The sequence below is a fragment of the Coregonus clupeaformis genome, chromosome 33 (genome assembly GCF_020615455.1).
Source record: "Coregonus clupeaformis isolate EN_2021a chromosome 33, ASM2061545v1, whole genome shotgun sequence".
Classification (NCBI taxonomy): domain Eukaryota; kingdom Metazoa; phylum Chordata; class Actinopteri; order Salmoniformes; family Salmonidae; genus Coregonus; species Coregonus clupeaformis.
Genome location: NC_059224.1, coordinates 33111555 through 33255733, shown reverse-complemented (window position 1 = coordinate 33255733; position 144179 = coordinate 33111555). Strand labels below are relative to the sequence as shown.

Genomic DNA, 144179 nt, shown 5'->3' with positions numbered 1-144179 from the left:
ACTGCCGGGCATTGGACATGCATGTGGTCATAACCTCATTGCGGAAGTAGGAGCTGCTGCAGTGATCGGATTAAAAACTTTGGGAGACCGCACACCCTATTTTCCCGTCCCTGTACAGGTAAAATGTTTGAAGTTATATTTTGCGCGCATGCTCACAGTTTAATTAAAATATTGATGCAAAAGCTTTAAAAAGAGGGACAAAGTATGCCTCTTGCACAATTTATCAGTCCATATTGGATGCAGGTTCTGTGTGTGTCTTGAGCAATCAGATTCACGGACATCACAGGTCATGCAAGCCCGCCACAAGGCACGTCCAAGTGCAAAGCACGCTCTCCACTTACCTCCAGTGTTCATTTTAGTATTTAGTATTTTATTAGGATCCTCATTAGCTACTGCTAAAGCAGCAGCGACTCTTCCAGGGACCACATCTGCATTGCTTGCTGTTTGGGGTTTTAGGCTGGGTTTCTGTATAGCGCTTTGTGACATCTGCTGATGTAAAAAGGGCTTTATAAATAAATCTGATTGATTGATTGATTGATAATACATAACATTAATAGGCCTACAGCACAAGAACAGAACTACATACATTTAAAATAAGAATACACCCTTTAGTACATTTAAGCCTTAGCATTCCATGCACTCTTAACCGCAACACTGCAGCCATTCCATTTTCCCATATATTGCGATACTTTGCTCTACTGTTACAATTGCTTTGTCTAAACAGGTCCTGATATCCTAATCTCACAGCATCCATGAATCCTGATATCCTAATATCACAGCACCAGTTGTTCTGTAAACACCATAGAGAATCTCACAAATCAGGAACCATCTGTGTCCTTGGTTGATAATCAAGTGACTCATAGACGCTACTGAATGCAAGTGCAATACGCGAAAATGGAAATGCTATAATCATGTGGAGTTTCACTGAAGTCGTTAACTCCTGCTCAATTCCCCTGGCGTGAACAGAGCCACATATCATATCGAGTTGCACCTACGTTTCACCCCTGTTATGTTCCCCTGACGGGAACGCTGCAACCATGACTAGTATCGAGTTGTACGCTCTCAGCTAAATGCCCCGGCCGTGTATAAAGCAAACGTGATAACACCTCACTAAGCAAAAACTCTTCACGTAAATGTTGCATCAGCCTACACCTAAACATTATTGATTTGACATGCTATATTTGATGAAAACGAGATGATTTTTCAGTCTGATCAACTGTAGGCTACTGATTACAACTGCAGCTGCATATGCAGCAGCCAATGCGGCGCCCTGTCCCCCCTGGCCATGGTAAAGAAAGTTGTAACGATATGTATTTATAGCCCATATTTGTGTTAGGAGAAAATCATTTTATCCTAACACAAACACATGGTTCTATAAATTAAATGTGATCGAATTTGGTTTATATTTAAACTTGGGCTGGCTAGGCTACATTGACCTTTTCAATCCACAATTATTAGCCTACCTGAATGTAATCAAACAACACAACAGTGATGGCATAGACTGTGAGTTACTTTTTAAGTTGTAGTTGCATAGGCCTACACAATGTAAACCTGCATAAGGCAAGCTCAGCCATGTGAGTTCTATTGTCCAGTTGTTGTCTGTGTAAAGGAAACCCCACTGTTAGTCTAGATTCATATAAAGTACAAGGTTGTTGCAGTTGGACAGGGTTTTCATCCTCCCTAGGGTCAGGAGTTTTTTTAAACCATGTGACCTGATTAGAAAAACTCTGGTTCTATCATAGCCCACACAAAACCTTTTTTACAACTGATTAATCACTGTTATACCCAATAGGGTCTGGACATATACCATATCAGGAAAAACTCTGGGCCCCAGGGATTTTTTTCTCTCCCCTCCACCCTGGGACCTGTGGTGCCACCTCTGCCTGAGGGTGCATGTTCTCCTCCTGGGAGTATGCTGTTAGTAATTTAACACATTTATTGTAAAGAAATGGTGTCATAGACTGAGTGTGTTGTATACTGTACACTCAGTGGCCAGTTTATAAGCTACACCACCCGTTCACGAAAATGGTTCGCTCCTACAGTCATTGAGTCAAGTGGCCGTGGCTTGCTATATAAAGCAGGCAGACAGGCATCGAGGCATTCAGTTACTGTTCGACTGAACATTAGAATGGGCAAAACAAGTGGCCTAAGCGACTTTGAGCGTGGTATGATCGTCGGTGCCAGGCGCGCTAGTTCCAGTATCTCAGAAACGGCGGGCCTCCTGGGTTTGTCAAGCACACACTAGTGTCTAGGGTTTACCGAGAATGGTGCGGCAAACAAAAAACATCCAGTCAGCAGTAGTCCTGTGGGCGAAAGCAACTCGTTGATGAGAGAGGTCGAAGGAGAATGGAAATCTAAGCTAACAGGCGGGCCACAAACAGGCAAATAACAGCGCGGTATAACAGTGGTGTGCAGAATGGCATCTCGGAACGCACAACTCGTAGTCGGTCCTTGTCACGGATAGGCTATTGCAGCAGACGACCACACAGGGTTCCACTCCTATCAGCTAAAAACAAGAAGAAGTGGCTCCAGTGGACACACGATCACCAACACTGGACAATTAAGGAGTGGAAAAACATTGCCTGGTCCGACGAATGCCGGTTCCTGTTGCGTCATGCTGATGGCAGAATCAGGATTTGGCATAAGCAGCATGAGTCCAAGGCCCCATCCAGCCTGGTGTCAACGGTACAGGCTGGTGGTGGTGGTGTAATGGTGTGGGGAATGTTTTCCTGGCACACGTTAGGTCCCTTAATACCAATTGAACAACTTTTGAGCGCCACAGTATATCTGAACATTGTTGCTGACCAGGTGCATCCCTTCGTGGCTGCAGGGGGTTCCGACCCGGTACCACTCTGAACAAAAATATAAACGCAACATGCAACAATTTCAACGATTTTACTGAGTTACAGTTCATATAAGGAAATCAGTCAATAAAATAAAAAACATTCGGCCCGAATCTATTGATTTCACATGACTGGGCAGGGGCGCAACCATGGGTGGGCCTGGGAAGGCATAGGCCCACCCACTGGGGAGCCAGGCCCAGACAATCAGAATGAGTTCTTCCCCACAAAAGGGCTTTATTACAGACAGAAATACTCCTCCGTTTCATCAGCTGTCCGGGTGGCTGGTCTCAGACGATCCCTCAGGTGAAGAAGACGGATGTGAAGGTCCTGGGCTGGTATGGTTACACGTGGTTTGCGGTTGAGAGGCCGGTTGGACGTACTGCCAAATTCTCAAAAAAGCCTCTGCTTATGGTAGAGAAATGAACATTCAATTCTCTGGCAACAGCTCTGGTGGACATTCCTGCAGTCAGCATGCCAATTGCACGCTCCTTCAAAACTTGAGACAACTGTGGCATTGTGTTATGTGACAAAACTGCACATTTTAGTGTCCTTTTATTGTCCCCAGCACAAGGTGCACCTGTGTAATGATCATGCTGTTTAATCAGCTTCTTAATATGCCACACCTGTCAAGTGGATGGATTATCTTGGCAAAGGAGAAATGCTCACTAACAGGGATGTAAACAAATTTGTGCACAAAATTGGAGAGAGCTTTTTGTCCATATGGACAATTTCTGGGATCTTTTATTTCAGCTCATGAAACATGGGACGGACACTTTACATGTTGCATTTGTTCAGTATAAATGGATGCATCTAATAAACTGTCCACTGAGTGTATATTAGAATTGAGTCAAAATATTTTGCCATGATGTTTATTATTATGTAATAACCATGAGGTCAGTGGTGTAGAGGAGGGTATACGCTGTGTACCCACTGATACGTATCAAAGTAGTTGAAGTCGGAAGTTTACATACACTTAGGTTGGAGTCATTAAAACTCGTTTTTTCAACCACTCCACAAATTTCTTGTTGACAAACTATAGTTTTTGGCAAGTCGGTTAGGACATCTACTTTGTGCATGACACAAGTCATTTTTCCAACAATTGTTTACAGACAGATTATTTCACTTATAATTCACTGTATCACAATTCCAGTGGGTCAGACGTTTTCATACACTAAATTGACTGTGGCTTTAAACAGCTTGGAAAATTCCAGAAAATGATGTCATGGCTTTAGAAGCTTCTGATAGGCTAATTGACATAATTTGAGTCAATTGGAGGTGTACCTGTGGATGTATTTCAAGGCCTACCTTCAAACTTAGTGCCTCTTTGCTTGACATCATGGGAAAATCAAAATAAATCAGCCAAGACCTCAGAAAATAAATTGTAGACCTCCACAAGTCTGGTTCATCCTTGGGAGCAATTTCCAAACGCCTGAAGGTACCACGTTCATCTGTACAAACAATAGTACGCAAGTATAAACACCATGGGACCACGCAGCCGTCATACCGCTCAGGAAGGAGAGGCGTTCTGTCTCCTAGAGATTCATGTACTTTGGTGCGAAAAGTGCAAATCAATCCCAGAACAACAGCAAAGGACCTTGTGAAGATGCTGGAGGAAACAGGTATAAAAGTATCTATATCCACAGTAAAACTAGTCCTATATATCGACATCACCTGAAAGGCCGCTCAGCAAGGAAGAAGCCACTGCTCCAAAACTGCCATAAAAAAGCCAGACTACGGTTTGCAACTGCACATGGGGACAAAGATCGTACTTTTTGGTCTGATGAAACAAAAATAGAACTGTTTGGCCATAATGACCATCGTTATGTTTGGAGGAAAAAGGGGGTCGCTTGCAAGCCGAAGAACACCATCCCAACCGTGAAGCACAGGGGTGGCAGCATCATGCTGTGGGGGTGCTTTGCTGCCGGAGGGACTGGTGCACTTCACAAAATAGATGGCATCATGAGGAAGGAAAATTACAGTATGTGGATATGTTGAAGCAACATCTCAAGACATCAGTCAGGAAGTTAAAGCTTGGTCGCTAATGGGTCTTCCAAATGGATAATGACCCCAAGCATACTTCCAAAGTTGTGGCAAAATGGCTTAAGGACAACAAAGTCAAGGTATTGGAGTGGCCATCACAAAGCCCTGACCTCAATCCTATAGAACATTTGTGGGCAGAACAGAAAAAGCGTGTGTGAGCAAGGAGGCCTACAAACCTGACTCAGTTACACCAGCTCTGTCAGGAGGAATGGGCCAAAATTCACCCAACTTATTGTGGGAAGCTTGTGGAAGGCTACCTGAAATGTTTGACCCAAGTTAAACAATTTAAAGACAATGCTACCAAATACTAATTGAGTGTATGTAAACGTCTGACCCACTGGGAATGTGATGAAAGGAATAAAAGCTGAAATAAATAATTCTCTCTACTATTATTCTGGCATTTCACATTCTTAAAATAAAGTGGTGATCCTAACTGACCTAAGACAGGATTAAATGTCAGGAATTGTGAAAAACTGAGTTTAAATGTATTTGGCTAAGGTGTATGTAAACTTCTGACTTCAACTTGTCAGGATCGTCTAGAACAGATGAGGACCAAGGCGCAGCGTTGCAGGCAAACATACTCTTTATTACGAGACACGATCAAAACAACAAACGATACGTGACAGTTCACGGTCTACCATAAACAGACTAGAAACAAAATCCCACAAACACGAATGAAACACAGACTGTTTAAATATGGCTCCCAATCAGAGACAGCCAGCAACACCTGACACTCGTTGCCTCTGATTGGGAGCCACTCTGGCCAACATAGAAATAGCACCCATAGACACAAAACACATTGATCTACACACCCTGGCTCAACATAACAGCGTCCCCAGAGCCAGGGCATGACAGTAACCCCCCCTAAAGGCGCGGACTCCGACCGCGTCAACCAAATACCACAGGGGAGGGACCGGGTGGGCACTCCGCCTAGGCGGCGGATCCGGCTCCGGGCCTGATCCCCGCTCCCTCTCCAACCCCCCAAAGTACCCCTGGTCCGGTCTGGCCCCGCTGGCCGGAGCTGGACTGCACACTGATGGAGCGGATTGCTCTAGCCCCGGCATAAAACATCTGACCAGTGCCGAACCAGGCACTAGTGGAACAGGCACGGGCCGTGCCGGACTGACGACGCCCGCCACTGGCTTGGTGTGGAGAACAGGCACGGGCCGTGCTGGACTGACAACGCACACCACTGGCTTGGTGTGAGGAGCAGGAGTGAGCCGAACCGGGCCGACGAAACGCACCACTGACTTGGTGCGGGGAGCAGGAACGGGCCGAGCCGGGCTGACGAAGCGCACCACTGATTGGTGCGGGGAGCAGGAACGGGCCGAGCCGGGCTGACGAAGCGCACCACTGACTTGGTGCGGGGAGCAGGAACGGGCCAAGCCGGGCTGACGAGCGCACCACTGACTTGGTGCGGGAGCAGGAACGGGCCGAGCCGGGCTGACGAGCGCACCACTGACTTGGTGCGGGGAGCAGGAACGGGCCGAGCCGGGCTGACGAGCGCACCACTGACTTGGTGCGGGGAGCAGGAACAGACCGGACCGTACTGGGGACACACACCACTGGCCCTACACCGGGATCTGGAACGGGCCGGACCGGACTGGTAACACACCCCAGTACCTCTCGCCGTGCCTCTACACCTTCCATCCCCTCTTCTACCAGTGGCCCCCGTAACCTGGCGGCCTCCTCTGCCAACCCGCTGGACCGCTCTATCGCGGCCTCCTGCTGCCCCGACGTCGTGAGCCCCCCCCTAAAAATTTTCTGGGGGTCTCTCCTCCCCGTGGGCCAGGCCTCTATAGTTCTCGCCCAACTCTCGCTCTTCTGCCTCCAACTCCCGCTATTCAGCTCCTCAATTGGCTTGACCCAGTCGAAGCTCTTCCTCCATTGTTCCCAAGTCCACTCTCTCTGCTCTTCACTCGGCTTGACCCAGTCGAGGCTGCCACGGAGATCTGCTAGGGATTTCCCTGGCGATGGCTCCTCGACTCGCTGCTTGGTCCAGTTGTGGTGGGATTTTCTGTCAGGATCGTCTAGAACAGATGAGGACCAAGGCGCAGCGTTGCAGGCAAACATACTCTTTATTACGAGACACGATCAAAACAACAAACGATACGTGACAGTTCACGGTCTACCATAAACAGACTAGAAACAAAATCCCACAAACACGAATGAAACACAGACTGTTTAAATATGGCTCCCAATCAGAGACAGCCAGCAACACCTGACACTCGTTGCCTCTGATTGGGAGCCACTCTGGCCAACATAGAAATAGCACCCATAGACACAAAACACATTGATCTACACACCCTGGCTCAACATAACAGCGTCCCCAGAGCCAGGGCGTGACACAACTGTATATATATATATATATATATATGTATATATATATATATATATATATATATATATGTGTGTGTGTATGTGTAATATATATGTAATATAGCATTCAATAATTTTTCACATAGGCGTACTTGTGTGTTTCTCTGAATCCATCGTCTAGGTGATGTTAAAGCTCAGTTCGACACGGGCGGCGAAGGCCCTGGCCATGACAGCCCTGGATGTGCTGCTGTGCCCAGAGCTGCTGCAGAGGGCCAGAGAGGAGTTAAAGGAGGCTAACCTGAAGGAGGAGTGGACCCTGAGAGGGGCCTTAAAGGCCAAACATTGTGGAGGGGCAGCCCAGCACTGAACCACATACTGTATACTAACAGTAGGCTCTGGCAGATAGGGGAGCAGAGACCCACTTCATACCATGTCACCTCCTGCCCACCTGATTTAACCAATCAACTTCAAGACCTCATAGAAATTAATTAGGTAACTTAGTGCGGGCTAGAACAGAACCCTGTGATCTGTAGCTCTCTATTGACCAATGTTTGTGTTCAATGATCTTTCTGGTCAAATCTAACCATATTAGAGTGAAAAGCTACTGATCCACTGGTCAATTTTGATATTCCAACAGCTGATGATGGGCTATCGATAGGAGGAAAGTCTTAATAAACTTACTTTTCAGCCATTCATAGGGCCCTTAAAGCACTAATTGGGGCTTCTACCAAATATATGTCAGTTCACTGTGCCTCTGTTATGTGTGAGCACTTGAATTGTTATTATCATTACATCATAAACGCACCCTTATTTCATTTTGTAAAGCCTTTTTTTTGGTAGGATATACCTTCCCAGGCTTTGGTTGAAATTAGGCTTAATTCCCAACAGATGTCATATCAATGTGGCATTGGATAAGCCTAAATGCATTGGAAAGACAGGTTCAATTTCAAATACTTGTTTCCATGTCTCACATTGGGATTTGCTCGCCTGATCATTGGGCTCGAAGAACCAATCACACAACGTCTGTTGGAGACAGACAGGTCTCCTTATAAGGCGCCACTGGTTCGCCCACTCGCCTCTCTTCCTTGCGGAAGAGACTACGCTCACTAAAGCTCTCCTCCGCATGACTAGATCACTGTCTTCCTACTGAACTGTTCTCAGGCGAACAGTGATGTTAACGCTGCCGAACAGTGAGGTTAACACTGCCGAACGTGGGACCTCAGCTCCCGTCGATAGTGTTGAGTACTGGCCAAAAGGAAAGTTTTGCTTTGAGAGTTTTTGCTATCGAGACGCAAGGCTTTAGCTAAACTGGCTAGCTCTCTGGAAAGTTAGCTAACCACACCAGCATTACTACCTGCAACAGTAACATTGCTAGCTCCCGTCTCTTGTCTAGCTAGCTGGAAAGCTAGCTAAGAACACTACAACGAAATAGCTCTCGCCGGAAGATTTAGCTAATCTGGGTAACTCGCCGCAATGCTAGCTACACCAAACTAGCTTTTCCATCTGGAAGGGTAGAATTGCTAGCTCTCCTCTCGCGTTTAGTTCAACCAATGCTCACCTGTACCATGTTGACTAGACTGACCGCCCTAGCTTCACAGCTCGACGATCGAGAGACACGCTTTGTTCGTGGAGAAACAAGGGAAGCACACACTTTTCTCTGGCTAGCAGTGTGCTAACTAGCTAGGCTATATCTATGAGGCGAACGCTAACTAGCTCTAATTTCGCTCGAGGAATACTATTTATTTGAGCCATGGAGCCTGCTACCCCTACAGGGGGAACCAAGCAGGGCTCCTGCCCCTGCCCCACTACCGGCACACCTGTGTCCGTGTGGGGCTACACTATCAGGCAAGGACACTCTTTGTGTGCCGTCTGCCTGGGGGCAGAGCACGCTAAGGCAGCACTCGCTTACCCAAGCACCCTGTGCATGGTATGGACTTTCCCAAGACAGCCCTCAAGCGAAGGCTGTGTAGAGCAGTCCCTTCGTGGGCCCTATCACCCTCACAGGCTGAGGGCGAGGAGGCTACCCCGCAACCTCAACCCACATGGGCGGAGGTAGCGGAGAGTTACCCCAAGGACCTCCAACCGCTGTTTGATGAGTTTGCAGCGGAGGAAGAAACGTTTGATGGCGAGGAAATGATTGGCATCTTCCCAGAGGAAGAAGAGGGGGAAGGGGAAGCGCCAGGCTCGAGGCCCTCAGCGGAGCTTCGATACCCAATGACAGATTCGGGCTTATCGATGTCTGCAGACGGGCAGCGGCCAGACTCAAGATCGAGTGGCCCGCACCTCTGGGGGGTGGCAGCACCGAAAGGGATTAGTTTGACAGGAGGACACTCCCCTCTCGGGAAAACAACTTCTCCCAGAGGTCCCAGCTTGTGTGGCGGAAGTCAAACGCAACTGGGACAAGCCTTTGTCCAGCAGTACCCAAACTAGGCACTTTATTGGTATGGACATTCAGGGCATGCAGGACAAGGGCTTCGGAAAAGGCAGATTTCCTCTATGGTCCTATCGCACCAAAGGAACTGTTTGGGCGTCCTGTCGCCACCATGCGACAGAAGTGCGAACTTCGTAAGGAAGGCGAAGCCTTTAACTTCTGCTTGCCCCGCAGATCTGGGTACCGTGGTAACCCGGTCTCCCCCTCCATGAGCCAAGGCTTTGGGAGAGGGCAACACGCTGGCACCAGGATTTTCCGCAACGCAAAACCCCCAGCAACGCAGCAGGCTGCGAACCCTCAGTTCGGCTTTCCTAACAGAGGCTGACAGGGGAAGCGGTCCTTCAGTGCTGCCTCATCGAGGTCCCGCCCACTTAATTCCCTGGGGGAAAGAAGGGGCATCCGACCTAGGCGTACGTCTCCAGCGGCAGTGAGGGGCAGCCAACAGTTCACTTCGTGTCCCGGCCTGCCTCCTCCCGGGTGGAGCACTTCTTTCTCCCCATCACAATGGGGGAGAGGCACATCTAAAATCCTACCACTCATGCAGCGTAAACATTAGTCCAACAGTTGCAAACGAGAGTCTCTATTGGACAAATTCAGGTATGTTTTTCGTTCCGTTTGCTTCCGTTTAAGAAACGTTTTTCAACACTATCGGCAGAATGAATACACCCCTGATCACACGCAAAGAGTTCACTTTTATAGCCACACAAACAGCTTGTTGTATTCCTTCTCGCATCTACACGCTCTCCTCCTCTCACCTTTTCCCTTCGCTTGTGGACTTCAGTGCACAACACATCAGCTGACTGTGACCAGGCCAAAAAAAAAATCCAAGCCAAACATTCATATCATAAGGCCTACATCGTTGTCACCATTAGCTAAACTAACGTCATAGTCAACATAGCTAATAGAACTAACGTGTTAGTAAACCCGCTACAATCATGCAGTACAGTATAGCAAGGGTTACAGCCCGGGTTACAGACCTAGCTATCTTTAGATGAATGTATTAACTGTAAGTCGCTCTGGATAAAAGCGTCTGCTAAATGACTAAAATGTAAAAGGGTCGTTCCACCAGAGGTATGGCTACCTCTTGGTCACTGTTTTAAGGCATCTCCTTAAGGGAGATTTGTGTTATGGCATGTTGGGCCACACCTCATACGTTTATTAAATCTTTACCTTCTGGATGTCACTGCATCTTTGTTGGTGTATACTTCCTCACTGTTGAAGCCCCTGAGGGGTGATGTTCTTGGGACTACCCTGGCTTCGGAGAGCCTCTCTGCGATATGGGAGTTGGCCATATTCTAATGTGAGACAGCGAAATTAGTATTTTAAATAGAATTTAGGGTGACTTGCGTAACCCTGGTTCTATGATAATATGAGTGAGATGTCTCACATTGGAATATGGCCAACTCCCTTATCGCAGACATGCTCTCCAAAGACAGGGTAGTCCCAAGAACATCACCCCTCAGAGGCTTCAACACTGAGGTGTGTATAGTCTTGTGAGTGTGCATAGAGTCAGTGCAAGATAGGGTCAATGCAGATATTCTGGGTAACCATTTGTCAGTGGGTGCTGTAGGTGGGTGTGGTGCAGGAATCAGGCGCAGGACGCAGAAACTTAGTCCAAAAGACTTTAGTGAACACTCACTCATAACACGAGCCAAAAAGCCCGTAGGCGAGAAAATACGCACACAGGCATAAAACAAAATGCGCACTAACATGTGCGAGAACCCTCCCAAACAGAGGAGGAAAACAACGAAGCACAGACAACCAACAGTAGCGCACAAACACGACAGCAAGTACAATCACACACAACACCTGACAAACACAACGAGAACTTATAGGACACTAATGAGCGCTAAACGAAAACAGGTGTACAACATCAAGACAAAACCAAACGAACATCGAAACATACAACGGTGGCAGCTAGTACTCCGGAGACGACGACCGCCGAAGCCTGCCCGAGCAAGGAAGAGAGGCAGCCTCGGCCGAAACCGTGACACCATTTAATTAACTATTTAGCAGTCTTATGGCTTGGGGGTAGAAGCTGTCTCGGTGCCTTTTGGGCCAAGAGCCGAAGCTCTGGTACCGTTTGACGGAGGGTAGCAGAGTGAACAGTCTATGGCTTCGGGGGCTGAAGTATTTGGCTTTTTTTCTGGCCTTCCTCTGACACCGCCTGATATAGAGGTCCTGGATGGCCGGGAACTCGGCCCCAGAGATGTACTGGGCCGTCCGCACCACCCTCTGTAGCGCTTTGCTGTCAAGGGCGGTGCAGTTGCCATATCAAGTGGGGATGCAGCCAGTCAAGATGCTCTCAATGGTGCAGCTGTAGAACATTTTGTGGATCTGAGGGCCCATGCCAAATCTTTTATTTTCCTGAGGGGGAGAGGGGCTCACCTCATTCGCCACTTGACCTGTCTGTCTCCATCAGATGTTGCGTGATTGGTTCTTCGAGCCCAGTGATCCGTGAATCAGTGTAAAACATCTCACTCATATTATCATAGAACCGGGGTTACGCAAGTAACCCTAACTTTTTATATCTCGATTCAGGGAATTTATTAATAAATCTGACAAAAGTCTACTGATGCTCATAATATTTGGGGTTTTCTTCAATCTGTTAGTCCAGTGGATTTCATTGCACGTGAATTAAGCTGTCATCATCATATCTGGGTGGTTAAAGAAAAGTGTAGCCTATTAATTACAGTTCAAGTCGGAAGTTTACATACACCTTAGCCAAATACATTTAAACTCAGTTTTTCACAATTCCTGACATTTAATCCTAGTAAACATTCCCTGTCTTAGGTCAGTTAGGATCACCACTTTATTTTAAGAATGTGAAATGTCAGAATAATAGTTGAGAGAATGATTTATTTCAGCTTTTATTTCTTTCAACACATTCCCAGTGGGTCAGAAGTTTACATACACTCAATTAGTATTTGGTAGCATTGCCTTTAAATTGTTTAACTTGGGTCAAACGTTTCGGGTAGCCTTCCACAAGCTTCCCACAATAAATTGGGTGAATTTTGGCCCATTCCTCCTGACAGAGCTGATGTAACTGAGTCAGGTTTGTAGGCCTCCTTGCTCACACACGCTTTTTCTGTTCTGCCCACAAATGTTCTATAGGATTGAGGTCAGGGCTTTGTGATGGCCACTCCAATACCGTGACTTTGTTGTCCTTAAGCCATTTTGCCACAACTTTGGAAGTATGCTTGGGGTCATTGTCCATTTGGAAGACTCATTTGCGACCAAGCTTTAACTTCCTGACTGATGTCTTGAGATGTTGCTTCAATATATCCACATCATTTTCCTTCCTCTTGATGCCATCTATTTTGTGAAGAGCACCAGTCCCTCCTGCAGCAAAGCACCCCCACAGCATGATGCTGCCACCCCCGTGCTTCACGGTTGGGATGGTGTTCTTCGGCTTGCAAGCAACCCCCTTTTTCCTCCAAATATAACGATGGTCATTATGACCAAACAGTTCTATTTTTGTTTCATCAGACCAGAGGACATTTCTCCAAAAAGTACAATCTTGTCCCCATGTGCAGTTGCAAACCGTAGTCTGTCTTTTTTATGGCGGTTTTGGAGCAGTGGCTTCTTCCGTGCAGAGTGGCCTTTCAGGTTATGTCGATATAGGACTCGTTTTACTGTGGATATAGATACCTTTGTACCTGTTTCCTCCAGCATCTTCACAAGGTCCTTTGCTGTTGTTCTGGGATTGATTTGCACTTTTCGAACCAAAGTACGTTCATCTCTAGGAGACAGAATGCGTCTCCTTCCTGAGCGGTATGACGGCTCCGTGGTCCCATGGTGTTTATACTAGTGGACTATTGTTTGTACAGATTAACGTGGTATCTTCAGGCATTTGGAAATTGCTCCCAAGGATGAACCAGACTTGTGGAGGTCTACAATATTTTTTCTGAAGTCTTGGCTGATTTCTTTTGATTTTCCCATGATGTCAAGCAAAGAGGCACTGAGTTTGAAGGTAGGCCTTGAAATACATCCACAGGTACACCTCCAATTGACTCAAATGATGTCAATTAGCCTATCAGAAGCTTCTAAAGCCATGACATCATTTTCTGGAATTTTCCAAGCTGTTAAAAGGCACAGTCAATTTAGTGTATGTAAACTTCTGACCCACTGGAATTGTGATACAGTGAATTATAAGTGAAATAATCTGTCTGTAAACAATTGTTGGGAAAATTACTTGTGTCATGCACAAAGTAGATGTCCTAACCGACTTGCCAAATCTATAGTTTATTAAAAAGAAATTTGTGGAGTGGTTGAAAATAGAGTTTTAATGAATCCAACCTAAGTGTATGTAAACTTCCGACTTCAACTGTATATGTAATAATAATGTACAGAATTCACAAACAGCCATTAGAAGAAAACATTTTAATCAATGACAAAATCATAATTTCAATAGCCCATTTACCTGTCCCACATGTTGAATCAAACACTAAAATCAATGAGAAGGATGAGCAGAAACTGAAAGAAATGCATGGAATATATAAAAAAATAATCAGTTAACAGATTCATGCTAAAACACTATACAAGTACTGTTATTCAATACATATTCAAGCATATCCAGAAAAGGGGGAACACAATTAAAATAGGTGTAATGGTCCAGTTGAAACCAAAATGATACCCTGAAATTGTATAGCACGGTTTGAAATAACCATTTGGACACTGTTTTCATAGACATTGCATTACATTTTACAAAGTTGCCAAGACATGCAATTCTGGATGCTACTCTCATTTAAACTGCACAATAATGTACTTATTGTTACAGAAATTATTTGGTATAGCTTTGTTTCCTAACTTAAAGGAAAATACCACTCAAACTATATTTTGGTATTTGTATTAGTCCACTGTTGATACAGTCCCAAAATGTTTTGCATGTCAGCAATCACATTTTCAAGATATAGAACTTTCAAAATACAGAAAGTGTCACAGTATGATGCATTTTGCAACATACTGTGACCCATTCTGTATTTTGAAAGTTCTATATCTGGAAAACTACCTCCATTCCATTCTGTGCATCTTTAGAGGTAGCAGGACCAGTAGATTATATTAAACAGAGTATAAGACCCAGGAAAGATGACCCGGGAGTACTTGTCTATGGCGTGGGTGTCGACCCACATGCTGCTGTAGGCACTGGAGCCCACGTGTCCTGTGATTTGGTCGTTCTCCTCAATGTCCAGATGGACCATCATCCTCTGCTGCTTCATGGCGCCGTTCTCCTCAAGCATACAGCCGTAGTTCCCCGTGTTGTTGACGTCCTCCTCGCTGTAGCTACCCATCATGCCCGGGTGGGTCATACCACAGGTGCAGGGCAGCTGTAGACAGACACAGAGATTGGGTTAGATACAGAGCTACAGTACCCACATTTTCCATCTGACAAGCACATAATGTATAGATCTAGCCTACACTTTTTCCAGAGGAATTTTGAATGGTAAACTCTTCCCAGAGCATATTTTACAGGCTGAGAAACTGACACTTTGGATCCATGGATTATTATAATGGCACTTACCCTTTCTCTTAGCTTTTTTTCCTTCCGTTCTTGCACCGTAGACAAGTAGTTCACTGCAGCGTACTCTATCACCGATAGGAAAACAAACACAAAACTGACCCAGAGGTAAATATCCACAGCTTTGATGTAGGAAACCCTGGGCATGGAGGCGTTGACTCCAGTGATGATGGTGGACATGGTGAGCACTGTGGTGATACCTGGAGCACAGTTCAACACACAATGTCTGATCAGAAAGATTAAAACTTAGGGACACAGCAGGATAGGCTACTGAAGGCAGAATATCAGCGGTGTTTAGGCTTTGTAATAATGAAACATGAATACAGTAGAAGACAGAATCATAATAAGCTTCGAACAAGCGTTGACTAAAATCTTGGACTACTAGGGGCTAACTCACCCAGAGGAACCCTGGCCGGTACGGCCCGGCGGTCGATCCAGAAGGAAACCCAGGACAACATGACCATCAGAGTGGCAGGGAAGTAGGTCTGGAGCAGGAAGAAGAAGATGTGGCGTCGCAGGGTGAAGGTGATGTACAGACGGTTGTACCAGCCTGGAGGGAAGAGGATAAGATTATGACATATGTTATATCCATTGCAGTGCATGCATTTCATTAGCATAACAGAAACCCAACCTTGATAAATCACAGTGAACAGCATGTGTTGTGTCATCCTTCAGTGCTGTACCTGTGCTGCTGTAGAAGGCTAGTTTTGTGGTGGTTTGGAACTCCTGGATGAGGAACTGGGAGAGGGAGATATTTTCGTCAGTGCTCAGGGAATTGTTCCCTTTCTTCCAGTAGAGCATCAGGTCGTCATCCGTGTACGCATCTGAAAAGAAAGGGGCATGCTGTTCAGTGTTCACCACTTGAAACAGAGTCTATGAACAGGTACATTATATTATGATTTGAATATGACAGCAGAGAGGGAGTCAAAAGGGAAGTGACATAATCTGAGCAGACTCACAGCTCTCAATCTCCAGGGAGCAGGTCTGTGTGTCCAGAGGGAAGCGACTCAGGTCCATGCTGCACATTGATGTCACTGTCACCCTGCATGAGAACACAACACAGACATCTCAGTATTGCCTGGTCCCAGATCTGTTTGTGCTTTTGCCAGCGTCATTGCTGTCATTGTCAAGCCAATGTTTGGCATGACAATGAGTGACAAGGAGTTGACATTGTAGCACAAACACACTGGCACTCAGGCTAAAATGAGTAGTTCTCCAGGTTTTCACAGGGTTTATTTGTGCTTGATTTTGCTGCGGCAGTTCTGACATTTTGCATGGCAAAATGCAATGATTTTGTCCAATTTGTCATGAATGCGCTGACAAGGTGTCACGATCGTTTAAAGATTTGTGGAACCAAGGCGCAGCGTGATAAGCGTACATTTTATTTAGTACTTAACTCACGACAAAACAACGATACGTGAAGTCCTAGGTTACACAAAACAAACCTTTACGGAACAAGATCCCACACCGACTAGTGCCAAACAGGCTGCCTAAGTATGGTCCCCAATCAGAGACAACGAGTTACAGCTGCCTCTGATTGGGAACCACCCTGGCCAACATAGATCCACACGATCTAGAAAACACAACATAGAAACTCCACACCCTGGCTCAACATTTAAGAGTCCCCAGAGCCAGGGCGTGACAGTACCCCACCCCAAAGGCGCGGACTGCGACCGCGCCACACAAACACAACAGGGTAGGGGCCGGGTGGGCATTCCGCCTCGGAGGCGGATCCGACTCCGGGCGTGACCACCACTTTCTCTCCACCTCCCCGTTGCGCCCCTGGTCTGGTCTGGCACCGCTGACTGGAGCTGGACCCGACGACGGTGGATCGATCTGTACAGGCTCTGGACTGGAGCTGGACTGGGCACCGGTGGAGCGGATTGCTCTGGCTCCGGAGTGGATCCGCTGACTGGAGTTGGACTGGACCCTGGTGGAGCGGATTGCTCTGGCTCCGGAGTGGAGCAGCTGACCGGTGCCGGACCAGGCACCGGTGGAACAGGCACGGGCCGTGCCGGACTGGACACACGCACCACTGGCTTGGTGCGGGGAGCAGGAACGGGCCGGACCGGGCTGACGACGCGCACCACTGGCTTGGTGCGGGGAGCAGGAACGGGCCGGACCGGGCTGACGACGCGCACCACTGGCTTGGTGCGGGGAGCAGGAACGGGCCGGACCGGGCTGACGACGCGCACCACTAGCTTGGTGCGGGGAGCAGGAACGGGCCGCACCGGGCTGACGACGCGCACCACTGGCTTGGTGCGGGGAGTAGGAACGGGCCGGACCGGGCTGACGACGCGCACCACTGGCTTGGTGCGGGGAGCAGGAACGGGCCGGACCGGGCTGGCGACGCACACCACTGGCTTGGTGCGAGGTGCAGGAACAGGCCGGACCGGGCTGGCGACGCGCACCACTGGCTTGGCGCGAGGGACAAGAACAGGCCGGACCGGACTGGGAACACGCACCACTGGCTTGTTGCGGGGAGCAGGAACAGGCCGGGCTGGACTGGGAACACGCACCACTGGCTTGGTGCGGGGAGGCCGGAACGGGCCGTGCCGGACTGTGAAGGCGGACTGGAGGTCTGGAGCGGAGAGCTGACACAACCCGTCCTGGCTGAATGCCTACTTCCACACAATACGTGTGAGGCATCAGCACAGGACGTACGGGGCTGTGCACTCGTACTGGCGCTACAGCACGTGGCACTGGCGCAGGATATACGGGACCGAGGAGGCGTACTGGAGACCACGAGCATTGAGCCGGCACACCCCGTCCTGGCTGAATGCCCATCTTTGCACGACACGTGCGTGGTGCTAGCACAGGACGTACAGGGCTGTGCCGGAACACTCGCGGCACAGTACGTGGCTCCGCATAACACGGAGCCTGCCCAGTCACACGCTTCCTAGCCTGAGTACGGGGAGTTGGCTCTGCTCTAACCCTAGGCTCCACCAACCACCCTTTTAGCCCCCCCAAAAAATTATCTTGGGGCTGTCTCTCGGGCTTCCTCCTCGGCCGGTACCCTCTGCGTTGCCGCTGCTCCTCTCTATAGCGCGCCACCACAGTCTCCTCCCAAGGACGACGATCCATTCCGGCCTGAATCTCCTCCCAAGTCCAGGATCCCTTCCCGTCCAGGATCTCCTCCCAGGTCCAGGCTGTCTGTTCCTGGACACGCTGCTTGGTCCTCTTTTGGTGGGATCTTCTGTCACGATCGTTTAAAGATTTTTGGAACCAAGGCGCAGCGTGATAAGCGTACATTTTATTTAGTACTTAACTCACGACAAAACAACAAACAAACGATACGTGAAGTCCTAGGTTACACAAAACAAACCTTTACGGAACAAGATCCCACACCGACTAGTGCCAAACAGGCTGCCTAAGTATGGTCCCCAATCAGAGACAACGAGTTACAGCTGCCTCTGATTGGGAACCACCCTGGCCAACATAGATCCACACGATCTAGAAAACACAACATAGAAAATACAACATAGAAACTCCACACCCTGGCTCAACATTTAAGAGTCCCCAGAGCCAGGGCGTGACACAAGGGAAAAAGTTTGTTGACGTGTGGCTTGATTGAACCATATTATGGGGTAAATGTGTGGTGATTGGTTGAAATTGTGAGCCCTCTTTTTGTACTGCAGTGATGGTTTAGTTTTATGCGATTATATTGCGATGATTTGACTGTTTTATGCGGAAATAGTGCAGTGATTGGTCAAATTAGCAAGCCCTCACATAATATGCGGAATTGTTGCAAAAAAATGTTTTATAATGATAAGATCGCAGAATCCTGGAGGGACTGTCCTATAGGTCAAGAAATACACTGAGCCGTGTAGTATAATACAATAATGCAATGAGAAATAGGTTACGGCTGGGGGGTATGGGTGAATGTGTTGTTGTATATCATATTTCAGACACATACAGTATACACAGAGTCAGTTGTTTGAGGAGATTTGGAGCCCCCAGGGCAGGGATGAATACATGAAAATAGAAGAGATAATCCAGCTCAGTATAGAAGAGACCCACCGCTACACAGGATCCTCTGGGAGGGAGGTCCACGTATAGTACACAGGTAGTTAATCCCCCTCCCAATCTGTCAAATCTCTAGTCCAACCCCCGGAGAGATTAACCCTACTGATGAGCCTGCATGGTATCTAAAGTAGAACACACACCACCCTGTCCCTCCACGTCCTATACATCCGTAATGACAGAGAAATCCTATAATCCACCGCAAGATTGGGATTACAGACGGCCTGCGTGTCTACCAGGGCAGACTTCACAGACCCAAAACCAGAGTCTTGGGAGCATGATCGCTGACACCACCAGTGATGGAAGTGGTAATGACTTTTCGTATCCACAGGTGTCAAGAAGACTGTAGGCAGTGTGTTCTGATTGCCAGCAGAGGGCGCTACTGAAATAGACATCTTGATACTGACTTGCTGACAAAACTCTCAAATGGACGAACTGTGGATTACAAATTCAGTGTCTCACTTGGTTCCAGCATTCTGATTACTCACCAAAATTACAAACTCACTTTCTGCCAGCAGCTTGACTATACTTTACTGACAAACAGTTTCTCACCACATCCATTCAATTATGTTGTCATGATACAAGGTGCACCTCTATTTGGTCAAGATAAATATATAGACACACTTGGCCAGGACCCTGATCCAACAATAACAGCATGACAGCACTTTTTCATTTGCAAATTGCTCATGGGTAAAAAAAAAGAATGGAAGGTTTGAATTTAGCCTGCCTCAGCCGGCAGCTATGTGATTTGCTTAATGAAATCACTTTGAGGGTAAACTGCCAGTTGGCAAAGACTAGCGCTTACAACACCACACACTGTTGATTCCATTCCAAATAGTCATCAGACCTAGCAAAGTAGATTTCACCCATCATTTGTAGGCTTTTTCTGGAATTATTTTATGTAACTAGCTACTGTACTCACTACAGTTCACAAAGGTATCTGCTGAGCTAAAGCCTTGGTGTTGGATGAGGTCTGGGCCGATTCCAGGCACAAACGACATAAATGGTCACTTAGGGCCCCCAGGCCACTAGGGGGCCCTGACCAAAAACATTTTATTTTTTTATGAACTCAGTGGGGTCTCAACTTACTATTGGGAGTAAGAATAGTAGAATACACCAGGTGCAATTTCAAAATGTGTGCATAATTAGTTTTTCTCTTATTATGTCTGTCACTGACATTCACTCAATTAGCCATGTCATCTAACAATTGTTAGATCAGTATTTAGTCTAGCCAGCTATCTTAATCATGACTGAATACCAACCGGGCACGCAGGGCACATGCCCAGGGGCCCTGACCTCCAGGGAGCCCCCATTGATTTGGTTAGTCATACTCACTCAGATCATATTAACATGGCATTAGTCATTACAGGAAATTGCAGGAAAATTGCAGGAAATTAGCAATAAAACTGTAGAATTCTCTCTATGCCCAATGGCAAAATGTATAGAATTGCAGGAAATTAACTTTAAATTTTAAGTATTTATCTTCACTGTCAAGAGGGGGCCCACTAAAATGTTTTTCTGCGAGGTGGCAAACTATTAAGTGCACTACATTTGACCAGAGCCCTATGTGCGGCAGGTAGCCTAGCGGTTAAGGCCAGTAACTGAAATGTTGCTGCTTTGAATCCCTGGGCCCACTAGGTGAATAACCTGTCTATGTGCCCTTGATTGAGACACTTAACCCTAATTGCTCCTGTACAGTGCCTTGCAAAAGTATTCATCCCCCTTGCCATTTTTCCTATTTTGTTGCATTACAACCTGTAATTTAAATGGATTTTTATTTGGATTTCATGTAATGAACATACACAAAATAGTCCAAATTGATGAAGTGAAATGAAAAAATTAACTTGTTTCCAAAAATTCTAAAAAATAAATAACAGAAAAGTGGTGCGTGCGTATGTATTTACCCCCTTTGCTATGAAGCCCCTAAATAAGATCTGTTGCAACCAATTACCTTCAGAAGTCACATAATTAGTTAAATAAAGTCCACCTGTGTGCGTTCTGTGTCACATGATCTGTCACATGATCTCGGTATATATACACCTGTTCTGAAAGGCCGCAGGATCTGCAACACCACTAAGCAAGGGGCACCACCAAGCAAGCGGCACCATGAAGACCAAGGAGCTCTCCAAACAGGTCAGGGACAAAGTTGTGGAGAAGTACAGATCAGGGTTGGGTTATAAAAACAAATCTGAAACTTTGAACATCCCACGGAGTACCTTTAAATCCATTATAAAAAAATTGAAAGAATATGGCACCACAACAAACCTGCCAAGAGAGGGCCGCCCACCAAAACTCAAAGTCCAGGCAAGGAGGGCATTAATCAGAGAGGCAACAAAGAGACCAAAGATAACCCTGAAGGAGCTGCAAAACTCCATATTCTTGAGGGAAACCTGTTTCAGTCTTCCAATTGAGAATCTGTGGTATGACTTAAAGATTGAATGTACACCAGCGGAACCCATCCAACTTGAAGGAGCTGGAGCAGTTTTGCCTTGAAGAATGGGCAAAGATCCCAGTGGCTAGATGTGCCAAGCTTATAGATACATACCCCAAGAGACTTGCAGCTGTAATTGCTGCAAAAGGTGGCTTTACAAAGTATTGACTTTGGGGTGGGTGAATAGTTAGGCACGCTCAAGCTTTCTGTTTTTTTGTCTTATTTCTTGTTTGTTTCACAAGAAAAAGTATTTTGCATCTTCAAAGTGGTAGGCATGTTGTGTAAATTAAATGATTCAAACCCCCAAAAAATCAATTTTAATTCCAGGTTGTAAGGCAACAAAATAGGAAAAATGCCAAGGGGGGTAAAATGTAGGTGGGGGGTCCCCCAACCAAATCTTGCTTAGGGCCCCCAAAAGGCTAGATGAGGTGAATTTCTCTCTTACTATCTAAAGCGCTTTGAGTACCTCTGTAGGTAGAAAGGTGCTATATAAATCCAATCCATTATTATTAAGGCAAGTGAGTCTTCCAGTCTCAGGCAAGGTTACTCATCATCACGGAAGTGTGTTTCACTAAACCTCTTCCATTACACCAGTATGCTTTAAACTGAGCGCCAGTGGTCAACCATGGAGCAAAGAACAAAACTAATGTTCGACTCTGACCAGGTGAATTACCTTTGGCTGTAGAGCACCTTGCCATCAGGGTAGACTCTCAGCATGACATTATCTTTGGTGGTGTCGTGTGTGAAAGACTTCTTGGAGTGGACAAAGAACATGTCTGGCACCCAGATCTTCTTGACCAGGCGCCCGTCATAGGTCATGCTCTTATTGGTTGTGCTGTGGAAAGAGAGGCGCTCGTCTTTCCAGTAGTGCCTAATATACATGGTCATGGTGAAGTCCTGAAACACAAAGCATGGCAATGCTAGTATTTCAACAGAGCCATCACATATTCATGTCTTGCCATCTTCTTTCCAAATCATATAATCATGGGATGCTTTATTTTGGTTTAGATCACAGCTCACAGAAAGTATTGAAAGACTTACCATGTCAACTTCTGAGATCGTGTCCAGACTTTCTACCTGAACATCAACTCCAACTGGAACAGCAGGTCCTGCAAAGATACACAACTCAAATCTTAACTTAATTCAAAGGAAAACATATAATACATAAGTAAACAAATTCCATAGGGAGGTCACAGTTAATCAGTTAACTCAAGGTAAAAAAAAAATTATATTAGTGCACTCATTTAAAAAACAGTGTTCAAAATAAACTGAAACCATCCAAAATGCATAAATCTATACAGCTAAAAACAACAACGCGATGTCAAAACAAGTTGAGATTGAGGTTAAAGAAACCGGATTTTGCTTACCGTTACTTTGGAAAAAATCAAGACGTCAATATTCTTATTATGTTTTTCGTTTATAAAAAATCCTAAATTACAGTTCAATTTGAGCAAATTCTGAAATCACAATTAATCACAGAAGTCGCGATTAATCACAGCAAATCCTGCGACAAACTTGATAAGAAATATATATTGTTTGACAGCACTAAAACAAAACCAATCAGATATGATAACTCTTATGTAGCTTGTTTCCTTAAATAACTTATATAGTTAATTATTGGAGTAGGGGTAATCTTGACAGTACTTAATTAAATACAGACAAAAACAAAAGGTCAATGGCTATCTAAGATTATACCTCCAAATTGGTGTAATACTAAACTGTCTGGACTATGAAGCTGTATTTAAGGGTAATTTTTCTCTAGACAATTCTATTAAAAACAATTAGCTTTTTCTCCTCTAGTCCCTTTCATCCAGAGCCCTGCAAAAAACACAATTAGGCTACAGTGTTCCAAAAATAAAATAAAAAAATAGCGGAATGCTCTTCAGAATATTTAGTGTGTGCATTTTATAATCTGCTGCCCTGGGTTGAAATGTCATATTGCAGACAGCTGAAAGAAGCAACTGTCTTCATTTCCCTTAAGCGTATCCAAAAGGGACCACTAATTTTGTTTGTGTATCCGATGAGCTAGCAATACAACGTATTATTCATATCTCTACAAACAGTATATACAGTTGAAGTCGGAAGTTTACATGTACTTAGATTGGAATCATTAAAACTTGTTTTTCAACCACTCCACAAATGTCTTGTTAACAAACTATAGTTTTGGCAAATCTACTTTGTGTATGACACAAGTCATTTTTCCAACAATTGTTTACAGACAGATTATTTCACTTATAATTCACTGTATCACAATTCCAGTGGGTCAGAAGTTTAAATACACTAAGTTGACTGTGCCTTTAAACAGCTTGGAAAATTCCAGAAAATTATGTCATGGCTTTAGAAGCTTCTGATAATTGCTAATTGACATAATTTGAGTCAATTGGAGGTGTACCTGTGGATGTATTTCAAGGCCTACCTTCAAACTCATTGCCTCTTTCCTTGACATCATGGGAAAATCAAAAGAAATCAGCCAAGACCTCAGAAAAAAAAATGGTAGACCTCCACAAGTCTGGTTCATCCTTGGGAGCAATTTCCAAACGCCTGAAGGTACCACGTTCATCTGTGCAAACAATAGTACGCAAGTATAAACACCATGGGACCACGCAGCCGTCATACCGCTCAGGAAGGAGACTGTTCTGTCTCCTAGAGATGAACGTACTTTGGTGCGAAAAGTGCATATCAATCCCAGAACAACAGCAAAGGACCCTGTGAAGATGCTGGAGGAAACAGATACAAAAGTATCTATATCCACAGTAAAACAAGTCCTATATCGACATAACCTGAAAGGCCGCTCAGCAAGGAAGAAGCCACTGCTCCAAAACCGCCATAAAATAATAAATAAATAATATGCCATTTAGCAGACACTTTTATCCAAAGCGACTTACAGTCATGCGTGCATACATTTTTACGTATGGGTGGTCCCGGGGATCGAACCCATTACCCTTGCATTACAAAAGCGCCATGCTCTACCAATTGAGCTACAGAGGACCACAAAAAAGCCAGACTACGGTTTGCAACTGCACATGGGGACAAATATCGTACTTTTTGGTCTGATGAAACAAAAATAGAACTGTTTGGCCATAATGACCATCGTTATGTTTGGAGGAAAAAGGGGGTGGCTTGCAAGCCGAAGAACACCATCCCAACAGTGAAGCACAGGGGTGGCAGCATCATGCTGTGGGGGTGCTTTGCTGCAGGAGGGACTGGTGCACTTCACAAAATAGATGGCATCATGAGGAAGGAAAATTATGTGGATATGTTGAAGCAACATCTCAAGACATCAGTCAGGAAGTTGAAGCTTGGTCTCAAATGGGTCTTCCAAATGGACAATGACCCCAAGCATACTTCCAAAGTTGTGGCAAAATGGCTTACGGACAACAAAGTCAAGGTATTGGAGTGGCCATCACAAAGCCCTGACCTCAATCCTATAGAAACTTTGTGGGCAGAACTGAAAAAGCGTGTGCGAGCAAGGAGGCCTACAAACCTGACTCAGTTACACCAGCTCTGTCAGGAGGAATGGGCCAAAATTCACCCAACTTATTGTGGAAGGCTACCCGAAATGTTTGACCCAAGTTAAACAATTTAAAGACAATGCTACCAAATACTAATTGAGTGTATGTAAACTTCTGACCCACTGGGAATGTGATGAAAGAAATAAAAGCTGAAATAAATCATTCTCTCTACTATTATTCTGGCATTTCACATTCTTAAAATAAAGTGGTGATCCTAACTGACCTAAGACAGGGAGTTTTTACTAGGATTAAATGTCAGGAATTGTGAAAAACTGAGTTTAAATGTATTTGGCTAAGGTGTATGTAAACTTCCGACTTCAACTGTATTGCATCTATATTGTTAATACATGGTTGAGTCAGAATGCTGTAAAATACTTAATATCATATGGAACAATCACACATCAACTATTCATTGGCTTTAAATGCCACAGCGGAATTATTACTCTGCATTTTGTATGTTTACGTCTGTTACGATTCACTGTCTGTATAGATTCTTCTGGAATCGTAATCATTTTGGGACTTAAATTGCAACCCAATTCATCTCATTTTACTGGTGTTTTGGGATTGATCCATCAGTAAGCAGTAGCTGTATTTGGGTCCCAAGAAGTCTTCAGATTAGGGAAGTCACAGAAGGGTTATTGAAACCCTGAGCTCCAGACTGGTGCTGCTACTGTGTAATTAATCACAATGTCCCACAGCAGACATAATCCCAGTTGGTTATGTCATCAATTCAAGGCACACTGAAGCACGAGACATCGTGTACATCCACTTCCAATATCCGTTTATGAGAACTGATAAAGGGCCATATCTTCACTTGAGTAAAACAGCTATAACTTTTCAGAAAATATGTCATCGACATCAATGCATAATTTAACAATGCCTTTACGATAAATCATGATTAAGTAAGAATTGAAAGTATGTGTCAGAAAATATCGGTGAACTGTACAGTAGGATGTTGTTGATGATGATGATGATGATGATGATGATAATGATAGATTTGTACGGCACACAATAAAGCACTGTTAAAAAACCTCACCTCCAAAGCCAGGCCTCATTGTGAAGTCGTGATCATTTATGCTTAAGAACTGTTCTGAATTACTCATGGTGTTTTTGGTGATATCTGGAATTCTTCTCAGTATAGGGCTGTGAAGAGGGGATAAAAACATGACTAATGAAACAAACTGTTTCAAATTACACTTCTTGTCATTGTCTCTGAACCTTTAGCATACTGTCAAGACTAGCCTGTCCTAGATCTGTTTGTGCTCTTGCCAACTCCACTGCTGTCATTGTCAAACCAAACATGTTTGGTATGACAATGAGTGACAAGGAGTTGTCATGATAGCACAAACAGACTAGCACTCAGGCTATATGGAGACCACCCATCCTATCGAATGTGACCCTACATACAACATGTATTTGTCCTATAACAACAACAATAATAATAATAATAATAATAATAATAATAATCAAAAGGCAAAGGGGCTTACCAGATATAAGCTTATCAGAATGTCCATAGAATTCTGCTCACATTCATGAGGATTAATTATGTATGGTAGTCTTTTTCATATCAAGTTGGAACTATGCGTCACAGGGCATATGAACTTACCCTAACCCTGCCAGTGCTAAGGATAAGGATAAGGCTAGATTGTACAGGGGCTTGGTAAAATGCTTCAAAGCCGACAGTTTTATACTCTGAGTATAATTTCAAGTGGAACTGACAGCGTTTTAACTACTTTGCAGAAATGAAACAAACAGACAATCATAATGTCAGTAAAAAATATCAAATTCCTAGTTTATGCTACAAAATCAACTGCATAAGAGGTTTTTAAAAATAGGTTACATTTGACTCCAAATTCCATGACGTACAGTAAGGTATTGTTGGCAGAATAGATGGATGCAGTTCAATGCATGGTTAATATAATTCACCAATACATTTCTTGGTAGTCCAAAAAATATTACTATCAGATTGTAAATCACAGCTGGCCTAGTACTAAAATGTAAATGTAAATGTACATTGTTTGCTGCCTTCACCCATTCGGGATGCACTGTTTCAGTTTCAATGACTCAATATTTTGGACAAAAACTGACTAATGTAACTGGGCTGGGAATGCCAATACAATCAAACTAGCAAAGGCAATGATCACAAGTCAGTCATAACGAGGCTAATAGGCTAGCGTATCTATTTATGTAGCTACTTATTTAGTAAGCTAAACACTGGAGCCTAACGTTAGCTAACTGGATAACAGTCGTTCAAGTTTACGAACTTGAACCACTGTTATCCAGGGAGGATATCATGTCATTGGAGGAGTGGGTGAGTGACCAACTTTTTCCTCTCATATCGCTTTTCGGTGGCTACAGCTAGAGATGCAGGTGTCATTTGGCTAGCTAGCAAGAAATGTGAATTGCTTTGCTGGCTAGCTAGCTATGCTGAACTTGAACAACCGTTATCCAGTTAGCATATTTCTTACGTTGGTAAATTTACTCTGGGTATCTACTCCGATTTCAGAGCACTTTGGTCTGAGTGTGCCAGATCGCAGAATAAATGATGAATTTACAAATGGGCAACACCCGCTAAATATGACCGGTGTCAGTAAACGTCAGCAAAAAAAGTTTCTTGACGAGTACCTGAGGCCCATTGTGAGGCCCATTTATTTTAAGATATCTGTGACCAACTGATGCATATCTGTATTCCCAGTCATGTGAAATCCATAGATTAGGGCCTAATGAATTTATTTAAATTGACTGATTTCCTCATATGAACTTTAACTCAGTAAAATCTTTGAAATTGTTGCATGTTGCGTTTATATTTTTGTTCAGTATAAATAACCAAGTAAATAATCCAGTGGTGATAGTTGCTTTGTTCCCCTTAGTCAGATCCTCTGGACTAAACTCTGTGTCTGTGAGACTGTATTTAAATTAAGGATTCTTACCTGCCAACCTTTTGATGTCTTTCTACTGTCAATGGTACTTCTCTTTTGAATCTATAAGAAAAACAAGAAAAACAGGAATTAAAGGAGACTGTATCAACATGACAGTCCATTCAAACAGCCCATCAGAAGAGTTGTTCCCAAGTCCCCTGTGCATTGAGACATCTTCAAAAATAACACTACCATCAATTTGCAACAGCATTCATCCACTTGTTGGTAGTATTGCTGACCAGAGCATTGCTTAAAGCATTGCTTGAAAGTAGGAAGTACAGTAGGATAGGGCCCTGGTCAAGAGTAGTGCACTATATAGGGAATAGGGTGCTTTTTGGAAAACAACCTTAAAATCTATCTCAGTGTTTGTTTTGTCCAGGCAGTTGCTAGGAATACTCAGCACCATTACATTTGAGTGTGCAGGTTAAAAGCTCTTTAGGAGAATATTCACCAGGCTATTAGAGGAGTCACTACTTTAGCATTGACCTAAGGGATTCAAAGGGAAAAGGGTATTCTGTCATCTCTTTTTCACTGATGTAATCTTTTTCTCTATAAATAATCTTAATCTGGGAATTATGATACGATTCTCTTATGACATATACATTTCATAACATGTTTTTTATTCTATAATTGTTTTCAGAAAGACAGTAAGCAAATTCAGTTTACAGAAGATTTTTAGAATTGCTTTAGAATCAGTCAGGTAAGAGCTTGACTGTTTTGGTCCGTTTATGATTCACATTTACATTTGTACATTTTCGTCATTTAGCAGACGCTCTTATCCAGAGTGGCTTACAAATTGGTGCATTCACCTCATGATAGCCAGTGGGACAACCACTTTACAATATTTGTCCTATCCCAGGTATTCCTTAAAGAGGTGAGGTTTCAAGTGTCTCCAGAAGGTGGTGAGTGACACCGCTGTCCTGGCGTCGTGAGGGAGCTTGTTCCACCATTGGGGTGCCAGAGCAGTGAACAGTTTTGACTGGGCTGCGCGGGAACTGTGCTTCCGCAGAGGTAGGGGAGCCAGCAGGCCAGAGGTGGATGAACGCAATGCCCTCGTTTGGGTTTAGGGACTGATCAGAGCCTGAAGGTACGGAGGTGCTGTCCCCTCACAGCTCCGTAGGCAAGCACCATGGTCTTGTAGCATGTGCGAGCTTCAACTGGAAGCCAGTGGAGTGTGCAGAGGAGCGGGGTGACGTGAGAGAACTTGGGAAGGTTGAACACCAGACGGGCTGCGGCGTTCTGGATGAGTTGTAGGGGTTTAATGGCACAGGCAGGGAGCCCAGTCAACAGCGAGTTGCAGTAATCCAGACGGGAGATGACTGGAAAGTGCCTGGATTAGGACCTGTGCCGCTTCCTGTGTAAGGCAGGGTCGTACTCTGCGAATGTTGTAGAGCATGAACCTACAGGATCGGGTCACCGCCTTGATGTTAGCGGAGAACGACAGGGTGTTGTCCAGGGTCACGCCAAGGCTCTTTGCACTCTGGGAGGAGGACACAACAGAGTTGTCAACCGTGATGGCGAGATCATGGAACGGGCAGTCCTTCCCCTCCTTCCGTCTTGCCAAGGTTCAGCTTGAGGTGGTGATCCGTCATCCACACTGATATGTCTGCCAGACATGCAGAGATGCGATTCGCCACCTGGTTATCAGAAGGGGGAAAGGAGAAGATTAATTGTGTATCGTCTGCGTAGCAATGATAGGAGAGGCCATGTGAGGATATGACAGAGCCAAGTGACTTGGTGTATAGCGAGAATAGGAGAGGGCCTAGAACTGAGCCCTGGGGGACACCAGTGGTGAGAGCACGTGGTGCGGAGACAGATTCTCGCCACGCCACCTGGTAGGAGCACCTGTCAGGTAGGACGCAATCCAAGAGTGAGCCGCGCCGGAGATACCCAACTCGGAGAGGGTGGAGAGGAGAATCTGATGGTTCACAGTATCAAAGGCAGCAGATAGGTCTAGAAGGACGAGAGCAGAGGAGATAGAGTTAGCTTTAGCAGTGCGGAGAGCCTCCGTGACACAGAGAAGAGCAGTCTCAGTTGAATGACCAGTCTTGAAACCTGACTGGTTTGGATCAAGAAGGTCATTCTGAGAGAGATAGCAAGAGAGTTGGCTAAAGACGCTCAAGAGTTTTGGAGAGAAAAGAAAGAAGGGATACTGGTCTGTAGTTGTTGACATCGGAGGGATCGAGTGTAGGTTTTTTAAGAAGGGGTGCAACTCTTGCTCTCTTGAAGACGGAAGGGACATAGCCAGCGGTCAAGGATGAGTTGATGAGCGAGGTGAGGTAAGGGAGAAGTTCTCCGGAAATGGTCTGGAGAAGAGAGGAGGGGATAGGGTCAAGAGGGCAGGTTGTTGGGCGGCCGGCCGTCACAAGTCACAAGATTTCATCTGGAGAGAGAGGGGAGAAAGAAGTCAAAGCATAGGGTAGGGCAGTGTGAGCAGGACCAGCGGTGTCATTTGACGTAACAAACGAGGATCGGATGTCGTCAACCTTCTTTTCAAAATGGTTGACGAAGTCATCCACAGAGAGGGGGGAGGGGGAGGAGGATTCAGCAGGGAGGAGAAGGTGGCAAAGAGCTTCCTAGGGTTAGAGGCAGATGCTTGGAATTTAGAGTGGTAGAAAGTGGCTTTAGCAGCAGAAACAGAGGAAGAAAATGTAGAGAGGAGGGAGTGAAAAGATGCCAGGTCCGCAGGGAGTCTAGTTTTCCTCCATTTCCGCTCGGCTGCTGGAGCCCTGTTCTGTGAGCTCGCAATGAGTCGTCAAGCCACGGAGCAGGAGGGGAGGACCGAGCCGGCCGGGAGGATAGGGGACATAGAGAGTCAAAGGATGCAGAAAGGGAGGAGAGGAGGGTTGAGGAGGCAGAATCAGGAGATTGGAGGGAGAAGGATTGAGCAGAGGGAAGAGATGATAGGATGGAAGAGGAGAGAGTAGCGGGAGAGAGAGAGCGAAGGTTGCGACGGCGCATTACCATCTGAGTAGGGGCAGAGTGAGTAGTGTTGGAGGAGAGCGAGAGAGAAAAGGATACAAAGTAGTGGTCGGAGACTTGGAGGGGAGTTGCAGTGAGATTAGTAGAAGAACAGCATCTAGTAAAGATGAGGTCAAGCGTATTGCCTGCCTTGTGAGTAGGGGGGGACGTTGAGAGGGTGAGGTCAAAAGAGGAGAGGAGTGGAAAGAAGGAGGCAGAGAGAAATTAGTCAAAGGTAGACGTAGGGAGGTTAAAGTCACCCAGAACTGTGAGGGGTGAGCCATCCTCAGGAAAGGAACTTGTCAAGCTCATTGATGAACTCTCCAAGGGAACCTGGAGGGCGATGAATGATAAGGATGTTAAGCTTGAATGGGCTAGTGACTGTGACAGCATGGAATTCAAATGAGGAGATAGACAGATGGGTCAGGGGAGAAAGAGAGAATGTCCACTTGGGAGAGATGAGGATTCCTGTGCCACCACCCCGCTGACCGGATGCTCTCGGGGTATGCGAGAACACATGGTCAGACGAGGAGAGAGCAGTAGGAGTAGCAGTGTTTTCTGTGGTAATCCATGTTTCCGTCAGCGCCAAGAAGTCGAGGGACTGGAGGGTAGCATAGGCTGAGATGAACTCTGCCTTGTTGGCCGCAGAACGGCAGTTCTAGAGGCTGCCGGAGACCTGGAACTCCACGTGGGTCGTGCGTGCAGGGACCACCAGGTTAGAGTGGCAGCGGCCACGCGGTGTGAGGTGTTTGTATAGCCTGTGCGGAGAGGAGAGAACAGGGATAGACAGACACATAGTTGACAGGCTACAGAAAATAGCTACAATAATGCAAAGGAGATCGGAATGAAATGAACTAAACATCTGGGAAAGCGAGAGAGCGGGGCCTCCCTCACTTACGTTTCACTGAAACACCCAAATATAACTCTCCCAACTTCCACCTCAGAAACTATAATTGTTGTAAACTACAGCGGTTCAATGTTTTCTAGGAATAGACTAACTTAGTTTATTCAGCTAGCTAACTTGGTACAGTATTCTTCCGTGAAAACCTTCCAGGGCACCGAATCCTATGACGCCACAGCCAATTAGCATGCCAGCCTCCAACAACACGGTTTAGCACCAATACTCGGCCACAACAAACCACCAGTGTGTCAACACGCCAAGCAGATCATTAGTGTCCGTGTCTAACGTTGTGTAAAGTTCTGGGTTAGTCCCGACAGCTTGAGCGAGTCCGTCGTCAACTTATTCAGCCAGTTAGTTAGCTAGAATAGTTAGCATACTAGCTAGCCATTGTTCTCTGCCAATTTGCAATGAATATCCAATTTAAGACAAACTTCTTTGTCTAGTCCCTTCAACAATATAGTTTCATATCATTATACACTAACTTAAGCCCTTTTGATTTATGCGTGCTTAAATGGAACTGAATTCCCTTTTTATGCACTTTTCTCACTATTCGTATTCTGACCTTGAATTTAGGCACGAGGTAACACATGTTTCAGCCAGCTATTCGTTCGTGGTGGAGATCACAGAAATTGAGGTGTGGCAGAGGTGTGTCTACAGATACGGCGCATTCTGACTTTGACTTAATTCCCTCATAATTCCACCACCATTAAGCGAGGAAACAATGAATAAGGTTGGTTCCAAGTGGAAAGTCTACTTTATTTTTCCCGATAGATGCACTGTAATTTACAAATTAATAAGAGCTATTGATAAGAGCTAAGTAAAGGAGTAAGCTGTTTGGATATGGGGATTGTAAATAAAAAAGAAAATTGTTTTAGATCCATTTTACCTTTGTCTCGCTGGAGACAAATGTGAAACCAGTCATATTGCAGCAAACTAAAGCATATTAACATATCAACATCCCCACAGTGATGTTTATGAAATGTGCCATTATGCAGAATTTAAACTGTATGGCCTTTTAACTTGAAGGGATGAAACTTGGAGACGCAAGCCAAATGGGTAAATGTGAACATGTGATGATGATGCAAAGCATTGCGCAATGACAATCGCGCCAAATTTAACCTTTGGGCACTCTCCAATGTTTTAATTATATACCTATTTCCTATTTCTATCATGTTAAATATGAGCCACTTTCAATATCCCTTCAGTTGGTATAGTCTACATTTCGTATCATTCCATTTAATTACATTGTTTTGTTACCTTCATTTGATTCCTCTGTAAATGCTGTCACGGTGATTGTTGCTGAGGATCACTAACAGTTGACCATATTTAATGTTGTAAAAATAATAATAATAATTAAATAATTATGGAGCGGAGCGCACACCAAGCAGTTTGAACCTGATGCATGGCGCAATACTTGACTGTGTCATCACACAGTTCCATGGTGAGTGTGGGCAATAGACCAGGGTATTGTACACTATTCTCCCTATTATAATTCTATGTACACTAATCTTCCAACGTTATCATGGTTTGAAGAACTGAATGTAGCAATTTTCTGAATGAATCAAACTACCTTTTTCCTTTTCTTTCGTGCGTAAAGGCTCTCCAACCTATTTTTCCATGATTGCCAAGGGATCATGAAAACTTCCCTAAACCTACATGTTGTGAAATATCAGTGTTTTTAAATCTACTCATGGGTTCTGAAACTGAGATATGCATATGTTTTGATTACTTTCTTTTATTGATCTCCATTCTGAATCCCGGACACTTAAATTAGTATGATATGTTACGTTTGGTATGACTACATAAGACAGAAAGAAGGTTACTTAAGGCAAAAATGAAAGAAGGGTGGGTGGGCATTTAACGCGAACGTCTAGCATAGGTGTTCGAATTTCATCAAGGATAACTTTGCAAGACTTTCTACTTTTTAGCTACTTTGCAACTATTTAGCATGTTAGCTAACCCTTACCCTAACTCTAACCTTAACGCTTTATCCTAACTCCTAACCCTAAACTTAACCTTAACCCCTAACCCTAACCTCTAGCATAGCTAACGTTAGCCACCTAGCCACCTAGCTACCTAGCTAACGTTAACCACAACAAATTGGAATTTGTAACATATCATATGTATTGCAAATCCGTAATATATTGTACGAATTGCACTCCGTAACATATCATACGAATTGTAATTCGTAACATATCATACAAATTGTAATTCGTAACATATCATACAAAACGAATGCAGGACATCCACGAATTAATACATACAATAGGCCGACCAAACATAACATATCATACTAATTTTAGTGTCCCGGATTTTCGTTTACTATGTTACGTCTACCCAGGTCCAGGTTGTATGGCAGCCAACTGAAGCCTATCAACATATCAACTTTTCCACAGTGACGTTTATAAAATGCTGACCTTATAACGTGTAGGGATGAAATTTGGAGATCCAAGCTATAGGCTTCTGTATAGCCATGTGCAAATGACAGTATAGTGCCAAATCTACTGAGTTGATTTATAAATTATATGGCCATACTTTTCACAGTTAAAAAAAAATAATATATATACTGTTTTAAATATTAGCCACTATTAGTAGCCACCGTCAGTTATACACTCTTAGAAAAAAGTTCCAAAAGTTCCAAAAGGGTTCTTCGGTTGTCCCCATAGGAAACCCCATGTTGGTTCCATGTAGAACCTTTTTTTGTTCCAGGTAGAACTATTTTGGGTTCATGTAGAACCCTCTGGAACCAAAATAATTCTACCTGGAACCAAAAAGGGGTTTACAAAGGGTTCTACTATGGGGACAGCTGAAGAACCCTTTTAGGTTCTAGATAGCACCTTTTTTCTAAGAGTGTACCCACATACATTTATAACTGTCACTTTAGTGTTAGTTCCCTTACATTTTGCATTATTCCATTACATCGTTAGTTTACCTTTCTTTCCACTGTCACGTTCGTGTGGTTGTTCCTGAGGATCGATAGCAATAGTATAATAACGTATTACAAGTTGTGCAATAATTTGGGACATGTAGCCTATTTTAATGTCACGGTTAACTAAGCCAGAACCCAGAAGCAGACCAGGACACGGTACGTGAGACAAAGGTGAGGGTTTATTTATAGAGTCCGAGTGAAGCTGAATAATCCAGGGAACAGAGCGGGTGGCGTGGATGGGTTGTTGAGGGTGCAGTGGTTGGTCCGGTACTGGCTCGGCAGCCGCCGACCATCAGGCAGAGGTTGGGTGAAGGTTCCGGGTGAGAGACTGCAGACAGAACAAAACGGAGGTGAGTACACAGCAAATCAACAAGGTGCAAAACAACAAAAACTAACGCTAGAACTCAAAGGCTGATACGCTGACAAACATACTGTTCATGGCTAACGATCCGGCAGGAACTGGATGTTGGGCCAGAGCCTAAGAAGGGTGATGATCAGGACCAGGTGTGCAGATTGCTGATGGGATGCAGGTGCGGAAAACCAGAGCGCTCCCCGGAGCGTTCCCGAACCCTCGGGAAACTGGAGAATACGAGCAGGAACACTAGTCACCAGACAGAACCCGACTCAGACAGCCGGGATCGTCACAGTACCCCCCCTCCGACGAACGCCACCGGGCGGACTTCCCGGAGCGCCAGGATGGAGGCGGTAGAAGTCACTGATGAGGTCTGCGTCTAGGACCTGTCGCCGCGGAATCCAACTCCTCTCTTCAGGGCCATACCCCTCCCAGTCCACGAGATACTGGAAACCCCGGCCCCGCCGTCTGGAATCCATGATGCGACGCACCGTGTAGGCAGGACCACCTCCGATCATCCGAGGAGGAGGAGGAGGAGGCGGAGGAGGCAACAGAGGACTGAGGAAGACAGGCTTGAGGCAGGAGACATGAAAGGTGGGATGGACTCTGAGCGTCCTCGGTAGTTTGAGTCGAACTGCCACTGGATTGATCACCTTCTCCACCACAAACGGACCAATGAACTTCGGCAACAACTTCCTAGACTCAGTCCGTAACGGAAGATCCCGTGTGGCCAACCAAACCCTATCTCCGATGGTATAGGTGGGAGCGGGAATCCGGCGACGATTCGCCTGGAGCTGATACCGGTCCGAAACTCTAAGGAGTGCCTTTCTGGCCCGATGCCAGGTCCGGTGGCAACGCCGAATATGGGCCTGCACAGAAGGCACTGAGAGCTCCTTCTCCTGAGAAGGAAACAGGGGAGGTTGATAGCCATACAGGCACTGGAAGGGAGACATCCCAGTGGCAGATGTAGGAAGAGTATTGTGGGCATACTCAACCCAAGGCAACTGAGAGGCCCAGGAGGTGGGGTTGGAAGAGACCAGACAGCGTAGCGTTGATTCCATCTTCTGGTTGGCTCTCTCCGCCTGACCATTGGATTGGGGGTGAAAACCAGATGTGAGACTGACCGTAGCTCCAATGGCCAAACAGAAGGACTTCCAGACAGCAGAGGTAAACTGAGGGCCACGGTCGGAAACGATATCACTGGGCAAACCGTGGACCCTGAAAACCTCCCTAACCAGGATCTCGGACGTCTCCGAGGCAGAGGGAAGCTTGGCAATTGGCACAAAGTGGGCGAACTTGCTGAATCTGTCCACGATAGTCAGAACGACCGTGTTCCCCTCAGAAGCGGGCAACCCCGTGACGAAGTCCAGGGCCAGATGCGACCATGGTCGCGGGGAATAGGAAGGGGGTGAAGTAGTCCAGAGCTGGGCCGATTGGTACTCTTATTCTGCGCACACACTGGACAGGCAGCAACAAAACCCCGAGTATCCTCGGCCATGGCAGGCCACCAAAAACGTCTGCGAAGAAACGCCATAGTCCGAGCCACGCCAGGGTGACAAGCCATCTTGCTGGCGTGGGACCATTTGAGGACAGCAGGACGAACCGACTCAGGCACAAACAACCGACCGGGTGGACCGTTACCGGGACCGGGCTGAGTCCGAAGGGCCGCCAGCACCTCCTCCTCAATCTTCCACATAACTGCTCCCACGACGCAGTTCCGGGGGAGGATTGTCTCGGTCTTGGACCCACTCTCCTCCGTCTTGGAGAACATCCGGGACAAGGCGTCCGCCTTGCCGTTCTTAGATCCAGGTCGGAACGTCAGGGCAAACTTGAATCGTCCGAAAAACAACGCCCACCTGGCCTGACGGGAGTTGAGACGTTTAGCCGATTGCACGTAAGCAAGATTCTTGTGGTCCGTCCAGACCATAAACGGTTGCTCCGCCCCCTCCAACCAGTGGCGCCACTCCTCCAAGGCAAGTTTCACCGCGAGAAGCTCCCGGTTACCCACATCGTAATTCCTCTCCGCAGGCGAAAGGCGACGAGAGTAGTAGGCGCAGGGATGGAGTTTACTGTCCGTGGAGCATCGCTGCGACAGGATGGCGCCAACTCCCACATCAGACGCGTCCACTTCAACGACGAACTGACGGGCCGTGTCCGGTTGAGAGAGAATCGGTGCGTTGGTGAATCGCCTCTTCAAATCCAGAAACGCTCGATCCGCCTCCGGATTCCACTTGAAGGTCCTGATGCTGGAAGTCAAGGCAGTTAACGGAGCGGCCACACGGCTGTAATCCCGGATGAATCTGCGGTAGAAATTCGCAAACCCCAAAAATCTCTGGAGCTGCAATCTCGTACCGGGCTGGGCCCATTCCAGAACCGCTCTAACCTTCTCCTGGTCCATCCTAATCTCTCCCCTGGAGATGATGTACCCGAGAAAGGATGTCGTGTGGGCGTGAAACTCGCACTTCTCGGCCTTCACAAACAGGCGATTCTCCAACAATCGCTGCAGAACCTGCCGGACATGCTGGACGTGGTCGGAAGGTTCCTTCGAGAAGATCAGAATGTCATCCAGGTAAACAAACACAAAGAGACCGATCATATCTCTCAGGACGTCGTTCACCATACTCTGGAATACCGCTGGAGCATTGGTCAGTCCAAACGGCATCACCTGATACTCGAAGTGACCCATCGGTGTATTGAAACCCGTCAACCACTCGTCCCCCTCTCTGATCCGGACCAGGTGATACGCATTGCGTAGGTCTAGCTTGGTGAACACCGTAGCACCCTGTAAGGAGTCGAAGGCAGAACTCATCAAGGGCAGGGGATACTTGTTCTTGACCGTGATGTCATTCAACCCCCGATAATCAATACACGGTCGAAGAGAGCCATCCTTCTTACCCACAAAGAAGAATCCTGCCCCCAGGGGTGATGACGAGGGACGAACGAGACCAGCAGCTAGGGACTCCTTGATGTAGGTCTCCAACGCCTCACGTTCAGGTCGGGAGATACTGTATAACCTTCCCTTGGGGTAGACAGCTCCAGGGACCAGGTTGATGGCACAATCATATGGTCGGTGGGGAGGGAGTGACAGAGCCTTCTGCTTACTGAAAACTTCCCCCAAATCGTGATATGTCTCGGGGAACCAGGGACAAATCTGGGGGTTTAGCCTCAATCACCTGACTGGGAACCGAATGGGGGCAGGCAGTCTTGAGACAGTTAGCATGACAATCAAGGCTCCAACTCGTTACCTTGCCCGTCACCCAATCGAACGTGGGATTGTGTTCCTTCAGCCAGGGGTATCCAAGGACCAGAGGAACATGGGAAGACGGCAGAATGAAGAATGAAATCATCTCAGAATGATTCCCCGACAACCGCATCTTAACCGGTTCAGTCCTCATCGTGATACGTGCCAGACTACTGCCGTTCAGAGTGGTAGCTTCAATGGCTTCCGGCAATTGCTCCTTGGAAAGCCCCAGCTGTTCCACCAACTCGGCATCTAGAAAGCTTCCATCGGCACCTGAATCGATAAAAGCGTTAATCGCTAAGCTCTGATTCCTGTTCATAAGGGTAGCCGGAAACGGGGTCTGACAGAGGTATTGAGAGGTCGAAACTGGCTCGCTAAAAGTCCTCCCAACTTTAGCGAGCCGCGCAGTTTGGACGACCCGACTGGATCCTGAGAAGCTGATCGGTTGGACGGGACCCATTGCTTCTCCCTCCTTCGCTCTCGGACTCGATTATCCACCCGAATAGACAAAGCTACCAAGCTGTCCAGGTCACTAGGCTCCGGATAGGAGATCAACTCATCCTTGAGCTGCTCCGACAGACCCTGGTAAAAGGCCGCTTGCAGAGACTCCTCGTTCCACCCACTCTCCACAGCCAACGTCTTGAACTCGATCACGAAGTCGGCCACGCTGCGAGTTCCTTGGCGAAGCGAAAACAGGCGCCTAGCTGCGTCCCTCCCTCGGACGGAATGGTCGAAGAGCTTCCTCATCTCGGCCGTGAACCCCTGGTATGAAGCCATGCAGGGATCCTGTCGTTCCCAAACGGCTGAAGCCCACTCCAGCGCTCGACCACGCAGCAACTCAATCACAAAGGCTATCCTAGCCTTGTCTGTGGCATAAGAGTAGGGCTGTAGATCGAACACTAGTCCACACTGCATAAGGAAGGAACGGCATCTTCCCAGCTCTCCCTCATACTTATCCGGCGTCGGAACCTTGGGCTCACGGATGGACACAGCTTCAGAAGCGGCAGGCGAGATGGGTGAAACCGGTAGTGGATCCTCCACCGGACACTTGCGTTGGTTCTGGACCTCCGTCAGACCGGTAGAAAGGTTCCGAACTGACAACGCGATCTCCTGTAGTACCGTGCTATGATGGCCCAACATCTTCTCCTGCTGGGTAATAGCATGGCGAACAGAGTCCAGGTCCGCTGGGTTCATTACTGGCCGGATCGTTCTGTCACGGTTAACTAAGCCAGAACCCAGAAGCAGACCAGGACACGGTACGTGAGACAAAGGTGAGGGTTTATTTATAGAGTCCGAGTGAAGCTGAATAATCCAGGGAACAGAGCGGGTGGCGTGGATGGGTTGTTGAGGGTGCAGTGGTTGGTCCGGTACTGGCTCGGCAGCCGCCGACCATCAGGCAGAGGTTGGGTGAAGGTTCCGGGTGAGAGACTGCAGACAGAACAAAACGGAGGTGAGTACACAGCAAATCAACAAGGTGCAAAACAACAAAAACTAACGCTAGAACTCAAAGGCTGATACGCTGACAAACATACTGTTCATGGCTAACGATCCGGCAGGAACTGGATGTTGGGCCAGAGCCTAAGAAGGGTGATGATCAGGACCAGGTGTGCAGATTGCTGATGGGATGCAGGTGCGGAAAACCAGAGCGCTCCCCGGAGCGTTCCCGAACCCTCGGGAAACTGGAGAATACGAGCAGGAACACTAGTCACCAGACAGAACCCGACTCAGACAGCCGGGATCGTCACATTTAATCATTATGGAACACAGACCATACGTAGCAGTTTAAACTTGGAGACTGGCGCATGGTTCCCGACAACTGGAACGTTGTCATCACAGTTCCATAATTAGTGAAGATTATTAGGGTAGGTTTATAGGACTACTGTTCAACCCCTATTGTAGACTTTTTTCACCTTCCAATATTTCATGGATTGAACAATTGAATATGGCAACTTTCAGGATGAATAAAACCACTGTATTTTTTATTAACCAATATATTTAGTGCGTAAATATGTTCCTAGCCCAAAATAATATACAGTACCAGTCAAAGGTTTGGACACACCTACTCATTCAATGATTTTTTCTTAATTTTTACTATTTTCTACATTGTAGAATAGTAGTGAAGACATCAAAACTATGAAATAACACATATGGAATCATGTAGTAACCATAAAAGTGTTAAACAAATCAAAACATATTTTATATTTCAGATTCTTCAAAGTAGCCACCGTTTGCCTTGATGACAGCTTTGCACACTCTTGGCATTCTCTCAGCCAGCTTCATGAGGTAGTCACCTGGAATGCATTTCAATTAACAGGTGTGCCTTGTTAAAAGTTAATTTGTGGAATTTCTTTCCTTCTTAATGCGTTTGAGCCAATCAGTTGTGTTGTGACAAGGTAGAGGTGGTATACAGAAGATATCCCTATTTGGTAAAAGACCAAGCCCATATTATGGCAAGAAGAGCTCAAATAAGCAAAGAGAAACAACAGTCCATCATTACTTTAAGACATGAAGGTCAGTCAATACGGAACATTTTAAGAACTTTTAAAGTTTCTTCAAGTGCAGTAGGCAAAACCCATCAAGCGCTATGATGAAACCGCCACAGGAATGGATGACCCAGAGTTACCTCTGCTGCAGAGTATAAGTTCATTAGAGTTACCAGCCTCAGAAATTGCAGCCCAAATAAATGCTTCACAGAGTTCAAGTAACAGACACATCTCAACATCAACTGTTCAGAGGAGACTGCGTGAATCAGGCCTTCATGGTCGATTCCTACGGGCCTACGGGCAAGGATTTCTTTCCAGAGAGACATCAAGGCCTGTAACATACTCTGTTTCACGGAAACATGGCTCTCTTGGGATATTCTGTCGGAATCGGTCCAGCCAGATGGGTTCTCAGTTCATCGCGCAGACAGGAATAAATATCTCTCTGGGAAGCAGAAGGGCGGAGGTGTGTGTTTCATGATTAACGACTCGTGGTGTAATTGTAGTAACATAGAGGAACTCGAGTCCTTCTGTTCACCCGACCTAGAATATCTCACAATCAAATTATCTCCCAAGAGAATTTTCTTCGGTTATAGTCACAGCCGTGTATATACCCCCTCAAGCCGATACCACGACGGCCCTCAAATAACTTCACTGGACCTTATGCAAACTGGAAACCACATATCCTGAGGCTGCATTTATTGTAGCTGGGGATTTTAACAAAGCAAATTTGAGGACTAGGCTGCCGAAGTTCTATCAACATATCGACTGTTGTACTCGCGCTGCTAAAATCCTCGACCATTGCTATTCAAACATCCAGGATGGTTATAAGGCCCTCCCCCGCCCTCCTTTCGGCAAATCTGACCACGACTCCATTTTTCTTCTCTCTTCCTATAGGCAGAAACTCAAACAGGAAGTACCCGTGCTAAGGAACTATTCAACGCTGGTCTGACCAATCGGAATCCACGCTTCAAGATTGTTTTGATCACGCGGACTGGGATAAGTTCCGGGTAGCTTCCGAAAAATAATTTTGACATATACACTGAAACAGTGACTGAGTTTATCAAGAAGTGTATAGGTGATGTTGTGCCCACTGTGACTATTAAAACCTACCCTAACCAGAAACCGTGGATAGACGGCAGCATTCGCGCAAATCTGAAAGCGCGAACCACCGCATTCAACCATGGCAAGGTGACTGGGAATATGGCAGAATACAAACAGTGTAGCTACTCACTCCGCAAGGCAATTAAACTGGCAAAACATCAGTATAGAGACAAAGTGGAGTTGCAATTCAATGGCTCAGACACGAGACGTATGTGGCAGGGTCTACAGACAATCACGGACTACAAAAAGAAAACCAGCCACGTCGCCGACACCGATGTCTCGCTTCCAGACAAGCTAAACACCTTCTTCGCCCGCTTTGAGGATAACACAGTGCCACTGACGAGGCCCACTCCAAGGACTGTGGCCTCTCCTTCTCCATGGCCGACGTGATTAAGACATTTAAGCATGTTAACCCCCGAAAGGCAGCCGGCCCAGACGGCATCCCTAGCCGCTTCCTCAGAGCATGCGCAGACCAGCTGGATGGGGTGTTCATGGACATATTCAATCTCTCCCTTTCCCAGTCTGCTGTTCCCACATGCTTCAAGAGGGCCACCATTGTTCCTGTACCCAAGAAAGCAAAGGTAACTGAACTAAATGACTATCGCCCTGTAGCACTCACCTCTGTCATCATGAAGTGCTTTGAGAGACTAGTCAAGGATCATATCACCTCTACCTTACCTGTCACCCTAGACCCACTTCAATTTGCTTACCGCCCCAATAGATCCACAGACGATGCAATTGCCATCACACTGCACACTGCCCTATCCCATCTGGACAAGAGGAATACCTATGTAAGAATGCTGTTCATTGACTATAGCTCAGTATTCAACACCATAGTACCCTCCAAGCTCATCATTAAGCTCGAGGCCTTGGGTCTGAGCCCCGCCCTGTGCAACTGGGTCCTGGACTTCCTGAAGGGCCGCCCCCAGGTGGTGAAGGTAGGAAACAACATCTCCACTTCGCAGTTCCTCAACACTGGGGCCCCACAAGGGTGCATGCTCAGCCCCCTCCTGTACTCCCTGTTCACCCATGACTGCGTGGCCAAGCACGCCTCCAACTCAATCATCAAGTTTGCAGACGACACAACAGTAGTAGGCTTGATTACCAACAATGACGAGACCGCCTACAGGGAGGAGGTGAGGGCTCTGGGAGTGTGGTGCCAGGAAAATAACCTCTCACTCAACATCAACAAAACAAAGGAGATGATCGTCGACTTCAGGAAACAGCAGAGTGTGCACCCCCCTATCCACATTGACGGGACCACAGTGGAGAAGGTGTAAAGCTTCAAGTTCCTTGAAGTACACATCACCGACAAACTGAAATGGTCCACCCACGCAGACAGTGTGGTGAAGAAGGCGCAACAGAGCAAATTGGCTTATCACCTAAAACCCTCACAAACTTTTACAGATGCACAATTGAGAGCATCCTGTTGGGCTGTATCACCGCCTGGTACGGCAACTGCACGGCCCACAACCGCAGGGCTCTCCAGAGAGTGGTGCAGTCTGACGAACGCATTACCGGGGGCAAACTATCCGCCCTCCAAGACACATACAGCACCCGATGTCACAGGAAGGCCAAAAAGATCATCAAGGACATCAACCACCCGAGCCACTGCCTGTTCACCCCACTATCATCCAGAAGGCGAGGTCAGTACAGGTGCATCAAAGCTGGGACCGAGAGAATGAAAAACAGCTTCTATCTCAAGGCCATCAGACTGTTAAATAGCCATCACTAGCACATTAGAGGCTGCTGCTGTCTATTGAAATCACTGGCCACTTTAAGAAATGGAACACTAATAATGTTTACATATCTTGCACTGCTCATCTCATATGTATATACTGCATTCTATTCTATAATATTCTTCTGTATCTTAGTTCATGCCGTTCTGTCATTGCTTGTCCATATATGTATATATTTTTTAATCCCATTCCTTACTTTTTTGTGTGTATTGGGTATATGTTTTGAAATTGTTAAATATTACTGCACTGTCGGAGCTAGAAGCACAAGCATTTCGCTACACCCGCTATAACATCTGCTAAACACGTGTATGTGACAAATACAATTTGATTGATTTTATTTGAATTGCTGCAAAGAAACCACTACTAAAGGACAAGTGCTCAGCATATGTGGGAACTACTTCAAGACTGTTGGAAAAGCATTCCAGGTGAAGCTGTTTGAGAGAATGCCAAGAGTGTGCAAAGCTGTCATCAAGGCAAAGAGTGGCTACTTTGAAGAATCTAAAATCTAAAATATATTTTCATTTGTTTAACACTTTTTTGGTTACTACATGATTCCATATGTGTTATTTCATAGTTTTGATGTCTTATTATTTTACAATGTAGAAAATAGTAAAAATAAAGAAAAACCCTTGAATGAGTAGGTGTGTCCCACCTTTTGACTGGTACTGTACAAGATCATCAATATTTTTAAATCTACCAACTCACTCGTGCTGAAAAGGAGACGAATATGCGTGTATTTAAATGGCTTTCTTTCATTGATCCTAATATTCTGAACCATTCTCTCCATATATTCGAGTGAGCCTGTCGAGAAAATTAAGATTAAAGGTACACCAAATTTAAAGGGATGGCTTTAGCTAAATGTACTGAAAACCCTATTGAATGAAAACAATCTGTTGGCTAGCAAGTGGGAGGGTTTTCAGTGGTTTAATAACATTTATTCAGCATGTATTCAGCGTGTGCAAGGGCACCACGCCTGCAAATCCCGTTAGATACCTGCGTAAGGTAAGTCTGAATACCAACTACTGAGAAGTGCATAGGAAAGTCGTGCGTAGGAAAGGCGTACATTTCCTAAGTCTGAATCGGGCTCTTAATGGCTAAATACTAAAAACTATAAACATACCAAGCAGCTTAAGCTTGGTCTTAAAATTAAAAGCCTTGGTAGAAAGAACTCTGGTGGCAAGATGAGAGAGACAAATGTGAAGCTCCTCAAAGGTGGTTGACCTAAAAATCTTAAAACAAGCCGACACAGATGTGAAAATGCTTTTCCTATTTTAACCTGCAAATCTCAAATAATGCTTCAAACATCATGCTGTTGAAATCAGAAAACCACTGGAATCATCACCCACATATACAGTTCCAATCAAATCAATGCCATATTCTTCGCACAAGGTCAGAGAGGATTAATATTGGACTATGATCCTCTCTAGGTATTGTAATGGAAAGTAAAAGTGGAAGGTGTACACAAATCTGCTAAATTCTTTCTCAATAAGCCTCAGGAAGCAACTTAATCTTAACTCTCTCAGCAGATGCCTCTGGGATTTTAGATAACATGACAGTATCGTTGATTTGATTGTTTTAGGCAGGCGCTGACTGAGTCAGTAATGCAATGGTTTTCAATGAGTTCCCCTGCCAGTCCATTGTGCTAAGGGCTTGGTCCACCACCATAAGGGTAGGGCCAGAACATCCATTTGTGGCTTAGCAGACATCTGGCACATCAAATGTGAATTGATGCAATATATAAGGATCAACGCAAGGACTACAGGAGATCATCGCTATTTAAACATAGTACAGTATAATCTTTATAACCAAAAAGACTGTGGGCCCTCATTTGTGCAGTGTAATTTGTGCAATACAGTGCAAGACACACAGACAGTGCCTGTTCACACAAGTTTGAATACATTGGGTCAATACGATGATGATTGTACGTTTGTCCTGCGTGTGAGGTGCCAGGTGGACTGGGACAGGAAGTGATGTGATTGGTCAGGACAAGCACTTTGCAAAAGCCATGCTGATGGCTAAACGTGATGCGACCAACATCAATTCTTACAGAAGGTCACTGATGTATAGAAAACCTGCTGTCTCTCTATTCCTGGGGCACTGAGACATTACGTTATGTGTTGTGAGGGTTGCAATGAAGAAGCACTGCAGGGAAAAATTAACTACAGTCCTTCCTATGTGACTGGACATGGGCCAGCAGTATTCAAAGCACTACATAGGCGACTGCATGGCATACCCGTGCACAGCCACATTGAACTACAGTTGTCGGATCTTAATTTGATCACCCTGTTGCAGGATAACTTTCCTGCAATGCAGGACATTTTTAACTTGTAGTGTATTTGAGGTTTAAAAAGGCTTCAAAGGTATGTAATTTCCACTTTGAAATTTCAGACTCTATTTTCTCTTACGAAAATAATTCACATTTCCTGTTGTTTCCTGCTGTAGGAGACTGGTTCAAATTAAGATCCTATATATGTAGGTATGACCAAACAACATGATGAGGATCTACAAAGGGGTTGAAAGAGCATACACAAATGCTGTTAGCCCAGCTGAGTATGTCTACTGTAGGGTTAGGCACTGCTATTCCGCAAGAGTGTATACCAGATCAGTGTTTCTCAACTCCAGTCCTCGAGTACCCCCAACAGCACACATTTTTGTTGTATCCCCAGACAAGTACACCAGGTGAGTTTGTCTGGGGCTACAACAGAAATGGAGCTAATTACTAGTCTATAAATCAACAAATCTATACGGTGACATCATTGATAAAAATCACTTTTAATTACACTGAGATTTTGCTCTTTTGCCTTTCAATCGGATAACCTCCAGGCAGCAAAGCCACAACAATAACAATAAATGTAGGTCACGTAATCTGATTAAGTGATTTTTCTAACCACGCACCTTGCATCAACCAAACAAAACCCTCTATAATGCAATATGCATCAGAATCCAATCCCAGCCACCTAAATAACACAGGCTGGCACATCTCAATACATACAAAATTGTGAAATACTGACATTTTCATAAATATTCCCAGCACAAACCTTTAAAATATGACTTTATCCATTCAGGTCAACAAGGGAATAACAAGCCTTTATTTTCTGAAACTGGACTTTTGGACTGGTTGGAGTTATCCTGCGACAGGGTGATCAAAATAACATCCGACATCTGAAGTTCAATGTGGCTGTGCACGGGTATGCCATGCAGTCGCCTATGTAGTGCTTTGAATACTGCTGGCCCATGTCCAGTCACATAGGACTGTAGTTAACTTTTTCCCTGCAGTGCCTCTTCACTGCAACCCTCACAACAAATAACATCATGTCTCAGTGCCCCAGGAATAGAGAGACAGCAGGTTTTCTATACATCAGTGACCTTCTGTAGGAATTGATGTTGGTCGCAGCATGTTAGCCATCAGCATGGCTTATACCAAGTGCTTGTCCTGACCAATCACATCATTGCAGTAGTCTACTATAATCTCCAGAGACATAACATTCCATTGTATAAGTGGCTTGTAGGACATTAAGTAAGGGAAAAAATCCTCCTTCTTTAACAAAACTCAAATGTATCCTGTAGGCTAAATTGACTGAGAAAGTATAATGAAACCAATAAGAATGGAAAATGCTGATGGTTTCCTGACAGCACTAGCCTAATGTGGCCTATACCACAAATTGGGAATAGGGATATATAAAGTGAAGCATTCTACAAAATAAGAAATTATCCTATACAATAATAGCCTATACCTAAGAATGTGGATATATGCCTAGCTTTATTACAAATAGCAATGGATGTAAACAGCTATAGTCTAAATGCATCATGCCATCATCTAATTCAGGTCATTTCCACCTCATTATATATATATATATACCCTATATAAGCCACTAATTTGAAGGGGTGTCCACATTCTTTAGAGAAGAACATGAACCAATTTCAGAGGAATTTCTGTTTTGAAGGCTATTAAATCCAATCTAAATGGTATGATGCAGTGGAGGGAAAGTGATTGTCATTTTGAGCGTCGCTGGTGGTAGCGCATAAATAGATGACAGTCCTCCCGCGCTTTTTGTCCTGCTTACCCACCAATAATGCACCCGCCAATAATACTCACAGCAGAGGTAGAAGCAGCCAGGTCAACTTTCAAAATAGACCATGCTTCTCAGTATTCATTAGCATATCCTATGCATGTCAATGAGCATCTTGCAATACACATCAAGTGCTGCCTGTGGTGATTGACATTAGTATATGACAATTTCAAACACAACAATCATGTAGCCTACCTGATTTTTCTGTAGTTCTGAAGCGCATGCCCCCTCCGACCAACCGACCTCACAGATGCGCCAACCATCGAGGCAAGTAGCAGCAGCAGTAGTAGGACGTTCGTGGGCATAGTGTCCACACTGACAGCGTTCTGGACCCAGTTGTATAAAAGTCTAGTTTCAGATAATGAAGGCTACAGTGAGAACGTTTTATGTGCATCGGGCATGATCCCTGGTACCGTTCGCGCCAAAACAATGCGAAATACTATAGACACAAATACACACTGAAACATCCCGAGGTATTTAGTCTCACTGTTGGGAAAGCAATTTCGCCTAAACCTATAAATCCTTCCACGTCAGATGGCTCAGACGTTCTCTCCATCATATATGTGTAGGCATTGCGGAGCACGTCCAGTTTTCCGGCTCAAGAGCTGATCTGCTCAGGTTAAAAGGTGAGAGTGGGCTACAAGGCAGTTCTGTCCCTAGCCTAAACATATTTACATAATTGAGCACATTGTATGATATTATTATACACTGGGTGGTTTGAGCCCTGAATGCTGATTGGCTGACAGCAGTGGTATATCAGACCCTACACCCAGTGGCGGCTCCTGAAAAAATTCTCAGGAGGGGCAATTTTTCTGATGATTTAGGTGACCTACACACATTTTAAAAAAGATATGTCCAGCAACAACATGAAGACAGGGGCAGCATATAAGTCAATACCAGAAGCATTTATTGACTGATCTCAAAAGTGTTGGCTTACCAGGGTTGGTGGAGCCCTCAGTTTCATCTTTGCCTCGCAAAGCTAACTCAAACACTCCGCAAAACTTCACACACTGGATTAGCCGGCTGAGGATGTGGCGGTTCTTGCTAATGTCGTAGTAAATATATTTGTTATAGTGAATATGGAATATGATATGTTGAGTAAAATGTTGTGCTAAGATCTATTTAGGTCAGGAGCTGGTTATAAGTTCTGTTCCTATCCAATAACAATGGACAAAAGGGTCCTATCTTGTCAGCCTTGTCAGCAGGTGGCCAAGGACAACACCCACGCCATAGGCCTCTCAGTTCTTCCAACTCACGAGTTCTTGCTCTGAGGACACACACACACACAAACACACACACACACACATCATCACTGTTAAACACACACACACACACACACACACATCATCACTGTTAAACACACACACACACACACACACACAAAAATCCCTCTCTTAGGCTGAACATTTGAAGACAGAGAACCCGACTCAGAGCCAATGCAACAGTGACAGTAGCCTGCAGGGGACCTCGCCCAACTCATCAGGACCAATCAGAAGATCAGAACTACTAGATTGAACCTACTTCATTTATTGCATAAAATGTCTGCACACAATGTTTCGGGGCTCTCTTCAGATAATAATAATAATAATAATAATAATAATAATATGCCATTTAGCAGACGCTTTTATCCAAAGCGACTTACAGTCATGCGTGCATACATTTTTGTGTATGGGTGGTCCCGGGGATCGAACCCACTACCTTGGCGTTACAAGCACCATGCTCTACCAGCTGAGCTACAGAAAGTGGATACTCATGGATGCGCATTGCAATTGTAAAATGTCAACACAATTGGAGACACCACGTCATTTTTGGAGACATGTTATTGACAGTAAACTATTGTAGATGCGACTGCTAACTAAATAAAACATTTTAGCTGGCTAGCTAATCATCTTAGCTAAATGTGGGGCAAACAATTCAGTTATTTACCGTTAATTTGAGGGATTGGGGTGAAAGAAATCGAGTTACATAGTGATACTTTACGATATACTGTATTGACAATATCGCAATATTTTAGCGCTAGTTGGCTGTACCTGCACCAAAACACCATTATTGTTCCTTCATAGCTTGTTCTCAATCTTTTCACATTGGGAGCAAATTTGTTTTCAGCACTTTTATTTCCATGACTGATCAAAACTCGTTCTCATGGCTTTCTGATCCCTCTGCAACAGACATATGGTGCGCAATAAAATCACAGTATCGAATCGCAATACGTATAGAATCATGAGACTCGCAATGCTGATGCATATATCTTATCGTGAGGTTCCTGGCAATTCCCAGCCCAAGTTCATTTGCCACAACAAATCTCTTCGCTAGCAAACGCGATGTCTTCTCCAAAACGGCAATGTGTCTCCAGCAATGTTTACTTTTTTGACGTTCTATGGCATCTCCACTTTCCAAGCATATATGACCACATGTAATATTTTGGTAAGTGATGCAAATAGTGAACTATGTAGGGCCAGGATGTAAAATATATGTAGCTGCAGCAATTTCTCTTATCTGATATGGTAAGTAATGGGGCTTAATTTATAGCTCCCTAAGAGTTTGACGAACGGGTCCGTGAACGCGATTCCAGATATATTTACCTCTGAATAAACTGCCTTTATTACACCATATCCACATCCAGTAAACTTGTGATTATCAACACTAACCTCATCGTTGTGGCGGCGGACAGCTAGCCTGTATCCTCGTCATCCAGTTGAGTGAGTGGCAATGTCTTTTCGTTCAGTACCAATTTTTGGAAAATCCTCGGGTGTAGGACTTTCCGCCTTTAGTAGAAACCTGTTGAATTATTAAATTTGGTCTGGGAGGTCCTAATTGTTTCGTGCTAATTTATCTCCATTTGTTCGCCGACAAAAAGGAACTTCTTTCAAACAATCCACTCTTTTCTCAGTTACGTTCATGGTTACGTAACGTATGACGAAAGCGTGAAGTGCAAGCCCACAGACACCCATTGAGATTGTATTGAAGGCTCTGAAATTTGAAAAAATAGATTTTACATGGGAGTCTATTACAGACTTCTGGGCGATTTTCAACCTGACTGAAATCGCCCCAAAAGGGGGGGGAGCCATTTGAAGCACGACTTTAGCCTGATTCGACATTTAGTGGCAGTGTGGCACTGTGGCAGATCAGACGTATAGATTACAACACTGATAACTACTGTTGCCGTGATATAATTGATTAGAAAAAAAATCCCTTCCTTTTCCCGTTTGGCAGTGCGTCGCCCATATCGCCCTATTGAACAGGCCGCCCCTGCCTACACCACGGGTATGACAAAACATTTATTTTTACTGCTCTAATTATGTTGGTAACCAGTTTATAATAGCAATAAGGCACCTCGGGGGTTTGTGGTATATCGCCAGTATACCACGGCAAAGGGCTGTATCCAGGCACTCTGCGTTGTGTCGAGCAGCCCTTAGCTGTGGTATATTGGCCATATACCACACCCCTCGGGCCTTATTGCTTAATTATAGGGCGGGAATTATTTCAAATGATCATGTGGGCTTGACTGCCTCAGAACACCTGACACTTGGCTAACATGCCCTCTACCAAACATCTTTAAATACAGTAAAACATTTCATAAAGTAAATCCAATGACAATCATTTTAAACAATGGCTATTCTTTGTTTTCACAACAATGTCCACTCATTGTTTTCATATATTGATAGCAGGGTTGTTATGCTCAATTCAGAATTAAATTGAGAATGGCTCATAAATTCCAATCCAATTCTTGAATTGGAATTGAATTGAAATTGAAGTAGTAAACAGGATACAGAATTTCAATTCGAATTAAAGGAAATATAATTGAATTCAATGAAATTCAAATGACTCTTATATTCTATACTGAACAAAAACATCAACGCAACATGCAACAATTTCAACGATTTTACTGAGTTACAGTTCATACAAGGAAATCAATCAATTGAAATAAATTCATTAGGCCCTGATCTATGGATTTCATATGACAGGCAATACAGATATGCATCTGTTGGTCACAGATACCTTAAAAAAAGTAGGGGCGTGGATCAGAAAACCAGTCAGTATCTGGTGTGACCACCATTTGCCTCATGCAGCGCAACACATCTCCTTCGCTCAGGGTTGATTAGGCTGTTGATTGTGGCCTGTGGAATGTTGTTAAATTGCTGTGGAAAGTTGCTGGATATAGGCGGGAACTGGAACACGCTGTCGTACACGTTGATCCAAGAGAATCACAGCTCAATGGGTGACATGTCTGGTGAGTATGCAGGCCATGGAAGAACTGGGACATTTTCAGCATCCAAGAATTGTGTACAGATCCTTGCGACATGGGGCCGTGCATTATCATGCTGAAACATGAGGTGATGGCGGTGGATGAATGACACGACAATGCGTCTCAGTATCTCGTCACGGTATCTCTGCATTCAAATTGCCATCGATAAAATGCAATTGTGTTCGTTGTCTGTAGTTTATGCCTGGCCCTACCATAACCCCACCGCCACCATGGGGCACTCTGTTCACAATGTTGAAATCAGCAAACGGCTCAACCACACAACGCCATACACGTGGTCTGCGGTTGTGAGACCGGTTGGACGTACTGCCAAATTCTCTAAAACGACGTTGGAGGCGGCTTATGGTAGAGAAATGAACATTAAATTATCTGGCAACAGCTGCGGTGGACATTCCTGTAGTCAGCATGCCAATTGCAGGCTCCCTCAAAACTTGAGACATCGGGGCCTCCATAGTACCGCAGTGGTCTAAGGCACTGCATCGCAGTGCTAGGGGCGTCACTACAGACCCGGGTTCGATCCTGGGTTGTATCACAACCGGCCGTGATCGGTAGTCCCATAGGTTGGCGCACAATTGGCCCAGCATCGTCCGGGTTAGGGGAGCGTTTGGCTGGGGGGGCTTTACTTGGCTCATTGTGCTCTAGCGACTCCTTGTGGCGGGCAGGGCGTCTGCAGGCTAACCTCGGTCATCAGGTGAACAGTGTTTCCTCTGACACAGTCGACACATTGGTGCAGCTGGCTTCCGGGTTAAGTGGGCGGGTGTTAAGAAGCACGGTTTGGCGGGGCATGACTCGACCTTCGCCTCTCGAGCCCGTTGGGGAGTTGCAGCAATGAGACAAGATCGGAATTGGCGAGAAAAAGGGGGTAAAAAATAATAATAAATACTTTTTTTTTTTTTAAGACATCTGTGGCATTGTGTTGTGTGACAAAACTGCAAATTTTATAGTGGCCTTTTATTGTCCCCAGCACAAGGTGCACCTGTGTAATGACCATGCTGTTTAATCAGCTTCTTGATATGCCATACCTGTCAGGTGTATAGATTGTCTTGGCAAGCGAGAAATGCTCACTAACAGGGTTGTAAACAAATTTGTGCACAAAATTTGAGAGAAATACGTTTTTTTTTGCATATAGAACATTTCTGTGATCTTTTATTTCAGCTCATGAAACATATTATACATATTTATGTTCAGTGTATATTAGGTGTAGTCTATACAAATATACATATTGTATATTAAAACATGAAACATGTTGTTATATAGGCTACATGCATATAAAATATTGATGAAACAATTGATTTTGCGGAAAAACTCTTAAAATGAATGATGAAGGAAAACAAAACCTGTACGTGAATATTCAAAGTTATTATATTTCATTAATCACTTACATGTAGTTAAATATGGGGAAAATACTACCAGACTGCATTAGTTTAACCCTCATGTTGACCCTAAAGCCTTCAAAAATAACCCAAAGAAACAAAATGGTTGCTGGAAATACACTGTACATCACAGGAGGTTGGTGGCAAGTTAATTGGGGAGGATGGGCTCGTGGTAATGGCTGGAGCAGAATCAGTGGAATGGTATCAAATATATCAAACACATGGTTTGATGCCATTCCATTTGCTCCGTTCCAGCCATTATTATGAGCCGTCCTCCCCTCAGCAGCCTCCACTGCTATACAGTGCATTCAGAAAGTATTCAGACCCCTTGACTTTTTCCACATTGTGTTACGTTACAGCCTTATTCTAAAATAGATTAAATCGTTTTTTTTCCCCATCATCAGTCTACACACAATACTCCATAATGAGCAAAAACAGGTTTCTAGAAATTTCTGCAAAAAATAAATAAACAAAATCTCACATTTACATAAGTATTCAGACCCTTTACTCAGTACTTTGTTGAAGTACCTTTGGCAGCGATTAGAGCCTTGAGTCTTCTTGGGTATGACGCTACAAGCTTGGCACAGCTTTATTTGGGGAGTTTCTCCCATTCTTCTCTGCAGGTCCTCTCAAGCTCTGTCAGGTTGGATGGGGAGCGTCGCTGCATCTCCAGAGATGTTCGATTGGGTTCAAGTCCGGGCTCTGGTCGGGCCACTCAAGGACATTTAGAGACTTGTCCCGTAGTCACTCCTGCGTTGTCTTGGCTGTGTGCTTAGGGTCGTTGTCCTGTTGGAAGGTGAACCTTCGCCCCAGTCTGAGGTCCTGAGCGCTCTGGAGCAGGTTTTCATCAAGGATCTCTCTGTACTTTACTCCGTTCATCTTTACCTCAAACCTGACTAGTCTCCCAGTCCTTGCTGCTGAAAAACATCCCCACAGCATGATGCTGCCACCACCATGCTTCACCATAGGGATGGTGCCAGTTTTCCTCCAGACGTGATGCTTGGCTTTAGGCCAAAGAGTTCAATCTTGGTTCATCAGACCAGAGAATCTTGTTTCTCATTGTCTGAGAGTCCTTTAGGTGCCTTTTGGCAAACTCCAAGCGGGCTGTCATGTGCCTTTTACTGAGGAGTGGCTTCTCTCTGGCCACTCTACCATAAAGGCCTGATTGGTGGAGTGTTGTCCTTCTGTAAGGTTCTCCGATCTCCACAGAGGAACTCTGGAGCTCTGTCAGAGTGACCATTGGGTTCTTGGTCACCTCCCTGACCAAGGCCCTTCTCCCCCGATTGCTCAGTTTGGCCGGGCGGCCAGCTCTAGGAAGAGTCTTGGTGGTTCCAAACTTCTTCCATTTAAGAATGATGGAGGCCACTGTGTTCTTGGGGACCTTCAATGCTGCAGAATAATTTTGTACCCTTCCCCAGATCTGTGTTTTAGGAACTGCTCTTCGTCTTGTGAGCATTACGTGGCAACGCAGGTATTTTGATAGCACACAGGGCTGCGGGCCAGAAGGTTGTGGGTTCGCAGACCACTGTGGACAAGAGTAGGCGTGGAAAGATCTTCTTTATCGTAAAAGTATTGCATGAAACTATCATCATATTTGCAGGTCCAAGAACATGTTTCCTTTTATAAACATGTCATGCAATTCTACGTAATTTTACATATTAGCAGAATATTTTTTAATACCACACAAATTACTGAAATTACAGGCTAAGAATGGACAGAGATAGGCCTATGTGTTCATCTTATCATATTTTTTCCAATGCCAGACCAGTGTGTCTTGTTTGCAATGAAACGGACCCTCTGAGATGTCATTATGAATCTGAGCATGGTACTTTTTAAAGCTTTAACTGCTGGCTACTTTTCTTCTGTGGCTTAACCCAACGAGAGAAGGTCTTAAGCTAACAAGAGGTAGGCCTGTGATTTTGGCCATTTTCTTTAATAAAAAGTAGGCCTATGGCATACCCTCTCATACCCCATCATTTGGAGTCTTGGTTTTAACTTAACAGCCCTTCACTGACACGGAGGTAGCCTATTTAAATAGTGCATGGTGGGTGGAGGAATTGACCTACAAATCTATGGATAATTTTGTCTGTCAAACTGTCACGCCTGCTTGAGGGCACCAGGCTTCCCATCATTACGCACACCTGTCACCATCGTTCCGCGCATCTGCGCTTCATTGGACTCACCTGGACTTCATCACTGTTTAATTACCTCCCTTATATTTGTCTGTTCCTCAGTTGTGATCCCCGTGTCAGCATTAATGTCATTTTGTTCCCCCTGTCCAGACACTGTTCTTGTTTTTATTTTTTATTTTTTGGGGGTAGATCAGCTTAATATTGCAGATAGATTGTAACTTCCATCAATGTAATTGTCTGCATCACTTCCAATCCCCCAGGCCAAAATACCAGCAACAGTGTGTGAAAACCTTGTGAAGATTTACAGAAAACGTTTGACCTGTGTCATTGCCAACAAAGGGTATATAACAAAGTATTGAGAAACTTTTGTTATTGACCAAATACTTATTTTCCACCATAATTTGCAAATAAATTCATAAAAAATCCTACAATGTGATTTTCTGGAGAAAAAAAATCTCATTTTGTCTGTCATAGTTGACGTGTACCTATGATGAAAATTACAGGCCTCTCTCATCTTTTTAAGTGGGAGAACTTGTACAATTGGTGGCTGACTAAATACTTTTTTCCCCCACTGTATATATATATATATATATATATATATATATATATATATACACACACATACATACATATACATATATACAGTGGGGAGAACAAGTATTTGATACACTGCCGATTTTGCAGGTTTTCCTACTTACAAAGCATGTAGAGGTCTGTAATTTTTATCATAGGTACACTTCAACTGTGAGAGACGGAATCTAAAACAAAAATCCAGAAAATCACATTGGATGATTTTTATATAATTAATTTGCATTTTATTGCATGACATAAGTATTTGATCACCTACTAACCAGTAAGAATTCCGGCTTTCACAGACCTGTTAGTTTTTCTTTAAGAAGCCCTCCTGTTCTCCACTCTTTACCTGTATTAACTGCACCTGTTTGAACTCGTTACCTGTATAAAAGACACCTGTCCACACACTCAATCAAACAGACTCCAACCTCTCCACAATGGCCAAGACCAGAGAGCTGTGTAAGGACATCAGTGATAAAATTGTAGACCTGCACGAGGCTGGGATGGGCTACAGGACAATAGGCAAGCAGCTTGGTGAGAAGGCAACAACTGTTGGCGCAATTATTAGAAAATGGAAGAAGTTCAAGATGACGGTCAATCACCCTCGGTCTGGGGCTCCATGCAAGATCTCACCTCGTTGGACATCATTGATCATGAGGAAGGTGAGGGATCAGCCCAGAACTACATGGCAGGACCTGGTCAATGACCTGAAGAGAGCTGGGACCACAGTCTCAAAGAAAACCATTAGTAACACACTACGCCGTCATGGATTAAAATCCTGCAGCGCACGCAAGGTCCCCCTGCTCAAGCCAGCGCATGTCCAGGCCTGTCTGAAGTTTGCCAATGACCATCTGGATGATCCAGAGGAGGAATGGGAGAAGGTCATGTGGTCTGATGAGACAAAAATGAGCTTTTTGGTCTAAACTCCACTCGCCGTGTTTGGAGGAAGAAGAAGGATGAGTACAACCCCAAGAACACCATCCCAACCGTGAAGCATGGAGGTGGAAACATCATTCTTTGGGGATGCTTTTCTGCAAAGTGGACAGGACGACTGCACCGTATTGAGGGGAGGATGGATGGGGCCATGTATCGCGAGATCTTGGCCAACAACCTCCTTCCCTCAGTAAGAGCATTGAAGATGGGTCGTGGCTGGCTCTTCCAGCATGACAACGACCCGAAACACACAGCCAGGGCAACTAAGGAGTGGCTCCGTAAGAAGCATCTCAAGGTCCTGGAGTGGCCTAGCTAGTCTCCAGACCTGAACCCAATAGAAAATCTTTGGAGGGAGCTGAAAGTCCGTATTGCCCAGTGACAGCCCTGAAACCTGAAGGATCTGGAGAAGGTCTGTATGGAGTAGTGGGCCAAAATCCCTGCTGCAGTGTATGCAAACCTGGTCAAGACCTACAGGAAACGTATGATCTCTGAAATTGCAAACAAAGGTTTCTGTACCAAATATTAAGTTCTGCTTTTCTGATGTATCAAATACTTATGTCATGCAATAAAATGCAAATTAATTACTTAAAAATCATATAATGTGATTTTCTGGATTTTTATTTTAGATTCCGTCTCTCACAGTTGAAGTGTACCTATGAAAAAAAAAATTACAGACCTCTGCATGCTTTGTAAGTAGGAAAACCTGCAAAATCGGCAGTGTATCAAATACTTGTTCTCCCCACTGTATATACACACATACATACACATATACATATACATATACAAACATACACACACACATACATACATACAGTGCGGAGAACAAGTATTTGATATTTCAACTGTACTGTGATGTCTTACAAAAGTTCTGAAGCTTTCTATTCTCATTGTTTCTACAGATTGTGAATTGAAAATAAACATTTTTGCCAATAGTATTATTATGTTATTGATCGATTGACTATGACTTTTCAGATCACCCAGTAGTGCTATCTGCAGGGTTAGCTCCAGGTAAATATTGCAATCCTTTAGCCATTCCTGGACCTGTGTCCAAAAACAAGCTACAAATGGACAGTACCAAAACAAATGATCTAATGATTCTGTCTCTTCGCAGCAAAATCTGCAGAGCTGGGAAGATTGTATCCCCCATATAAATAACATTCTATTGGTAGCAATAATTTTATATAATAATTTAAATTGAAAGATTCTAAGTTTTGAATCCGGTGTCGTTTTGCGTATCAGTTCATAAACACTATGCCATGGGATCGGTACGTCAAAAATCTCTTCCCAACTATTTTGCAATCTATATGGGACGGCTGTCAATCCTTTGGTCCTTAAATGAAACTGATATACTTTTTTATTTATCACAGTTTTCCTTAACCAATTATGTTCTTTAATGGAAGGCCGACAGACAAGTTCCTTACTTTCTCCCCCTTCCACTTTCCTCTTCCATTTTTGCGGTAAGGCTGCAATTATTTGGTTGTAATTTTGGGTAGAGCAGACATTTCCATATGTTTTTGTTAGCTGCATGTGCGACATAACTCCACCAGTCCTACCGTTGATATCATTTACAAAGATTATACCTTTTTTAAACATTCTGTAAAAAAAACTTGTTTTTGTCAATTAGTATATTTGAGTTTAACCACCATATTTGTTGCATTATTTGTTCTGTCGTTTCTGGAGGATTAAATTGAAATTGCAACCAACTTTCTATGACTTGTTTTAGAAATAGTGATATCTGGGAGATGATTTCCTTTTCAAATAACTGAAAGTGAGTGGTTGTAATCTGAATAAAGGGAAAAAGGCCATTCTTGAACATTGGGTGAGACAATCTTACTAATTTACTAGAGAACCAGTTCGGATTTAAGTATAACTTTTGTATGACTGAAGCTTTTAGTGATAGGTTAATAATTTCTGTCCTCCAAATTCATATTCATTACATAAATAGGCCCGTTTAATTTTGTCTGGCTTGCCGTTCCAAATAAAATGGAATATTTTTTACTCATATAATTTAAAAAACTGTTTGCTAGGCGTAGGCAAGACCATAAGCAAATAGGTAAACTGGGATAATACTAAAGAGTTAATCAGGGTGATTTTTCCACAAATTGACAGGTATTTACCTTTCCATGGTAGCAAGATCTTATCTATTTTTGCTAACTTTCTATTATAATTTATTGAAGTGAGATCATTTATTTACTTTGGGATATGTATTCCGAGTATATCCACATCACCATCAGACCATTTTATTGGTAAACTACATGGTAATGTAAAAATTGTATTTTTTATTGATCCAATATGTAATATAGTACATTTGTCAGAATTTGGTTGTAATCCAGAGAGGTTAGAAAATGTATCTAGATCCTCTATGAGGCTGTGGAGTGATTCTAGTTGTGGATTTTTAAGAAAACATGAATCATCAGCGTACAATGACACCTTTGTTTTTAAGCCCTGGATTTCTAACCCCCTGATATTATTGTTGGATCTGGTCCTCTGTAGCTCAATTGGTAGAGCATGGCGCTTGTAACGCCAGGGTAGTGGGTTCGATCCCCGGGACCACCCATACGTAAAAATGTATGTGCACATGACTGTAAGTAGTTTTGGATAAAAGCGTCTGCTAAATGGCATATTATTATTATTATTATTATTATTTTAATAGCTAACATCTCAATGGCCACAATAAATAGATATGCCGATAGTGGACAACCTTGTTTCACTCCTCTTGACAGTTTAAAACTTTCTGAGAAATAGCCATTATTTACTATTTTACACCTGGGGTTACTATACATGATTTTGACCCATTTCATAAGAGATTCACCAAAATTGAAATGCTCCAGGCATTTATATATAAACCCCTGTCGTACTTTATCAAATGCCTTTTCGAAGTCTGCTATGAATAGCAGGCCTAGTTTTTCCGATTTTTCATAATGTTCTATTGTTTCCAATACTTGCCTTATATTATCTCCAATGTATCTTCCATGTAAAAAACCTGTCTGATTAGAATGAATAATATCCGACAATACCTTTTTAATTCTATGCGCTATACATTTTGCTAGAATTTTTGCATCACAACACTGAAGTGTAAGGGGTTCTCCAATTTTTTTAATGGACTGGATCTTTATATTTTCCACTTGTATCCTGTTTCAGTAGTAATGAGATCTTCTTCTTGAGTGTCAGATAATCTACCATTTACATAGGAGTGGTTAAAACATGCTAATAACGGACCTCTTAGTATATCAAAAAAGGTTTGGTATACCTCGACTGGTATGCCATCCAACCCTGGAGTTTTCCCGGACTTAAAGTCTTTAATTGCATCCAGAAGTTCCTCCTCTGTAATTTCAGTCTTTCTGTATGGCTGTTAATTTGACATTATCAATAGATTTTTTTAAAATCTACAATTAGCTTCAGTTAGAGGAGATGGAGGCGACTGAAACGAAAACATATGCTTAAAGTACTTTATTTCCTCCTTCAAAATATCATTTGGTGAATCATGGGTTACTCCATCAATTGTAACCAGTTTCATTAAATTATTTTTGGTAGCATTCCTATGTTGAAGATTAAAAAATAATTTGGTGTTTTTTCCCCATATTCCATCCAGTTTGCTTTATTTTTATAATATATTACACTTGATCTTTCTTGAATAAGTTTCTCCATTTGTTTTTGTTTTTCCTCTAATTTATTCTGAGCCTCTATGTTACAGTTTTTATTGCCATCTATCTGTTCTCAAATCAAATCAAATCAAATCAAATTTTATTGGTCACATGCGCCGAATACAACAGGTGCAGACATTACAGTGAAATGCTTACTTACAGCCCTTAACCAACAGTGCATTTATTTTTTACAAAAAAAGTAAAAATAAAACAACAACAAAAAAGTGTTGAGAGAAAAAAGAGCAGAAGTAAAATAAAGTGACAGTAGGGAGGCTATATATACAGGGGGGTACCGTTGCAGAGTCAATGTGCGGGGGCACCGGCTAGTTGAGGTAGTTGAGGTAATATGTACATGTGGGTAGAGTTAAAGTGACTATGCATAAATAATTAACAGAGTAGCAGCAGCGTAAAAAGGATGGGGTGGGGGGGCAGTGCAAGGGGAGACAGGAAGACTTTCTATTTCCTTTGTTAGTATAAACTCTTTTGACCTAAATTGCTTTTGTTTTCGAGATGAGTACTGAATTGCATGGCCTCTAAAGGCACATTTAAAGGTGTCCCATACAATAAGGGGATTTGCTGTACCTATGTAATGTTGGAAAAAGTCAGTTATAAATTCCTTTGTCCTAGTTAAAAATAAATTATCATCCAATAGGCTTTGATTAAATTTCCAATATCCTCGCCCACGTGGAAATTCAGTAAGAGTAATGTATATGCCAATTATATGATGGTCCAACCGCATTCTGTCCCCTATCAACACTTTTTAAACATTTGACCCGGATTGCCATTGTATTACATTTAATTTATTGACAAGCAATGATTATCCTAGCAAATAATTACCGCGGTCCATCCCCCCACAACATCCCCACCCCCCCACAACAGATGCCGGACAAACACACACGCACATACTCACATACTCCAACACACTCAACCCCCCTCCTCCACAATCCACCATAAAATCAGATACTCAACGGTTGTTATATCCCAGAGCCCAACTCAAGAAAGGACCTGATTTACGAGTGCGCAAACAGTTACAGCTGATTGAGAAAGCATGCAAGATTGAGCAGAAATTGACAACAATGTGAGATTTGATTAATCTACTTAATCTATGTCAAGTCCTAGGTGATGGAGATCAGATCCACCCTCTTCACCTGAGACACAAACACTCTGGTCCCCTGTTGTAACCATTTTTCCCAAGCATCTCCATGCAGTCAGACCTTTGATTATTTTTTGCCACCTGGGCCACAATGATAAACCCCCTCTCTGATTGTCAGAGTGTGACCCCCTCCCCATGGGTTACTGCAGCCAGTGTTGCCAGCACTGCCACTACCTGGGTGGGGGTACCCCACCGGAATCCCCACCGGCTAGGTACAAGGTCGTCAAGGTTCTCATTAGCAGCTTTGAGAATTTCCTTGTATATAATGCTCTCCCATCAGGGGGCTCTGGCTTTGTTCTTGTTTTGTTATATGTTCGTGTTTTCATTAAATGTTCACATTCTGTACTTGCTTCCTGTCTCCCAGTGTCTGTACTCACACAAACAGGTAGGCCTACCTCTTATTTCTTAAATAGTAAGAAATAGGCTCCAACACAAAGCCCTCTTGTTGTTAGTAAAGTCTAATTAAAATGAAGATGGTTTAAATTAATTATGCTTACTCGAAGTTGCCTACTTTCAGCACCATGAGCTGTCCATTTCGGATTGATTGTGCCACGGCTGCTGCTTCAAGAATCAGCACCACAATGTAAGTTACTGGAACCCGCATCACTGTGAGGTCAAGGCCTACTTCATGGGCAAGAAACATATTGTTTTTAATCAAATCAATTATAGTAGTAGCAAGCTATTAAAGTTGACCTCCGGTCCTCATCTTCACGCTCTCCTTCTCAAACTGAACAGAACATAGGCTATAGGCTAGTCCGAGCGCAAGATAGTGCATTTCTTTGGACTAGGCCTAATCAAAAATTATTTTTGGAAGAAGCCTTTGACTCTCCTCCTGAACTGGCACTGTAGGCCTACACAGCACAGCCATTGGTTAGGCAGCACACAAAAACTTATTTGATCAGCAAGAGCAGAGCAGGCCGGGGCTCAGGGTTGGAATATCCATTGCAGTGTGTAATACAGCCTAGTTTTATTTACACCATCCCAGCAAATATCTTAGAAATATAACTTTCCTCTGTGCTTTTCCGAGCATGCACTTCGTAGCCTATAGTCTATGGATCATTCGATTGAGATCACACTAAATAGCCAGCCTATAGGCTCACTTGATATTGCACGCTCAGTGGAGAAACAGAGAAGAGGTGCGGCATTGGGCACACATCAATATATAGCCTAATAAGCAACTCATTCTAAAACACTGAGAAATATTGAAATGTCATCAATTACAAATGACCCTCCCCAGGACTAGAATACAAAAATAATAAACCCACCACTTGACTGAAATGTAAAAAGCATGACCCTCCCCTATTTTTTCCAGGTAACCACTATGTACATTTATATCTATCCTTCCATGATAGATTGCAAGCCCTGCCACATCCATCGAGCATCAGAGCCGGCAAAGTAGGATTCGATCTTAGTTTTTGTATTGACGCTTTGCCTGTTTGATGGCTCATCGGATGTTGCAGGATTTCTTATAAGCTTCTGGATTAATGTCCTGCACCTTGAAAGTGGCAGCTCTAGCCTTTAGCTCAGTGCGGATGTTGCCTGTAATCCATGGCTTCTGGTTGGGGTATGTACGTACGGTCACTGTGGGGACAACATCGTCGATGCACTTACAGTTGAAGTCGGAAGTTTACATACACCTTAGCCAAATACATTTAAACTCAGTTTTTCACAATTCCTGACATTTAATCCTAGTAGAAATTCCCTGTCTTAGGTCAGTTAGGATCACCACTTTATTTTAAGAATGTGAAATGTCAGAATAATAGTAGAGAGAATGATTTATTTCAGCTTTTATTTCTTTCATCACATTCCCAGTGGGTCAGAAGTTTACATACACTCAAAGTATTTGGTAACATTGTCTTTAAATTGTTTAACTTGGGTCAAATGTTTCGGGTAGCCTTCCACAAGCTTCCCACAATAAGTTGGGTGAATTTTGGCCCATTCCTCCTGACAGAGCTGGTGTAACTGAGTCAGGTTTGTAGGCCTCCTTGCTCGCACACGCTTTTTCAGTTCTGCCCACAACTTTTCTATAGGATTGAGGTCAGGGCTTTGTGATGGCCACTCCAATACCTTGACTTTGTTGTCCTTAAGCCATATTGCCACAACTTTGGAAGTATGCTTGGGGTCATTGTCCATTTGGAAGACCCATTTGCGACCAAGCTTTAACTTCCTGACTAATGTCTTGAGATGTTGCTTCAATATATCCACATAATTTTCCTTCCTCATGATGCCATCTATTTTGTCAAATGCACCAGTCCCTACTGCAGCAAACCACCCCCACGGCATGTTGCTGCCACCCTCGTTGTTCACGGTTGGGATGGTGTTCTTTGGCTTGCAAGCATCCCCCTTTTTCCTCCAAACATAACGATGGTCATTATGGCCAAAAAGTTATATTTTTGTTTCATCAGACCAGAGGACATTTCTCCAAAAAGTAAGATCTTTGTCCCCATGTGCAGTTGCAAACCGTCTGGCTTTTTTATGGCGGTTTTGGAGCAGTGGGTTCTTCCTTCTGAGCGGCCTTTCAGGTTATGTCGATATAAGACTCGTTTTACTGTGGATACAGATACTTTTGTATCTGTTTCTTCCAGCATCTTCACAGGGTCCTTTGCTGTTGTTCTGGGATTGATTTGCACTTTTCGCACCAAAGTACGTTCATCTCTAGGAGACAGAATATGTCTCCTTCCTGAGCGGTATGACGGCTGCGTGGTCCCATGGTGTTTATACTTGCGTACTATTGTTTGTACAGATGAACGTGGTACCTTCAGGCGTTTGGAAATTGCTCCCAAGGATGAACCAGACTTGTGGAGGTCTACCATTTTTTTTCTGAGGTCTTGGCTGATTTCTTTTGATTTTCCCATGATGTCAAGGAAAGATGCAATGAGTTTGAAGGTAGGCCTTGAAAAACATCCACAGGTACACCTCCAATTGACTCAAATGATGTCAATTAGCCTATCAGAAGCTTCTAAAGCCATGACATCATTTTCTGGAATTTTCCAAGCTGTTTAAAGGCACAGTCAACTTAGTGTATGTAAACTTCTGACCCACTGGAATTGTGATACAGTGAATTATAAGTGAAGTAATCTGTCTGTAAACAATTGTTGGAAAAATGACTTGTGTCATGCACAAAGTAGATGTCCTAACCGACTTGCCAAAACTATAGTTTGTTAACAAGAAATTTGTGGAGTGGTTGAAAAACGAGTTTTAATGACTCCAACGTAAGTGTATGTAAACTTTCGACTTCAACTGTATTAATGAAGCCGGTGACTGATGTGGTAAACAGTGAGAGAAATCTGGTTACAGTGGCTTGTGACAGTATTCACCCCCCTTGGCATTTTTCCTATTTTGTTGCCTTACAACCTGGAATATATATGTTTTTTGGGGGGTTTGTATCATTTGATTTACACAACATGCCTACCACTTTGAAGATGCAAAATATTTTTTTTGTGTGAAACAAACAATAAATAAGACAAAAAAACTGAAAACTTGAGCGTGCATAACTATTCACCCCCCCAAAGTCAATACTTTGTAGAGCCACCTTTTGCAGCAATTACAGCTGCAAGTCTCTTTGGGTATGTCTCTATAAGCTTGGCACATCTAGCCACTGGGATTTTTGCCCATTCTTCAGGGCAAAACTGCTCTTTAAGTCATACCACAGATTCTCAATTGGATTGAGGTCTGGGCTTTGACTAGGCCATTCCAAGATATTTAAATGTTTCCCCTTAAACCACTCGAGTGTTGCTTTAGCAGTATGCTTAGGGTCATTGTCCTGCTGGAAGGTGAACCTCCGTCCCAGTCTCAAATCTCTGGAAGACTGAAACAGGTTTCCCTCAAAAATTTCCCTGTATTTAGCGCCATCCATCATTCCTTCAATTCTGACCAGTTTCCCAGTCCCTGCCAATGAAAAACATCCCCACAGCATGATGCTGCCACCACCATGCTTCACTGTGGGGATGGTGTTCTCTGGGTGATGAGAGGTGTTGGGTTTGTACCAGACATAGGGTTTTCCTTGATGGCCAAAAAGCTCAATTTTAGTCTTATCTGACCAGAGTACCTTCTTCCATATATTTGGGGAATCTCCCTCATGGCTTTTGGCAAACATCAAACGTGTTTGCTTATTTTTTTCTTTAAGCAATGGCTTTTTTCTGGCCACTCTTCCGTAAAGCCCAGCTCTGTGGAGTGTACGGCTTAAAGTGGTCCCATGGACAGATACTCCAATCTCTGCTGTGGAGCTTTGCAGCTCTTTCATGGTTATCTTTGGTCTCTTTGTTGCCTCTGATTAATGCCCTCCTTGCCTGGTCCGTGAGTTTTGGTGGGCGGCCCTCTCTTGGCAGGTTTGTTGTGGCGCCATATTATTTCAATTTTTTAATAATGGATTTAATGGTGCTCCGTGGGATGTTCAAAGTTTCTGATATTTTTTTATAACCCAACCCTGATCTGTACTTCTCCACAACTTTGTCCCTGACCTGTTTGGAGAGCTCCTTCATCTTCATGGTGCCGCTTGCTTGGTGGTGCCCCATGCTTAGTGGTGTTGCAGACTCTGGGGCCTTTCAGAACAGGTGTATATGTACTGAGATCATGTGACAGATCGTGTGACACTTAGATTGCACACAGGTGGACTTTATTTAACTAATTATGTGACTTCTGAACGTAATTGGTTGCACCAGATCTTATTTAGGGGCTTCATAGCAAAGGGGGTGAATACATATGCACGCACCACTTTTCCGTTATTTATTTTTTAGAATGTTTTGAAACAAGTTATTTTTTTCATTTCACTTCACCAATTTGGACTATTTTGTGTATATCCATTACATGAAATCCAAATAAAAATCAATTTTAATTACAGGTTGTAATGCAACAACATAGGGAAAACGCCAAGGGGGATTAATACTTTTGCAAGGCACTGTAGTTAAGCAGCAATCATAGTGTGTTTAATGCATAGTGTGTGCAAAGTGCATAACTGCCTCTATGTTGTAATTCTCTTCACTGATCCAAAATACTTGTCCATTATTCGTTATAAACTGATCAAACATTAGTGCAGTTATATTGCTGATGAGCTTGAACTAATCTCGTTCCCAAACACTTTCGCCCAAATGCTCTGTGCGCAATAGCCTGGGGACAAGGTTAAGCTTGAACAAACCCTCCAGCAATAAATAAAGAAATAAAAAGTTCCTTCTCCTTCTGAAAGGAAAACTTCCTCCTTACAACTCCTTGTTCTTAGGGAAAGCCTTATGTTCCCTATGGAGCATCAGTATACTCCTGTAGTCCTTAAGGAGGAGTAGCAGTATATTCCTATACTCCTTATGGAGGAGTAGCAGTATACACCTGTACTCCTGCGCTCATTGTGTACTCCTGATACTACTATAAGTATACTCCTGATGCTACTGTATCATTAGCCTATCCCTACCTGCAAACAGGATCAGGACAGAACCTGGAAGTGTCTGAATAGGCCAAAACACAGGGAGCATAGTACTATTCTGTGCCAGACTGAAATCGGAGATTAACACATAAAAGGAGTGGCCACCACTAAAACACAGCATCTGTTCAGGCCAGGCAGTCACGAGGGCGCATCAACACAACTTGGGGATTGGCTGTCAGCACCACAAATAGTAAAAGGGATGTAGCCTTGTTTTATGGACTAGGGAAGCACCACTGGACAAAGCCAATATTTCTCTGAAGAAAAGATTTGTACTAACTTAATGTTCTCTGATGTACATGGTGTCATGATATGAGCTGTCCTGTTATGTGGCATTCAAATTGAAGTTTATCTGCCTCAGATTACATAGGCTACATGTTATGTGAGTTTCAACCCTAACCCAATATTTTTTTTATATATATACAGGAAGCTAGGGTTAAAGCTAGGGTCAGAGTTGAACTGGGATGTGGACATGAAGCTAGGATTAGGGTTGGAGCCGGAGCCAGGGTTGGGACTAACCCTAACCCTCAACCACAACCCTAACCTTAACCCTAACTTCATGTCCACATCCCGGTTCAACACTAAACCAGCCTCAACCACAACCCTTACCCTAACCCCTAGATTAGTGTCCACATCCAAGTTCAACCCTAACCCAGTATTCAAGATATCAGGAAGTAAAATGCAGTAGTTCTCAATGACAGCAGTGTTCACTACAGTTTCTATGCAAAGTGCAATACCTAGTGTTATAGCACCACCACCTGCTGTTGGAGAGTACTGGCACATCAAGATTACAAAGAATACATCTACATGGATTTCATTTGAACAAACCTTCTGTTGCATACCTTTCAACCAATAGAGGGCAGCATGGTCTAAAACACGTTTTAGAGTGGAGATTTGTCTTACACAAATACATACCTGATTGAAAAGTACCTGATGGCAAGGTCTTCTTTTATGAGATACTGTATATATCCAATTTAATAATGATTTTTTTTTTTAAATAGCAATGAATTATTTCTATACTGCTTTTACAGATGCTTAAAGTGATGTACATATGGGGGAAACTCACCTTATCTACTGCCACCAATGTGTATCACCCACCTGGGTGATGCCAAAGCAGCCATAGCGTCAGAAAGCTCATCAACACATCAGCTATCGCGAGGTAAGCCAAGATGTCTCCCATGACATAAAGAACTTAGAATGCTGTTGCAGTTCTGTAATTGCATGTGTGGCAGTTTTATTTGATTGAAAATGACAGATTTTCTCCCACCTCCCCAATCATAATTAATCTGGATTTGCTGGGTGGAAGATTGCAGCACTTGATGCAAAGCCAACCGCATGACATTACATAACGTTTTTTTTCTTCTATCTCTTCATTATAAATTAATCTGCACTAACCAACTGTCAACTGATGATGATGGTTCTGTTGAATATGACAGTGAGCATGGCATAATACAGTCCCATACAAATTTACTGTAGATGCTTGTTAAAATATTTTTTACAATATACCGTATGAATATGAATTATGATATACTTATAATGTATTATACTTTTAAGCTGATTTAATAAACGTTCGTAACTTGGGTAAACAATGGAATTCATGGTAAACTGTAGAGTAAAGGGAATTTGTGTTGGCAATTTTTTCAACACAAATTCCGCACACACACGTTATGTTCTTCTATCCTAAAATGTATTTCCATTCAAAATCTTATTTTCCCTAACCCTAAACCTAACCTTAATCCTAACCCTTACCATAACCCTAACCTTAACCCAAACCTAACTCCGAACCCTAAACCTAAATAACTCTAACCTTAATTGTAACCCTAAACCTAACTCTTAAATTTAAAGTACAGTAGCTTGCGAAAGTATTCACCCCCCTTGGCATTTTTCGTATTTTGTTGCCTTACAACCTGGAATTAAAATGGATTTTTAGGGGGTTTGTTTTTTTGATTTACACAACATGCCTACCACTTTGAAGATGCAAAATATTTTTTATTGTGAAACAAACAAGAAATAAGACAAAAAAAACAGAAAACTTGAGCGTGTATAACTATTCACCCCCCCAAAGTCAATACTTTGTAGAGCCACCTTTTGCAGCAATTACAGCTGCAAGTCTCTTGGGGTATGTCTCTATAAGCTTGGCACATCTAGCCACTGGGATTTTTGCCCATTCTTCAAGGCAAAACTGCTCCAGCGCCTTCAAGTTGGATGGGTTCCGCTGGTGTACAGCAATCTTTAAGGCATACCACAGATTCTCAATTGGATTGAGGTCTGGGCTTTGACTAGGCCATTCTAAGACATTTAAATGATTCCCCTTTAACCACTCAAGTGTTGCTTTAGCAGTATGCTTAGGGTCATTGTCCTGCTGGAAGGTGAACCTCCGTCCCAGTCTCAAATCTCTGGAACACTGAAACAGGTTTCCCTCAAGAATTTCCCTGTATTTAGCGCCATCCATCATTCCTTCAATTCTGACCAGTTTCCCAGTCACTGCCGATGAAAAACATCTCCACAGCATGATGCTGCCACCACCATGCTTCACTGTGGGGATGGTGTTCTCTGGGTGATGAGAGGTGTTGGGTTTGTACCAGACATAGGGTTTTCCTTGATGGCCAAAAAGCTCAATTTTAGTCTTATCTGACCAGAGTACCTTCTTCCATATATTTGGGGAATCTCCCTCATGGCTTTTGGCAAACACCAAACGTGTTTGCTTATTTTTTTCTTTAAGCAATGGCTTTTTTCTGGCCACTCTTCCGTAAAGCCCAGCTCTGTGGAGTGTACGGCTTAAAGTGGTCCTATGGACAGATACTCCAATCTCCGCTGAAGAGCTTTGCAGCTCCTTCAGGGTTATCTTTGGTCTCTTTGTTGCCTCTCTGATTAATGCCCTCCTTGCCTGGTCTGTGAGTTTTGGTGGGCAGCCCTCTCTTGGCAGGTTTGTTGTGGTGCCATATTCCTTCCATATTCTAATAATGGATTTAATGGTGCTCCGTGGGATGTTCAAAGTTTCAGATATTTTTTTTATAACCCAACCCTGATCTGTACTTCTCCACAACTTGTTCCTGACCTGTTTAGAAAGCTCCTTGGTCTTCATGGTGCCGCTTGCTTGGTGGTGTTGTAGACTCTGGGTCCTTTCAGAACAGGTGTATATATACTGAGATCATGTGACACTTAAATAAAGTCCACCTACAGTGGGGAAAAAAAGTATTTAGTCAGCCACCAATTGTGCATGTTCTCCCACTTAAAAAGATGAGAGAGGCCTGTAATTTTCATCATAGGTACACGTCAACTATGACAGACAAAATGAGGAAAAAAAATCCAGAAAATCACATTGTAGGATTTTTTATGAATTTATTTGCAAATTATGGTGGAAAATAAGTATTTGGTCAATAACAAAAGTTTCTCAATACTTTGTTATATACCCTTTGTTGGCAATGACACAGGTCAAACGTTTTCTGTAAGTCTTCACAAGGTTTTCACACACTGTTGCTGGTATTTTGGCCCATTCCTCCATGCAGATCTCCTCTAGAGTAGTGATGTTTTGGGGCTGTCGCTGGGCAACACGGACTTTCAACTCCCTCCAAAGATTTTCTATGGGGTTGAGATCTGGAGACTAGCTAGGCCACTCCAGGACCTTGAAATGCTTCTTACGAAGCCACTCCTTCGTTGCCCGGGCGGTGTGTTTGGGATCATTGTCATGCTGAAAGACCCAGCCACGTTTCATCTTCAATGCCCTTGCTGATGGAAGGAGATTTTCACTCAAAATCTCACGATACATGGCCCCATTCATTCTTTCCTTTACACGGATCAGTCGTCCTGGTCCCTTTGCAGAAAAACAGCCCCAAAGCATGATGTTTCCACCCCCATGCTTCACAGTAGGTATGGTGTTCTTTGGATGCAACTCAGCATTCTTTGTCCTCCAAACACGATGAGTTGAGTTTTTACCAAAAAGTTATATTTTGGTTTCATCTGACCATATGACATTCTCCCAATGATCTTCTGGATCATCCAAATGCACTCTAGCAAACTTCAGACGGGCCTGGACATGTACTGGCTTAAGCAGGGGGGAAATGTCTCGCACTGCAGGATTTGAGTCCCTAGCGGCGTAGTGTGTTACTGATTGTAGGCTTTGTTACTTTGGTCCCAGCTCTCTGCAGGTCATTCACTACGTCCCCCCGTGTGGTTCTGGGATATTTGCTCACCGTTCTTGTGATCATTTTGACCCCACGGGGTGAGATCTTGCGTGGAGCCCCAGATCGAGGGAGATTATCAGTGGTCTTGTATGTCTTCCATTTCCTAATAATTGCTCCCACAGTTGATTTCTTCAAACCAAGCTGCTTACCTATTGCAGATTCAGTCTTCCCAGCCTGGTGCAGGTCTACAATTTTGTTTCTGGTGCCCTTTGACAGCTCTTTGGTCTTGGCCATAGTGGAGTTTGGAGTGTGACTGTTTGAGGTTGTGGACAGGTGTCTTTTATACTGATAACAAGCTCAAACAGGTGCCATTAATACCGGTAACGAGTGGAGGACAGAGGAGCCTCTTAAAGAAGAAGTTACAGGTCTGTGAGAGCCAGAAATCTTGCTTGTTTGTAGGTGACCAAATACTTATTTTCCACCATAATTTGCAAATAAATTCATTAAAAATCCTACAATGTGATTTTCTGGAAAAAAAAATCTCAATTTGTCTGTCATAGTTGACGTGTACCTATGATGAAAATTACAGGCCTCTCTCATCTTTTTAAGTGGGAGAACATGCACAATTGGTGGCTGACTAAATACTTTTTTTCCCCACTGTATGTGCAATCTAACTAATTATGTGACTTCTGAAGGTAATTGGTTGCACCAGATCTTATTTAGGGGCTTCATAGCAAAGGGGGTGAATACATATGCATGCACCACCTTTCCATTATTTATTTTTTAGAAAGTTATTTTTTTCATTTCACTTCACCAATTTGGACTATTTTGTGCATGTCCATTACGTGATATCCAAATAAAAATCCATTTAAATTACAGGTTGTAATGCAACAAAATAGGAAAAACGCCAAGGGGGATGAATAAATGTGCAGCTCAATAAATTAGAATATTGTGGAAAAGTTAAGTAATTTCAATAATTCAATTGACAAAGTGAAACTCATATCTATCGTGGATTAATTACACAAAAAGTGAAATAGTTCAAGCCTGTATTTGTTTTAATCTTGATGATTACGGCTTACAGCTCATGAAAACCCCAAATTCAGTATCTCAGAAAATTAGAGGAAAATGTAATTTGATTTGTTTGTTTGGGGATTAAATGTGCTCTGAATGCTCTCTAAAATCTGGATTACAGACAGACAGATGTATGTCACATGGCAAGATTGTCTCAGAAACACATTCTTAAAGTGAATGCTGTATTTCCAGTAATGTTATTTCATAGTTCTTAGTAATGTTGTTTCATCCATAAGGAAACAATGACATAATCCAGCTAGGGTTGCAAAATTCAAGTAACTTTCCCAAAATTCCCAGGTTTTCCTGAAATCCTGGTTGGAGAATTCCAGATTTTCTGCTCATCACCTCTTGATTCAGAGAATCTTCCAACTGGGATTTTTGAAAAAACATGTGAATTTTGAGAAAGTGAATGAAACTTTGCAACCCTACCTCCAGCAATTGAAAGATAATGTTTACAGACTTTTCTTTAGATTGAGAACAGGCAAACAAAAACTGTATGGTCATGAATCATGCTCAAACACCTTGACTGTAAACATGCTTTTAGTTTAAAGCCTTTATTTATAAATCTGCTCCAAAAAGCATACATTCTAAATATTTCATGCAACAATAATCAGTCTACAGTAGTTGTGCAGCTTGTGGACAAGCATCTGTATGAGGTGGTTTGCATTGGTTGAGCATTTGTCCAACATGCTGACATGTCTACAGTGGCAATATGGGTGCCTAGTAAATCCAGCTCATGCTTGTGGCTATCTACATACTACATACAACACCATGTGTACTAATATACTGGTTGGATAGAATACTGGATAAAAAAAACTATATGCAGTCACTTGTAATCCAAACAGTCAATCAAAAAAACAAACACAAAATATATAGTTGTGAAACCAGTTCACTTAAGGCTGTTCAAGTTCATTACATCACTGATAAAGGTTTATAAGTCTTTAAAACCCCTTCTGAATAACATACAAACAGAAACAGCACTTTAATTGGTTGATAACATTGAGTTTCTGAAACAAGCGTAATGATAGTTCACATAAGCATTCATAAATAGTACCCACCCTCACAATTTCTGTGGCCAGCCATGAAAAAATCTATTCAGCCCCATGCATTGTTTTTAACAACTTAAGGTATAATGGCATATGAGTGCACTAAAAATGTATTATGTAAGTAAATTGCTAGGCCTAAAATGAATAAATAATTAAATAAACAGATAATGAATAAATAATGAAATACTGTAATCTAAGTGAACATCTATTTCATGAAAATTCCAGCTTGTATAATGTAGATTTAGATTTTTGTGTGGTTTGCTCAATCTTAAAAAGAATAACACTTGGTGCATTCCTAGAAGACATGAGTGTGTGGCTGTGTTCCAATGTGCTCATGAGCAATTGGTGCTTGCCAAATCAACATAGTCGATTGATTTCGAGGTCAAACCCTCGCATTATGGATCAAGCTTTCTGTTTAAAGAGTCAAGCTTGGGCAACACTTAGTCCATTTCAGATGTACGTATACTGTCAGTAATGCAGACATAGTTTCCTTGCGTTGACAGTACCATGAGTATAAAACAGCATAGATTCCAGAGATCAAATTGCAATAAATGGGAAGAGCAGGTAGGTATTCCATCGTAGTTTGTTGCTTGGACCTGCATGGTTGTGTAAATAGTTTATATAGAGAAAGTAGGAAAGCTGTACAGTTGAGTCAAGTAGTGAGATGGTTGTAGCTGATATTGAGGATAGAATGGTTTTATCCATCCAGAGACCTGTGAAATCCTTTGTGAGCGCTGCTGGTGAGCACAGGTGTTATAAGAAATCCACCACCTCAATGTGCACTATGGAGGTCATTACCACTTTTAGTCAATCAGTTTGTCAGTCAGAGTTAAATAACGGTCCTGTTTCATCTGGCACAGCAACATCAGTAGATTGTCTCTCTGCTGACTGTATCAAGGCTGTTCGGGAGAGCCTCAGCAGTACACAGACCAGTAGATGAGGTTGAAGATGATGTAGGATCCAGGAAAGATCATGCGGGAGTAGGTGTCTATGGCGTGGGTGTTCTTCATGAAACTGAAGTTGCGGAAGCGCGCCTTCTTCTTGGTTGCCGTGGATTCGTTGTCCAAGGAGATGTGCACCACCATGCGCTCCTGCTTCTCCGGGGGGTCCTCGGGAGCGGGGGCCCTGGTGTACCCGGCTAGACTGTTGGTGTCGGCCTCGCTGTAGGTCCCATCCACCATCATGGTCCCGGTGTGGGACATGCCACATGTGCAGGGGAGCGACTGTAGGGCAGAGAAACAGAGAGAGAGATGGAGAGAGAGACAGGTGGGGGGTGAGAGAGATCAGAGTAGGAAAAACGATGAAAGGACTTGTAGTTTAGTGTGGTATGATGAGGACCCTTACCTGGTCTCTCACCAGGCCCAGAGACTGTAGGACAGAGGAGAGAGAGAAAGAGAGAGAGATCAGAGTAGGAAATATGCTGAAAGGACATAAAGAAGAGCATTACAGGCGTAGTCAGATGGGAACCTTACCTGCTCTCTGGCCTTTTCCCTGAGCTTCCGATCTTTCCCATCCCTCAACGTTGTCAGATAGTTGACGGCAGCATATTCCAGCACCGATAGGAACACAAACACAAAACTGACCCAGAGGTAAATATCCACAGCTTTGATGTAGGAAACCCTGGGCATGGAGGCATTGACTCCAGTGATGATGGTGGACATGGTGAGCACTGTGGTGATACCTGGAGCACAGTACAACACACAACGTCTGTGTGAACACGAGATTCAAGGAAGTATCCTCATAGATATGAACCAACCAATCCATCTACACTCTTAGAAAAAAGGGTCCCCCCCACAGGGACAGCTGAAGAACACTTTTAGGTTCTAGGTAGAACCTTTTCTTCTAATAGTGTATCTTACCTAATGAGACCCTGGCCGGTACGGCCCGACGGTCGATCCAGAAGGAAACCCAAGACAACATGACCATCAGAGTGGCAGGGAAGTAGGTCTGGAGCAGGAAGAAGAAGATGTGGCGTCGCAGGGTGAAGTTGATGTACAGACGGTTGTACCAGCCTGGAGGGAAGAAGTGAAAGACGTGAGATATCACCATAAATATGAAAATGTGTTTTGTTTCTCTGAAGAACGTAAGAGCAGATGTATTTGTACAACAAGGTATTGTATATGGATTCAGTGAAATTGTCACATACAAAACTCCATACAAACAGATAATATTCTTCAATTTTGTTATTCAAATAAATGTTGACTTATTGAGAAGTAAATGCCTGCAACATCCAGTCATCATTTGTATACAGTATGTAGGATTTTTATACAATACACGTTCTTATCAGACCCTCAGAGCTGATTTGTGGTTCTACCTGTGCTGCTGTAGAAAGCCAGTCTGGAGGTAGTGTGAAACTTCTGGATGAGGAACTGAGACAGAGAGATCCTGTCATCCGTGCTCAGGGACTCATCCCCACTCTTCCAGTACAGCATGAGGTCCTCATCCGTGTAAGCATCTGGAGACAACAGACATTTCAAATTGACATCTGCCTGATGTACTGTACCACCACACCAAATCCCTTCATAACACAGTGTGAGACAGTCAGAGTACTGCTACTTACAGCTCTCCAGCTCTAACGTGCAGGTCTGTGAATCCAGAGGGAAACGACTGAAGTCCATGTTACAGGCAGCAGTAACCGTCACCCTGGGGATTCAAACACAACATCTTTATATCCACGATGACACAAACATAAAACATCAACATGCTACATCCTCGTAGTAAAGTATGATTCTATGAGATTGGGTAAATGTGTGCTGGGCAAATGTAGATCAACTGAGTTCTGTCGCTGCCATCATAGAAATGGCACTGTTGCACTTCTGAAGAATGTGGAGCTTGACACAAAACGAAACTGAGTGCAGCTGCTGCTTTCAGTTCCCTCACCTGAGACTGTAGAGAACGTGTCCGTCTGGGAACACCCTGAGCATGATGTTCTCCGTGGTGGTGTCGTGAATGAACGACCTCTTGGAGTGGACGAAGAACACATCAGGCACCCAGATCTTCTTGACCAGGCGTCCGTCGAACGTCATGCTCTTATTGGTTGTGCTGGGAAAGGACAGCCTCTCGTCTTTCCAGTAGTGCCTCAGATACAGAGTCATGGTGAAGTCCTGCAGGTCACCCAAACAGACAGAGATGGCTTTTGGATTCATTTGTTAGTTGGTTGCAGCCTTGTATAAACCCTCTGAACCCTTTCCTGGATTTAGAGTTCTAGATTAAGCCATTGATTGTAAATGTTTCGATTACCAGGGTCTCATCCTCTCCTTGGATTACAGTGTATATTTATGATCAGACATACACTGAGTGCACTAAACATTAGGAACACCTTACTAATATTGAGTTGCACCCAATGTTCCCTCTAAACTGCGCACGCGCGCAGTAGCCCCGAGACTGCCGCACAGCTCCTCGGGACTGCCCGCACTGAAATATCAGCCCACAGAGAGAAGCACCAGATTTAACTTCACTCAACTTTCTAGAGCAGTGGTCACCGACTGGTCGATCTCCAATGCATTCTTAGTCAATCGCCAAACATTTCTGTAAAAAACCCAACAATAAAGCCTTGTGTTCCTATTTTTTTGTATTAGTCTCGGGCCGTTGCACCTGATTCAGCTGCCCTGTGCGAACTGTTGCCATTTAGAACCATTTCATGTGTCTGAAGGCACAAACTCTGCCTTCCCGGTGGGCCCAGAGAGCAAATCAAGTGCACTATAGGCCTACCGCTGGCCAATCGGATGGCTCAGATTACCGTGTCTGCAGTAATGTAGCAGGCATGAAAGAAAGTTACAGGAAATATTTCACTTTCTCTGTTCATAGGAGTAACAACATGAATTTGTGCATGCGGTGCGACTCGAGTCGCCATTAGCTGTATGACTTTGTCCATTTTTGGTCAGAATCAGTGGAGGAAAGGTAGAGATGTTGAGAGGCGGACCCTCAGTCTGCTGCTCTCTCCCTATGCTGAGACTGACCATAAGATGCAGGCACCATCAGCCCAGTAAAATAAAAATACAAAGCAAATTATTTAAATGTATGCTCACTCAGCTGTGCCTCACAAGTAATACAACAACGGATCTATTACCGGTGTGATCATATAGCCTACCTCAAATTTAAAATGGCCCGAACAACAATGCGTTGGCAGGGCAATTCAAGCAAAGCTAATATGCGGTGATAATGTATTGGACCTATAGCTTAGTACTAAGACTTAATTGCTACAGTACTGTTTTTAATTGGTTACTGTTGCATAGGCTTACGTTTTTTAAGTCATGTAAAAAAAAAAACTGAGCGGTAGATCTCGGTTTGCATTTTGACTCAGTGATCTTGACTCAGAAAAGTTTGGTGACCACAGTTGTAGAGTTTTTCCTGTTAACACTATCAACGTTTCCCTTTACTGTGGCAATTGTGATTGAATCAACGCAGTATTAGCCACTTTCAATGCAACATACCAAAACAAAACAAACTATGCAAGAAATGTTGTTGTATGCAGAACGCATCGGAGTAGGACTCAAGACTCTCAGACCACGAGAAACAAGATTCTCTGATCTCATGAAACCAAGATTGAACTATTTGGCCTGAATGCCAAGCCTGACGTCTGGAGGAAACCTGGCACCATCCCTACGGTGAAGCATGGTGGTGGCAGCATCATGCTGTGGGGATGTTTTTCAGCAGCAGGGACTGGGAGACTAGTCAGGATCAAGTGAAAGATGAACGGAGCAAAGTACAGAGAGATCCTTGATGAAAACCTGCTCCAGAGCGCTCAGGACCTCAGACTGGGACGAAGGTTCACCTTCCAACAGGACAACGACCAGAGCCCAGACTTGAACCCGATTGAACATCTCTGGAGAGACCTGAAAATAGCTTTGCAGCGACGCTCCCCATCCAACCTGACAGAGCTTGAGAGGATCTGCAGAGAAGAATGGGAGAAACTCCCCAAATACAGGTGTGCCAAGCTTGTAGCGTCATACCCAAGAAGACTCAAGGCTGTAATCGCTACCAAAGGTGCTTCAACAAAATACTGAGTAAAGGGTCTGAATACTAACCGTTTTTTATTTTGTCATTATGGGGTATTGTGTGTAGATTAATGAGGGGAAAAAAACAATTTAATCAATTTTAGAATAAGGCTGTAACGTAACAAAAATTGGAAAAGGTCAAAGGGTCTGAATACTTTCCGAATGCACTGAATTTGGATCTGTGCCATTTACTTTGAACTGGATTGTGTTAACAGCATGAGCGGTCGTGAGTAGATGCGCTTGTTTTGAGATCAAAGCGAGAGCTGCATGTAGCCATGTGTGCAGATTTAGTTCATATCCTTTGCTAGTTCGTGAGTTATTAGCCCTGTTATAGATAAATTGTAGTCAGCAATAGGGGAGTGATTGCTTCCTACAAGAGCACAAAACGTGTACATTTCTAGCTAAATAGCTTTGTTTTGTCTTAAAGAGGCAGTGTTGTGTTTTGAGACAGGCTTGAATTAGCTAAGTAGCCAATAGGCAGAGGGTAGCATCATTTTTCAGATTCTCTGTAATAATGGTATGACAATAATAATGCATTTTAAAGTGGTTTCTTGCATTAAACAACATAACAGCATGTTCAGTCACCTCCTTGTCTGAAGGACAAGTGAATAAACAGGTTAATGTCAAGCCCTGTATGTTTTTTTCATGTAGGCCTACATTGAACACCACACATTGGCTGCTACTGTCGGCTGAATGATAGAACAGCTATTTCCATGTTAAAATGTTATGGGATGCATTTTCTCCATTGTTTTTTATGATAGGCCACTCTGGTAGGCCTACCTTATGATCAAATAGCCACAGTAGCCTACATGACCACTGTTAAAACTGTAACTTAAAGCGGGTACAGCCTCAGTGTTCACAGTAAACGCATGCTGGAAGTTGCACAGAATTTTCACAAAGTTGAAGTTTGCGCTCAGCAGACACGAAATTTGCTCTGTGCCAGAACAAATTAGAGGGAACATTGGTTGCATCCCCCCTTTTGCCCTCAGAACAGCCTCAATTCGTTGGGACATGGACTCTACAAGGTGTCGAAAACGTTCCACAGGGATGCTGGCACATGTTGACTTCAGTGCTTCCCACAGTTGTGTCAAGTTGTCTGGATGTCCATTGGGTGGTGGACCATTCTTGATACACACGGGAAACAGTTGAGCATGAAAAACCCAGCAGCGTTGCAGTTCTTGACACAACCGGTGCGCCTGGCACCTACTACCATACCCCCGTTCAAAGGGCTCCCGAGTGGCGCAGCGCTCTAAGGCACTGCATCTCAGTGCTTGAGGCGTCACTACAGACCCCCTGGTTCGATTCCAGGCTGTATCACAACCTGCCGTGATTGGGAGTCCCATAGGGCGGCGCACAATTGGCCCAGCGTCGTCCGGGTTTGGCCGGTGTAGGCCATCATTGTAAATAAGAATTTGTTCTTAACTGACTTGCCTAATTAAATAAAGGTAAAATAAAAAAAATAAAAAAAAGGCACATATCTTTTGTCTTGCCCATTCACCCTCTGAATGACACACATACACAATCCATGTCTCAATTGTCTCAAGGCTTAAAAATCCTTCTTTAACCTGTCTCCTCCCCTTCATCTACACTGATTGAAGTGGATTTATCAAGTGACATCAATAAGGGATCATAGCTTTCACTTGGATTCACCTAGTCAGTCTGTCATAGAAAGAGCAGGTGTTCCTAATGTTTTGTACACTCAGTGTATGTCCTCAGTATGAGCATGGAACATATTATGTCATATGTCCAGAGAGGGCAGTCAGAATTGACATTAGTGATGATGAGACACATACAGTAATGACAGCTCTGGGTTAGAGGTTGCATTGGTCTCACATATCCTTTTCCTTCCTCTCTGCTCCTTGATCTGTATATGTTACTAGGCAAAGGGGTTTATTTTATGCCGACTACGCCACTTTATCTACAGTAGGGAAAAAAGTATTTAGTCAGCCACCAATTGTGCAAGTTCTCCCACTTAAAAAGATGAGAGAGGCCTGTAATTTTCATCATAGGTACACGTCAACTATGACAGACAAAATTAGAAAAAAATAATCCAGAAAATCACATTGTAGGATTTTTAATGAATTTATTTGCAAATTATGGTGGAAAATAAGTATTTGGTCAATAACAAAAGTTTCTCAATACTTTGTTATATACCCTTTGTTGCAATGACACAGGTCAAACGTTTTCTGTAAGTCTTCACAAGGTTTTCACACACTGTTGCTGGTATTTTGGCCCATTCCTCCATGCAGATCTCCTCTAGAGCAGTGATGTTTTGGGGCTGTCGCTGGGCAACACGGACTTTCAACTCCCTCCAAAGATTTTCTATGGGGTTGAGATCTGGAGACTGGCTAGGCCACTCCAGGACCTTGAAATGCTTCTTACGAAGCCACTCCTTCGTTGCCCGGGCGGTGTGTTTGAGATCATTGTCATGCTGAAAGACCCAGCCACGTTTCATCTTCAATGCCCTTGCTGATGGAAGGAGGTTTTCACTCAAAATCTCACGATACATGGCCCCATTCATTCTTTCCTTTACACGGATCAGTCGTCCTAGTCCCTTTGCAGAAAAACAGCCCCAAAGCATGATGTTTCGACCCCCATGCTTCACAGTAGGTATGGTGTTCTTTGGATGCAACTCAGCATTCTTTGTCCTCCAAACACGACGAGTTGAGTTTTTACCAAAAAAGTTATATTTTGGTTTCATCTGACCATATGACATTCTCCCAATCCTCTTCTGGATCATCCAAATGCACTCTAGCAAACTTCAGATGGGCCTGGACATGTACTGGCTTAAGCAGGGGGACACGTCTGGCACTACAGGATTTGAGTCCCTGGCGGCGTAGTGTGTTACTGATGGTAGGCTTTGTTACTTTGGTCCCAGCTCTCTGCAGGTCATTCACTAGGTCCCCCCGTGTGGTTCTGGGATTTTTGCTCACCGTTCTTGTGATCATTTTCACCCCACGGGGTGAGATCTTGCGTGGAGCCCCAGATCGAGGGAGATTATCAGTGGTCTTGTATGTCTTCCATTTCCTAATAATTGCTCCCACAGTTGATTTCTTCAAACCAAGCTGCTTACCTATTGCAGATTCAGTCTTCCCAGCCTGGTGCAGGTCTACAATTTTGTTTCTGGTGTCCTTTGACAGCTCTTTGGTCTTGGCCATAGTGGAGTTTGGAGTGTGACTGTTTGAGGTTGTGGACAGGTGTCTTTTATACTGATAACAAGTTCAAACAGGTGCCATTAATACAGGTAACGAGTGGAGGACAGAGGAGCCTCTTAAAGAAGAAGTTACAGGTCTGTGAGAGCCAGAAATCTTGCTTGTTTGTAGGTGACCAAATACTTATTTTCCACCATAATTTGCAAATAAATACATTAAAAATCCTACAATGTGATTTTCTGGATTTTTTCTCCTCATCTTTTTAAGTGGGAGAACTTGCACAATTGGTGGCTGACTAAATACTTTTTTCCCCACTGTACCACAGCAGACCATCCTCTTTTCCATTTACTTCACAGCATTATATTACATCATATTAGATCAGTAATAATACAACTTGAAATAATAGCACCAATGAAGTAATCAGTGCCCACTTCAGTACCTTTGTCATTACATACAATGTGTGTATAACATCACATTTTGACACTGTAACATTGCATAATGCTATTAAAATGGTTGATACGTCTGACTGAACCTTTGTCCTCCATCAGTCTGGCATTATATCATTAAGGACAGTCATCGTTTGTATGCAATAATTTGCCCTATCTATTTTTATATAATTATATACAAACATTTAAATGCTCACATAGAGGTTTACAGAACATCAGGATGGAAGTTTGGGCTCCAATTTATAGTGGTGGAACATGTGCATGGTCATTTGCAAGGTCATTTGCAAGGTCATTTTGAACACAAAACAATTTCTAGCACTGTGCTCCTATTATTTTGATTATCTGAGAATAAGAGATTAATAAGCATGACCAATATAATGAATCTGAGCTTTTCAGCTCCAAAACACTAGGAGTTCAATGGAAGTAGTGGGCTGCAGCATCATTGATGTTACAGACCCTAAAATATTTAAGACTGATGGGTGTCTCTTGATTTGTTATAGGAATGGCCAGCATCCCTACCCATTGCAATTCAGTAGTTGTTGAATTTAAACAATGTATCACAATGACCACTTCAAATGTTCCACTGACCTAACAACTGTTAACATTGACTTAATTCAAAATTCAAAAGGCACTCGCACATCTGAGCTATCTTTTTTGCAGGTGCATGGTAACAGTTGAATAAGATGAGAAAAAAAAAAAAGATAGTATCACTGCTCTTTAATAAGCTTTACTTATCGGCCTCAAGGCCTTCATCAGAGCTTTTGTGAGTTATTTAAATTAGCACCCTTATGTAGACATAGCCCCACCCACATCCGTTCCACGCATTGAATGGGGTTGGAGTTGAGGGAAAACAAGTAAATGCTAAATAATATAACAATGTGCATTTCATAAATATTCGAATACAGTGTGTACATGTACATAAACGTATTAAACATCTGTAAAACCACAATGAGGACATCAACCCACTAAGCAAGTTTTGATAAATCATTGGGTACAGCGCAAGAAAAACGTCAAAGTAATCTTTTACATTCACATTTACAACATAACATACATAATATTGACTTAATTGAAATGTTTCATGTTTGTATGGTTATTCATTCACTTACCATGTCCACCTCTGATATACTGTCCAAACTCTCCACCTGAACATCCACCCCCACAGGGACAGCAGGGCCTGCAAAACATACAGTCACAATAATTAGATTATTTTCATTCTTATTATTATATTCCTGATTATCAGTGGCATCATATTTAGGCCAACAGTGAGAGTCAAGGATTCAGTTTCACGTGGAAATACAGTTTAATCATCCCATAACATGATTTAGGGTAAGTTAGTGTGAAACATAACAATTCTACTTTCTCTTGGTAGATATACAGTGCAGTAAAAAAGTATGTGTACCCCTGCACAGTTTTAACATGTTGTTGTGTTGAGTCTGAAATGTTGACACTTTCAATTGTTACCCTGTGAAGTAGGTTGTGTACATCAGTAGAAAAAGAAATTGAAAGTATCAACATTTCAGACTAACACCACAAAATTTGAAAACTCTGCAGGGGTTCACATTCACATACTTTTCTACTGCACTGTATTAGCGTCGATAAAATGAAATAAATCTCTGTCTGAGTTGATGTCTTCAATTGGATTTCCATGCCCCAGTATAGAGGCTCTGATATTTTCTTCATACTTTCCCCTTGTTATCTCTAGTAGTATCCTTTTCCTTTGATCACCACCACAATCCCAGCAAGACTCAAATTATTACTACATGATATTACAGCTACAGATAATCTTCAGCTAATTTTTAAAAACCCTTTCATTTCAGTATTGAGGGCAATACCACACACTCATATTTTGAAGTATTCATTTGATTGAAGTGGATGAGTCATGAATGATAGATTTGGGTTAGATTTTAGGTTTGCGAGGATATGGAATCAAAATAACTCCATATAAGGTCATGTTTCTTTTCACAGCACATACATCCTATAAATCAGTTCTATATGCAATTATATGTCACACAGTTCCATCCATCCCATGTTAAAGGTTCACATAAGAGGCGCAAGTAATGCCTAATATAGATGTATGCATTGTGAGTAGTGTCCTGATCGCCTGCCATTGTCTAATCTGCGGTAACTGCTGTAGTACCAGCCTCTGAACCCTCTCATGTAATCGCTAGTAGCTAAAGCCTCCTTTCACTCAGCCTCCCCTCGCCTGTTACCTGGAAGAGAAGATATTAACTCATCGCCTTGTGCCATCCCTCACTCACACCATATGCCATCCATCAGATCCTAAACTGGGACCCAGGCACCAGCTCCCCTCCCAGGACCTGTGTGGACAATGCTGCCCGCCACAATTGCCACCTGCTGGGAGAAAGGCCTCCCACAGCCTCTACCCCTGTAATAGATAGAGCTAGTGGGGGATTGGGCTGTTATTTAAGAAAATATGTATCTTTCATTCATAGTGATTACATGTGCTCTCTCCATCTGCTCCTCCTGCCATAGCGGAGACACTGGTTATGCTGTGGGAGATGTGATCTTGTAAAAAGACCACTGCTGAGAACAATCATTATGGGTCGTTATGGGGTCCGGTCCAGAGGATAGAGAACTGTGTGTTTGACTTTTCACTGTGCGTTTGAACTCAAGTTGAATTCATATCAGTTTGCCTGTTCCCCTAGCAGTTACTTGTTCGTTAAAGCTCTCTTAGAACATATTCTGATGATGTAAATCTGTAATGTTCCCATCAAAGCCATACAATGTGTGATTGACTGATCGAGAATGTCCTCTGAAATTGTCTGAACTATTCAGTCTCTTCATAGAGTTGGACCTTAGTATGGTCTGGTAAACAGTTGTCAGTGGAGCACACAAGTAAAACATCTATAGTCTGTGCTGATTCAATGAGTCATCAAGAATGTCTCTGTTATAGAAGTCAACATGACAGAGGAAGCTATTCCTCAGCCAGCATAAGGACTTCAAAGATTACACAGAAATAACAAGAAAGACAACAAAAAAATATGAACACAACCCCCCATGGCAAATAGGTTGATCAGCATAATTTCATGAGTCTGTTTTCTCATATACAGGACTAGCTATCCAGATCTCTGCACAGCAAAATTATGTAATGTTGCCGTAAAATACCAGCAGATCAGGAAAGATCACAAAATCTGTTTTAAGACCTTAAATAGATATTACATGAATGCTGAATGGGGGAAGAAAGCCCCTATCTATTTCACATAATGACACTGGAGTGCTCCCCTTTAGAAACTGTAAATCAACTATTGGTTAGCACTGGCCAGATTAAGGCTAGCCTAGCCCCATGCATTAGACACCGGTGCTCACTCCTGAAAGAAATCCCAACGATGGAAATCATAGGAATAAAATGGGGGGAAAACAAGCTATCTCTGCAAATTTGATTAAGTGGTGGTCCCGTGTGGCTCAGTTGGTAGAGCATGGTGCTTGCAACGCCAGGGTTGTGGGTTTGATTCCCACAGGGGACCAGTACGAAAATGTATGCACTCACTACGGTAAGTCGCTCTGGACAAGAGCGGCTGCTAAATGACTAAAATGTATAGTTAAGCCATGACAGGTCTTTACACGCCTCAGATGTTATTTATACCCACTGGAAGATTATAATAATACTTATTTGTTTTATGTACTTACATTTATAGGTAAACCCGGGAAATTTGAACTTTATGTACTGTATGACAAATATGAGATTCACTGCAACAGCAAATCTCCATGTCTCAGTATCCTAACCTTGTTTAGATGGTGGATTTTCAACCAGAAACCAAACCTCAAAGGATCCGCAGAATGGAATATTCCTAGTAGCATGGATATAAAAGTGAATCTTCTTTTGTCTTCTATTTATAAACGTTTAAATGGTAATTGAGCAGCAGGGGTGCTTCCCTACAGTCATAACCTGAAACACATGGGAACAGCTCTAACCTTTATACTGGGGATATTTACAGCCTTATCCCCATAAAGGCCTTCCCACCGGCAGAGCACTGTATCCATAATGCAAAACCTCACATAGTCGTTGTCTCTGAAAAAAACTACATTTGCACAGCCCTAATTCTAACCAAACAATTAACTTTTTTCTCTCTGTTAAAATTATGCCACACAAAGCTGTTTATTGTGTGCAATGGGACAATTCATTTGCTCCTTCCCAGTGGGATTTCTCAGATTGTGTTTTGGGCTGTTTTCTTCCACTCTTGTGTGGAAAGAGACCTCATGCTGGCACGTCACAATGCCACACAGATAACATTCCTCCAGCGAGCGGCCGTGTAAGAGGCTTTCATTACCAACACTGTACGCCTGCTTCCTTTTGAAGCTAGGGAAGAAAACATAGCCACCGCTACACATCTCCCACCCAAATTAGTACAGACAGTTTTCACAGGATTACACAAGTCAACCTTTCATAATGTTTGTATAAGACAGACTATTTGAATCTCCAAAAGCTCTCTATTCCGGGACACAAGGCTGTGTCTGTGTGTCCCATTTACAGATAGAATGAAGGGTTTTATGTAGGATCCTCTATTTAGAATTCTTAGTGTCTGAGCTGCCACTCAAGTTCAGTAACACTACATCCAGTACATTATTCACCAGGGAATATGAAGCATCCCATTTTATGCATTTCAAAAGCTCCTCCAATACCTTCCTTACACTTCGGTAAACATGTCAAAACAGGTGTGGATACCGAATTGATTGCTACAAAATAATTCATTCTCAAAGTGTCATATCTAACTAGATCCTGTGTGTATTGATATGACGAGACTACTTTTTAACATACATGTACTTTTCTTTGCCGGACATGCTTCAATGCCATTCAAGATCTAAATCAGAGTAGCACAACTCCAATCCTCAAGGGCCACAATCCTGATGGTTTTTGTTCCACACTGGCACTTAATTAATGTTCAGAGCCATTCATTGGTTGCCCAGAGAGGGAAACCACCTGATTGCCCAAGAAGTACAAACATGGAACAAACATACACTGCGGCGCTCAAGGAACAATTTTGCACCCATGATCTGAACAGTGATATCAGGGCCCCTTTGCCAGGGCTCTGAAGTCTACTTTAGTTAAATCAGCCAATCAGTCAACAAGATGTTTAGAACCATGTCCTTACCTGCAAAGGCTGGTCTCATGGTGAAATCATGGTCATCCACTCTCAGCAGGTTGTCTGTCTTCAATTTGTGAGATTTTGTGTTATCAACTATCCTTTTTCCAGTCAGGGGACTGCAAAAGAAAACGGCAATCAGGTGCTGAAAATATTGGTGGATAACAGTTATCTGTCTCCATCCAGTCCTTACTCCTTACAGAGAACCACCTTTAAAATGACCCTCAAACCACAACAGTCAGATTATGCAACGAAGAGGGCCCGGATTCCCAAAAGCATTTTAAGGCTAAATTAATCGTTAGAACCTTCGTAAGAGCATCTTTAAAATTCCCGAGACGTTTCCTAAAACCGTCTTTATTATCCTAACGTTGCACATGAAATCGCTCGTAATCTAACGCCTGCATCAGACCACTCGTAGAACAAGTGCGTTATTAGATCACTGTTTGCCCTCCCGATTCACTTTACACACAATCCCCGCTAAACATAGAAACATCTTCATTCTATGTGACCGCCAAAAACTTCATAGCCAGTTGGATATAAATAGCCTAAAAAGATAGCAATGTTATAAACAAGCGAAGCATGGATAGGCCTATTTTTTTGTTGTTGAATGAAAACCGAGATAACGAATTATATAATAGCAAAATTATTAGGCTAAATATCGACATCATGTAAATGTATGTGCAATCCATAGACCTACCCAACTTGGTCTCAGAGTATTTTGTATTATTCTGTACGTAAATCCGAGACGTTCTATTTAGTATGATATGTTACGTTTGGTATGGTTACATAAGACAGATGGTTACTTAAGGCAAAAACGAAAGGAGGGTGGTTGGTCGGGGTGGGCGTATAACGCGAATGTCTAGCAACCCAAAGGTCACGAATTCGAATCTCATCACAGATAACTTCAGCATTTGAGCTAATTAGCAACTTTAACTACTTACTACTTTTTAACTATTTAGCATGTTAGCTAACCCTTTCCCTAACCCATAACCCTTTTAGCTAACCCTTCCCCTTCCCCTAACCTAACCTTAACCCTAACCCCTAGCTAACGTTAGCGACGATGTCTAGCAACCCAAAGGTCACGAATTCGAATCTCATCACAGATAACTTCAGCATTTGAGCTAATTAGCAACTTTAACTACTTACTACTTTTTAACTATTTAGCATGTTAGCTAACCCTTTCCCTAACCCATAACCCTTTTAGCTAACCCTTCCCCTTCCCCTAACCTAACCTTAACCCTAACCCCTAGCTAACGTTAGCGACCTGGCTAAAGTTAGCCACCTAGCTACAATTCGTGACATATCATACATTTTTGCACATTTGTAACATATTGTACATTTAGCAAATTCCTAACATAATGTACAAATTGTAATTCATAACATATCATACGAAATGGGTGATGGACATCCACGAATTAACACATACCATATGAAACGTAACATATCATACTAAATGGAGTCTCGGATTTACATACAGAATAATACGAAAAGCTCTGAGACCACGTTTGATCTTTCCTACAATAGCCGAACATGTAACGTTAGTTTCCCAAAACAGCTTGCAGAGAACGTTCGCTAAGTGCGTCGTTGGAGCATGTGTTGATACTGATAGGATCGAAAGAAAGGGAGCGCTGCTCTCGGGTCAGTATTCTCCATTAAAATATTTCTTAACATTACATTATTTCACAATACTGTGAAGTTTTGGCACATCATTGCGCACGTTAGGCTACACATGAAATATATTGAGACAAAATACAGACAATAGCCTACAAGAAGCAAAATAGAACTCAACTGATTGAACATTAAATGTATTTCAAAATGATTGAAATAGGCCTATAGCCTACTGTTTATATTTTAATGCAATCATCGCAAGATTCGGTTTTCATTTGAAGCATCTTTTTATACGTCACTTGTTTGTATCAATTGCAAAGATATTGCAACTTTGTATTGGTAGTCAACTTTATTATGAAGTTATCAGCGGTCACAGAGAGATGGATATACCATGTTATTCTATGTTTAACAGAAAACCTTTGTATATAAAGTGACCCGGGAGGGCAAAAAAGCCCTCTTCTGTGTATAAAGTGACACGGGAGGGCAAAAAAGCATCTAATGCCCTCCGACGAACTATCAAACAGGCAAAGAGTCAATACAGGACTAAGATTGAATCGTACTACACCGGCTCCGACGCTCGTTGGATATGGCAGGGCTTGCAAACTATTACAGACTACAAAGGGAAGCACAGCCGCGAGCTGCCCAGTGACACGAGCCTACCAGACGAGCTAAATCACTTCTATGCTCGCTTCGAGGCAAGCAACACTGAAGCATGCATGAGAGCATCAGCTGTTCCGGATGACTATGTGATCACGGTCTCCGTAGCCGATGTGAGTAAGACTTTTAAGCAGGTCAACATTCACAAGGCCGCAGGGCCAGACGGATTACCAGGATGTGTACTCCGAGCATGCGCTGACCAACTGGCAAGTGTCTTCACTGACATTTTCAACATGTCCCTGACTGAGTCTGTAATACCAACATGTTTCAAGCAGACCACCATAGTCCCTGTGCCCAAGAACACTAAGATAACTTGCCTAAATGACCACCGACCCGTAGCACTCACGTCTGTAGCCATGAAGTGCTTTGAAAGGCTGGTCATGGCTCACATCAACACCATTATCCCAGAAACCCTAGACCCACTCCAATTTGCATACTGCCCCAACAGATCCACAGATGATGCAATCTCTATTGCACTCCACACTGCCCTTTCCCACCTGGACAAGAGGAGCACCTACGTGAGAATGCTATTCATTGACTACAGCTCAGCGTTCAACACCATAGTGCCCTCAAAACTCATCACTAAGTTAAGGACCCTGTGACTAAACACCTCCCTCTGCAACTGGATCCTGGACTTCCTGACGGGCCGCCCCCAGGTGGTAAGGGAAGGTAACAACACATCTGCCACGCTGATCCTCAACACGGGGGCCCCTCAGGGGTGCGTGCTCAGTCCCCTCCTGTACTCCCTGTTCACCCATGACTGCATGGCCAGGCACTGTTCCAACACCTTCATTAAGTTTGCTGACAACACAACAATGGTAGGCCTGATCACCGACAACGATGAGACAGCCTATATGGAGGAGGTCAGAGACCTGGCCGTGTGGTGCCAGGATAACAACCTCTCCCTCAACATGATCAAGACAAAGGAGATGATTGTGGACTACAGGGAAAAATAATAGGACTGAGCACGCCCCCATTCTCATCGACGGGGCTGTAGTGGAACAGGTTGAGAGCTTCAAGTTCCTTGGTGTCCACATCACCAACAAACTATCATGGTCCAAACACACCAAGACAGTCGTGAAGAGGGCACGACAAAGCCTATTCCCCCTCAGGAGACTGAAAAGATTTGGCATGGGTCGTCAGATCCTCAAAAAGTTCTACAGCTGCACCATCGAGAGCATCCTGACTGGTTGCATCACTGCCTGGTATGGCAACTGCTCGGCCTCCGACCGCAAGGCACTACAGAGGGTAGTGCGTACGGCCCAGTACATCACTGGGGCCAAGCTTCCTGCCATCCAGGACCTCTATACCAGGCGGTGTCTTTAATTATTTGTTATTTTTATTCATCAATTTTCTACTTAACACTTACTTTTCTTAAAACTGCATTTTTGGTTAAGGGCTTGTAAGTAAGCATTTCACTGTAAGGTGTACACATGTTGTATTCGGCGCATGTGGCAAATAACATTTTATTTTATTTAACGATGCACTTAGCTGTTCTACAAGTGGTCTGAGGCAGGCGTTAGATTACGAGCATTTGCAAGTGCAACGTCAATAACGATGGTTTTAGGAAACAGCTCTGAGATTTAGCGATGCTCCTACGAAGGATTGAACGATGAACTTAGCCTTAAGATGCTTTTGGGAAACCGGACCCTGTTCTTTATAAAAACATTATTTCTGTCTCGTTCAAGGTGTGGTGTCAGGTGTTTTTGTCAGCATTGAACATTGCTGTTTATGGGCCATTTGTCTGCATGAGCATAACTGCAATGTGTGGGTGTGTGTGTAGTGCCTGCCCTCAGAGAATCATGAGAAACATGCTTTGCTGTCAAAGTAAGTTTATCTAACCCACATGACACGTTTGTCATTTGAGGATAACATGGGTGGAAGTATGAAAATGTATGCACTCACTAACTGTAAATCGCTCTGGATTATTATTATTATTATTATTATTATTATTATTATTATTATTATAAGAGCGTCTGCTAAATGACTAAAATGTAAATGTAAAATGTAAGTTCGTTCCCATACTCTGTATACATTATATGTTCCGTGGATATAAAGTTTAGGGAAGACAGGGAAAAACCCATCCATTTAGGCATTTTGCACCTATGCCAGTTTCAAGGGCAGGGGCGGACTGGCCATCTGGCATTTCGGGCAAATGCCAAATGACCTGGTCCATTTTTAGCCCAGTGGGCCTGGCTAACTTGGGTTTGTAGTGCAAAATTGGGTTTTTAGGCTAATAATGAGAGCCTCAAGGAAATAAATGGGCCTGTGTGGGAGCATCAAGGAAAGGAATGCATGTGTTAGAAATGCCAGGGCCGATTTCTGGTCCCAGTCTGCCCCTGTTCAAGGGTCTCCCAAAATAGAGGGGTGACAATTATTGAGTGAATGGAGGCTAATTAGGCCATCAGACAACCACTTCGACCTGGCCAGCATTCACAGTGTGTCACTTTCACACTTGGTGTGATTGTGATTTTGCACAATTAATAATGAACGCACATTGTCCCCTGGGGACTGCCACTTCATGCTATAGTGGTTGATTTGGAATTGTAATCCTATAAATGTCTAATGGACAAAAATGTCACGTTGTAACTCAATTAGCAAGAACAACATAATTGGAGAGCTACTTGCAATACAGCAGGGGATCCTGAGAACCCGATTAATCCACTGTCCCCATGGAACTGTTAAATCTGTTAAATCTTGCAGATTACATGAACCATGTTCTGCCCTTACTGTAGCCTACTTAAAGTGCATTGGAGAGCTTTGTGTCATTGAACAGCCTCACGGATAAGATTTTTAACAATGACGCAACACATCACGGGTTATCTGATGGGGAGAATGGCACAACCGATAGTGAAGTATGATGCAGAATAATGATGCAAAGTTCAGATGAATGGTATGGATGATGACACTTGCAGATAGGGATGATTCATGACATCTGCGCAGACAGGGTCCATCCATTGATTGCATCCTTCCCATCATATGCGCACTGCGCTCTGGATCATCTTTACGCACGGGCACGGTTTCCATATTGCGCAGTCACCATCGAGTCGAGACCACCCCAATAACGCTAATATTTACATACAGTCTCCGTGTCAACGACTGTAACGGGTTTAACATTGCTGAAACGAGCCATACATAATTTTGAATGTGACAAACTTAGTCGAATAAATAGCCTAGTATTAGGCTACATCAAACGGAACGCAGGGTTCCACAAGTGCGGAATTTAACAAAAGAAACAAAGAAAGAGGATGACATGAAGACCTCCAGTTGCTTTAAAGTGCAAACGAAAGAGTGAAATAAGGAAACGCATTTGGATGGACTGTCAAAAAGGGTAAGGATCCAGGTACTTACGCGCCATGCTTGTGAGATTCCACCGCCCCGGACCACCTCCTTTTCCTACTTTTGTGCTTTCGGCATTCCCCGATCAGTATCAAGCAAAAAAGTACAAACAGAAACTTAATATAAGGCATTATGTGTGAAAACTCAAAAGTCTTCGAATGAGTGAAACAATCACTTTAATCCACGTCCGCAATGGTTTGAGCATTGTAGCACATTTTGGTCCGAAGTAGAACATGTGATAACGGGCATTGTAGTGAGGCAGTGTACGGGTTGAATGAGTAACAACGACTGATATGTTTACAAAGCCAAGCGGCTTGTCTCGCTTATTGCTCCCTGATTGGTCCACGGTTTACAGCGGTTGGTTTCCAAGCGCTCCAAACCAAGGCACCGCGCGCGCAGCAACAGCTCTGGTTTAGCTACAGTATAATGACATGACCACATTCCAGGGTGTCACGTAAAAAAACTTCCTAGCTTGAAATTGATTGGAAACCATTTCACGGTGGGAAGATTTTTACATGACAAAGGGAATCCTCGATCAACTGATGTAAGGAGCCTCACAGCTGTCTGGGCTTCCGAAAAACCAAAAAGTAGATATGGCGCCTGTCCTTATTAAACCTCTATGCATAGAACTATGATGCAACAGGCATGGACTCAAGTCTCATATGAACAGCAAGTGCATATCCTAATATACAGTGCATTCGGAACATATTCAGACCCCTTGACTTTTTCCACATTTTGTTACATTACAGCCTTATTCTAAAATGGATGAAATTATTTCCCCCCCTCATCAATCTACACACAATACCCCATAATGACAAAGCAAAAACCGGTTAAGAAAAGTTTCCATATTTATAAAAAAAAAAAAAAAACAGATACTTTATTTACATAGGTATTCAGACCCTTTGCTATGAAACTCGATATTGAGCTCAGGTGCATCCTGTTTCCATTGATCATCCTTGAGATGTTTCTACAACTTGATTCGAGTCCATCTATGTTAAATTCAATTGATTGGACATGATTTGGAAAGACACACACCTGTCTATATAAAGATCCCACAGTTGACAGTGCATGTCAGCCATGAGGTCGAAGGAATTGTCCGTAGAGCTCCGAGACAGGATTGTGTCAAGGCACAGATCTGGGGAAGGGTACCAAAACATTTCTGCACTATTGAAGGTCCCCAAGAACACAGTGGCCTCCATCATTCTTAAATGGAAGAAGTTTGGAATCACCAAGACTCTTCCTAGAGCTGGCCGCCCGGCCACACTGAGCAATCAGGGGAGAAGGGCCTTGGTCAGGGAGGTGACCAAGAACATGATGGTCACTCTGACAGAGCTCCAGAGTTCCTCTGTGGAGATGGGAGAACCTTACTGAAGGACAACCATCTCTGCAGTACTCCACCAATCAGGCCTTTATGGTAGAGTGGCCAGACGGAAGCCACTCCTCAGTAAAATGCACATGACAGCCTACTTGGAGTTTGCCAAAAGGCACCTAAAGGACTCTCAGACCATGAGAAACAAGATTAAACTCTTTGGCCTGAATGCCAAGTGTCACGTCTGGAGGAAACCTGGCACCATCCCTAGGGTGAAGCATGGTGGTGGCAGCATCATGCTGTGGGGACTGGGAGACTAGTCAGGATCGAGGGAAAGATGAACGGAGCAAAGTACAGAGACATCCTTAATGAAAACCTGCTCCAGCGCACTCAGGACCTCAGACTGGTGCGAAGGTTCACCTTCCAACGACCCTAAGCACACAGCCAAGACAACGCAGGAGTGGCTTCGGGACAAGTCTCTGAATGTCCTTGAGGGGCCCAGCCAGAGCCTGGACTTGAACCCGATCGAAAATCTCTGGAGAGACCTGAAGAAAGCTGTGCAGCGACGCTCCCCATCCAACCTGACAGAGCTTGAGCGGATCTGCAGAGAAGAAATGGGAGAAACTCCCCAAATACAGATGTGCCAAGCTTGTAGTGTCATACCCAAGAAGACTCGAGGCTGTAATTGCTGCCAAAGGTGCTTCAAGAAAGTACTGAGTAAAGGGTCTGAATACTTATGTAAATGTGATATTTAAGTTTTCAATTTTTAATACATTTGCAACAAACAAACAAAAATCAACCAGTTTTTGCTTTGTCATTATGGGGTATTGTGTGTAGATTTAGAAAAAATAACTTAATCAATTTTAGAATAAGGCTGTAACGTAACAAAATGTGGAAAAAGTCATGGGGTCTGAATAATTTCTGAATGCACTGTACATATTTTAGAGAACACTTACTGGATGGTGAAATCTGATCTTTTATGTGCATATATCAAATGTGTTCGAAGCTCTTCAGATGACTTAAGTGTGTTTGTGTAGTAATGGATAAATTAGTGTTACTTTCAGCCATCCATCATGACATTAAAAAAAAAAAATTTCAGACTGACACATAAAATAATAAAAAATTCCAAGGCATTTATTTTCTGATACAATGTTCCTACCTACCGTACGTTGGGTTAAAATACAATCTGAAAAGATGGATAGATGTGTAAATGACATCTTGAGACTTGAAACAGTGAACCTGTCTGCAATGAATTCAGTATGCACATGAACCAAGCTGTCTTCCATGTTTCAGATATCATGAGACCCCGACTTACGAGAGGACCTACTCTGGTCATTATATTTGCTTTGAAGTAAAATGTGCACACAACATTTAAACCTCTGCATTAGTCCCCAATCCCATTTCTTTTGAGGACTTCAAAAGGTAGGCTATAGTCGTACAGGCTCTTATAATCTCCCTTTCATTTAAGCACATGATTGACAAAGTTGGCAAGAGAGCAGGAACAGACTGGCACTCAGGCTATAAGATTGACAGACGTACAGTACGGATACTAGCTAGGTTGTATATGCTGCTGCTAAGTAGGAACAGCCAGAGCATTGGCTAGCCAGTCAGAAATGTAAATGACGTAACAGTTGAGCAGAAATTGTTAGCATCTTATCTATATACAATATGTTATGCATATTGCTTCCCTGTGCACAATTAAATAATTATTTTGAGACAATTTAATATCCTTCATTGTTTACATGTTATATGACACGGCATTCTTGTCTAAATATTGAGAGCAATCAGCAGTCCGTATGATAAACAGATGCCTGACAAATTAAAAAGGAGATATAGAGCAGACCTGGGTTCAAATACTATTTGAAATCATTTCACATACTTTATCTGTGCTTGCTTGAGCTTGCCTGGCTACATGGACCAAAAGGATAATCCCAAAACAAAACAACTGGCATCCCAGGCAGGCTAGAGCAAAAACAAAGTATTTGAAAGATTTCAAATAGTTTTTGAACCCAGGTCTGATTCAGAGTCTCTCCTCTGGGGAGGTTTGGATACAATACTCCCATTCTTAAAAATGTAGTACATTCTAGAGTAAATTCAAAGTAACAGAAGACACCTTGGAGGTGTTGTGGTCAACCCCATCCTCCAAAGGAATGCAAGTTACCCTCATTGTAAACCAAGCCCTCTTTACTTAGTGAGAGAAAGTCACCAAGGCTATGCCTAACCCTCTATTAACAGAGGAGGGGGCTGTCCACGCTCTAGGCTGACACGGTAAAGACAAAGTCAGTTTGTTGCCAGCTAGGGTGTCAGGTCAGGTGGTAGGAGGGGCGGTTAACTCATTCGACTCAGGGGGGTGGTGGGTCTGGGGAGGTTAAGGTTAGTCTCGTCACAGCTCGTAGTCAAACTTGTACTCGTTGGTCAGGTAGACCCTGCGGAAGATGAGGGCAGCCAGGAGCAGGGTGAGCACCACGATGAGCACCACAGAGCCCATGTGGCTGGCGTCCTGAGGAGGGTGGGGGAAGGCGGGGAATGTGGGCCTGCTGGGGGCCTCTATCTGGTCTCTCTGTTGCTGCTGGGCCCGGCGCTGGTGGATGCTGGGGGCTGGGGGACTCACCTCCTCCTCACTGGCAGCTGGAGCCGCCTCGGCCTGCAGTGAGCACAGCATAGCATATACAGGTTCAGACAGTCGACCAACACACATACATACACTGCATGAATACACACACACACACACACACACACGTCACCACACACACACACACACACACACACTTACTTTGGGCCATCTTTCTAGAAGCACATCGGTTTTTCCCACCACCAGAGAGACATGATGTTACTTCACAGCAAAAGGTGTTTAACCTCTACGGGATCGGTGTCGCGTACACTGGACGGTTGAGCTAACGTGCTAATGTGATTAGCATGACTGTTGTAAGTAACAGCAAACTTTCCAGGACATAGACATGTCTTATATGGGCAGAAAGCTTAAATTCTTGTTAATCTAACTGCACCGTCCAATTTACAGTAGCTATTACAGTGAAAAAAAGACCATGCTATTGTTTGAGGAGAGTGCACAACAACAAAAAAACTTATAACGGCAACTGGTTTGATACATTCACCTCTGAAGGTAAATAATGTACTTACATTCAGTAATCTTGCTCTGATTTGTCATCCTAAGGGTCCCAGAGATAAAATGTAGCATAGTTTTGTTTGATAAAATCAATTTTTATATTCAAATGTAGGAACTCGGTTCTACAGTTTGAACCCCTGCTGTCTCTGGCTCCACACCCACCCCGCCATCTAGATGTGTGAAGGTTAGTGTATAGTACCCTGTAGCTCAGTTGGTAGAACATGGCGCTTGCAACGCCAGGGTTGTGGGTTCGTTTCCCACGGGGGGCCAGTATGAAAATGTATGCACTTACTAACTGTATGTCGCTCTGGATAAGAGCGTCTGCTAAATAACTAAAATGTATAAGCTAATGATCCATCATGTATGACATTCCTGGGAGTGTGTAAACTTACCATATCATTTTTGTACGTTCTCTATAGTTATGTACTTGAAAATGTATCAATTGACCAATTCGGCACATTTGGGCAGACTTGATACAAAATAGTCCAGTATTGCAATGCTTCAACTGGATCAATCTGAAACTTTGCACACCCTGCTGCCATCTATTGGCCAACATCTAAATTGCGCCTAAACTGCAATTATATATTGTGGCCTTTCTCTTGCATTTAAGATAAAAAATAATAAAAGATAATACAAACAAAAAAACGTATCTTTTACTAGATCTAATGTGTTATATTCTCCTACATTAATTTCACATTTCCACAAACTTCAAAGTGTTTCCTTTCAAAATGATATCAAGAATAGGCATGTCCTTGCTTCAGGTCCTGAGCTTCAGGCAGTTAGATTGGGGTAAATAAACGGTCCGATCCTTAGGAGGTTAATTCATGATCTTCTCAGAAAATGTGCATCTTACTTAACAGTTGGTCTTGGGAATAACAGTACAGTAAAATACAGTACAGTCATAGCAACCAAAAAGACTACAGTTGGTTGCTTTAAGGGGGAACAGGATTGTTTAAAGTGGCTTTAAGGGTGACGACTAAACAGTGAGAAATAGGGTACAGTTCAGGTTTTACACAGAGAGAGAAAGCTGAATCCCACTCCTCCTAGTTAGGGGATGGCTGCAGGCCAGGGAGGGCTGGCGCGCAGAGAGAGACATTGGGACAGAGTAGAGAGCGGTGAACAATGCGCTATAATTCTTGCCTATATCACTCTGTTCAGTTTAATATAGGAAGAGCAAGGCAGACAGTCATGATGCAGTTAAGGTGTGGGATAACCACAGAACCAGAATGATTATTTCTATGGGGATAATGTCTGCCGGCCCCTCTCCCTGCCAGAGGTTATATCGGTCATTTGTTACTGCATCAAGCAGCAGATGGCAAGTAAAATGTTTTCTCTCTCCTACTCAGGTCAGTTCAGATCAGAAGGATTTAATCCCAATCTACATAGACCCTTATGTATGAAGCATGAAGAAACAATCCCTTCATTCATCTTTACCATGCTTGGAAACTGCCATCTCAAAATTGCTATCATGTTTTCCAAATAAATAATTATGCCATTAAATAATACATTATAACACCGATTTCTAGCTGTAATCGGTTTATAAGAAAACACATCAGTTATTTTGAGTGTTGTCATAGGGGACTGCAATAAAGTGGCATCATGCCTCACTGGCAGTGAGTTGGTGCACAGTGAAGAACCTGTAGGGCCAGAGAGCAGAGTGCTGCGTGCACCGTCATCATACAGTATGATTACCTCCCGAGCCATTAAACACAGTGATTTAAAAAAGCGCTGTTCACCGAGTGAGTGACAGTGGCCGATGCAGCACAGCGGAGAACAGCGGAGCCACGATATTACATAAAGCACTATGAGAGATGAGGGATCATTTACGGGGTAACAACATTGCCATGCTCTCCCTTTTATACCACGTTCTGGAGCCCAGGGACCCCCCGCTGCTCCTCTCTATACCTCTCATAAATATTTAATTTAATGGCTCTGGAATAATAACGACAACGTCGCTGGAGAAAACAGTCTTCGGGACGTCGTCTGCGACAAGGCGGCACAATCGTGTGCAACCATGCCAACCTCTTCTATGGCAAATACATGAATAATCCCCCAGTATAGCAAATATCTTCAGTATGCAGTTGTTTCTCTGCCCACGTAGGTGGCAGACATAGCTTATTAAAATATGTGTAGGTGGGAGGTTTGTGGTGCAGGGTTCTCATCCACCAGCCAGCTCTCTCTCGCTTTCCAACCGTCTGTTTTCACAGTGCCTCAGAAAAGGACTTGAATGGAGCCTATGTCAGGAGCAGGAAAAAGTGCTGCTGGATTTTAATTGGCTGATCTCACAGTCCATCACCAGCTAGTATAACCCTGGTGGTGTTTGTTACCTGCTCAGCCTGGGCGTTCTCTTCTTCCTCCTGTCTCCCCGAGGTGGATGTCTCTCCCTGGGGTTCTGTTGGGGGCCCACTCTCCGCCCCTGTGCTCTCACTGCCCTGCCTGGACTCTGCCTGCAGGAAGCAACACACAGATGACGGTTGCTGTCACTCACTATGTACTCTAGCTCTTGTCAGCGGGCTGAGACAATATGCCTCGGGTGCAAAGCCCCGTCTTTGCTATTTTGCTGTCTGACTGCTTGACTGCACAAACGGGTTAAGACATGGAAACACGCGTTTCATCCAGTTCTGACATCTGGTAAAGGTTTTGAAGAAAATTGACTAGACTAGAATGTAAATAAACAACACCACATCGTGCCTGGGGTAGGATTGTGGCTGGTAGGCAGTTGTACCTTGAAGTTGATCTGCTGGGCGAGCGCTTGGTCCTCTTGGTCCTCTGGGCTGGGGTTGGTAGGGGAGGGAGCCAGGAGGGCTAAGTGCATGGAGCAGCCACAAGTCTCACAGCAGAAGTCCTGGGATCTGTCAGAGGGTCAGCGAGAGAGAGTGTGAGTTATGGACAAAAGGGTTTACATCGAATTTTCTTGGTTTTCCAGGAGCCAAATGGATTAATCTGACAAGCTGGGTAGAGAACATGTGACTCAATATATAAACTCAGTATATAAATGAGGGGAAATAATTCACCCCTAACAGTCCTCTAAGCAAAAGAGGGCCTGGATTTGTGTACATTTAGTATTTAGTACTGTATTTACTAGGATCCCCATTACCTGCTGCCCAGGCAGCAGCTACTCTTCCTGGGGTCCAAACAGGAATAAAACAATACATCATAATAAAACAAAAGTCTACATAATAAATAAAACAATACATCATAATAAAACAAAAGTCTACATCATAAATAAAACAATACATCATAATAAAACAGTCTACATCATAAATAAAACAATACATCATAATAAAACAATAGTCTACATCATAAATAAAACAATACATCATACAAGACATTGTGCATTATACACATTTACATTGCTCCAATATTCCTAATGTACAATATTAATATAATTAATAATATGTACAATATTGCAACGTGTGTGTGTGTGTGTGTGTGTGTATGTATGTCTATTGACGTGATTTCAACACGTCAATATCTTGCACAAAGACAAGTAGTGATGCAGTCTATCTCCTCTACTTTTACTTTGAGACAGGAGAGATTGACATGCATGTTCTTGATATTAGCCCTCAGTGTACATTTAAGGGCCAGCCGTTCTGCTCTGGGCGAACTATAATTTGCCGATGTCCTTCTTTGGAGCACCTGACCAACCAACTAGGCTTGTAATTTAACAATTCATATTTATAAATGCATACACGTTTGTTATTAAGGAACATGAAAGTTCACATGTTCCAAAAGGCATTTCTGCCCCAAAAACGCATAAAAAAACTGAACAAGAAAAACGTTAAAATGCCTCTCCTGTGAAGTAGTGACTTGTGACATACGCCTTACTTCTTGAAATGGGTCACAAATAGAAAACAGTGAAGGACTAAGAGCGCTGCCTTGAGGTATAGCACACTACCTGGTTTACATTAGAAAGTCTTCCATTAAAGAAAACCTTCTGTGTTTTGTTAGATAGGTAGCTCTCTATCCACGATATGGCAGAGGATGTAAAGCCATAACACTTACGTTTTTTCAGCAGCAGTCTAACAAAACAGCTCCCACAATCTTCTTATTATCCATGGAATATAAAGTTGCGGATTAAGTTCGGAATGACAATTTCATGCGTACAACATCTAAAGACCTGCATCACAATACTGAGAGCTTTTCCGTATCTATAAGGATGTATTTGGGCGTTTTCGGAGGCTTTCTTTATGTTTTTTCAGAGCCCCCATACTGCACAACGAGGACAAGGAAATTAAAATGTTTCTCAATAACAAGTGAAATCGCTAAAGAAAAAGTGTCTGGACCCTTCTATAACATGTCATTTACATCAAATTCTCCGTTAACAATGTATTTTCATATTGAAGCAATGCAATTATAACAATGTGGACTGAAAACATGTTCAACATATTTAGCAAATATGGGGCAGGCTATTTAAATAACTAGGCTATAACAGACTAACATTTGATTTGTAGTTGATGACAATGCAATACATAAAATACCATAAATAAACAATTTGAAGCAACCAATTATTTAGCCTTGGCGCAAGTTCTGATTGACCAGTGAGGGGCCAAGCTTCGACACACCCACAACTTGTTTATTCATCAAAACCCAGCACTTTCATGCCACCGCGACCTTAATGCCGGTTGTGAAAATAACGAAAATATTTCTGACACACCCTGAACCGAACCAATGACGCTACCACCAGCACTAAAATGTACCATTGCGTTAGTGGTCCTCTGTAGCTCAGCTGGTAGAGCACGGCGCTTGTAACGCCAGGGTAGTGGGTTCGATCCCCGGGACCACCCATACACAAAAAATGTATGCATGCATGACTGTAAGTCGCTTTGGATAAAAGCGTCTGCTAAATGGCATATTATTATTATTAGGTTTGTTAAAATAGAGCCCTGAGTCGTTTGCTGGAGCTCCAAGCACAACAATATCAAATTTAGAACTAAACGTACACAAACTTCTAGGAGATTTGGTTTGTCAAAGATGACTCATGCAATTTGACAAGCCATATGGATTTAAACTCATTTTGTGAAGAAAATATTCAACTGTGGCTTGGAGAGCGATATTGACAGTTACAATAATATAAATATAAAAGATACAATTCCATCAATGAAGTTAAGCATGACATCCCAAGAGTTGCTGTTCTTCCAATGTAATATTCCCCCCAACCAATATCATGCTTTAATAGGCAAAAAAGACAACCATCTGAAATGTTTTCCTCCTCCAACTTCTGCATTATTAACGCTCGTCATTACAGCAGTCTGGCAGCCAGCAAAACTTTTGTGATAGCACAAACATAAACATTTATTTTCTATTTAGCAATTTCTATGTTCATGCAAGTGACTGATTGAACAAATCCTCACTATTAGTGTCTGCAATTGGGCAGTACGCCCAGAACCTTGTTTAGAGAAAGGATATCTCAGTTTCAAGGTCTCAGCTTAGAGAGAAGAAGCCTCGTGAGGTATTGGTCTGTCACATGCATGACCCAGTATTGGTCGGTCACATGAATGAAGCAAACGTTAATGATTAATTAATTATGAATAAGCTAAATCATGCAAATATGACTAGTCTGCAGTATATAAGAGAACTAAACGGGACTGCCCCGTTAGAGCTCCTGACAGACGTTCACTATGGTGCATGAAGTTTGTTTATTGTCAGTGCGCTGGAACTCTCCAGCGCACTGACAATAAACAATGATTCATTTAAGATTGACTTCAAGTGTCCCTGTGTAAGAATTTCCACGACACTTCTCTGGCAGTTTACTTTTCTGTCAGGAAACAGAGCCAACTCTGAAAACTATGGATGATTCTTCTGTTTCGCTGCTTCCTGCTGGGTGCCCCTGGCCCTGATGTTGACTGACAGCTTTCACAATTACCACAGGGCACGGAGACAACCAAGACGGGAGATCTGAATCAAAGCGAAGTTGCTGTCTCAGCCGCAGACATGACAGCCTTTTGTGAAACGGGCCTTTCTTTCATCCGGAAGATAAACAGGCAGGCAGGCAGGCTGTGCACTGTATGTATTTATAGACAGGGATATGTTCCTGTGTCACATCTTATCTTCATGTGTTAATTAAACAGCCAGTCGTTAAAGACCCCTGTCCTGATATGTTAATAGAACAGACAGTCATCTGGGATGCGGTCCAAATAGCACCCGATTCCCTTTATAGTGCACTACTTTTGACCAGAGCCCTTTAAAGGTAATAGGGTGCCATTCGGGACGCAGCCGCTGGACCCCTTGATCTTTTTATCAATCTCAAACTCAGAGCGAGTTTCTTCAGAGGGAGAGACCCGTAACAATGCGAGAAGAAGAGAATCAACATGCCCAGACGTTGCAGCCAGAGAGCCTTTCCCTCAGGCGCTAATGCTGCCATCTCATAAGGTCCAATGCTGGTGCCTTGGTTTCCCTGGTAATGAGCATAGCTATTTGTAGAGGGCACATCCACTGTGGCCAACGTGTTAATTACATGACATGCGTGCATAAGCATCGCTTTATGCCAACTTTGTTGAACAAACGCCTGCCCATAACCATATGTTCTGCAAGTACAGCTAGTCCATCTAATTGTATGTAAAGCTAGTGCGTGATACCATACCAGTATCCAACATACATACAGGCCTAATGTGTGTATTGTGTAATGATGCGTGTAAGGGTTAGGCACACATTGAAACAAAATGCATACAGACATATCACTCCAGACTGTTGTGTCCCCCCCCTTCTCACAGCATTGTTATCAGCACCATCCATCCATAAATCCATCTATCCGTTAGTGCACACAGGGTAAATACACTGGAAAGACAGTAAACAGTGGAGAGCTTTAATCTCTGTAATCTTACTTTTTGGCAAGGGCTCTCCTCTCCTCTGGGGTATAATCAAGAGATCCGATTGCACCCTCTCCTTTGGTTGGCATGAATCCGATTATAGCTATTAATGCCGTTCTGACTGAAAGACAAAAAAACAAGGGGGAAACAAAAAAGTTATGAAAGACAAAACTTATGTCTGTCAACTCGTAACAGCAGTGGATAAAGTGAGTCACTAAATCACATGAAATACCACAGCACATTCTGTAAAGTTAGCCGCCCATGTTATGTAATGCGTTGTGGGAGGAATGCTTTGTTTTCTACTGCGTAAGCCTAGATTTACAGAGCCTCTCTGAGGACATTCACCACTGCAACTCCTCAAATATAATTCTCCAGATGACATGATGGGACACTTATAACAATATGTTCAGGAGACAGACAGCTTCTCCACATTTCAATGATATGGCTGCTTCAGGGGGGTTTCTCTATTCAACCTCAGAGCACCTGGATGTTGATTTGATGAACAGCTCAGAATCCATGGATGATTTGAATGAACAAACTTTTTAAAAAGTCTAGAAAGGGCATAGACTACAACACTTTCACCATTTTTTGGGGGATATAATAAGCAGCAATGAAATCAAGTCTAAACATCAGCAGCAGGCTAACGGGAGGCAGAAAATGGACAGCTAGTGAGAAAACAGCTAAAGGGAAAGAGAAGAGAGAGAGGTTAAGGAGGCTTGCTACCCAGTGAAAGCCTGCTTCAACAGATAATGATTTAGTTGAAGAATGCTCTCAAGGTGATATCAGTGTGAATTCTCTCCCCACAAATTATTAAACCAGTAAGCGTAGGCTCATGTACTGCAAAACAAGCATAAGCTAGGAATCAATGTGGCTGGCCCTCCGGTGACATTGGTTGCATCCCAAAAAGAACCCTATTCCCTTAATAGTGCTCTACTTTTAATCAGAGGCCTAGAGGCACTATAAAGGGAATAGGGTGCTATACTGAACAAAAATATAAACGCAACATCTAAAGTGTTTGTTACATTTCATGAGTTAAAAAAATATATCCCAGAAACGTTCCATACGCACAAAAAGCTCATCTGCGTGCTTGTCGTCCTCACCAGGGTCTTGACCTGACTGCAATTCGGCGTCATAACCGACTTCAGTGGGCAAATGCTCACCTTCTATGGCCACTGGCATGCAGGAGAAGTGTGTTCCTCACAGATGAATCCCGGTTTCAACTGTACTGGGCAGATGGCAGACAGCATGAATGGCATCGTGTGGGTGAGCGGATTGCTGATGTCAACGTTGTGAACAGAGTGCCCCATGGAGACGGTGTGGTTATGGTATGGGCAGGCATAAGCTACGGACAACGAACACAATTGCATTTTATCAATGGCAATTTGAATGCACAGAGATACCGTGACGAGATCCTGAAGCCCATTGTCATGCCATTCATCCACCGCCATCACTTCATGTTTCAGCATGATAATGCACGGCCCCATGTCGCAAGGATCTGTACACAATTCCATGGCCTGCATACTCACCAGACGTGTCACCCATTGAGCATGTTTGGAACATGTTAAGGAACACCTGGGATAGGATAAAGTAATCCTTCTACCCCCCCCCAAAAAAAAAAAAAGTATAATTGTAAAGTGGTTATCCCACTGGCTATAGGGTGAATGCACCAATTTGTAGTCGCTCTGGACAAGAGCGTCTGCTAAATGACGTAAATGTGCCCTTGAGCAAGGCACTTAACCCTAATTGCTCCTGTAAGTCGCTCTGGATAAGAGCGTCTGCTAAATGACTAAAATGTAAATGTAAATGTTTGGGATGCTCTGGATCGACGTGTACGACAGCGTGTTCCAGTTCCCACCAATATCCAGCAACTTGGCACAGCCATTGAAGAGGAGTGGGACAACATTCCACAGGCCACAATCAATAGCCTGATCAACTCTATGCGAAGGAGATGTGTCGTGCTGCGTGAGGCAAATGGTGGTCACACCAGATATTGACTGGTTTTCTGATCCACTTCCCTAACTTTTTTTTTTTTTAAGGTATCTGTGACCAACAGATGCATATCTGTATTCCCAGTCATGAGAAATCCATAGATTAGGGTCTAATGATTTGATTTCAATTGACTGATTTCCTTATATGAACTGTAATTCAGTAAAATCTTTGAAATTGTTACATGTTGCGTTTATATTTTTGTTCAGTGTATTTGGGCATTGAGATTCCACTGGAACTTATTATCCAGCTTTTCCACCACAGTGAGCTGTTAATGCATCCGAGTGAACTTGTACTGGAGAGCTGAGACACCAAAAACCCAGCAGGGGATGTCCAATCTCTGGGCCATGGCCTCATTGGCTTGCCATGTGACCCTGCAGGGCAAAAGGGGGAGTTTGTCTGTCACAACCGGTTTGTCCACATGATTACATTATGTTATTAATTCCCAAACCCTTACTATGGACTAAGCTTTTTTTGGCTCATCCAAAATACCCCTAAAGTAATAGAAATAAATGCAGCGTGGCATATCTATATTCTCCCATTGAATTCTATCTGATAACATTTTCATACTTTTGGTACGGAGAGTAACATGAGAACACTCAGAAAAAGAATGGCTTAACAGTGGTAACTGAAATCAGGCCAGAAAAGAATGGAAATATCAGACTTTAGGTACGAAGGAAGTAGCGTATTGCCTGCTGCCAACACAGATCTTTGTGAGCGAATAAGATGTGCGAGCCAAATCTATATTTCCAGTGACACTTTCTCTTATTTACTTTGTTCTGCTAGGAAGTCTTCTTTTCAGCCGCTTCCAGTTTCGACTCCTTAAATTGCTGGGAAAAAGCCCAATGATCTAGAACAACGTTGAGCAAAAAAACATTTGCATATCTGCCTTAATTTAAATTCTAATGAAGTCTTAAAGGAAAACTCCACCCAAAAACTATCTTCTGGTATTTGTTTCATTAATCCATTGTTGACATAGTCCCAAAATGTTTTGCTTTCAAAAATATGTAACTTTCAAAATACAGAAATCATCCCTGTATGATGCATTTTGCAAAAAAATATGATTTCTGTATTTTGAAAGTTACATATCTTGAAAACTTGATTGCTGACAAGCTAAACATTTTGGGACTATGTCAACAATGGACTAATGAAACAAATACCAAAATATAGTTTTTGGGTGGAGTTTTCCTTTCATCTGTAATTTCTTCCTGTTGGTCCCTTCCAGGCAGAGAGCAAGTGAGTGGGGATGCTAGGCTAAGTTTTAGTGCAGCAGCTGGAGGAGTAGGGGGAACAAGGACTGTGTGGGGAGCCGGGTGTGTGTGGGGAGCTGGGTGTGTGTGGGTCTCCAGGCTAGAGGAGACAGGGCCTAGCTATCGGGCCTATAGCTGCAGGTGTAACGGAGTTGGATTGGTAACCTGACTCTCATGCTTGAAATTTCTCTACTCGCACTACCGAACTGCTAGATTTTCAGTAGCGTTGTTGGCTAAGATGTTATCAAGCGGGCAGTCACGTGTGTTTGCGAGGCAGAGGATCCGAAATCGAGTACCAGTGAGGAAGGAAGCTATACTGTTAAGCAGACAGTGACACCTGCTACACAGGGATACCTACTGCTCCAAGATGGCTGCCATGTCTCTGGGTGGTGGCCGGAGATGCTCAGACAGATCTTCTTCCCCACCTCGAATCTCCCATTGGGCTGAAAAAGAAGCATTAACATAGAATTACATATAGAACACATATATAATATAGAGTAGTGATTTATAGGATTTGTATGATAAGATCTTGATTACCATATCGCTGTCTATGACAACCAGGCTGAACAAGCAACAAGGAGACAGTAAAACATACAGAGGGGCAGGGTGGAGGGAGGCTGGGGGTGGTTGATGGGAGGGATTTTAAGAGAAAGAAAGAGTGCCTTCAAAGACCAAGAAAAAGCTGCCAGACTGAGCTGAGACAAGAAAAAAAAAACTGGACATAAAAAAAGACTTACAACCTTTCTGATCCACTGGCTTTTATCAGCCTGTCATTGGTTCTTCAGGTTATTATTGGTGCATGAAAAACACATCCCCTCTTCTTTACCACAGAACCATTCAAATCCTCTGTGACAGGGACATTTTAGTCATTTTTAGCAGACACTCTTATCCAGAGCGACTTACAGTTAGTGAGTGCAATGACAGTGCAAAGACAGCCAGGTCTTTGTTCTGACAGTAGTGGCTTGGTGTGATGTAACCAGATGTGGCTGTTGGTTATGGCAAGATGTCTATAGCTGTCCATCTTCCAGCCTTGATCATTTGATTAGCTGCCTTTCGTCGTTACTTCAACTAACACATAATTGGCTGTGATTGATCGAGAGAGGGGGATATCGTCATAAGTGTGTGTGTGTTTTGGTTGCTTACTGTGAGTAGAATGATGCTGGGGGGCTTCATGGGGTACTCCGGGGGCAGCACGATCCTGCCGTGGTAAACCCCACCGTCAAAATCCGAGTCAGGGGGCCCGCGGACAGAGAAGTGCCACTCAAACAGATTATCCTGCGGGTACACAACAAGTCAGTCAAATGAACACATTTCAATGATTGGTCCAGCTAGCTAGAGAACATCCTTCTCTATGTGTTTTGTGTGGGGTTGTTGGTTGACTTGTAAGAAACATAGGGAAGTACACACCCATGACAAAAACACTATGTTGATAATGAGGAGAACTGGGATGTTTGTTGTGCTGATGATGAGCCCAAGTGAGTTTGGGTGTCCCAGGTGTGACTCACCTCCAGTGGCTGGGCGTGGTAGTGCTCTGTGGGGTCCCTCAGTTCAGCTGCCTCCTTCATCAGCCTCTTTACAGCTAGCACCGACCCAGCGAAGAGAACAAACATCACAGTAAGCCCCAGGTAAAACGATTAGCTGACATCCTCTCACTCTTTATCCCAGCAGACACAAAGCTTGCAGTTTACTTCCACTGGCATGTGATTTCCCAGCTTCTCCAGCTGTCTTTCTACATCCCCATATCCATCCATAAACAGACACTACATTTACATTTACATTTTAGTCATTTAGCAGACGCTCTTATCCAGAGCGACTTACAGGAGCAATTAGGGTTAAGTGCCTTGCTCAAGGGCACATCGACAGATTTTTCACCTAGTCGGCTCAGGGATTAGAACCAGCAACCTTTCGGTTACTGGCACAACGTCAGTGCCGAATCCCCGTCCGTCCGGCGGGCGCGGGAAATGTGGCGTATAGAAGACCGCTTTGCCCGGTGTCGATCGGGGGCCTGAGTCCTTCTGATCGAGGCTCAGCCCGTGGACGGTGTGAGGCCGGTAACGGCCCCCGTCGCGCCGGGGTCCGGTCTTCTCGGAGTACAGCAGACTAAACTCCTGATTTGAGATGCACAGGGCTGGAAAAGCACTGAAGCCTGGACTAGGGGAGGCTAACACAGACAACACATACGGTCTGTCAAAACAACTCAAACCTCTACGTTTATGGCCTTACAATGAATGTATTTTCCAGTGAAAAAAGTATTTACTCCAATGTATTTTTCTTTTTTGTGTTGGATTCATCATGGGCTGGAGCACTGTATATGACATTGTGTGGTGTTGAGTGTGTTTATTACTGTTCATCCATGTCTGCCAAAAATCTAAACATTAATAATAAAATCATTAAAAATAATGCATGTCTTGTGACATTCAGCAGGTGTCCATTCAAAGGTCAACACAAATCCAGTTTTTGATGAGTGAAAAATCTCTGAGAGACCCATCAGTTGCAAATGAGTAGCCTAGGCTATATGAGGGGACTGCCTGGCTTGGAAACAGGAAGCACGCGCGATGCCAAATATGTGCAAGCTCAACTCCATGTAACTAGGGCTCATGGAAGAGGAAGTAAACACATTTGTATAGCAGTAGGGTCAAGCTGTAAAGCCAGGGTCAACTTCAGACATGATGTGCTCTCAACAGCTGTCTGTGTGTATTAACCCCTATGACATAAACGTTGATGCCTCCGGACAGTGTTCATCTGGACATGCTTTCCACACTAGTGTGGTTACACAAGAAGGTTTCACTCCCAGTAGTACCAGTCCCTTTTATACAGCTGTTTGCATACGGCACTATAACTGTAAAGGACACATTCTCCTTGATTTCATGACCTGCAGCCTTATTACTCATCTGCTGCTGGTCAGACCGGTGGGCAGAAAGTGACCTAGGACATTTGATGACCACGTCACCTCAGGACATACTGGGTGTTTCTCAATATGCATACATACCGTGCTCCACACTCTCATGCTCCGAGTGCAATCTACGACGACGTTCTCTTGAGTAAGTTCTTGTGAGGACGAGAGGGTTGAGAATGCATAAAACATTATATTTGAGAAGCACTCGCACTCCCCCCTACTGTATTACCTCACAATACACCTCCCCATTCACTGAACCTTCTTCCAGCCAGGACAATGGCAACAATAGACTAAACAAGATACACACAAAGCAAACGTTTTACTTCATAATTATCAGCTAGATATGTGAATCGTAATAATCTAGCTAGCCAGCTAGTTAAAGACGAAAAAATAAGCTAAAACTAATGTTATGGAAGGTAGATATTTTGTGGGTAGCTACCAATTCTTCGTGGCTAGCTAGCTAGCCAGTTAGCCCTATTGACTTAATATGGACTTAGCTACCCATTCACTGAACCGTCTTCCAGCCAGGACAATGGCAATAGAGACGAAACATCTGACCTCTGTAATTGCCAACAAGGGTTTTGCCACCAAGTACTAAGTGATGTTTTGCAGAGGGGTCAAATACTTATTTCTGGATTTTTGTCTTTATTCTGTCTCTCACTGTTCAAATAAACCTACCATTAAAATTATAGACTGATCATGTCTTTGTCAGTGGGCAAACGTACAAAATCAGCAGGGGATCAAATACTTTTTTCCCTCACTGTAAGTGGCTTGATTCATGCGTCCTTCACAAAGACAAATCTGCCCGATTCCAGCCTTGCTGAAGTACCCCCAGATCATCACCGATCCTCCACCAAATTTCACAGTGGGTGCGAGACACTGTGGCTTGTAGAGTAGGTCTCCGTCTAACCATTAGATGACCAGGTGTTGGGCAAAGCTAAAAACTAGACTCATCAGAGAAGATGACCTTACTCCAGTCCTCTACGGTCCAATCCTTAGGATCATCATCGAAGGAGTAAAATCCCTGATGATTGACATGTCGGTGTTAAGCAAGATGATCCGATGTCACCGCTGCTGTTTAATCTGGCACTGGATCCGTTGATCAAGACACTTGAACGCTACGGCTCTGGGGTTGGGTCAGAAGGCAGCCAGACCACCACTCTAGCGTTTGCCGATGACTTGGTGCTTTTGAGCAACTCGGTGAAGGGTATGGGACAAAACATCGCAATTCTGCCTACTAATGGGGCTAAGGGTGTAACCCTCCAAGTGCCACAGTTTCTTCATCGAAAAGGGCGACAATGGCAAGGGTGAGTCCTCGTTCAAGGTGAATGACTGTTCAGCCTGGAAACTGAATGGAGAGGACGTGCACATGATTGGGCCCGAGGAATCAGAAAAATATCTCGGCATGCAAATAAACCCTTGGGCAGGTATTGTCAAACCAGAACTGATCGGGCTACTTCGCAAATGGATATGCAAGATCGGGTGGGCGGCGCTAAAACCTCCACAAAAGGTGAAGATGTTGAACTCCTTTGCTGTACCGAGGCTGATCTACAAAGCTGACCACAGCAACCTAAAAGTCGGTCGACCTGACAAAAATCGATGGAATGATAAGGGCAATAAAGGAATGGCTCCACCTCCCCCCGAGCACCTGCAACGGGCTGCTATATGCAAAAAAACGAGACGGGGGGCTAGGCATCGTGAAAATGGCACGCCAGATTCCATCGATCCAGGCCAGAAGGATCCACCGGCTGTGGCACTCTGCGGATGAGTGCACCCGGAGGATAACTCGCAGCACAGTTGAAGAATCGGAGTTCAAGGGACTATGGCTGAGAGCCAGGGAGTGCGACAGAGAGACCCTCCCTAGAAGAAAAGTCTACCGACTCTGTGACGCCGCAGTGCCCAATCCCATGTGATTGGAGGCAGGAGGTAATGCGGAAATGGATCAGCCTGGCATCTCAAGGCATAGGGATGCTGGCATTTGGCAATGACAAGACCAGCAATACTTGGTTGGCTAATCCCTCAACAGTGGGCTTCAAGCAAGGCCAGTACATCGATGGGCTTAAGTTGAGAGCCAACATTTATCCCACGCGTGAGATGCTCACAAGAGGAAGGCCAGAGATGGACTCCTCTTGCAGGCGCTGTCAAATAAAATAAAATTGTATTGGCCACATGCGCCGAATACAACAGGTGCAGACATTACAGTGAAATGTTTACTTACAGCCCTTAACCAACAGTGCATTTATTTTTTAACAAAAAAGTACAAATAAAACAACAACCAAAAAAAGTGTTGAGAAAAAAAGAGCAGAAGTAAAATAACAGTAGGCTATATATACAGGGGGGTACCGGTGCAGAGTCAATGTGCGGGGGCACCGGCTAGTTGAGGTAGTTGAAGTAATATGTACATGTGGGTAGAGTTAAAGTGACTATGCATAAATAATTAACAGAGTAGCAGCAGCGTAAAAGGATGGGGTGGGGGGGCAGTGCAAATAGTCCGGGTAGCCATGATTAGCTGTTCAGGAGTCTTATGGCTTGGGGGTAGAAGCTGTTGAGAAGTCTTTTGGACCTAGACTTGGCACTCCGGTACCGCTTGCCGTGCGGTAGCAGAGAGAACAGTCTATGACTTGGGTGGCTGGAGTCTTTGACAATTTTGAGGGCCTTCCTCTGTCCAGCCCCATACGAATCTTGCTCACACATCCTGGGTCAATGCCCGTCGATCCAAGGAGCACGCATAAATATACATATTGGTAACAGAAGCCGAAAGCAACGGATGGAACGTTATCAAGGAGATGCGTATCTTTTCCAAAGAAGGGAAACCAGACTTGATTTCATGAAAAACGGCACAGCTTTGGTGGTCGATGTTACCATGCGATATGAAGCCGCCTTTGACACCCTCGAGGTGGCTAGATCTCTCCCCACTGCTCCAGCGATTCTAAAAAAGCTTCCGGAAAGTCCAGTGTAGCTCAGTTGGTAGAGCATGGCGTTTGCAACGCCAGGGTTGTGGGTTCGATTCCCACGGGGGGCCAGTATGAAAATGTATGCACTCACAAAAAAATTGTAAGTCGCTCTGGATAAGAGCGTCTGCTAAATGACTGAAAATGTAAATGTCTTTTGCAAACCTCAGCCTGGCTCTTCTTTGCTTCTCATTGATGAAGGGCTTTTTCTAGCTTTGCACGACTTCAGCCCTGCCCCTAGGAGCCTGTTTCGAACCGTCCTCGCCGTGCACTTCACCCCAGCTGCCGTTTGCCATTCTTTTTGTAGGTCACTTGATGTCATCCTACGGTTGTTGAGTGACATTCGAATGAGTTGGCGGTCATCCCAGTCAGTAAAGAGTCGTTTTCGCCCTCTGCCAGTCTGTACCTTTGTTGTCCCCAATGTCTGCTGCTTGACCTTGTTCTTATGAACCGCCGTCTTTGAAATTCTAAGGATGAGAGCAACCTGACGCTCACTGTATCCCTCTGCCAGTAAAGCCAGAATTGAACCCTTCTTTTCCTCACTCAAAACTTTCCTTTTCAACTCTTTTGGCATGGTCAATAGTTATTTTTTGATTAATATTACTTTTGAGGTACTATAAGCACTGTTTTTGCCATCCAGCTGGTCCTATTGCAAGAGGATAGTGATACCTTTCCTCGTTAAATAAGATTTGGTTCAGGTGATCACCTAATCAATACCTGGTTCACCCTCCGACGAACCATCAAGCAGGAAAAGAGTCAATACAGGACTAAGATTGAATCGTACTACACCGGCTCTGACACTCGTCGGATGTGGCAGGGCTTGAAAACTATTACAGACTACAAAGGGAAGCACAGCCGCGAGCTGCCCAGTGACACAAGCCTACCAGACGAGCTAAACCACGTCTATGCTCGCTTCGAGGCAAGCAACACTGAAGCATGCATGAGAGCACCAGCTGTTCCGGATTACTATGTGATCACGCTCTCCGTAGCCGATGTGAGTAAGACTTTTAAGCAGGTCAACATTCACAAGGCCGCAGGACCAGACGGATTACCAGGACGAGTACTCCGAGCATGTGCTGACCAACTGGCAAGTGTCTTCACCGACATTTTCAACATGTCCCTGACTGAGTCTGTAATACCAACATGTTTCAAGCAGACCACCATAGTCCCTGTGCCCAAGGACACTAAGATAACCTGCCTAAATGACTACTGACCCGTAGCACTGACGTCTGTAGCCATGAAGTGCTTTGAAAGGCTGGTCATGGCTCACAACACCATTATCCCAGAAACCCTAGACCCACTCCAATTTGTATAACGCCCCAACAGATCCACAGATGATGCAATCTCTATTGCACTCCACACTGCCCTAACAACCTTTCCCTCAACGTGACCAAGACTAAGGAGATGAATGTGGACTACAGGAAAAAAAAGAGGACTGAGCACGCCCCCATTCTCATCGACGGGCTGTAGTGGAACAGGTTGAGAGCTTCAAGTTCCTTGGTGTCCACATCACCAACGAACTATCATGGTCCAAACACACCAAGACAGTCGTGAAGAGGGCACGACAAAGCCTATTCCCCCTCAGGAGACTGAAAAGATTTGGCATGGATCCTCAGATCCTAAAAAAGTTCTACAGCTGCACCATCGAGAGCATCCTGACTGGTTGCATCATCGCCTGCTATGGCAACTGCTCGGCCTCCGACCACAAGGCACTACAGAGGGTAGTGCGTATGGCCCAGTACATCACTGGGGCCAAGCTTCCTGCCATCCAGGACCTCTATACCAGGCGGTGTCAGAGGAAGGCCCTCAAAATTGTCATTTCTTCAGTGTTGTCACATGAAAAGATATACTCAAATATTTACAAAAATGTGAGGGGTGTACTCACTTTTGTGAGATATATATATATATATATATATATATATATATATATATATTTATATATATATATATATATATACACACACAGTGGGGAGAACAAGTATTTGATACACTGCCGATTTTTTGTCTCATCAGACAACATGACCTTCTCCCATTCCTCCTCTGGATCATCCAGATGGTCATTGGCAAACTTCAGACGGTCCTGGACATGCGCTGGCTTGAGCAGGGGGACCTTGCGTGCGCTGCAGGATTTTAATCCATGACGGCGTAGTGTGTTACTAATGGTTTTCTTTGAGACTGTGGTCCCAGCTCTCTTCAGGTCATTGACCAGGTCCTGCCGTGTAGTTCTGGGCTGATCCCTCACCTTCCTCATGATCATTGATGCCCCACGAGGTGAGATCTTGCATGGAGCCCCAGACCGAGGGTGATTGACCGTCATCTTGAACTTCTTCCATTTTCTAATAATTGCGCCAACAGTTGTTGCCTTCTCACCAAGCTGCTTGCCTATTGTCCTGTAGCCCATCCTAGCCTCGTGCAGGTCTACAATTTTATCCCTGATGTCCTTACACAGCTCTCTGGTCTTGGCCATTGTGGAGAGGTTGGAGTCTGTTTGGTTGAGTGTGTGGACAGGTGTCTTTTATAGAGGTAACGAGATCAAACAGGTGCAGTTAATACAGTTAATGAGTGGAGAACAGGAGGGATTCTTAAAGAAAAACTAACAGGTCTGTGAGAGCCGGAATTCTTACTGGTTGGTAGGTGATCAAATACTTATGTCATGCAATAAAATGCAAATGAATTACTTTAAAATCATAAAATGTGATTTTCTGGATTTTTGTTTTAGATTCCGTCTCTCACAGTTGAAGTGTACCTATGATAAAAATTACAGACCTCTACATGCTTTGTAAGTAGGAAAACCTGCAAAATCGGCAGTGTGACTGGCTGAAAAACGCTGCCTGTCTGTCTGTCTCGTGCCTGACTCCCGACACGTTCATTACTAAGGGACAATAGTATTTGCAAATGTTGGAGATAATATCTAGATGCTTTTTACAGTGGAGATCAAGTTTATAAAATGCATAACTGGGCAGTGGATCTGTAAAAGTAGTAGTAGTAGTGCATTGTTAGGTAACGATGGCTCTTTTTATGAATGTACTGGCCATGTGTATGTTGTCTAGTATATCATGGGCAGCATCGGCTCTAACAATGGGAATTCCAAACACCCGATGTATAATGCACACTAATCAAAATGTCATACCGTGCAGAGGTGTTAGAGCATTACGATTCAACATGTTAGCACTGTGTGATTCAACATGTTAGCAACTGCTTCACAAAGTTCCCAGTAGCAGTTGAGTTGTCAGCGCGCAAGGTCTGTTATTGAGTTGTTAGGCTACCCACCGACCCGTAGAAAAGGAGGGGAGAAGGAACCCAAATTGGAAAATAATTGGAAAAGTGGAACTAAGGGGTATTCAGACAAACATAATTGGTTTGGAATCCTAAAGAAGACTAAAAGTGAGCCTGTGAATTGAGCTCAGGAGGAGTGGGGACCAACGGGATGGAAAGAAACCCTGGCCAGTCTGACTGTGTCTGAAAATGTTACCAGCAATCAAATCCTTGCTTCCTCCATCCTTGTTTCCTCAATTCCTCTCAAAGCACATTGGTGGAGACGATCCAAGGTCCCTCCCTTGAACCTACTCCTCCAATGAGCTTTAAGGTTTTTTAAAGGAATTGAGGAAACAAGGACAGACGAAGCAAGGATTTCAGCTAGTAATGTTTTTCAGACCCGTGTGACTGTAGGGCAGGGGAAGGAAAGCAGTTTAAGGCAGTGGAACAGAGAGGCTCTGACATCACACGCCTCCCAGGGCATGTGTTCCAGATCTCATCCCGCCTCTGCCTAGACACTCTAAAGACTTAACTATTTGTACCATTCTGTAATCCTGCACTGGAAATATAAGAAAAATTAAGGAAAGTCAGTTTGTGTGTGATAAGAATGCATTGATTAAACTCTCTCCCCCCCCCTCCTCCCCCTGTTAAACCACAGACAACAGGGTCACAGACGGTAGGAAGTAGGAACCCAAATCAAGTTGAGTGTCCTGGAAAAAATGTTATGTGTAAACACAAGATGAGAGTTATCACAAGATGAGGTTGACATAGAGCTGGGACAATAAACCAACATTACCGACACAGACCATACCAATCACTTATTGCAGGCATTTTGCTGATGTCCTTCATTACGATAAGTAGGCTATACTAGAGAAATGTGAAATTAAATACGTTTGCTAATATGGGTGATTGTTAATGGGACAATTGATGGCTACAACTGTCAAACTAGTAGTAGTAGTTTAAAGGATAATAAAACAATTACTGAGGTGCACATTAATGTTATAAACGTATCATTCTATTTATCATTATCGCATCAATTCATCGCGATATGGATTTGTCCATCTCCCAGCTTTATTATGACATGCTAATAAGTGCATAAGACTATTTGCATGAAACCATTCTGAGAGCGAATGACATGACAATGTGACCAAAGCAATGGGGGAATCATATTTTCCAAAGAGAATGACTGTCTTGAGAAATCTCTTTTTACATCCAGATTTGTCAGCTTAGTGATGCCATTGGTTTCTATTGACACTTTAAATCAAGCTTAGAAGTCATCTTGTAGGAGAAGACACCAACAGATGCATTTCTGTCTACAATCAACATTGAAGAAACAATCCCTAATACTTGGAAATCTGTAAAAAAATATATATAGATACTAAGCTTCAACAGAAAGCAGCACAGTACAACAAAGCTGTCAGACCGTGTGTTGGAGCTTATACTCGAATAAAAGTTCAACCGTAGAATTGGAATGAAATGTATTTAAACCACAACTTGAACCATTTTACAAAGGAAATATTCATCATTTTCTGTGGAATTGTGCAATAGATTGTTTTAGGTTGTCCCCTTTTGTTACCACCGGCTTTTGCCCAATCCTAAACAAGACTCCCGGGCAGCAATTAAAATGTGTTGCATTCTTATAAAATTTGAATAAATTAGAGTGCTTAACGAGCTTGTACAGTATGAATAGGTTATAGTCAGCTCACGGCTGTCCTTGTACAGTACATATTGAACAAAGACTGTAGGGAGCGAAGAGGTCATCGTAGAAAATAGCCTATATGGTTTGCCCAGTATAGTGGAATGTGTATGTGAGGGAGGAAGAATGTGTGTGTGTGTGTGTTAGTGTGTGTACGAACTACAACCTCTTCCCTAATGCATTGATGCATTTGGCCCACAGAAACCCTGGACCAGAAGAGTCAGCAAGGGGGATGCGTGGTGTAAGTTGCCCTGACAGCCACTGAGTTTTAACACGACTCCCCAGCAGGCCTTCACACAACAAGCCTGCAGAGCAGAGCTAGCAAGCCTTCCTTTCTCTCTCCACAGCAACAACAGATGATGCATTCACACACTGGAGGAGCTACTGCGGAGGAGGAGGACCATGTGTACAAATCCCTGGAGTGTGATTATGAGCAGAAAACTGTTTCCTGGTCTAAAAATAACAAGTGAGGGAGTCCATCTTTCCTATGTGTGGATATAGTTTTTCATGGTTGTAGCCATATTTAAGTTGATACCTCTCCTGCTGTGTGGTGGCAGACAAAATCTTCCACTTGGGACTTCTTTATGGTAGAGAGCTGGGAAAATGAGTGTGACAGAGGTGAAATACGGTATCAGAGGCAGGCCAGGCTTGCAAATGAGAGCCACTTGGAGTGTCTCAACTCCACAGCTCCATGTCTCATCCAGCCTGATTACAAGCTCCAAGCTCAGTCTGTGCCACTAAGCCCTCCAGTCATGGGCCTGATCCCCGGGCCATGGCAGCTGTCAACAGAAGCCTGTCCCAGATCTCATTGGGTAATATGGGTCCCTCCTCCAACTCCCACATAGTGGTTGTCTCTCTCAGCAGTTGGCTGAATAATTGTGTGAGCATTTCGCCGAAACAGGGTTGATACAGTAGGCTGGTGGGATGAGCAGTTGCTACGAAAATACTGTACACTGAGGGGTTTAAATTGGGATTTGATTTGACAAATTAAAAACAGGTTTTTGTAGGGTTGATTTCCAGATTAAACACTAGCACAGTGTGGTCTGCTTGTGTGGGCACACCACCCCTTCTGTGATGATTATCCGGATGAGACAGCTGTTGGGCATTTCCATGTAAAGGACCCATGAGCACCAACGTGAAGTTCATAGAAGCATGTCAGATCTGGTGTTAAATAAAAGCTAACAGTCTATATTTTTTGTCCTACCACTTTTAAAGAGATCCAACTCTTTTAAATAATTATAGGCCAATCTCAAAGCTGTCACCCCTGGCAAAAATACTTGAAACCCTTGTTAGTGAACAGCTAAAATAGTTTTTATATACTAACTCTATTTTATCAATGTACCAATCGGGCTTCAGGAAGAAGCATAGCACAATTACAGCAGCCATGAAGGTTTTAAATGATATCACTGAAGCCCTTGACAAAAAACAGCACTGTGTCTCACTTTTTATTGATCTCTCTAAGGCTTTTGATACAGCTGATCATGCTATACGGAGGCAGAGATTGTCGAGTGTCGGTCTTTCGGAGCATGCAGTTGCATGGTTTGCTAACTATTTGTCTGATAGAACTCAGTGCACTCAATTTGATGGGCTCATGTCTGTTAAATTGTCTGTCTAATGGTGTGCACCAGGGCTCTGTACTTGGTCCCCTCTTATTCACTATTTATATTTAAAAAAATTGACTTCACTTTTAGCTGACGATACTGTTATTTATTGTTGTGCCTCGTCTCGCACAAAAGTTTTCCAGAACTTGCAAACTGCTTTTTATACTGTTCAACATACCTTGTGTCAATTTAAGCTTATCCACAATGCTGACAAAACTAAACTAATGGTGTTTTCTAAAGCAAGAAATAGACCACTGAACCTTTCACCTATTACTACCTGTCAGGGCAATGAGATTGAGGTTGTAATCTCATAAATATCTTGGAATTTTAATTTATGACAGCCTCCCTTTTAAATTGCATATTCAACAACTTACAAAAAAATTGAAGCTGAAGTTGGGATTTTATTTTAGGAATAAGGCCTATTTTTCTTTTGAAGCCAGAAGGAGTATCAGCTACATGTATGCCTATCCTAGACTATGGTGATATTTTATATATGAATGCATCCGCTCAGTGTTTGAGATCAATTGACACCTTTTATCATGGAGCATTGAGATTTATTTTAAACTGCAAAACCCTTACGCACCATTGCACTTTATATACCAGGGTTGGCTGGCCTTCTCTAGTCACTCGTAGGCTCAGTCACTGGTATACTTTTATTTACAAAGCCATTTTGGGTTTACTACCATTTTATCTGGGCATTTTTATTCTTCAGTAATGTGGTGGGTACTCCCTTCGTTCGCAGGACTTTATCCTGCTAACTGTTCCAAATGTCCGAACTGAATTTGGTAAAAGGACTTTTATATACTCTGCGCCATCGGCTTGGAACGCCTTACAACATACATTTAAACTGGAAGAACTTGTCCCGATTGGTGTTTTTAAATCATTGATGAAGGATTGAGGCTGATTCCTTGACCTATCAATGTTTTTAAATTGCTGTTTTATGATTTTGTTCTGCTCCTGTGATTTCTATGGATGTTTACTAGATTACTTGTAGTTTTTCATGTTGTCTGTCTGTAATTGTGTAATGACTTGGTGCTGCATATCTTGGCCAGGATGCTCTTGTAAAAGAGATTTCAAATCTCAATCAGCCCTTCCTGGTTAAATAAATAAAAATAAATAAATCTCATTAATATAAGTATTCACACCCCTGAGTCAATACATGTTAGAATCACCTCTGGCGGCGATTACAGCTGTGAGTCTTTCTGGGTAAGTCTCAAAAGCAGTGTTCACATTAGCAGTTTGAAGTGACTAAAATCATTTTTGGGGGCATTTCTGATTCAAATTTGTTTTTTTCCTGCAGTCTGAACAGCCAAGAAGCACATGGAATCGTATATTTCAAGCCACATTTCAAATCACCTTCGTAGATGGTTTGAAGTCAGATACAAATCTGATTCCTGGCCATGTGACTTGTGTCTAAAATGGTCAAATCTGATGTATTTGCCCTCAAGTTGTTTTTAGACGGTTATTTGGCATATCTTGTTGCTTGCTAGCTACTCTGTTGACAGTTTGACAAGAACATGTATGTGGTAGCCAACTAGCTTGCTAATTGTTTACAAACAAATTAGTGAATGTGCCAGAAAGCTAAAACAGCTACCTAGTTGCCTGCTGTGGCTAGCCAAAAAGGACTTGTTTTAAAAGTTGGATAATCTTATCCTTTGAGGCTTTAAAAGTGTTCTTACACTATTTTAAACATTAAAAGCAACTTGGAAATGTCCATGGCAGGCATTGTTTTCACCTTAGCTTGCGACATAACTTCTGATTGATAGGAAGCACGAGCACCACCATTCAGCCTACACCACTGCACACACACCCGTTGTTACTATGAGAATTAGCGTAACCATGTCAGCAAATGACTGCTGTCTGAACACACACAAATCCGATTTGGTCACTTGCAACTTGCTGTTTGAACAGTCAGTATTCCAAAACAGATTTGAAAAACAAAACTGATTTGAGCATTAAGGCCTGCACTGTGAACAAGGCTTTATAGCTTTGCACACCTGGATTGAACAATATTTGCACATTATTCATAAAAAAAATATTTAAGCTCTGTCAAGTTGGTGATTGATCATTGATAGACAGCCATTTAAGTCTTGTCATAGATTTTCAAGCCAATTTAAGTCAAAACTGTAACTATGCCACTCAGGAACATTTAATGTTGTCTTGGTAAGCAACTCCAGTGTATATTTGGCCATGTGTTTTAGGTCATTGTCCTGCTGAAAGGTTAATTTGTCTCCCAGTGTCTGTTGGAAATCAGAGTGAACCAGGTTTCCTCTAGGATTTTGCCTGTGACTAGTTCTATTCAGTTTCTTTTTATCCTAAAAAAAACTCCCTAGTCCTTGCCGATTACAAGCATACCCATAACATGATGCAGCCACTACAATGCTTGAAAATATGAAGAGTGGTACTCAGTGATGTGTTGGATTTGTCCTCAGGACAAAAAGTTCATTTCTTAGCTATTTTTAAAAAAAGTTTTACTTCAGTGCCTTATTGCAAACAGGATGCATGTTTTGAAAGATGTTTTATTCTGTACAGGCGTCCTTCTTTTTACTCTGTCATTTAGGTTAGTATTGTGGAGTAACAACAATGTTGTTGATCCAGCCTCAGTTCTCCTATCACAGCCATTAAACTCTAACTGTTTTAAAGTCACCATTGGCCTCATGGTAAAATCCCTGAGCGGTTTCCTTCCTCTCGGCAACTAAGTTAGGAAGTACGCCTGTATATTTGTAGTGACTGGGTGTATTGATACACCATCCAAGTGTAATTAATAACTTCACCATACTCAAAGGGATATTCAGTGTCTTTAAAAAAATATATTACTCATCTACCAATAGGTGCCCTTCTTTGCGAGGCATTGGTTGAATCTGTGCTTGAAATTCACTGATCGACTGAGGGACCTTACAGATAATTGTATGTGTGGGGTACATAGATGACGTAGTCATTCAAAAATCATGTTCATGCAACTTATGTGACATGTAAAGCAAATGTTTTACTTCTGATCTTATTTAGGCTTGCCATAACAAAGGGCTTGACTACTTATTGACTCAAGACACTTCAGCTTTTAATTTTTAATTAATTTGTAAACATTAGTCCACTTTAACATTATGGGTTATTGTGTCTAGCAGTGACACAAAATCTCAATTTAATTCATTTTATATTCAGGCTGTAACAACAAACTGCAGAAAAAGGCCTGGGGTGTGAATACTTGCTGAAGGCACTGTGCATTTTTCAACAATTTTCTATCCTAAATATTAGGAAATAGTAAAGGCTTTGATTTCTGGTCAAAGATGGAAAAGGGGTCTTAGAAAACACCTACCAGAAAAAGTCTTAAGGTATTAGAAATACATCAAAACACAATAATGTTGAAGTAAAGACCCTAGCCAGCTATTATAAACACAATTTATTATGTAAAAAAAAATTTTCTGCCTTGTAGAAGTTCAAGAAAATTTGCCCTGTGCCTTGTAAATCCATTACCAAAAACCCACATCTCTCCCTCACGAGGGAGGATAATGAAAGATCACAAAAATAACAAGTACAGTGGGGAAAAAAAGTATTTAGTCAGCCACCAATTGTGCAAGTTCTCCCACTTAAAAAGATGAGAGAGGCCTGTAATTTTCATCATAGGTACATGTCAACTATGACAGACAAAAGGAGAAAAGAAAATCCAGAAAATCACATTGTAGGATTTTTAATGAATTTATTTGCAAATTATGGTGGAAAATAAGTATTTGGTCAATAACAAAAGTTTATCAATACTTTGTTATATACCCTTGTTATATACTCATTTTCTGTAAGTCTTCACAAGGTCTTCACACACCGTTGCTGGTATTTTGGCCCATTCCTCCATGCAGATCTCCTCTAGAGCAGTGATGTTTTGGGGCTGTCGCTGGGCAACACGGACTTTCAACTCCCTCCAAAGATTTTCTATGGGGTTGAGATCTGGAGACTGGCTAGGCCACTCCAGGACCTTGAAATGTTTCTTACGAAGCCACTCCTTTGTTGCCCGGGCAGTGTGTTTGGGATCATTGTCATGCTGAAAGACCCAGCCACGTTTCATCTTCAATGCCCTTGCTGATGGAAGGAGGTTTTCACTCAAAATCTCACGATACATGGCCCCATTCATTCTTTCCTTTATACGGATCGGTCGGCCTGGTCCCTTTGCAGAAAAACAGCCCCAAAGCATGATGTTTCCACCCCCATGCTTCACAGTAGGTAGGGTGTTCTTTGGATGCAACTCAGCATTCTTTGTCCTCCAAACACGACGAGTTGAGTTTTTACCAAGAAGTTCTATTTTGGTTTCATCTGACCATATGACATTCTCCCAATCCTCTTCTGGATCATCCAAATGCACTCTAGCAAACTTCAGACGGGCCTGGACATATACTGGCTTAAGCAGGGGGACACGTCTTGCACTGCAGGATTTGAGTCCCTGGCGGCGTAGTGTGTTACTGATGGTAGGCTTTGTTACTTTGGTCCCAGCTCTCTGCAGGTCATTCACTAGGTCCCCCCCGTGTGGTTCTGGGATTTTTGCTCACCGTTCTTGTGATCATTTTGACCCCACAGGGTGAGATCTTGCGTGGAGCCGCAGATCGAGGGAGATTATCAGTGGTCTTATATGTCTTCCATTTCCTAATAATTTCTCCCACAGTTGATTTCTTCAAACCAAGCTGCTTACCTATTGCAGATTCAGTCTTCCCAGCCTGGTGCAGGTCTACAATTTTGTTTCTGGTGTCCTTTGACAGCTCTTTGGTCTTGGCCATAGTGGAGTTTGGAGTGTGACTGTTTGAGGTTGTGGACAGGTGTCTTTTATACTGATAACAGGTGCCATTAATACAGGTGACGAGTGGAGGAAAGAGGAGCCTCTTAAAGAAGAAGTTACAGGTCTGTGAGAGCCAGAAATCTTGCTTGTTTGTAGGTAACCAAATACTTATTTTCCACCATAATTTGCAAATAAATTCCTTAAAAATCCTACAATGTGATTTTCTGGATTTTTTTTCTCATTTTGTCTGTCATAGTTGACGTTTACGTATGATGAAAATTACAGGCCTCTCTCATATTTTTAAGCGGGAGAACTTGCACAATTGGTGGCTGACTAAATACTTTTTTCCCCCACTGTAGGTAGACCTACCAATTAGTTAGTGTTTCTACTGATATCTATTTGGTTTATTAATTATTAAGTGATTAAAACAAATTCTGTTTCTAAGCGAACACCCTATTGTTTCTGCAGACATATTTGAATCTTAATTTGTAACAGATATTTAAGAGTTTTAGGAAAACATGGTCACATAAACTGAGGGAGAGTTTACCAAAATTATGTTACCAAAATGTGTTTTGGTTAAATGTTCAGTGTAAATTATTAAAAGTGGTCCATGTGCATAGAGTTCTATGGTTTGTTAAACTTTGAAATCAATGGTTTTTGTTTGGCATACATTTTAATGTGAAAGATTTGAGTCTCAGCACAATCCCGTTATCGTGATATTGCCCTGCTACAGTAGTGAACATAAAATATAGGCCTACATAGCATAACACTTCATATCAAGATTGTACATTTAGCCTACTTTGTCATAAAGTTGCAATTGCCCATTTGTTACTTAGTAGGGACATAGGCTATATGTATTTTAACTCAATCTGGGGAGTTTAATGCATAGCCTTATTGTTCACGGGCTATATTATAACCTGAAGGGCCACTGAGCACTCCAAGAACCACCCATCATTAAGTCCAATTCATTCGGTTTGGGTAATAAACACTGGCCCCAACACTAATTTTTACATAACCTTACTCATTTTAATATAGCTTGTGAACAAAAAGGCTATGCATCAAACGCCCCAGATTCAGAGTTAAAAGTTTACATATAGCCTATGTCCCTACTAAATCCAATTCATCCGGTTTGGGGAATAAACACTGGCTCCCTGTGAAAGAGCTGCAGCAGGCTTCAAAAACAATTATTCTGGTTGTGGCGGGGAAAGAGAAGAAACGCCTGAAGAAAATAAAAAGCATTGTTTTGTTTCGCATGTGGATGGTCGAATCGACATCGTCTTGGAGCAGTCTGGTATAGTTTGCACTCATTGTGTTTCCCATGGGACAGAAAGAAAGCAGAGATGCTGTTTTCGGACAACCTCCGATAGTGAACATGCACCCTCGTGTAGGCTAAACCACTCAGCCATCCCTCATTAAAGCCACTGTGGAATGAGGGGCTTTTGCAGTGAGAGTCAGGCTATCGGTTAAGTATGATGATTTATCGTAATAATTCACTAGGTAGGACAAAGACCTAACAGGACCTTAGGAAATCCTTAAAGGCTCAGTGCACTCAAAAACTGGATTGTCCTGTGTTTTATATATATTTCCATACTATGAGGTTGGAATAATACTGTGAAATTGTGAAAATTATGATAATGCCCTTTTAGTGTAAGAGCTGTTTGAAAAGTGAAATTTCAGCCAGTTTTGGTGGGATGGAGTTTTGGCCTTCCATGGTGACATCACCATTTAGTAAATTAGTTAAGACCAATAAGAGAGTTCCAAACCTCTCTGCCAATAAAAGCCAATTATCAGTTTTCCCCTCCCCACTCAGACCACTCCCAAACAGCAAAATTCTTGTTTGAGAAATTGCCCTTTGCTAAAAAGCTTTTTTTTTTTTTTTTACATTTGAATTGAAAACAATGACAGTAAGGTAGTTAATTGTTACTCAGAAATGATTTCATGTTGAGATAAAAAAAGGCTGCATTGGACCTTTAACAGTATTGCATAATTTGCTCAGTAAGAATCCAGCTTCAAAATCCTATATTAACCCTGATCTTGACAACAGTGACGTCAATCCTTGCACCAGTGCTCTTACTACGGCTCACAGACTTTTCATCAATACTCATACTCACTGCTGATTAGTGTTGTCACGATAACATAATTTTGACTTCGATACCGATACCAGGTTTAGTATCACGATACTCAATACCAAAATGATAAAAAAATTATACCACAGCAAAAAAAAGGCGTATTAGCCAAAGTCACAGAATGACACTTGATCTAGACAGATAAACTCAGCTACTGCTCTGTTCAATCGTTGGGCATCTTTTGAGTTCAATATCATTATATTTGAAATTTGATGTCAACATTTCAGACAGCCATGTATGCATTAATGAATCAATTAAACAATCATACAATTAATTAGACTTCGATTTTACCAATCTAACCACATAACAACATAATAGTAATCATTTATTTGAACGCTAAATCTCTACAGTTGACAAAATCTGTTTCCCTTCCATTTGGGATCCATTTTATTGTACTGATTAACAACATTTGCATATAGGTAGCAATATCTTATTTTATCAAATTGCACGCTGACTTTAAGACCCAGTAATGATGTCATGGAGACATGCCCACACGGTCAGTTGAGTTAGGTGAGGGAGAGAGACATTACACAGACAAAAGTATCTTTGGATGTGAGGGAGACGATTAAGTGAATTAATAATGTTTTTGGGGAGAAACCGCTTTGAAATCAGCATATCTTTGCGTTATGGTTAGCATATTATCACAAACAAAGTATTACTGTAGTGAATTGATGTTAGCGTCCTTCAGCTGTAAGCTATCAAAGAAAGTTAGCCTACAAAGCTGGAAGCTATCGGTATCTTCTTGTATTGTAAAGTGTTGAAGCCTGTATGGGCATTGCTTTTAACAGTTTCAAAATGTCTACATGCCGTGTCGCAGCCCAGACTCCCAGTGCTCTAGCAATGTATGAGTAAGTGGCAAGAGGTATGCACGGTGCGCTTGCGACAGGCTTGATCGTGCCAATCAGTAGACGACGTGAGACACATTTGACAGTACCGAAAGTAACAAATTCTAGTACCGAACCATTTTTCATGTTCTAGTATCGAAAAAGTACCAAAGTTAACTGGATCCGTTGCTTGCTCTGCTGGATAAGTGGAACTCGGTCTGCAGGTGTGAAGCACTTGTCTCCCTGTGGAAGCTAAGGACCCTGGGACTAAACACCTCCCTCTGCAACTGGATCCTGGACTTCCTGATGGGCCACCTCCAGGTGGTAAGGGTAGGTAACAACACATCTGCCACGCTGATCCTCAACACGGGGGCCCCTCAGGGGTGCGTGCTTAGTCCCCTCCTGTACTCCCTGTTCACCCATGACTGCGTGGCCAAGCACGACTCCAACATCATCATTACGTTTGCTGACGACACAACAGTGGTAGGCCTGATCACCGACAACGTTGGGACAGCCTATAGGGAGGAGGTCAGAGACCTGGACGTGTGGTGCCAGGACAACAACCTCTCCCTCAACATGATCAAGACAAAAGGAGATGATCGTGGACTACAGGAAAAGGAGGGCCGAGCACGCCCCCATTCTCATCGACGGGGCTGTAGTGGAGCAGGTTGAGAGCTTCAAGTTCCTTGGTTTCCACATCACCAACAAACTATCATGGTCCAAACACACCAAGACAGCCGTAAAGAGGGCATGACAATGCCTATTCCCCCTCAGGAGACGGAAAAGTTTTGGCATGGGTCCTCAGATCCTCAAAAGGTTCTACAGCTGCACCATTGAGAGCATCCTGACTGGTTGCATCACCGCCTGGTATGGCAACTGCTCGGCCTCCAACAGCAAGGCGCTACAGAGGGTAGTGCGTACGGCCCAGTACATCACTGGGGCCAAGCTTCCTGCCTTCCAGGACCTCTATACCAGGCGGTGTCAGAGGAAGGCCCTAAAAACTGCCAAAGACTCCAGCCACCCTAGTCATAGACTGTTCTCTCTGCTACTGCACGGCAAGTGGTACCGGAGCGCCAAGTCTAGGTCCAAAAGGCTTCTGAACAGCTTCAACCCCCAAGCCATAAGACTGCTGAACAGCTAATCAAATGGCTACCCTGACTATTTGCATTGACCCCCCTTTTTTTACGCTGCTGCTACTCGCTGTTTATTATCTATGCATAGTCACTTTACCCCTACCTAAATGTACATATTACATTTTACATCACATTTTAGTAATTTAGCAGATGCTCTTATCCGGAGCGACTTACAGTTAGTGAGTGCATACATTTTTCATACTGGCCCCCCGTGGGAATCGAACCCACAACCCTGGCGTTGCAAGCGCCATGCTCTACCAACTGAGCTACAGGAGGCCCTGTATTACCTCAATTACCTCGACTAACCTGTACCCCCGCACATTGACTCGGTAACGGTACCCCTTGTATATAGCCTCGTTATTGTTATTTTATTGTTACTGTTATTTTTTACTTTAGTTTATTTAGTACATCTTTTTTCTTAAAACTGCATTGTTGGTTAAAATGCCAGTATACATTCTACAAATGGTGGAATAGGCAAAATACACTGCTCAAAAAAATAAAGGGAACACTAAAATAACACATCCTAGATCTGAATGAATGAAATAATCTTATTAAATACTTTTTTCTTTACATAGTTGAATGTGCTGACAACAAAATCACACAAAAATGATCAATGGAAATCAAATGTATCAACCCATGGAGGTCTGGATTTGGAGTCACCCTCAAAATTAAAGTGGAAAACCCCACTACAGGCTGATCCAACTTTGATGTAATGTCCTTAAAACAAGTCAAAATGAGGCTCAGTAGCGTGTGTGGCCTCCACGTGCCTGTATGACCTCCCTACAACGCCTGGGCATGCTCCTGATGAGGTGGCGGATGGTCTCCTGAGGGATCTCCTCCCAGACCTGGACTAAAGCATCAGCCAACTCCTGGACAGTCTGTGGTGCAACGTGGCGTTGGTGGATGGAGCGAGACATGATGTCCCAGATGTGCTCAATTGGATTCAGGTCTGGGGAACGGGCGGGCCAGTCCATAGCATCCATGCCTTCCTCTTGCAGGAACTGCTGACACACTCCAGCCACATGAGGTCCAGCATTGTCTTGCATTAGGAGGAACCCAGGGCCAACCGCACCAGCATATGGTCTCACAAGGGGTCTGAGGATCTCATCTCGGTACCTAATGGCAGTCAGGCTACCTCTGGCGAGCACATGGAGGGCTGTGCGGCCCCCAAAGAAATGCCACCCCACACCATGACTGACCCACCGCCAAACCGGTCATGCTGGAGGATGTTGCAGGCAGCAGAACGTTCTCCACGACGTCTCCAGACTCTGTCACGTCTGTCACATGTGCTCAGTGTGAACCTGCTTTCATCTGTGAAGAGCACAGGGCGCCAGTGGCGAATTTGCCAATCTTGGTGTTCTCTGGCAAATGCCAAAACGTCCTGCACGGTGTTGGGCTGTAAGCACAACCCCCACCTGTGGACGTCGGGCCCTCATACCACCCTCATGGAGTCTGTTTCTGACCGTTTGAGCAGACACATGCACATTTGTGGCCTGCTGGAGGTCATTTTGCAGGGCTCTGGCAGTGCTCCTCCTGCTCCTCCTTGCACAAAGGCGGAGGTAGCGGTCCTGCTGCTGGGTTGTTGCCCTCCCTACGGCCTCCTCCACGTCTCCTGATGTACTGGCCTGTCTCCTGGTAGCGCCTCCATGCTCTGGACACTACGCTGACAGACACAGCAAACCTTCTTGCCACAGCTCGCATTGATGTGCCATCCTGGATGAGCTGCACTACCTGAGCCACTTGTGTGGGTTGTAGACTCCGTCTCATGCTACCACTAGAGTGAAAGCACCGCCAGCATTCAAAAGTGACCAAAACATCAGCCGGGAAGCATAGGAACTGAGAAGTGGTCTGTGGTCACCACCTGCAAAACCAGTCCTTTATTGGGGGTGTCTTGCTAATTGCCTATAATTTCCACCTGTTGTCTATTCCATTTGCACAACAGCATGTGAAATTTATTGTCAATCAGTGTTGCTTCCTAAGTGGACAGTTTGATTTCACAGAAGTGTGATTGACTTGGAGCTACATTGTGTTGTTTAAGTGTTCCCTTTATTTTTTTGAGCAGTGTATGATAACACAACAACTGATGGCAGTAGCTAACTACTGTAGCTAACTAGCCAGCAAGCAACGCTAAAGAGATTGCAAACAGTTAACATAACTCTAACCAAACAAACAAAAATGTTTTTCTAAATATTAGCTAGCTGGCTAGCATTTGAGGCCAGCAAACACGTTCCTCACATGCTAGGAACGTATTTCCTCCAATGTTATAATGAAAAGGTGCCTCTCAGTACCAAAACACACGTTTTCTGGAGACTTGTGTGAGGAGTGCTGATGACGTCGCCCACTGTATGTGCTTTCGGTAGCCTGAATGCATAGAAACTGAGGAGTAATATGCACACAATGCATCCCTGACCACCACCTGAAGTGGTCAGCCAGATCTGAACACAATCAGACCACAAAGCAACTTTTGTGCGTCTAGACCAGTCTTTTCAATGCGATCTTCATATTCTGAACCAGTCTTTTCAATGCGATCTTCATATTCTGATAGCAGAAGATGCATGTAAGTGTCAAGTGTAGTGATGGGTTCTGACTTCTAAACTTGAAATATTGTTAATCATCAGTTATCATATAGAAAGGAGGAGTGCCAAAGTCTAGTTATCTGTAGGAGGAATGTATATGGTGGAGGCAGGTAAGCTTGGAATGTACTGAGTAAAGTAAAGACAATCACATGATTACAGTCACCGGTCGGGATTCACTACCCTAGTACTTTGTTTGTGAAACCATAACGCAAAGATATGCTGATTTCAAAGCTGATTGTCCCCAAAAACGTTATTAATTCACTTAATCGTCTCTCTCTCACGTCCAAAGATACTTTCCCCTTTTGTCTGTTTAAGGTCTCTCTCTCCCTCACTGAATGCTGCCACCCCTGTGCTTCACGGTTGGGATGGTGTTCTTCGGCTTGCAAGCTCCCCCCCTTTTCCTCCAAACATAACAATGGTCATTATGGGCAAACAGTTCTATTTTTGTTTCATCAGACCAGAGGACATTTCTCCAAAAAGTACGATCTTTGTCCCCATGTGCAGTTGCAAACCGTAGTCTGGCTTTTTTTATGGCAGTTTTGGAGCAGTGGCTTCTTCCTTGCTGAGCAGCCTTTCAGGTTATGTCGATATAGGACTTGTATTACTGTGGATATAGATACTTTTGTACCTGTTTCGTCCAGCATCTTCACAAGGTCCTTTGCTGTTGTTCTGGGATTGATTTGCACTTTTCGCACCAAAGTACGTTCATCTCTAGGAGACAGAACGCGTCTCCTTCCTGAGCGGTATGACGGCTGCGTAGTCCCATGGTGTTTATACTTGCGTACTATTGTTTGTACAGATGAACGTGGTACCTTCAGGCGTTTGGAAATTGCTCCCAAGGATGAACCAGACTTGTGGAGGTCTACAATTGTTTTTCTGAGGTCTTGGCTGATTTCTATTGATTTTCCCATGATGTCAAGCAAAGAGGCACTGAGTTTGAAGGTAGGCCTTGAAATACATCCACAGGTACACATCCAATTTATTCAAATTATGTCAATTAGCCTATCAGAAAGAAGTCCTAACCGACTTGCCAAAACTATAGTTTGTTAACAAGAAATTTGTGGCGCGGTTGAAAAACAAGTTTTAATGACTCCAACCTAAGTGTATGTAAACTTCCGACTTCAACTGTACATAGCTTCCTCAATTACCTTGTACCCCTGCACTGGTACTCCCTGTATATAGCCATGTTATTTTTACTCGTTATTGTTATTCGTTATTCACTGTGTATGTATTCCTCGTGTCACTATTTATATTTTATCTCTGCATTGTTGGAAAAGGACCCGTAACTAAGTATCGATTTGTTTAAAAAATGCTAGCGTTAGCTAGCACTAATTGGCTGTACCGTCACCAAAACTCCGGTATTTTTCATCCTATAGCTTGTTCTCCATCTTCTTTTTAAATAGTGTGCCAACATGTTTTCATCACTTATTTCCATGACATTATCAAAACTAATTTTCTCATACTCTCTCTTGTCTCTCTGCAGCAGATTTTTACATTTACATTTTTAGTCATTTAGCAGACGCTCTTATCCAGAGCGACTTACAGGAGCAATTAGGGTTAAGTGCCTTGCTTAAGGACACATCGACAGATTTTTCACCTAGTCGGCTCGGGGATTAGAACCAGCGACCTTTCGGTTACTGGCACAACGCTCTTACCCACTAAGTATGCAATATGTTTGGAACATATCGCAATAAAATCGCAATACATATCATATTGGCACCTAAGTATCGTGATAATATCGTATTGTGAGGTCCCTGGCAATTCCCAGCCGTAGTCAAAAGTAGTGCACTATATAGGAAATAGGGTGCCATTTGGGATGAAATCTATGTGGAGCTCTTCTTTAGCCGCGTCTCATAATAATGAGTCGGTGTGACAGAAGAAAAGCCTCTGCTGCCACATGGGCCTCCTGACTCCAGCGGTGAGCAGGGTTTCAGTCAGTGGACCTGGGGGATAGGATTATAATCCTGTACACAAAATCTTACATAACACATTTTAGTGTTTGCAGGCAACTGGGGACGATTCAGGCAGGGTGCATCCTGCGAGCAGGGAGACACCGTTACATAACGACTTTTAACCAAACTCATAAGAAGACACAATAGGATTTAGAGACATGGGCGATGATGGAATCGTCTGAGCTTACTACTGACCACTCCCCCTTCCAAACCTAGAGGAGGTCAATGTCCCAAATGGCACCATATTCTCTATATAGTGCACTACTTTTGACCAGAGCACTATGGGTCCTGGTCAAAAGTAGTGCACTAAATAGGGATAGGGTGCCATTTGGGAAGGGCCGAGGTTTTCGTTGTGGGTTTCTAATGCCGTTTCCTCACAGCTCTACAAGCTGGAAGGTAATGCCAGGTCTCAGAGACAATGTCACGCTCACCTTACAACAATAGGCTATTGAAAAATGAGGAAAGTGATACTCTAAGCATAGGATCTCCATTTGCTTATCCACACAAAAATGGGATATGGTAAATGCATCAGATACCAGAAAGTGCTGTAGCCTTGTCCTTATTTTGACTTGACCACTTTTCAAAACTGGAACCAAGTCTTTATTTGATCCTTTCAACACCCTAACTCAACTATAGCCTCAGCCTTATTTTGACCCCTTCTCAAAATCCAAACGCTAACTAACCCAAGCTGTATTTGTAAACCCTTCCTTTAAGTCCTTACCTTGAATGCAGCCCACTTGACAACCCACAACGAGCGTGCAAGGACAAGACAACTTTGATATACAAAATTTTGAGCAGAGAATTTAAAAATCTTCCCCCAACCCTCCACACTATACTTGATCTAGTGTGGAGGACAGGAACGACAGGATAAAAAATGCTTTATGCAAAAACAAGGTTACACATTTATTGACACAGCCCAAGGCTGGCCACAGAAGGCAGAAAATGAAATCTAGAAACCATGTCTAATTTGAGCTAGTGAGGAAACCACAGAACCCACTGAACACATGGAGCTTAGTGTAACTGATTAGCTGTGGTTGAAAGCGAGATGTTCCAACCCACTCAACTGTTCATGTTAAGATAATTCTGCACCTGCCACCAGTGTGCACTTGTGTGTGTGTCCTTGGACCAGGAAAGCCAGTCAGAGGCAGAATAACAATGTCAACATCAGAGGTGTCTGATACAGGTTCACTATTTTGGAGTGGTCATAACCAGGGCCCACTGCTCAGATTACTGTATTTTTGAGTAAGGTGTTAGTGAATGCAAATAACTACAACACTTAGGACACCAATTTTGCATTGTATCTATGCTCAATGACTCCACTAAGTCTGATCAAATGAACAGCAACACAAAAATAGACAAAAGTATATAATGACTTCAGTTAGTGTCCGTGAAGTGGAGGTTAGGCTACTTGTTATCTACTGACTGACAGACTGCTTGAAAAAAGCCATAACGTCTTGATTATTTTTTAATATTATGTCATTGTAATTTATATTCAAATATCATTGGGCACCTAGTTAGCTAAACATACAGTCAAACAAGCTAGCTATTATCAGTATGATGGTGGCATCACTTCTTCATGATGGGGAAACCCAACGCGAAAGTGAATAAAGCCAAATCCTTTCTACTAGGCTAAATAGCATTATCAAGTTAGCTAGTTCGACATATTGCAGTCTGTGTCATTTACAAACTTACCTGGGCTCTTGAGGTTATATTTGTTCTCCATTTTAACAAGTCAACTGGACTCAAAATGTTGCTAGCGTCTGTTTAGGAGAGACAGCTGACACACGCACATACAGCTAACGACGTTAGCTAGCTAACACTAGCCAATACTGTCTTTTGATTCGTCTGAAACTCAAAAACATGCGAGCAATGTATTCGGTAAAGCTCACCGAGAGCCAAAAGTCGTATGCAGTTTACCCTAAACAGCTGTCATAGAAGTTAGTTAGCTAGAAATGAAGTCCTGACGTGGCATAAGTCTGTTGTTCCACGAGTTTGGTAGACGACCTGTTCGAAAAGAGAAAAATGGCAGTCATGTGACGTCACATGAAAAACGTAAACAGGAAGTAGTAGAACTGTAACGGATTTGCACGATAAAACTTTATTAACACACTTTCTTTCTTTCCCTCCATTTAGCTATACTGAACAAAAATATAAACGCAACATGCAAGAATTTCAAAGATTTTACTGAGTTACAGTTCATATAAGGAATTCAGTCAATTGAAATAAATTCATTAGGCCCTAATCTATGGATTTCACATGACTGGGCAGGGGCGCAGCCATGCGTGGGCATGGGAGGGCATAGGCCCACCCACTTGGGAGCCAGGCCCACTCACTGGGGACCCAGGCCCAGCCAATAATAATTCGTTTTTCCCCACAAAAGGGCTTTATTACAGACATAAATACTCTTCTGCACCTCCTCAATTCTCTGGAAACATCTCTGGTGGACATTCCTGCAGTCAGCATGCCAATCGCATGCTCCTTCAAAACTTGAGACATCTGTGGCATTGTGTTGCTTGACAAAACGGCACATTTTAGAGCTGCCTTTTATTGTCCCCAGCACGAGGTGTCTAATGATCATGCCGTTTAATCAGCTTCTTGATATGCCACAGCTGTCAGGTGGATGGATTACAGTGAGGGAAAAAAGTATTTGATCCCCTGCTGATTTTGTACGTTTGCCCACTGACAAAGACATGATCAGTCTATAATTTTAATGATAGGTTTATTTGAACAGTGAGAGACAGAATAACAAACAAAAAATCCAGAAAAACGCATGTCAAAAATTGTATAAATTGATTTGCATTTTAATGAGGGAAATAAGTATTTGACCCCTCTGCAAAACATGACTTAGTACTTGGTGGAAAAACCCTTGTTGGCAATCACAGAGGTCAGACGTTTCTTGTAGTTGGCCACCAGGTTTGCACACATCTCAGGAGGGATTTTGTTCCACTCCTCTTTGCAGATATAAGTCATTAAGGTTTCGAGGCTGACGATTGGCAACTCGAACCTTCAGCTCCCTCCACAGATTATCTATGGGATTAAGGTCTGGAGACTGGCTAGGCCACTCCAGGACCTTAATGTGCTTCTTCTTGAGCCACTCCTTTGTTGCCTTGGCCGTGTCTTTTGGGTCATTGTCATGCTGGAATACCCATCCACGACCCATTTTCAATGCCCTAGCTGAGGGAAGGAGGTTCTCACCCAAGATATGACGGTACATGGCCCGTCCATCGTCCCTTTGATGCGGTGAAGTTGTCCTGTCCCCTTAGCAGAAAAACACCCCCAAAGCATAATGTTTCCACCTCCATGTTTGACGGTGGGGATGGTGTTCTTGGGGTCATAGGTAGCATTCCTCCTCCTCCAAACACGGCGAGTTGAGTTGATGCCAAAGAGCTCGATTTTGGTCTCATCTGACCACAACACTTTCACCCAGTTCTCCTCTGAATCATTCAGATGTTCATTGGCAAACTTCAGACGGCCCTGTATATGTGCTTTCTTGAGCAGGGGGACCTTGCGGGCGCTGCAGGATTTCAGTCCTTCATGGCGTAGTGTGTTACCAATTGTTTTCTTTGTGACTATGGTTCCAGCTGCCTTGAGATCATTGACAAGATCCTCCCGTGTAGTTCTGGGCTGATTCCTCACCGTTCTCATGAACATTGCAACTCCACGAGGTGAGATCTTGCATGGAGCCCCAGGCCGAGGGAGATTGATAGTTATTTTGTATTTCTTCCATTTGCGAATAATCACACCAACTGTTGTCACCTTCTCACCAAGCTGCTTGGCGATGGCCTTGTAGCCCATTCCAGCCTTGTGTAGGTCTACAATCTTGTCCCTGACATCCTTGGAGAGCTCTTTGGTCTTGGCCATGGTGGAGAGTTTGGAATCTGATTGATTGATTGCTTCTGTGGACAGGTGTCTTTTATACAGGTAACAAGCTGAGATTAGGAGCACTCCCTTTAAGAGTGTGCTCCTAATCTCAGCTCGTTACCTGTATAAAAGACACCTGGGAGCCAGAAATCTTTCTGATTGAGAGGGGGTCAAATACTTATTTCCCTCATTAAAATGCAAATCAATTTATAACATTTTTGACAAGCGTTTTTCTGGATTTTTATGTTGTTATTCTGTCTCTCACTGTTCAAATAAACCTACCATTAAAATTATAGACTGATCATTTCTTTGTCAGTGGGCAAACGTACAAAATCAGCAGGGATCAAATACTTTTTTCCCTCACTGTATCTTGACAAAGGATACAATGCTAACTAACAGGGATGTAAACAAATTTGTGCACAAAATTTGAGAGAAATAAGCTTTTTGTGAGTATGGAATATTCATGGGATCTTTTATTTCAACTCATGAAACATTGGACAAGCACTTTACATGTTGCGTTGACATTTTTGTTCAGTATACAGTCGTGGTCAAAAGTTTTGAGAATGACACAAGTATTGGTCTTCACAAAGTTTGCTGCTTCAGTGTTATGAGATATTTTTGTCAGATGTTACTATGGTATACTGAAGTATAATTACAAGCATTCCATTGGTGTCAAAGGCTTTTATTTATGCAAAGAGTCAATATTTGCAATGTTGACCCTTCTTTTTCAAGACCTCTGTAATCCGCCCTGGCATGCTGTCAATTAACTTCTGGGCCACATCCTGACTGATGGCAGCCCATTCTTGCATAATCAATGCTTGGAGTTTGTCAGAATTTGTGGGTTTTTGTTTGTCCACCCGCCTCTTGAGGATCGACCACAAGTTCTCAATGGGATTAAGGTCTGGGGAGTTTCCTGGCCATGGACCCAAAATGTCGATGTTTTGTTCCCCGAGCCACTTAGTTATCACTTTTGCATTATGGCAAGGTGCTCCATCATGCTGGAAAAGGCATTGGTCGTCACCAAACTGTTCTTGGATGGTTGGGAGAAGTTGCTCTATGAGGATTTGTTGGTACCATTCTTTATTCATGGCTGTGTTCTTAGGCAAAATTGTGAGTGAGCCCACTCCCTTGGCTGAGAAGCAACCCCACACATGAATGGTCTCAGGATGCTTTACTGTTGGCATGACACAGGACTGATGGTAGCGCTCACCTTGTCTTCTCTGGACAAGGTGTTTTCCAGATGCCCCAAACAATCGGAAAGGGGATTCATCAGAGAAAATGACTTTACCACAGTCCTCAGCAGTCCAATCCCTGTACCTTTTGCAGAATATCAGTCTGTCCCTGATGTTTTTCCTGGAGAGAAGTGGCTTCTTTGCTGCCCTTCTTGACACCAGGCCATCCTCCAAAAGTCTTCGCCTCACTGTGCGTGCAGATGCATTCACACCTGCCAGCTGCCATTCCTGAGCAAGCTCTGCACTGGTGGTGCCCCGATCCCGCAGCTGAATTAACTTTAGGAGACGGTCCTGGAGCTTGCTGGACTTTCTTGGGCGCCCTGATGCCTTCTTCACAACAATTGAACCTCTCTCCTTGAAGTTCTTGATGATCCGATAAATGGTTGATTTAGGTGCAATCTTACTAGCAGCAATATCCTTGCCTTTGAAGCCCTTTTTGTGCAAAGCAATGATGACGGCACGTGTTTCCTTGCAGGTAACCATGGTTAACAGAGGAAGAACAATGATTTCAAGCACCACCCTCCTTTTAAAGCTTCCAGTCTGTTATTCTAACTCAATCAGCATGACAGAGTGATCTCCAGCCTTGTCCTCGTCAACACTCTCACCTGTGTTAACGAGAGAATCACTCACATGATGGCAGCTGGTCCTTTTGTGGCAGGGCTGAAATGCAGTGGAAATGTTTTTTGGGGATTAAGTTCATTTTCATGGCAAAGAGGGACTTTGCAATTAATTGAAATCCATCTGATCACTCTTCATGACATTCTGGAGTATTTGCAAATTGCCATCATCAAAACTGAGGCAGCAGACTTTGTGAAAATTAGTATTTGTGTCATTCTCAAAATGTTTGACCACGAATGTATGTATATGTGCGTGCGAGAGAGAGAGAGAGAGAGAGAGAGAGGTGGAAACTGAGCTGCTCTTCCTAACCTCCTGACAAATGTATGACCATAATAGAGACATATTTCCCTCAGATTACACAGACCCACAAAGAAATCAAAAACAAATCCAATTTTAATAAACTCCCATATCTATTGGGAGAAATATCAAAGTGTGCCATCACAGCAGCAATATTTGTGACCTGTTGCAACAAGAAAAGGGCAACCAGTGAAGAACAAACACCATTGTAAATACAACCCATATTTGTTTATTTATTTTCCCTTTTGTACTTTAACTATTTGCACATCGTTATAACACTGTACATAGCCATAATATGACATTTGAAAGGTCTCTATTCCTTTGAGTGTAACGTTTATTGTTCATTTTTGACTGTTTATTTCACTTTTGTTTATTATCTATTTCACTTGCTTTGGCAATATAAACATATATTTCCCATGCCAATAAATCCCTTTGAATTGAAATTGATACATCATTGTGATTATGTTCAAAATGTATTCAACAAAACTGTACTCAAAATGTACTGAGAGCACATTCTATAATTTGAGCCAAAGCTGGATATTAGCTATTTATCCAGAAACCCTTTTAATGGAATTGCAGTGCCCCTTCATAGCTCCATGGTGAAACAGGATTAAAGGGAGGGCTGTGCAGCTGTGGTTAATGTCATCTCTACAGTACCCCAGAGCCCTTCCCTTCTACCTCTTTGCCCTCCAGTCAACACTGTCTCTGGACTGCCATCCAGCTGTCCCCCACATCAGCCGGCTAATTTGCATCAAGAGAAAAATGAATAGACAGGATTATAAGCTATGTGTGCATTACTAGAAATGACTGACTCCCATTTTATAACATCATCATAAAAGATAGCACATAATCAGGGTTGGTATTTTGACACCCGCCACCCTCCAAATGCGGGTAGATTTTGTCATTGGCGGGTAAATAAGAATGTCTATTTCACCAGCCACGTTGGCGGGTGGTCACACAGAGCATTTGGGAACAGTAAAAAAAAATCCAAAACCCACATGTAGAACTTGGTCGAATTGATAAGAAAAAAGCTACTAAAGTGTGACATTGTTCTCGTGTTTCTTTGCCAGTTACATCGTTTTGTTCACTCGCTAGATTGTTTTTCAATGTTATTTTGTGTTTGCTGCAACTACCTGCTGCTAGGAAAACATCGTAGTCAGATATATTTTTCATCACAGACAAGGGAGTGACCAAGTTACCACGGTAATGGCCCATGCCTTAAAGGGGTAGTTGAAAATGTTTAGCTGTGTTCCAATACCCATACTAGCACTTCGCCTGTCTATCGGAAGCTGATACTTTTGCTATGCAACTTCTTGCTAGCTTTTTAGCATTACAAATGACTAGCTAGACATCTTACGACTTCATTAACAATGTCCACTGAGAACGCACAACGAATATACCACGTAGCTAAGCTAAGAATGACGTTAATAATCAAGTTAGATAGCATATAGTTAATATACTGGCAAGTTCGATGTATAAGTAGCCAACTAACTTTAGGTAGCTAGCTAAAATACCGGTACATACAAGCAATTGCTGTAATGATTTGCTATGCGGCTCGTAAGGCTAGCGTAGCTAACAAATTGTCAGCCAACATAACATGTAATGTAACTTTTTTGAAAAGTCATTACTTTATTACATTGCTAAACATTTTCTTAACATTTATCATAATTAGTTAAAGCAATGAATTTGTATCAGCTCTTGTCGGACTTCGGCTGCATATTTTCCGCCATTTTCTTCAAATCTGAAAATGTTGTGAAGCCACGCCGATTTTCTGAAGAATTGCATTATGGGCCCGAAAATCACGGAAATAGTGTCCACTGCTTGTATACTTCGTATTTTGGCAAATTTCATATGACATCCGGGAATTTTTGGAATACTAACTATATCCATACTATGACCAATAAGCATACTACATACTCAATTTATGCCACAAATAGTAAGGTTAGTGTGGTTAGTATGAGTATTCGAACATGTCACATGATTGTGCTTGATTGAGCATGCCATGGATCACTCCGAAAATATTTTATTCACAAACTTTTTGTAATTTCTTATCATTAAAACACTCAAATATTGTAATTGTTCTCCTAGATTTATTTGTGTGATTCTACATTTCTACTTAGGAACACATAATGTAGTCCTTGTAAAAAAAAATCTGCGTAGACCCCTGAACTATAATAATAAATAAGCCGTATCACTCAGCATTTTGTGGCAGGGTAGGCACTTTGTTGATTCTTGATGTTCAGTTGTAGAACTGTTTATTTGTTTTTACTATTATATCTAAATTATTTATTTTAACATACATTGGTTAAAAGACGCAGCTCACAAAAGGTTTATGAAATTAAGCAATATTACTTCTTACTAGTAATACTTGTCTTGTTTTAGAAACATTAGAAAGCATGCTCATCGTTTTTTGTGTGATTTATTTTGTGTAATTAATGCGAAAAACATATTTGGGCTGGTGGACCAAAAAGTTAATTTCCCACCCTGCACATAACATCTCTTGAGTTATATTTACCTTAGATGTATCTAACCCTGACTCCACTAAAAATACATCCCTTATTTGGATGACACACAATGGCCATGCATGGGGCTTGTTGATCAGGTTTGATCATAATTCATTTTGAACCACCTGAGGGTGTGCTTTTTTCCACCATGAATAAAGGGAATTGGACTTCATTAAGCCTAGGAGGAAGCATTGCCAGGAGACTAAACATGGGGTATTTTGTGTGTAAACTTACACAACATTCACACATCCGCTATAATGGTTATATTACAGAGGCTACAATGACAATGTCCTCTATCCCTCTATCCTGGTTAGAGTATAGCAAGTTATTCGAATATAAAGGTAGTCTTGAAATGTAAAGCTTATTTTCGTTGTACTTTGAGATAGGGGTCATATTTATCTTTCCTCTCAAGCTATGTGATTAAGGTGAATGCAAAATGTGAAAGGATAATGTAAATAAACCATATGGAAGTGTCTGGGCAGGATCAGGCAGTGTTCTTTCAGTTGGAGGACTTGATCAAAAGGCTGGAACATACGGCTTTATTGGAGTAGCCCTTGTAGAATATGTGAAGAGAACTCTAATGCTTCTCTGAGAAACTGGGGTAGAAAATATGGGTGAGAAAAATAACATTATCCATGCCTAGTTGTAAGGCCTATCCATACTTTAATGCTAGATTAATGTCCTCAATATCTTGAACCAGAATATGTGCAGAATCAAATAGCCCCTCATACACTTAATACTGAATCTACAATCATTTGGATCTCACTATTTTGGTTTGTCTCTATTTTCGTATTTATCTTCAACCAGAGACACTTTTGAGAGACTACTTTAGCTGTCATATTTTATTGCAAAGGACACCACTGCTGTTTAATATATATATATATATATATATATATATATATATATATATATATATATATATATATACATACAGTACCGGTCAAAACTTTGGACACACCTACTCATTCAATGTTTTTTCTTCATTTTTACTATTTCCTACATTGTAGAATAATAGTGAAGACATCAAAACTATGAAATAACACATTTGTAATCATGTAGTAACCAAAAAAGTGTTGAACAAATCAAAATATATTTTATACCTGGAATGCTTTTCCAACAGTCTTGAAGGAGTTCCCACATATGCTGAGCACTTGTTGGCTGCTTTTCCTTCACTCTGCCGTCCGACTCATCCCAAACCATCTCAATTGGGTTGAGGTCGGGGGATTGTGGAGGTCAGATCATCTGATGCAGCACTCCATCCCTCTCCTTCTTGGTAAAATAGCCCTTACACAGCCTGGAGGTGTGTTGGGTCATGTGCTGTTGAAAAACAAATGATAGTCCCACTAAGCCCAAACCAGATGGGATGGGGTATTGCTGCAGAATGCTGTGGTAGCCACGCTGGTTAAGTGTGCCTTGAATATTAAATAAATCACAGACAGTGTCACCAGCAAAGCACCCCCACACCATAACACCTCCTCCTCCATGCTTTACGGTGGGAACTACACATGCAGAGATCATCCGTTCACCCACACCGCGTCTCACAAAGACACAGCGATTGGAACCAAAAATCTCAGATTTGGACTCCAGACCAAAGGACACATTTCCACTGGTCTAATATCCATTGCTCATGTTTCTTGGCCCAAGCAGGTCTCTTCTTGTTGTTGGTGTCCTTTAGTAGTGGTTTCTTTGCAGCAATTCGACCATGAAGGCCTGATTCACACGGTCCCCTCTGAACAGTTGATGTTGAGATGTGTCTGTGACTTGAACTCTGTGAAGCATTTATTTGGGCTGCAATTTCTGAGGCTGGTAATTCTAATGAACTTATCCTCTGCAGCAGAGGTAACTCTGGATCTTCCATTCCTGTGGCGGTCCTCATGAGAGCCAGTTTTATCATTGCGCTTGATGGTTTTTGTGACTGCACTTTTCACAAGTTCTTGAAATTGTCCATATTGACTGACCTTCATGTCTTAAAGTAATGATGGACTGTAGTTTCTCTTTGCTTATTTGAGCTGTTCTTGCCATAATATGGACTTGGTCTTTACCAAATAGGGCTATCTTCTGTATACCCCCTCTACCTTGTCACAACACAACTGATTGGCTCAAACGCATTAAGAAGGAAAGAAATTCCACAAATTAACTTTTAAGAAGGCACACCTGTTAATTGAAATGCATTCCAGGTGAGTGATGGAGTGCTGCATCAGATGACCTGGCCTCCACAATCCCCCGACCTCAACCCAATTGAGATGGTTTGGGATGAGTCGGACGGCAGAGCGAAGGAAAAGCAGCCAACAAGTGCTCAGCATATGTGGGAACTCCTTCAAGACTGTTGGAAAAGCATTCCAGGTGAAGCTGGTTGAGAGAATGCCAAGAGTGTGCAAAGCAGTCATCAAGGTGGCTATTTTTTTTTTGTTTAACACTTTTCTGGTTACTACATGATTCCATATGTGTTATTTCATAGTTTTGATGTCTTCACTATTATTCTACAATGTAAAAAATCGTAAAAATAAAGAAAAACCCTTGAATGAGTAGGTGTGTCCAAACTTTTGACTGGTAGTGTATATATTAACATGTGTCAAGGTCAATTTCT

General features: G+C 43.1%; 3 protein-coding genes across 5 annotated transcripts; all 3 read right to left on the bottom strand.

Moving 5' to 3' along the window:
* Positions 1-14577: 14577 nt before the first annotated feature.
* On the bottom strand, positions 14578-48459 carry LOC121549305 (gamma-aminobutyric acid receptor subunit rho-1-like). The gene is made up of 10 exons (XM_041861167.1): positions 48008-48459; positions 28048-28098; positions 26154-26260; positions 22647-22714; positions 22279-22502; positions 16111-16193; positions 15835-15975; positions 15549-15701; positions 15155-15351; positions 14578-14960 (listed from the first exon to the last, which is right to left on the bottom strand). Exons 1-10 carry the CDS (start codon positions 48115-48117, stop codon positions 14667-14669), a joined length of 1428 nt encoding a protein of 475 aa, XP_041717101.1. The 5' UTR covers positions 48118-48459; the 3' UTR covers positions 14578-14666.
* Positions 48460-73045: 24586 nt separating this feature from the next.
* Positions 73046-93104, bottom strand: LOC121549028 (gamma-aminobutyric acid receptor subunit rho-2-like). 3 transcript variants are annotated; one of them, XM_041860815.2, is made up of 10 exons: positions 92849-93104; positions 87242-87351; positions 83237-83304; positions 76416-76639; positions 76096-76178; positions 75850-75990; positions 75395-75547; positions 75008-75216; positions 74880-74903; positions 73046-74758 (listed from the first exon to the last, which is right to left on the bottom strand). In XM_041860815.2, the coding sequence occupies exons 1-10, from the start codon at positions 92965-92967 to the stop codon at positions 74450-74452; spliced, it is 1440 nt and encodes a 479-aa protein (XP_041716749.1). In that variant the 5' UTR covers positions 92968-93104; the 3' UTR covers positions 73046-74449. The 3 variants fall into 3 exon arrangements, with proteins under 3 accessions (XP_041716749.1, XP_041716750.1, XP_041716751.1); XM_041860816.2 differs by lacking the exon at positions 92849-93104 and adding an exon at positions 87930-87998; XM_041860817.2 differs by lacking the exon at positions 87242-87351 and having other exon boundaries at positions 92849-92914.
* A 2154-nt stretch (positions 93105-95258) lies between these two features.
* Positions 95259-135103, bottom strand: LOC121549027 (ubiquitin-conjugating enzyme E2 J1-like). The gene is made up of 8 exons (XM_041860814.1): positions 134773-135103; positions 108820-108893; positions 108458-108589; positions 107673-107757; positions 104094-104199; positions 99995-100121; positions 99597-99716; positions 95259-96789 (listed from the first exon to the last, which is right to left on the bottom strand). Exons 1-8 carry the CDS (start codon positions 134801-134803, stop codon positions 96529-96531), a joined length of 936 nt encoding a protein of 311 aa, XP_041716748.1. The 5' UTR covers positions 134804-135103; the 3' UTR covers positions 95259-96528.
* Positions 135104-144179: the final 9076 nt, after the last annotated feature.

Coding starts and splice junctions, on each gene's coding strand:
- LOC121549305 (XM_041861167.1), bottom strand. CDS start 48,117: ATGCCCACGAACGTCCTACTACTGCTGCTGCTACTTGCCTCGATGGTT. Junction 15,702..15,834: donor AGCCTTCTACAGCAGCACAG/GTACAGCACTGA, acceptor TCTTCCCTCCAG/GCTGGTACAACCGTCTGTAC. Junction 14,961..15,154: donor AAAAAAAGCTAAGAGAAAGG/GTAAGTGCCATT, acceptor GTCTGTCTACAG/CTGCCCTGCACCTGTGGTAT.
- LOC121549028 (XM_041860815.2), bottom strand. CDS start 92,967: ATGCCTTATATTAAGTTTCTGTTTGTACTTTTTTGCTTGATACTGATC. Junction 76,640..83,236: donor GTATATCAGAGGTGGACATG/GTAAGTGAATGA, acceptor GGTGACCTGCAG/GACTTCACCATGACTCTGTA. Junction 74,759..74,879: donor TGGGCCTGGTGAGAGACCAG/GTAAGGGTCCTC, acceptor TCTGCCCTACAG/TCGCTCCCCTGCACATGTGG.
- LOC121549027 (XM_041860814.1), bottom strand. CDS start 134,803: ATGGAGAACAAATATAACCTCAAGAGCCCAG. Junction 107,758..108,457: donor CCAGCATCATTCTACTCACA/GTAAGCAACCAA, acceptor CTTCTTTTTCAG/CCCAATGGGAGATTCGAGGT. Junction 100,122..104,093: donor AGGAGAGCCCTTGCCAAAAA/GTAAGATTACAG, acceptor ACCCTCTGACAG/ATCCCAGGACTTCTGCTGTG.